A 144,179-nucleotide genomic window follows, 5' to 3' on the forward strand; every position below is an offset into this window, starting at 1 on the left:
ATAAATAAGCATTTTGTATTAGTTTTTGTATAACGCCTAAACAAAAACAAAGGGTAATATTTTGGTGTTATACATAGATTTTGAATATAAAAAATATATAATTTAACTAATTAAGACATGACAAAAAAACTGAGGTATGTCTCGTTTCTGTCGGGTCTGGGTTTTTTTTGTATGGGGCGTGACCGTTCTTCTTTAACAGAAGAACAATGAAATGGGAATGTACCCCGGCCTACTCCGAAGACGAGATTGTACGATGCACATTGGAAGATCATTGATAGCAGGTTAAAGTGTTTCAAATTCAATCAGCCAGCTCAAAAACATCACACGGATTTCTTAAAATAACTTGAAGTGATGTTGCATTTTGTTTTATTTGCCTACTCATGCACGTTTACGAATATCAAATTGTTAATAATCCACCACTATTACAGATTAATATTCGATCTAACACTGTTTGTGTTAAATTATATTGCTAACCATGTTGCTCTTTCAATTTCCCGCCATAACTTCATCCAATCAGTCCAATCGAAATTACACAGATAACAAAGAGCAACCCACACATATTTTATCTGTGGAGCAACCTATTTATGCCACCCACAGATATGGATTAGAGTAGATACAGCAAGTTGATCGTCAAAGCGTGCCATTCCGATATGTCCAAATGGACATACATGGTCGAGTGATGTTCATGTAATCCGATTACAACAATCGGTTACGATGATTTTACGAGGACAGTAGTACGAACACGGTAGAAAGAAGAAATTATTTACGGATTGAGAATTGTAATTAACAGCACAAGTAACATATAATTAATTAGAATAAAGTAGCAGTAGAAGAAGTGTAAAGTAGCATTGTTTTTAATACATATCCTGCGATGTACTCTTAACAGTTAAAACCATGGTCCCTGTATGTGGTGCACTCATACCGATCCCAAGGAACCGTACTTACTCATAACAATAAGACACACACTGATGCATGACCATGAAGCTATAGATAAAAATGGAGGCCACACTCCGAATACCTACTTGAAGCACAACCTATGTATCACTATCTCGCTCTCTGTGGGCAGACTCTCTCTTTCTAAGTAAACAAAAAATATAAATTTGCTCAAAGTCAATGAAACTCAATGTAAAATCTTTATGTCTTGACATAGGTATCATTAAATGATAAGTGTAAATACTGGTAAAACGTTTTAGGAAGAAATTACTGTGAAAATTGTGAAAAATGTTTACAATGATCCAATGTCGGAAATCACGAAATAAAAACTTACGCGTGGAATCTTAAGTCACTTCCGGGACACCACGTACTACCGCAACCACGCACTACAAAATTTTGCACCATTTCTTGTGAATTATGTCCTGTAAAAAATCTTAAACGAAATTAACTGCATAATAAACAAAATAGTAAACAACCGCCATGATGGGCCGGATTGGGCCGATGTTGCCACATGGTACCGATTACCCAGGAATTGGGATTGTAATTCCCTGATTCGCCAACACATAAGCCTAAACGGCCGACAATTTTGTGATTTTTAATTCAAATAGGTAATCGTAGTTCAAATATTTAATTATTTATTTGTTTAACTTCTGATTTGGTTAGTGAATTGGCTATTTCGAAGAATTTACTGGGAGATTTAAATAAGGAGATAGCAATACTACAGTCCACACTAAAAAGAGAGGTCGGCCCACAGAGAGCGAGATAGAGATAAGTAGGTATTTGACTCAAGTTTTTGTTCCAAGTCTGGCCTCCATTTTTATCTTTAGCTTCATGTGCATGACGTATTCATGCACTTGACTTTATGTCTTGAAACGCTGGTAGGGTAAAAAAAATAACGAGATTTGACGATTTGTAAGAATTAATTTATTTTAAAAAGGTAAATAAAGATGTTTTTGGTTTTGTATTTAACAAATTATCAGTTTTATCGGAATTAATTAATTTTCGAATCGAGTCACACGATATCATTCGATGACTTTGCAAATGCAGTACGATGATACGATTACTTTTACGTTGCGGCAATCACTAAAATTCGCTAAAATGACACTAATGACGTTTAAAAAGTGGCACGCTCGGCTTCATACAATTTTTGACACATGCTGCATCTATCCATATCTGTGATGCCACCAAATCCGCAAGAGGGAAGGGAGCCACCTCCAAACAAATAAATCTGTCAACTTTAAAGTTTGACGATTTTTTTTTAATTAATAAAATCGATTAGGAGCTGAGTGATATCTCGCTTAATCACATCTTCACATTAATTCAATCAATAGAATACACAAATATCTTAATTCCTGCCTGGATATTTTCCATGAAAATTAATTATTTTTTGTAACTTTGTCCAAAGATATTTATAAAAAACTAACTTAACTTAAAATTTATTTTAATTTTTTTTAAATTGGTTTCAATAGCAAGGCAAGGTATGCAAGGATGGACAGCTTCATGCAGCCAAATATTTATATGATTACCTATCTTCTAACAGCACTACTCTAACCAGACAGAGTTAAGTACAGTGGAAAGCATAGAGCAAAGTAATGTGGAAAGTATTAGCTATAACGACGATAACTGAAATAATTGATTGTTCAATTATTTATTCGTAGTATCACATCCCTACTTGCCATGGGCCGTGTCGATGACACTTTCATGTCTGTCTGTCTGTCACTCGTTTTCGAACAAGAGAGAAGCCGGTACCCCCGTGCTTCTCCTTGTTAAATTTTTGAAAAAGTATATTTTAGAGAATCTACCGTACTAACAATCAATAATTACAATTTAAGTCAAATAAAATATTTGGACTAGTTTACACTTCTTCAAACGCCGCTTCGAAGAACCTGCCCACCACGTGTACTTACATCGTGTTTTCTGTGAATCTACTATTTCATTTGTACCAAAGAGAAGTATCATATTCCACGTGTGCCACTTATCAAGATGTCGGTGAAAGCGGAAGGGGACCTCCGTGACGGACTGTCAGCTGCCGAGATATTTGCTAACAGTGAAGGACTGACATACAATGACTTTCTACTGCTACCTGGATACATCGACTTCACCGCCGAGGAGGTGGACCTAACCTCGCCTCTCACTAAGAAAATTAACCTGAAAGCTCCTTTGGTGTCGACGCCCATGGACACGGTCACCGAAGCTGACATGGCGATCGCCATGGCTCTCTGCGGCGGCATCGGCATCATACACCACAACTGCACCGCTGAATACCAAGCCAACGAAGTTCACAAAGTGAAGAAATACAAACACGGCTTCATCAGAGACCCCATCTGCATGGGCCCCAACAACACAGTGGCTGATGTGATTGAATCCAAGAAAAAGAATGGATTTACAGGTTATCCTATCACAGAGAACGGAAAATTGGGTGGGCGCCTCATAGGCATAGTCACCTCAAGAGATATAGATTTCAGGGAGGGAGATCCACATCTCAGCCTGAAGGAAGTGATGACGCCCATTGATGAAATGATCACTGCTCAATCCGGTGTAACTCTTCAAGATGCCAATTATATTTTAGAGAAAAGCAAGAAAGGTAAGCTCCCCATTATTAATGGAGCTGGTGAACTTGTCGCGCTCATAGCCAGAACCGATTTGAAGAAAGCCAGAAGCTACCCAAATGCTTCAAAGGACTCCAACAAACAACTGCTAGTGGGTGCTGCCATCGGCACCCGGGATGCCGACCGTGAACGTCTCAAGCTCCTTGTCAGTAATGGTGTGGATGTGATAGTTCTGGACTCTTCCCAAGGAAATTCCATATATCAGATAGAAATGATCAAATTCATTAAATCCACTTACCCAGACATACAAGTGATAGGAGGAAATGTTGTGACCAGAATGCAAGCCAAGAATCTGATTGACGCAGGAGTGGATGCGCTGAGAGTCGGTATGGGTAGTGGCTCCATCTGTATAACCCAGGAGGTGATGGCATGTGGCTGCCCACAAGCCACAGCTGTGTATCAAGTTTCCTCATATGCTCGCCAGTTCAACGTCCCCGTGATAGCTGATGGAGGCATTCAATCCGTTGGCCACATAGTGAAGTCCCTTGCTCTAGGAGCCTCCACAGTAATGATGGGATCCCTTCTGGCAGGAACCTCAGAGGCCCCAGGAGAATATTTCTTCTCTGATGGTGTGAGACTTAAGAAATACAGAGGCATGGGAAGCTTGGAGGCCATGGAAAACAAAGAGGGTAAAGGAGCAGCCATGAGCCGTTACTTCCACAAGGAAACTGATAAACACAGAGTAGCCCAAGGAGTGAGTGGCAGTATTGTTGACAAAGGATCGGTGCTACGGTTCCTCCCATACCTGCAAGCAGGTTTGCAACACAGCTGCCAAGACATTGGAGCCAAGTCTGTGGCCACAATACGTGAAATGAGCTATTCTGGAGATCTAAGATTCATGAAGCGAACATACTCTGCCCAACTGGAAGGAAATGTTCATGGATTGTTTTCTTATGAGAAAAGATTATTTTAGATAAATCAAACACTAAAACGTGATAATGAGTACTTTCAAAAGTGAAAATTCATTGTATATGTGATGAAAGTATCCATTTATTTTTCAATGGAAATGTTATTTTGTATTTGTATATTAAGAGTAATTGTTGCTTTAAGATTTAAGATGAAATTTATCCACTGGAGCATTTACTCCTCTCATGTTGTCACTTATTTTATTCTTTGGCATTTATTTATAATCTTTGTGACAAAGGACCAGAGATATCTATTCTTTATTAAAGTGTGTACTATAACTATTTTTTATTGAATTAAACAGCAACCCAACTAGGCCTAAGATGCGCGCCGTGATAACTTTTATCGACGTCAAAATGTATGGGCAAAATCGATAAAATGGCGTGATAACCGCTTATCGCGGCACGCATCTTAGTAGGCCTACTGATCCCAAAACCTTTTCAAAAACGATTTGTGCTTACAAAAGTGAACATGGCACAAGTTTTTATATTTATAATTTCTAAATATGAATAAGTATTTATATTTTATACCACAGCAGTACTTATACATAAATAACATTCAAAAGCTTATCAAATACCTACTTATTTATCACAACTATTGAAACTACTTTGTTTCATTGTTTTGACCTTCTGAATTGATTAGCATAACCTGCTAAGCAAAAAGTGTATTTTTTGTATTAGCTAATGAAACGCAAGTGTGGTTGTTCTCTTTTAAATAAAAATAGTCTTGTTTCCATGTAAACCCTAAGAGGTCAAATGTTTAACAGGATTTTGATGTCTTATTCTCAATCTTGTTACTGTTGTGAGGTTTCTGTACAGCATTATCATCATACATAACTGCACCACTATACAAGGCTGTTTTGTCAGCTATAACATGAGGCATACAAACTTATTCGTATAATCTATCAATTAAAATTTAAGAGTTAAAATAGCTGTAAGTAATATTTATTCACATTCGTGACTTAAGTAAATGCGGCCGTACGCTAGTTCTTATAAAAAGGAGGAATTAGGTAATAGTGAAATAAAAAAATATTATTCTAATAATCACATTTTAATGGAATTATAAATGCATAAGCTGCACAGGCATGATTATTTTCATTTGACAATAAATATTGTTTAAAAGTGCTAAATAATTTAAATAATAATAAAAATTAAAAGTGCTTCAATGCCCTGGACTGGTGCGTCCAAAATGTTACACTTAACATTTTAAAACTGCATCCTAGCTAACTTCACCTATCATAATTGCACATTTCCTCGGAACTATGTCGAATGTTAATACTCCTTTGGTTCTTACACTCCATGTTTAATGAAGATATATAAAATTATAATAAACTAAACCATATAAGAGAGCTTACCAACTTCATCAAACTGAATATGTCCCATTTTCTCTATAGCAATAATGAACTTCAAGCTCTGAAAAATATTGTAAGCTACGTGCCATACAAAAACAGATACGCATTCTGCTATAGATACTTGGCCATTAAAGTACAGACGCTAAAATAATACTATGTATTGGTCTATCATATTCAGTTTGATATAAAAACTTTCCAAAACGCTACGATTCGATCTTGCAAACTTTTATCAAGACAACCTAGCTATACTCCATTCATACCGCTAACCCTGATAATGAACAGCATATCGAAGCAGGGTTTGACCTGCTCACTTCACTATCGTCTCTAAACTGAATCTCGTTTTAGATATCATTCGACCGATAACGAATACAAAAATATAATGAAACGGTCCAAATATTAAAATGAGTAAACTGAGCAGGTCACGGTTTCCGATAAGATTCCTATCCTACAAGTTTCTCGCACAACCGGTGTCATTGTGTCAGTTCCATTACAAACCAAACGCACCAGTCGGAATGCACGTAGTCAAGCGACCAAAGCGTATAAATCTTACTGAGATTACACCTTAGATGTACCTAATACAGCACGTTTGAACGTGTGAAAATTAACTACTAACGTTAGAAAAGATTACGGAGATCTTAGTCGATATGCTGCGTATCGGAATGTGATCGTCTCGAATGCTCGATCATCGGCTACAAGTTTATTATTATTAGCTAAAGTCGGCTTGGTGTTATGCAAGTTACTAACTTCCCAAAAGTAATCAATAGTCCAAATTCGATCCTATAGATGTAGGTAATCATTTTCAAATCTGTGTCAATCTGATTAAAAATGTCGTCCAAAATGACGTATAAATTGGCGCCAAAAGAATGACAGTAGTCGAGAGATGGTCAAACCTTCATGCACGCTCGTAGTGTTTCAAACGGTCAATAGTGTTGTGTACGCTTGCATAACCCCGTCCGCACGCTCAAACGCGCCGTGTGCTGCCTACTGCGCGTCGCCCTCGGCGTCGTCCTCGTGGCGCGCGAACTCGGGCCCGTGCGTGACGTCATCCTCGAACACGATCTCCTCTGGGTCGGGCGCGCGCGGCAGGAACTCCTCGCCCGGGCAGATCTTCTTGAACACCTGCTCCGCCTGCGTGGAAATTGATGGGTTAGACAAAATTAAAAATACAATGTTGTGGATAAACTGTCTGGTAATATGGTCGGCCGTTTGGTGTAGTGGTTCAGAACGGACTACTATGCCGAGAGGTCCCGGGCTCGATTCCCGGCCGGGCAGAAATTGAAATGATGAATTTTAATTTCTGTGACGGGTCTGGGTGTGACTATGTATAATATTTATGTATTTAAAAAAAAAAGTATACAAGTAGTATATCCGTTAAGCTAGCACCCATAACACAAGCATTAAGTTGCTTACTTTGGGGCTAGCTGGCGCTGTGTGAAATTGTCCAAAGATTATTTATTTATTTATTTATTTATTTTAGATTATTTATATGGATCGGATAAATAGATGGGCTGTCATAGTTGTATTGCTGCGTTTACACTGCGCGGAAATTAGCCAAGTCAAGTCAAAAAACAGTGGAGTGGGGATGAAAAATGAATGAATTTCATCCCCACTCCTCTGTTTTTTTGACTTGACTCGGCTAATTTCCGCATAGTGTAAATCCGCCATATGGATATACCCACTTGTGACGTCTCTTGTAGATTTCACAAGTCTACAACATTACGGTGTCCCCATTGCAGAGAAGAGAGTGATACAAACAGAATACATTAATGTACAGTTATTATGTAAACAGACGCAAGTAGTAGTAGTACGAGAAACAAATATTTAAGTTTCAAAAATAGGCTGTCACTAAAGCTCTTAGTTGTAATAAAATCTCACAGAGATAAGATATACAAGCTAAGTCATTAAACTACCTTACAGTAAGGGTGACAAATATCTTGTTCGTGATAAGATAATATCAGCAAACTGCACATTTGAACAATACAAACAAAATGATTCAGACTGTTTATGTACTTTTAACTTTATTTCGTAAAGGTGTAAAGTAGAAAACATGGGAAGAATCCATTCCTTCGCTATTAATTTGTTTTTTATTGCATTTAGACTGCAACACTGAGTTACAATCAGAATGCAAAGGTTACCTGCTGAATCCAGCTTTGTGGCATACTCACGAGTAGTGAAGAATTGAGGACCTTTCTCTAGCTAAAATTTGAGTAATTTCTATACTACCTAAATCTCAAGCCGTTAATAGTTTTGTTTACATATTTACATACATCGTCAACCAACTAGTAAAACGTTAGAGTAGGTATTTCAATTACATAAAAAATCATAGGTTAGTTACATAGATAAGAAGACGATGAAATGTCTAACCCGCGAGTTCAAGTTATAACATCACAATCACTTAACGATTGTTGTGATGTAACTAACAAATTAAAATGTTATATTAACTGTTTGTTATCGTAGAACATCACGTGGCCTACCATGTTATTTGGAAATTGTTAGCTAACATTCGCATGTCGTTGTGAAATAATAGACAGACGCTGATAAGGGTAACTAACTATTAAACATGGAAAAATTGGTCATTGCAAATTAATTGGACGATGTGTAAAAACACAATTAATAATAATAGGCCTTCCATAAAACGATGCCCGTTTATCTGCTGTTCCCAAGTTTCTTAATTTTATTATGATAGCGATAAGCATTTTTAGATGGCTGGGTCTCTTTCACGGGTAGAATAAGGTGATATTGTCCGAAAACGAACGTTACTTTGTATTTAAAGGAACAAGGCACAGTCAGTAAATTATTTAAATGACAAGAGACCGTGAACTTTACCTGCCTAGCTCGCACTTATTACGTAAGATACGTTTTAATATAATAATAAAGCTTTTTTATTTATCCATATTTCAAGTTATTATACATAAGATATGATTTTTTTTTTTACAATTCCAAGTTATTTATACGGATCCCTTTTGGGTAAAAGCCTCCTCCATCTTTTGCCATTTTTCTCTATCCTGCGCGACTTTCATCCAGTTGGTGCCGGCAATTTCGACGATGTCATCTGACCATCGTTTTCGTGGTCTACCTGTTTTTGTTTTACCAGCTGGTCCCAGCCATTTTGTTGTTTCTTGTGTCCACCCTCTTTCACTGTATCTGGAAATATGTCCAGCCCACGTTTTAATATAAGTAGTATTTATTGCTCTTCGCCTCTTCTCAGCATTAGCTATATGTTGTCCCGAAATGGTGGTAGGGCAAGCTAATAGGGACGTGTATAAGCGCCCTGGAAAGGGCCTAAGTACAGAATAAAATAATGTAACTTAACTAACGTCTCTGTACCGACACGGCACAATTCCTGCAGCAAAACGACTCGGCCCGGCCGCTGTAGTGACACGGTGGTATAATGCTTCAATCACACCAACGCGTGCAGATCGCGCCATCAAAGGCCAATGACAGGTAGCGCGAACTGTCATGGGTCGCGCGACCTGTCATTGGCCTATGATCTCGCCAGCCATGGCGATCTGCACGCGTTGGTGTGGTTGAAGCTTGCGGTGTTCGCCACCGGCCCGGCCTTGTAGTAACACGGCGACTCGGCCCGGCCCCTGTAGTAACACGGCGACTCGGCCCGGCCCCTGTAGTAACACGGCGACTCGGCCCGGCCCCTGTAGTAACACGGCGACTCGGCCCGGCCCCTGTAGTAACACGGCGACTCGGCCCGGCCCCTGTGACACGGTGCAATAAGTCACAGTACCTGCTCCACGGCGCGGTCGAAGTCGAGCCCCACGTCGGGTCCGGCGCACACGTGCACCTCGGGCGCCGCGCTCGCCACCGGCACGCTCGTGTCCTTCACGTTAGTACAGCGAGTATACACAGCGGTTACTCGGCACAGTAGCTGCAGCAACAAGGCATAGTTACTATACCAACACGGCAAAGTTACTGCAGCGACACGACTCGGCCCGGCCCCTGTAGTAACACGACGACTCGGCCCGGCCCCTGTAGTAACACGGCGACTCGGCCCGGCCCCTATAGTAACACGGCGACTCGGCCCGGCCCCTGTAGTAACACGGCAACTCGGCCCGGCCATGTAGTGACACGGTGCTATAAGTCACAGTACCTGCTCCACGGCGCGGTCGAAGTCGAGCCCCACGTCGGGTCCGGCGCACACGTGCACCTCGGGCGCCGCGCTCGCAACCGGAACGCTCGTGTCCTTCACGTTGTAGCACAGCGAATATACACAGCGTTACTCGTAAGGGTAGCTGCAGCAACACGGCACACTACCCACAGGAACACGGCACACTACCCACAGGATCACGGCACACTACCCTCAGGAACACGGCACACTACCCTAAGTAACACGGCACACTACCCTCAGGAACACGGCACACTACCCTAAGTAACACGGCACACTACCCACAGGAACACGGCACACTACCCACAGGAACACGGCTAGTTCTGGCAGGATAAGTCACAGTACCTGCTCCACGGCGCGGTCGAAGTCGAGCCCCACGTCGGGTCCGGCGCACACGTGCACCTCGGGCGCCGCACTCGCCACCGGCACGCTCGTGTCTTTCACGTTGTAGTACAGCGAGTACAGACACTGCAACAAGTAACAAGGATTAAGGGTCAACATTGAGACGACAATAGGCGAATGAGGGCTATCGTTTTAGCGCTCACCAGTTAGCGCCACTGTAGAGTAAGGTCCTGTCACTTGCTAGTAGCGAAGACAGTGGCACCAACTGGTGAGCGCTAAAGTGGTAGGAGGACTATCGCATTTGCACTCATCAAGATGGCGCCACTGTAGAGTAAGGTCCTGTCAATCGCCAGGGGTGCCAACTGTTAAGTATAAAAACGATAGCCCTCATTACGCCCGTTTTTACCATCAAACCCTAATTTTTACCTTTTGTACCCTTTGCACCACCGGCCTGCACCACTGGTGGTGCAAAGGGTATTTTTTAATCCCTTTTGCACCACCAATAGTGCCGCCCTACCATTAACTGTAAAACGATTATCTATAATCATATAATATTTTAATATTATAAAGAGGAAAGATTTGATTGTTTGTTTGTTTGCTGTACTGAATAGGCTCCGAAACTACTGGACAGATTTGACAACATAACATAAAAATTAATAACAACCATTCATACCCAGGGCAACATAACCATAAAGGAGCTATATCAAATTCTTCTTGGTTGATCCGAGAAATAAACATGTATCATAAAATAGCTCCTTTATGGTTATGTTGCCCTGGTACTTTATTCGTTGTATGTAGGATGTAGGCCCGGGGTATCGTGGGTCTGAAGTGAAATGTTTATAGGCTCAAATCAACTTAACATAAAAATTAATAACAACCATTCATACCTACATACACCGAATAATATTCCTAAAGTACCAGGGCAACATAATCATAAAGGAGCTATATCAAAATATTCTTCTTGGTTGACCCGAGAAATAAACATGTATCATAAAATAGCTCCTTTATGGAGTTATGTTGCCCGGGGTATCGTGGGTCTGAAGTGAAATGTTTATAGGCACTTACACACACACAAATTAAAACTTTTAGGGGTTTTGATTTATTTATAACAATTAAATTATTAAGTATTTTACAGTCTACTACTAGTTTTACAGTCGATGGTAGCACAGCACTATTTGTTGGTGGTGCAAGAGGGATTTAAAAATACCCTTTGCACCACCAGTGGTGCAGGCCGGTGGTGCAAAGGGTACAAAAGGAATTTTTAAGTGACCCCTCTGAAAACAAAATTCCTGTTATGTGTTACTATGGGGATCACTTAAAAATTAGGGATTGATGGTGAAAACGGGCATTAGACGGCCGTTTGGTATGGTTGTTCACGTACCGGACTGCTTTGCCAGAGGGCGCGGATAATAATTTACAAAAAAAGTATTTAAGTTAGTTTTGTTTAAATCCGTCGCATTCCGTCGTCTAGTACCCATGGGCGAAAGGACAAGTTTGGGTAGATTCAGACTAGATGGCACTGTGGAAAACGTCAGAAACTCTTAAACTCAAAGGTTTATTAGGCATCGCTTGCGCAGCCCAACTCAGGGACGTCCTCCCATAAAGTGGAAAGATGACGGTGATTTCGCCTTTTGCAACAAAAAAGCTGAGCAACAAAGTTTTCAAATAAATAAATAAAATTAGTATATTTCTTCAGCTCTGATTACTCAGGTGACAGGTGTAACAAAGTGTACACACATGTAGCTTGGTGATTAAAAAAATTTAAGCAAGCCGACGACGTGCGTTTTAGCAACGTGTTTCGACGCCGCGTTTTTTCCTTCAAACGTCTATAGATTGGGTCCAACTTTCGTGTTACGGCGCGTTTAAAAATCACTGTTTGCATACGCCCTAAGATGTTCTTTTAACATTATCTGTCTTTAGATGTTCGTAATGCTTCAACCACACGGCGCGATCAAAGGCCAAAGACAGGTCGCGCGACCTATGACAGTTCACGTGACCTCTCATTGGCCTTTGATCGCGCCGGCGATGGCGATCTGCACGCGTTGGTATGGTTAAAGCCAGGATGTTCATCTCCGTGAGTTTGCATCGAAAACAAAACACGCGCGACTGCACCTCCTGAGATATCTAATCGACAGGACAATCACGAGCGAGCATTGACGCACGCACTTGTATTCTTCACCAAGCACACAAAATATAATTCATTATTCATTCCTGTTTGGCACCTCCCTATGGCTTCGGCGCTCGACGGCGACTCTTGAGACAAGCTAAATTACACCATAATATTGTTAATGACATTGAGCATAATTTTTTTTAAATACCTTCGCGAAGAAAACCTTCTGTACGTAGCACTTATTATTACTCTGTGTTAAAGCTTAATAGATTTATTATTTACCTTAGGCTTGTCAGACTCGGCGGTCTGGTCGCCGCCGCTCATGTCGAATATCTTGGTGGCGTATTGCTGCAGGTCGCTCTCGGCGTCTTTGACCATCTTCGTGATGAAGTACACCACGTCTGGAAACAAAAGCAATGGAATTTAATACCTATGGCACGTAATTTTAAGGTAGAAAAGGAATCAGTTACCTGTTTAGTCATCACCATACAGGAAAACAGCGCTTAGATTGTTTGGTTCTAAATATACAATGAGCATTGAATTTTATCAGCTTTGCATGCACTGATAGCACTGAACTTGCAGAAGTAGCGACGTTATACGATTATTTAATTATTTTATAAATATAATCTAATTTACGCAAACTTTTGTAATAGATCACCTTTTTCTGTTGGTGAAAACTAGAAGCAAAAAGGTATTTGAAAATACTTTGTTTTTTAAAAACTGAACAAAGAGTTTCGTTATGCCTTCTGAACCCTCTTCACAACAAAATTAATCCCGCGTACTACATTTATAGTTAAATAAAGTGGATATGCATAATAATACAGCAGACACATGATAATAAACGTCAAATAGAAATGGACATCCATCTTGATGTGGTTCAATACACTCGCTAATCACAAAACCTACAATTACTGGCAGTTTATTGGATCATAGTGCCGTGAGTCATATGTTGGAATCGCTCGAAAAAACCTAATAAAAAGCACGAGTTACTGAAGTGGCGCAACCAACAAAAAGCAATGGAAAAAGTTTTGAGCGTGACCCTGGCGGCAGGAGGCGTGCGCTTCCCGAGTGCTACTGCTTTAGAACGAAACTATTTTGTAACACCACTTAAATATTTTAATTGAAATAATTAAAAAAATAAATGCAATATCAATGCTAACCAATTCAATGCAAGGAAACATTCCTATTTTTACTAATTGATAGAGCATTGTTAATTACAACACCAAATTGCTTCCCTTTCCCGTGTTTGTTTACCAAAGTAAGATAATCGTGCACAATGAAAACATTAGAATAATTGAGTATGCTAATCGTAATTAACACTTTCTTACATAATATCACGGTACGCTTCGTATCACATAACGAGTCGGACGTTTAAGATTATTCGCGTTGCAGATGTTGATATAACAAGCGTTTTCGAAATGAGAGTGAAAAGGCAATATTTGAGGTTGCTGGCTTCATCATTACCATTATGAACCATCAAGCTTTAGAGATAACAGCTAACTACAAAAGACTTCGAACATTAAGAACGCATTATGCTGTTGTCAGTGGCTGAAGGCAAGTTCGGCTAGACTGGTAACCGTGAGAGAACTATTTACTTAACAGCCAAATAAAATAAAAAGTACATTCAAACAACGTAATGCAAAAGACATTGGACTGCTGGTAATTTAGCAGTAAAACGGTATCATCAACTAACAAAAGTTAGGAAGTCTCGAAAGCTAAACAATCATTACATACTCATTGACTGGTAGTGACCAGAAATCTTTCTTAGACTGCCGTAACGGAACTTCTCGTTCATAGCTATACAGCAAAGATCTACAGGTAAGCCATCAAGGTTTAGATAGCCCATGGGAAGCTGAAATGTTGCAAGGTTCTAGAGTGGAGACCGCGTACCGGAACACGCACCGTGAGACGTCCCACAAGGACACAAAGACCGACGACATCATAAAGGTAGCAGGAAGGCGCTGGACTCAGGCTGCTACCAATCGGTCAACATAGAAGTCATTGGGGGAGGCCTATGTTCAGCAGTGGATGTCCTATGGCTGAAATGATGTTGATGAAGCTGAAATGTATAAAGTATGCCAACTTACACAATCCCTTAGGGCAGGATCCAGTGGCCGGGCCAACCTCCAGGACCGTCACGGCGTGTCCCTCGTCGCTCAGAGGCGGGAAACGCAGCAACGTCAGCGGTTCTTTCTCGCTCGGCATTATGGTGTTGTTCGTGATGAACACGGCTTTGGATATATCGCTGGTCTCAGCCGGCTCTGAAGGCAGCATCTCCTTAGGACACTCGTCGATGCCGACCACCAGATTGTTGCAGTTCAAAGTCTTGGACTTGCTCTGGATTGCCACGACCCGTTTGCCTTCATCGAGGGTTTTAATCTCAACTTTGTCGATCGGCCGGTTCAGGCAGTAGACGCCGCCGAATACGGCGCACAGCCTAAAAGTGAAAAAAGTAAAATATTACAACCGTATTTTCGTATGTATCACTAAATGTAAGTAATATTTAAAACGAATTCGAAAATGTTCGCTATGGCAACGATATTTATTCTTGCAATTATGTATCTTAAGTGATTGCTTTGTGTAATGAAGAGACGAGAGCAGATCGAGAAAAACACTTGTGTGCTATATTTCGCAACAAAAATATATCCTAGTGTGATGAGCTGTCAACTGTATGATCTGTATAAAGATTAATAATACTTTTTTAAATGTTTCTTTTGCGAGAGTAAATTGTAGATTTACTTAATTTAATACCCACTTAGTTAATAGGTACTTCTGAAGTAATACGGAACTTAGCAAGCTGAAATTTTCGCAATATCAATTCCGATCAGAATTAACCTTAATAAGGTTAATTCTGATCGGAATTGATATTGAGGACTTGCAAATTGTGTTCGAATTGAATGAAGTGTCGATAAATCAAGTGATACAATAAAAAAATATTTTCTAAAAATAAATGCACTATTAATGCATTCATATGATTTACAGCTGTTAACTGTGACTAATCCGTAAAACTTTCCATCGACTACTATTATTGTCATTCAGCCTTTACGAGAATAGCCTATAATAAAGTACTAAATACTTAGATAGATTGTGGAATAATGATAATTACAAAACTTTAGAACGTGCGGCATGCAACATTAGAAAGTGGCTTCATTTTTGTTTGCGTTGGTCAAGTTGATGCACATTTGGGTCATTGAACTCGGGCGCGGCGCAAAACTTTCATGGTGCAATCTTTTGCATCATAAAGTACCAAAGACGACAAATAATGGTAGTACAAGCGACAATACATCAGGCTATTATTCTTTTGTTGGAAAAGCGCCCTTATCACAACTACATTTAAGATGCCACTGTGTTTGGCTTGACATGCCTTCGTCTGGACGTGTTTAGCAATCAAAGACGTACGCTGTAATAGCGTAACTGTATACACATGAGATGTGCGTAAAAAAGACCTGCCAACAGGCCTACAACTAATTTATAACGTTATAAAAGTATAAAACACTTTTAATGGGGACTAATATGTTTGAAGTTCATGGACCGTTTGATTTCTTTCCACAGTTTTTAAATTACCGCGACTTTCACGTCATTATGCGAAGTTATAAAATTGTCTTAAAAATTATGACGCATCATGTGAAAAATGTATCTGAAATAGTCCCCTTAACCCTTTACACACGAGAATAAAAAAGTGACAATATTTTAATAAAACTTTACTTAGGGGTTATTTTAGAGTTTAAATAAGATTAGAAAAATACTTTAAAAAATTTTGAATTTTCAGTTTTCCTGAAAGTATGCCCTCACGATAGTGAGGCGTCGGTATAATTTGTTAGTCTCACGATAGTGAGTGTTATACTATTTAGTTAATTTATTTAATGAAAACTACTAATTTATGAGCACATAAGTATTCATTTGGTAAGAGACCCCTATAAGTAAAGAGTAAGCTATAATTTAACAAGCAATTAAACCTCTTTTAGCAAATTGTCTTACAAAAATCGAATTAATTAAAAAATATCCACATTTTGACAAACTTGCAAAGTAAAATCCTTCATTAGTTTGGTTGGTACCAATATGAGGTCCGAGATGATTATTAAGAGATTGTAAAATAGAACAAAATTACTTTATAATTAATAATAAAGAAATAAATGACATTTTTATGGCTTAAGATGATATGACTGGAAACAGCTTTTTTGCGAGAAAGGCACAGGTAAACATCTCACTTAGCACATTTAATTTTTGACCAGCTAGAACATCCTTCCAACATGTAACACCTCGGTGCTTTTTAGCCAGGTAATCGTTCTCATCTGTGTTATCATTTGCCTTCTGACCTTAAAAGTCTATATTATATTGTTTATGGATGTCGAGTCGTTTAGTAAATTTTCGACACGATGCTCTTTATTAGGATATCTGTTTAAAGCCTCAGCTATGCTAAAACGAAAATCTAGTAATGCTAAAATGTCTTTTTTTGAATGACCATTAGCTGTGCAATCAATTTTCTAAAGCCGCCGCGAATTAACAACTGCCAGGTCCAAAATTTAAACTAGAACTTTCAAACCCTATTATCTTGTAATAAAGGTTTGGTGGCATTCCATTTGTTAGTCCAGAATATCTACATCAGTCATATCGTTCAACGATTGAATAATAAGATGGACCTCTTTGCAGGTATATTGATCCTTTATTTATCATGGGTTGCACCTTCCAAAGCGGTTGTCTTGTTCTGTTTCTGCTAGTTGGTCATGGTAAAATACATAAAGGGAATGTCGTGTGTGTACAAATCGGTTATGAACTATTTTGTTAGCAATAAGCCCCTATTTTTTATACTAGTGTGTCAGTACATATGCAAACATGGGTCCGGAAGGCATCTCATGAAAATATGTGCACCGAACACTATAGCAATTTCGGTTCTAATAGTTTTTAATTCTTTATCGATTTAACGCATGTAGTGCAAGTTTGTACACCTAGCCATCTCTTTGTAAAATGTGTCATCAAAATAATCAATTGAGATACTCAGTTGGAGTACGAATTCAATTTGTTTGAATTTTCTTCCAAATTGACCCTGTATTTTGTTGCGGACGTGGCTTTTGTTTCAGCTTTTGCTTGCCACATAGTATTTTTAAAATGTCTGACCAGCCTTGCTGATTCATGTTCAGGGTCTACTTCGTCTCCTGAGCTTTCATATTTGGTATTCTACTCTTCAAAGTCCGTAAAAACCCGAAATTGTGTTTCCTGGTCTTTTTAGTCATGAAAATCTTTAATTTCATAGTCGGTTGCGTTTCCAAATAATGCTACGATACATCCTTCATATTTAGGATGCACTAAAATAGAAAAACAACTAAACACTAAGCCATAATATCAAATAACAAATAAAATAGTTTTCAATCAACTACTGGAGGTTTGACCGACCAGCTACGATCGTGCGACTTAATTTTGTGGTAGTAATAATTATTAATTTATGCAATGAAATAACAATAAAAGTATTCCATTCGGATAATCACTGTTTTCGTAATAAAATAAAACTATAACACTTATCCGAAAACAACAATAACCACATAAAATCAATATTTACACTGGCCGCCTCTCGTTCCAAAAAATGCAGTCAACTTTAAGTCCGAGTAAACGAGCACTGACAGGTCCCAACACTAAATGAGCGGCACTGTGTGCGAGTAAATATCTCTCACGAGCGATCGCTGCCGATTGCGGCCGCAAAAACAAGTTTACATGGGCATGAGATTTTTTCAAAGTTACTCTCACGTACGTGTATCGTCGTGTGTAAAGGGTTATGATAAAGATTTAAACTGATAAATTAGCGCTCTCGTTATTTCTACAAAACAACAAGTTAACATAGCATTAAGAGAACATATTTTTTCAAATGTTTTGTGTTAAATTGTAAGTAGACACGAATGTACGACGGTTATTAGTAAAGTGAGAAGCAATCACGTGGGAGAAATAAAGAGACGAACATTGTTCCTTGAGAGAGACTTACTTTAAATTAGTCTGGAGCTGAATTGTTTGTCACATTGACTCAGTGGACCTTAACACTAAAAAGTAAATATAGATAAGCAAATTCAAGAATAAGAAAGATGGATCATATAAAGCAGTGGTTCTTAACCGTTGGTCCGCGAACCACTAGTGGTCCCTGGAGGCATTCCAAGTGGTCCACGAAGATATCGTAATAAACAAGTAACGTGACGTGATGAGTCGAGTCAACATAACGTAAACGGTGCACAGTGGGCGAGAAATCGAACACCCCTTTCATAGGATTTTGAAAAAAAAAAAAAGTGGTCCCTGAAAAGACAGAAATCTGGTAAAATGGTCCCTCGTGACTTAAAGGTTAAGAACCACTGATATAAAGCTTACCTGCAGAAGCATTGCGGCAACTCCCCACTGCCATACATAGGCCACAAGAAGGGCGTGTTCCCGTATCGTCCCAGACTCATAAGGAACTTCTTGCACTCCCTCACTCCCTCCAAGCAGGGCATTTTATCCGTACCGCCCGCGATGGCATACAGCACATAGTGGATCAGATTAGGAGTTAGACCCTTGTGCGTTAGGTACTCCTTGAATGTCTTGTCATTCCAGTCTGTTAAAAAAAATCACTTTAGTCATACTCCTTGATAGTCACGTATACCAACGATAAAAACGCACATAAATGGCGTCGCAAGTTTGAGCAAAAAAACAAAAGACAATTTTTTAAGTTACAAATATTATATTATCATTCCTTTGTCCATGAACAGAACACACACAAATGTATGTAAGGGAGAGTCCGCTAATTTGGACCAGTTTTTTTTAATCCCATTTTACACATAGTTTTCTTTTGTTTTTGCTAATGTCCATGGTATATAATAAAAGATACATTATTCAACTTACTATTTCATAAGTATTAATTAACATGATTGTTGTATATTTAGCACAAATCAACAAAATACGAGTTCAGAGCTTCGGTCCAATTTAGCCAACCGGTTCGATAATTTGTACCACAGGGTTACTAAATTGGATTTCAATAAATTTCAAGCCTATAAAAAAACTATGGCAAAATATTAAACGATACATTCTTAACAAATTAGGAAACGAAAAGGAACAGTAGTTAATAACATAGACAATCGATATTGTTTTTCACGTTATCACGATTTTGAGTACAAGTTTTGTAATTCCAATTATCGTAACGCACACTTCTAACTAATCTACTTTGCCAGTCTTTTGCTTTCATTTATTGTTAGTCAAACATAACTACGCTATTATAACTTCAAAATATGATTTACTAAAAAAAATTTCAAAATCCTTTGGTAAAGTTCCATAATACTTGATGTGGTACAATTTAGCCGACTAGGTGATAGTGCTTTTAAAAAATCGGTAAAAAATATAGCTTATAAATACCGAAAAATGTTTCAAATAATTGTAATCCACACTAATTTACGCTTCTAAATAATATATTAGAAACACCCTGTGATTAAATTTAACAAAATTACAAACTAAACATGTATTGTCAAAAGTTACTTGAAAACAATGAAAAAATACTTTTCAAAATAAAACACACGTGTTTGTTGTCACGGCAAAAACCACATGGCCGATATTAATTGATTTTAGTTGTGTATCGCTGAGTGTTGTAATTATAGACATTCAATAAATATTTTACGAAATATGAGGGTGGTACAATTTACCCGGCGGTACAATATACCGAACTCTCCCCTATATTTGATGGACTGACTCATCAGAAAACAATTCAATCTGTTTTTAAATTACTTTCAAAACAAATGACTGACCCTATAACGGGACTATTCCCACCTCCCCACCTCTTGATTCTAAGATCTAAAGCTTGACCGCCATTAAAAACCTAACCAATGAAGGCCGAGTTTCTCCCAGGACAAATTCAAACTGTCATTGCATACACAAGAATATTAATCAGCAGACTGACCCTTGAATTCATTGTTCATCTCCTCCTCGTTGTAGCCAACGATAGAAGTGAGCATCTTCATCAGCATTCGTTTCTCAACAATGCTGACGGCTTCAGTCGCGAAGACGTCAGCGCGGGAACACGGCACCGGCACCAGGCGATCGTTCAGCCACGTCAGAACGCGCGTCACGCAACGGAACTCGGCGTAGCGAGCGATGTTTGAAGATATGAGCAGCTCGACGAGTGGACCGCGGGAGAAGAGCAACTGTTGGGAATACGTCACGATTGCTGCTATGAAGATGATTGACAAAGGCTTTTTTATTCATGCCTGGAGTTCATTGTTGAAAAAGTTTATAGCGCAATTTTACAGAAAAGCTAACATGTCGTCGTTGGTCCTACGCTACGCTTTCCGGTACGTAGCCTCCACTCCAGAACCTTGCTGCCCCATCGGCCGTCAAGTAAGGTAAGGTAGCTGGAGGGCGCTGGATGCAGGCCGCCACCAACTGGCCATTGTGGAAATCATTGGGGGAGGCCTATTTTCAGCAGTGGACGTCCTATGGCTGAAATGATGATGTTAACATGTGTGACTCCTGATAAAGGGACCAAGATATCTCATAATATCAAACATAAATCCACACTAATTCTTGACAAAAACTTCAAGCAAAAATTATATTGGCACTTCAATGCCTCTGTTGCTTTGCATTTATTTGCATAGGTGTGTGCTCGTAGCATTTCTGCATTGTAGCACAATGAAGATCTATAAATAATTTTGATACTGCTTTAGCTTGTTTGTTACATGTGTGTAAATTGCACTTGGCTCCAAAAAAGAACAAAACTCTTTAAATAAATACAACCTTGATATTAGAAATGTTCTAAACTATCTTGTCTGAAAATCTTTCATTACATTAATTACATTTAACACTTACCTTGGGAGTCATGTCTATGTTAAATTTCCTATATTCAGCAGTAAAGTTGGCCTGGGTCCACACTTTCTTGGGGGTTTCTGCTTTGCTGTCATCAGTCTTGTTCTCATCTCCTTCATCCTTTTGCTCGGGTGCTGAGGATTCTCTGTAAAGAAGTTACATATTTAATCCATATTCAATTGTTTTAGGGGTATGCCCTTCATTATACTAATTCAATCAATCAGACTGGAATCAATGATATCGAAACTGGGAAAACAAAGCCATTCAATAACTTGATGCATTGGAGTATTGACAGATAATTAGGGCACTTACTTTTCTATGTACCACTTCTCAGATAAATTATAAACCGGCCACTGCCTCTTAGGATCAGCATCAACTTCTTTAATGAATTTCTGGAGACCGTCGAAATTGTAAGAAGCCCATAGCCCACCGTAGTGGTCGCTGGAGTCCAGATGAAGGACATTCTTGCCTATCCTGCTGCATGCTGCAGCCACAATAGACTCCACCATCCCTGAGCAACATAAAAGTAACTTATTTTCTGCAATTAGGCTTTTAAAAAGCTTTTATTCAAACTCTAACCATACCACTGCTTTGGGTCAATAAGGGGGCCAGTTCCGAAAAAAAGCAGCACAAGAAACTCAGTGCTTATTTTTAACTTATAATTGGGTATGTGGAAGAATTAAATTTTGATACAGCACTCAAATAATATGTCCACGCACAAGGTGGACCAACAACCTTATAAAGGTAACAGGAAGGCAGAGGATGCAGGCTACTAAGTGGTCACATATGGAAATCATTGGGGAAGGCTTATGTACAGCAGAGGATGTGCCATGGCTGAAGTCATGATGGATGATGACTTAAATAATAATTACTATTGGACTAGTTCCCAACAAATATGTGATTCCCTGAGCTAATCCAAATCTGTATTCCCTGCTCTTATTTGAATGGCCATAAGAGTTTTTGATTAACCAACTTGATCTCAGTCGACTATTTATTTGCAACTAAAATTGTAATGTAACAAAGAATAAAACAAAAATAATCTAAAACTAATGAGGTTTTTAAGTTCAAGACTAGAGAAATTAAGTTTTGGAATAATTGCTTATGGCACTAACTAACTAGCTACTATTTTATGTTTGAAGCTTAATTATTGTGCTGATTCTTTTACTATTAGTAATGTAAGGTAATTTATATATGTTTCAGTACAACTATTTACTGTGTGGACTGCTGACAGCCAATTACTGTAATAATTAGTAGTTTTAACTTTAAATCATTCTGTTAAAATAATTACCAATCCAATTTATTACATTACCCTTTGATAATTCATAGAGGATATGGTTACTTGGTTAGGATGGAATAAGTTATTCCTCTTCTATTATTGTTAATATATAACATTATCAACTATGTCTAATTAATGATAATATACCCATTAATCAAGGTAGCTACTAGCAAAGTTTAGACACTCGACACTGTTAACATAAAAATCTATAATTTCTTAAGTCGCACTTCAGTAATCAAATCATTGATTAAAAAATAAAAAAATATAATCATCTGCTAAATATCATTGACATACATAAAAAGAGAGCAGGAATTAAACTTATTCATCTTAAACTACATGAGAAACCGCATGTCTTCAATCTAAAAGAATGACCTAGAATGTGATGCCCACAATCCAGGTCTGAATTAGGCACGAAGACAATGACTGCAGCCGAGACCGCAAATATTAGTTAATGAATGAGTAAGCTCCGTAGGGTGCGCCGAAACCTGAGCAAAGCATATTGTCACTTAGAAATCAGCAAAAGTACATTCCTATGAGTCATTTTGACCATATTCATAATAATGAAATGCTTCCAAGCCGAAATATACGTGCAGAGCACTGCTGACAAGGCAGTGAAAAAAAAAGATCGATAAAGTAGGCTGCCGTATCGCCATCACACCCGGTAAACTTTTCAGGGAGATGTATCACTTACCCGTCCCAACAACGATGACCTCAAAATCGGTCGGTAAATCGTCGTCCATTTTGCCGCTTTATAGATCTTTATTAAAAAATATTAAGACTTGATTAAAAATTAAAATGAGGTGAAAAAATTCCTCCCGCAACAACGTTTTGTCAAGCACTAATTTGACAGATGACAGGCGACAGCACGAATGGCACGAACGAACACTCCATTTTGAATTGGCTGCGTTCTCGCTTTAAATAACAGTAACTAAAAATAACCCGTTAGCGTTATTTTCTTATTCAAGTTAATTAATTTACCATTAATTGTTTTTATATAATATCATTGCATGTCACCTTGCATGTCAGTCTATTGTTGTCAAAGTGTAAACAAACTTTATTTTAAATGTGCGCAATTGATTTTGTGAATTAAATTGCTAAAATCTTTTTATAGTCGTGAAAGAAAAGTGGTTCACAATGTGTTAAAATATTTGTCGAAGAGAAATACTAAGGGTTCGGACAATATTTTCATTGAATAATGTTTCCGACAAAGGTTGTCAAATTGACTGAAATGTTTATCGTATAGTACAGTCAACTATGAAAATTAGCTGTGGTTTGTTTCAACTACCTATTTTAAAGTTTTTTGTCACTTTGTAAGTGTTGAACTTTATGGAATTGGGAAAGAAGTACCGAGTTTGAGCTTTCATGAGCAGACATTGTAGTTGAATATTCAAGTTCAGAATTTGATTATTGATGAATAATAATAAAATCCTACTTGCTCGATTGATGGTTTCATTTAATTTATTGAAACCATTTTAAGCCACAAATATTCCTTAACTCTTTACTAATTAATCCAATAACATATTGTTTAAATGAGTTCCGAATAAATTAAATACCTATTAAATAAGTAAAATTCGAAAGCAACTGTATGATTTTGTATTTCTCGCCCTAACTAGCTAAACTAATATCATGAGATTTACACTCATAATATCAACAATAATTGTAGAAAGGGCTACTTTTTTCTCGGGAAATTGCATAGTTACTTTGGAATGTGCGATAGCAATTTTGTGACCCGAGCGGGCAATCGCTAGTTCAAATTTTACACGAAGCCTCATATAATGTTTTGTAGCGATTTTTTTATTGGGTTTCAAATTGACTAAAATGCGACGTTGCCAAACGAGCGCTACGGATGCGGGTAATAAGCAATACTCAATCCTAATTGCTTTACATAGAGCTTGGTTTGCTAGGGCAAACATCTACAGTGGTGCGCCGACGCTGCTTAGACCCGAAACATGAATGAACGGGGGCGGAGCAATATCGAGCGTGTGTGTGCAAACAATTTAGGCCCTTAAGGTGTCAAGGCGTTCGAGTCCCCGATAGTACCTACTGAAGTATAGATGACCCACGCTGAACTGTCCCACCAAACTCAATGACAGGGGGGCGCTACCATCGTTCAACTATATGGTTTCCAACATGGTAAAAATCGGAACCAGCGATCCGGTATTGACTGTGGCGCCCCACTGTCAATGTCATCGACAGGACAGTCCAGTATTTTGGAACTATAACACTACCCCCAAGCCAAATTGGGATTCTTTAAATAAAGTAGTAGAGTAGGCAGGTATTATAATGGTAACAATCAGACATCAGTTTCGGACAGTCGAAGGCGGCACTGCTGCACCGGGAATCGAACCCGGCAAACAATCGAATCCCTTGATGATTATTATGAAAAGAATAGTAGATAAATAAAAGAACCTAGATCGAGCAAAATGCGTAGACTCGATCGGAACTATTCAGTTCCGTTTTCTCGTTCATTTTACTGACCATTGTAAACAAATATTACCTAACACAAAGCTATATTCAATTAAATTTAGGCGTGCCAAACCCACTGATGCATGCATGATTGATTAACAAAAATAAACAAACTTTCAGACTTCTACATAATTAGATGTTACATTTGTTACGTAACATAACAAAGAGAGGAAATGACGCATCCACCAGTTCCACCACACGTCGTATTGGTAGGAAAATTGGTATGAAACATATTAATTATTTTAAACCTTTAGGTAGGTAATTAAGTGACTAGTGTACCTAAAGTTTCATAACTTTTACAGTATTTTATTTGAGACATCAATTAGGATTAAAAATAAAAACAAACATCGCACATGATTTTCATTTTGTATTTACATTTTTTTTACATACATTTAAACATTTTACAGACTACATGAGCTCTTTTTAATTCGAGCAACGAACATTACATAAACTAACACGTAAATCTAAATCGTAATAAAATCGACTGCGTGAGTCAATCTACTGGGCCCGCGTATGGCTGTGGCGGAGTCGGTCACGAGAATCAATAAAATTCTGGTGTCCATAAAACAAGAACAGTGGCAGTTTCCTTAGAAAATGATATTGGTACGAGCAACACTTAAGTCTTTAGGCCGCATCCAACTTTTATCATTTATTGTTCAAAGGACGTATTGGTCTTAATGCCCTTCTTAAGTTAAGGGTAGTTAAAAACACTAATACATTTATACATCATCAAATTGACTTTGCACTGACGACTATCTACCCTAACAAATTAGTAGTTCTATCTACATTTTACAAACACCATGTTGAGTTAGTTGGCAAGAGTCTGTCAGCCGCACTTTCAGTGGGGTTGCCTGTTAGTCCGGTAGGTACAGATTTCTAAAAAACCGGTCAAAAGCGAGTCGAAGTCTCGCGCAATGAGGGTTCCGTACCCTCACTTGTAATCCCTACAATTACATCTCTGTTCTCCCACTTTTCATCTTCTACATCACTTTCTCATTGCCTTAACTTTTTAAGACCATATTTTAACATCGAATATTACTAACAACTGTCAGATCTAAAAAAAACTTATTTTGCAGTTGAAAGATAAGTACCTTTAACTGTAGATATCCCATATTATTAACTGTAAATGCAAGTTTGTAATGGCACAAAAATTATACTACAACTACAAAATTAAATTAAATATTTGGGATTTTCCTATACTTGTGCTTATTTCAGTGATTCCAGGATAGCAGAAAGTACAGCTAGGTTTTGATATAGGAAGTTTCTAAAATATACTGCATAGACGGCCTTATTTTTCGATGGTGGAGTTAGAGAAGCTTGGTTTTTACAGCTCCAAGGGACAGTACATCTAAGTATTTAAATTTCATATCGATACCACTACGCGTTCCTGAGATGTTGACAGACGAACATGGAAGTGATACTTTAAGGATTCCTTCTGAGGTACGGAACCCCGAAAAGCAGAATGACTGATATCAGAAGATAAAAATTCGTCGAAAACTATCAACTTGCATATTATCAGTAATTTAAGTACAATACTATAGCGTTAAATGTGCCTATAAAAGACTAATTCGGCAGATCTTAACTTTATCTAAATCTTTTACAAAGAACACTAACCGGTGAATGATGCCAGTTGATTTTAGTGACTCGAATAAATGCTTTGGTACATGTTTCTGTCAGCGAAATTAATATTTGAAGAAGCTACGAGGATTAAGATGTTACATTCAATTAAACCTTCATAACTTTACCATGGTCTGAAAACATCAACATTGCGAAACATCAATTAATAACAAAAACAAACTATTTACACACTATTCATATAAATAATACATATTAAAATATCGACTATTTAATTTGAAGTAGGTATTAAATAATATTTAAAAACATTGATATCATTAGTTTTTAAACTAATTTATATTAGGTATTCGCAAAATGAGCATAGAATAAATGCAGATGTGGACATTAAATGTGTATGTAGTGGAAACGGTTAAAATTGAGATATTGAATTAAATGATATGTCAATTTGTAAAGTTCATGTGATATGTTGGATGCTGACGATAAGTGAATGTATAAAAAGTCGATATTTTAATGTGTGAGTAACATTAACAGCCGACGGGATCCGTCGGCGACTAGAACAACGTTTCTCGCGAATGAGAAGCACGATCTAACCGTAGCGGCAGCGGCGTGGGCGTCGGCCGGCTCGTCAGCTCCGTGCAGTCGCCGACCGTCGTCACGTCGCCGCCGCCGCTGTCGGTCGAGAACTGCTCCACCTCGTCATCGGTGGAGTCCACCTCGTCTTCGGCGAACACTGAGTCCGCGCCCACTGACGCTAGCTCACATTCTACTGCGTACGACGGACCAACACTGCCCACAGACGCTAGAGGGGCGAGTCTCTCACTGGGACATGGCGACAATCGGCGCTCGGGTAACGCACAGACCACTGAAGAGCCACGCCGCTCTAGATAGGAACTTCCGGAACTCGAGCACGTGGCGGAACTGAGACGACGGTCCCTCGTTCCGCCGGAAGCCCGCCTCTCTGCAAACCGTAGCGCGGAGCCTGGTAACGAATCACCGCGGAGAGTCGACAGGCGGCGCGGCGGTGCTAACAGGCTGCCGTAGCCTCCGCCGTAGGACGCGAAGCGGGCGGTCCGCGGCCAGGGCGGCTCCTCGGTGATGGACGGCCGCGATCGCATGCGCTCCGACAGGGCCTCTTCTAAAGCCGCCGTCAACTGCCGTTCTTCTTCGACGGCCTGTTCTTCAGCAACGACGGCCTCGGCCAGTTCTACTAACTTGGGATCGTTCAGGGCCTTGACGGATTTACTCCGGCTCTTGTAGACGATCAGAAATACCATTAAGGCGAAGAAGCCGCCGAGCGTGGCGGCTATACGAACGCCCGTCATGACGTCGTAAGTGGCATAGAATTCGATGCGCACTCGATCACGGTCCGCAGCCTGAGCATTTTCGGTAGCATTCTCGGGCGCACCCAACTCTCCGGGACCCCATCCATCACGGTGCTCCATAGTGCGGTCAAGTATTCATCGCCTGCGAACAATATATTGTTCATTGTAATCTATTTATGTGTTTATACCTGTCAGATATGAATTATTGAGAAATATTTTGATACAACTTTTGTAACATGTATTGTCTAAAACTAGAAAAAGATAAAATTAGTAGTCTTCATAAATGAAAAAGCGCAAAGATGTAAAGGAATAAATAGCTTCTATAGTTAAACTATGTATGTATAACCATTTACCAGCAAGGGAGGCAGTGGGACACCGAATAACAATGTTGTCGCAAAGCGATTTCCGTTCGCCAGTTGCAAACGCGCTCTCGACTCCCGGTCCCGACATATCTGGGACACGAGCATATCGTGTGATGCTGTTTCATTTTCAGACTTTATACCTTTTCATTTGGATTAAAGATACGATTAGCCAGGGCATGCAGCGAATTTCGATTTTATACAATATGTAACGGAAACACCGTCCGATCCATTAAGGTGTTAATAGGTATCGAGTTAAGATTCCATTTGTGTAATAATTTTCATAAAATATTATTAAAAAAATACCCCATGAAAAATAAATACAAAATTTACAAAAATAAAAAAGCTTACATGGCAACCCGAACGGCAGTGTATAGGGTACGCGGGAGGGGTAGAGATGCGCCGGCACGCGTAGCGACACAGTAGCGACGTCATAAGGTCATGACCCCCAGCGTCTTAAAGAAAGCCGCGCGGCGACAGAGTGTTAACGCTTTTTGAAAATTTCCCCGTTGTAGGGTAAATCATTGCTAAACTTATTGACTTTAAAAATCGATAAACAAGTTGTTTTTATTAATTACGTAATTTTGATACTAGTTTTGGTAATGTTGTTAAAGCTACTTTATGACCCTTTCGGATCAGACGGTGTTTTTGTTACATATTGTATTATTTCTCATGCGACAGAATTTTGAATAATGAGGCTTGTGCTATATAGTAATGTAAGCATGGCATGCAAAATACAAATAAGCATAGGCAACAAAGACGTAGGTGAAAAGTAATCAATTGTTGTAGTAATGCCATAAATTAGTGACTCTTATAGGATATTTTTTCAGCAGTTGAGTGACCCTACAGAAGATATTAATTATGGCTTCATAACATTTTTACATAATTGTAGAAATTAATGAATCTGAACTATCCAAAATGACAAAGTATAAATAAATAAATCAATAGAATACCCTTAAAAAACTGTTGTCTTGTTTTTGATTTTCTTTAAACTGTTGTATGTGATCGTGTGCGACTAACAAACTAATTCTGTAATGTAGTTAAAGGCGCATACGTACGTAAATATATTCGTTAAAGACCTAGATGATTGAAAATGTTTTTGAAGCGCTTTAAATATTATTGACGAATCACGAAAGATTTCTATCCATGCCACTGCCGCATATTCAGCATTCCTCATAAACGCTTCGAGAAAAAGCGATTAATAACGTATGAATCAAGCGGCTATTCTCAGTACGAAAATGAAATTATTGTCTTATTTTTGCTGGGTTACGAAAGGAAATATTACTTTTGCGCATAACTGGATAAGAGTAATAAATGAGTTTTTTTATACAGATTGGTAGGCAGTATTTAGTTCTGTGCTGATAAGAACATATACCTGCTGTTCATATTCATACTTCTCGACTTCCTAATTTTGTTTACAAGAAGAAATATTTCTCGCTTATCCTGTTAAACGAATTATGTAGGCAGCTATACCTTCAGCTTAAAGACTGACGAATTAGAGAAGTCTAGCTCGAAAGACTAGGCTAGCAACAGAAAGGACGACATTATTAAAACAACTAAGTAGCAAGGATTACGTATTATTATTTCAGCCAAAACTAGAAACAACTTTTAATTTAACTTCTTAATGAGTTTTACTAATTAAAAGAAACTGAAGAAAAGGATTACTTCTCATTGAGTCATTGACACAGGACATTGTGTTTTTACAAACATTACAAAAGGAAAGTGCGTGCAATGGTGCAATAAATACAGATACTAAGTTTTCGGGATCTGGAACGGACGAACGCTAGTTCGCGGCCGATTTTAATTTGGTCTGATTTATGTTCGCTGTATGAAAAACCGTGTTTTCTGAATCTACTTGATTACCGATCCAATTCTAATAGGAACCTTGACTGTTCCTATTGACTAATTGAATATACCAAAAGACCTAGCTACTATTGCTGTCTAGGTTTGGGTACTAAGAAAGCTAATAAAACTTCAGATTGACAAACTTTACATAGAGTACATAAGCTACTGAACTATCAAATCAAAAGCACATCCAAAACCGTTTAAATATTTACCTACTTTAGTTATAGTGTTAAACAGAAGCCTCAAGGGCTGCTCCAGATAATAGCTATTTCCAGAGTCAGATCGAGAACTCTACAGTATCCATATTTTGCATGAATAATGTATCAGATGAATATCAAAAAGTATGTGTATATTATTTTTTTTTTTTTTTTTTTATCCACAACGAGGAAGCTCTTGGCCTGTATCTCACCTGATGGTAAGTGACGATCAGGCCGAAGGTGGAAGCGAGCTTCACCCGGAATCCTCCACCACGGAGGAACTGGCTATCTTACCTCTAACTGCCGGAACACAACAATGCTGTTAACATTCTTGTTATGGCGACAGACTTAGGTAAGATGGTGGTAGCTAGCCAGGCGGACTTAGAACAAGCCCTACCACCAACCAAACCGAACAGAAAAATCTGCCCCCACTGGGAATCGAACCCGGGACCTCTGCGTCTGAAGCAGGTGGTCTTACCACTAGACCACAGAGGCGGTTAAATTATGTATATTATCTGAGTGCTCAGTGGCAGAGGCGGGGCAAGACCTAAATTTGATGTGGGCAAGACAGATTTCGCGAGGCCTTGTTCTGTGGCGTGGCGACCTGAAGACGGATTTTATGAAATAACTAGCTGATAAAAAGTATCCTATGTCCTTCTCCTGGCTCTAAACTACCTCCCAGACAATTTTCAGCTAAATCGGTTCAGCCGTTCTTGAGTTATAAGTGGAGTAACTAACACGACTTTCTTTTATATATATAGAAGATAAAAAAAAGGGTCAAAGGTCTATACATTGACAGTTTCTGATTTCTTGATTCAGTGATTATTTTTAAAGGAATATTGCGCCAAAGAATAATGTTCGTCACTTAAAACCGTGTTGTTGCTTAATTTTGTGTCTGATTATGGCTGAATTTGTTTGAAAAAAAAAAAAATATTTTTATTTTTAACTACATTGTTTAGCTATCAAGAATTTATGTTTAATAGTCAATGTTCGTATTGTGATATTGTCATCTCCACCTTGTATACATTTTTTCAAAATTTTTGATGCGCGAGGCCCCTTGTACCGCGAGGCCGTAGGCGGTGGCCCACGTCGCCTACGCCTTACGCCGCCTCTGCTCAGTGGCCATATCCTCGTTCGCAGCTTGAAATTTTGCAGTTGATCGAATTGCACCCAACAAACAATGAGACTAAATATAGCTACGCACAGGTATGAGCTCTGTTCGTGACGGTCGCTGCTCTCGCAAAGGGAAAACAATATTTTAAAACCATTATACGCTTATTATCAGCTTACCGTAGGATAGTTATTTATCGAAGAGTAGCTGTATTAATGAAGTTTTCGACAACAAAGAAACTTTGGACTATTAAACCACACTCATACCCCAGACAAAGCAGATTTTATCTTGTATTCAACGCCACACCGACTGTGTATAAAATATTTTCATTTTATGATGATAATAATAAAGTGAGCAAGTCAGCAGTTACTTTGAGATTGCATAAAATCCAGTGGGTTTTCATAGGGAGATCGATACTCGGTATAGATACCACTAATTCGTTATAACAAACAGAGTGCATTTACTCTACATTTGGTAGAAAGAAATCGACTTAGTTTTAGCGGCAGTTATACGCTGTAAGCCTGTGTTTTAGAAAAACATATTACCTACTTATCAATAAAAGATTTCAAAACTTTTAGAACAAATCCGTCAACAAATGTTAAATGCGTTCGCATGGAAAATATTGACGTCGAGGAATGCGAATAGAACAAATGTAACGCAATTTATCATTTCCTGTAAACTGGGCGTACCTATATTACACACCACTACTTTTGCTAGTACTAAAAGGCGACGACATATTCACCCCAAGAAAAGAACGCCCATAAATTATACTTCTCCAGACCTTATATTCCGTGAGGAGAATGCATGTGAGCTCAGTCAGTTGTTATCAAAATAAATAAAAACTCAGCACAAATGCATGCACAAATATTTTTTTGAAATACACTCAACATCAAATAAATCGCACCTTCCGCGACGCGAACTTTAAAGATTTTCTTCTGACACAATCATGGTGCCCCAACAATATTAGTGTTATTTAAATAAAGTTAAGGAAAAACACATTTAATTTTTTTATAAACAATTAACAGGTACCATAAAATATGAGACTTGAAAAAAGGCCTCACTTGGGGCTCACCTCTGGGACCAAGTAGACCAATTTTTGTGGTTATAAAACCAAACAATAATCTTACTTGTCCTTTTTAACAGATGGATAGCAATTTATCCCAATTTAAGTTTTATAGCCATAAAAGTTGGAAAAATCGTAATTACCTATTTTTTGAAGAAGTGACTCTGGATACTTCTAAAGACACATTTTTTGGGTAAAAACCTTTCCTTTAATGAAATGAAGCTTAGAACTAGGCTTTCAAATGGTGCCAATGTTGGTGGGAAGTGGGGATGCGTACGTTCGATGTGCTTGTCGCGGGTGGTGCGATTTATTTGATGTCGAGTGTAGTTAAATAAATAAAAACCCAATAGTAGAATAAAATAGTAGATAGATATAGGATAAATAAAACAATATTTACCCAATCCATGCCATAGAAAGAAAGTCTCCTTAAATAAGAATATCAGGGTATAAAGAAGAAAAATAAACATAGTTAAAGCTTTCACTCTACTGTGCTGAAATTACAAAATTTGTAATTATGTAATTACAAAAATAATTGAAAAGTAAAAAAAACCTGAGAATAGTAGGCATTCATATTAACTATAGAAAAAACTTTTGAGGCAAAGTAACTTTAAGTACTGACATGAATTTTCAGTAGGTAAGTACATATGTAATTTGATTAAAAAATATTGTTTGTTATGTTGTTCATAGGTTTAGCCAATCAGTGGATGCTGCAGATTTTAGTTAGGTATCTCTAAGTTGCAAAAATATAGGCTAATTATTGGGCCAAGATTCATAAATGTAAATATAATTAATATGTATTATGATTATATGCTAACAAGACCTGTTAAACTAACTATATGAATGTAGGTAAAGAATCATTTTCATTGAGTTTAGGGAAATGTGGTTCATAATTTTAATTAAAAAAATCAGTCCTTTCTACTCTTGTCACCCTAATATTTATAAGGTCTTCTTTGTTAGAAAATAATATTGTTTTGTTGGTAGTAGTGTGTAGTTCTTTAATGTTGGTAACTAAGTTTCAATTAGTAAACTGTTCCACAGATGTTGACCGCTAAATGTGAGACACAAAAATTGACATCCCATTATCCTGATTTGCAATGTCTAAATTTTATCAACTGACATTATTAAGAAGTGTACATTTCATCCAATGTGTTAGTTATCTTAGATAACATCAACAATTTTGAAAACAAATTCAGTTGATTCCATTTCCCAGCACTAACACTAATATTGTATGCCTCACTTTAAGCAAAGCCAGGTTCTGATTAAGCTGAGGTTTATTGTAAGCACTGCTCGTTTAAAATTATTGTGTCTTTAAGTGGGTGTGTTTTATTAAATAAATAAAATAAAGACAACAATCACATATAGAGACAAACAGGTGCAGACACTACAGTAACTAATATGTATAATATTTTTATTGTGAATTTCAGATTCTGTGCAGGGTTTGAAATTTGAGTAAATAATAGGCTACTTTGATTAAGGTCTAATTATTAGATGTCAAATAAGCAATTTAGTAGAATTAGATGTTTTTAGAAGCATGCAAATAAAAAATTATCACTAAATAAACAATAAATAGACAAAAATAGTAATCGTTACCAATAGAAGAGCATGATTCGTAGCCCGCAGAAATCGACGAATGGCTTGAGTGGCGACGATTTATTATGTACATGTCCTTGGTAAAATACAGTGAAAATGCAGACACCCTTTCATGAAAAACATCCAGGCTCTACATCGTGCACCAATTTTAGAAGATTCCTAGTTTCCAATTAAACGCACCAATGAACAACTATTACTCATTAGAAAACACGTTGCTATTATTTTTAAATTATTTGTAAGCTAGTATAGCCATATCGAAGCTCACTAACACTCATCATAGTTAATTTTGTGCATAAAAATTTAATTACAAATAAAAAAGCTCATTTCTCCCCACCTAAAATCTATTCCACCAAAATGACACTAATGACAGAAAAAAATCCAAAATCTGAAAAATTCATGTTTTCCAGATTGGTCGCGTTCATCTGCACAAATAACGAGTCAAATATTTACAGTTTAATCAAAAGTCGAAATAAAAGTCCTAGCTATAATTTTGCTACAATTTTATGTGCACTTAATTAATTAGTAAGCTTAATACTTACGTTTGAAGCCTTAATTATTATTGTGGCCTTAATGATAAAATTTCCCTATTGTTCGAATACTACTCGATTATCATTTTAATTTCGCTAGTGCAATTGAACAATGAACATCTCTATACCAAGAGATCAAACGTCAAGTCAATGTCAAAATCACATGTCAAACAAAATCACCTGGCAGAAGGCGGCACCAATCTTTCCGGTTGAAAAATAGTGTTTAATTAGATCAAAAGTGCTTTTTAGAATTAAAAAAATATGCCTAACGATGAATGGGAGACTTTTGTCAAAGATCCACGCACTAAATGTAAATATGGTGAGAATTGCTATCAAAAGAACCCAGAACACCATAAATCTTATAAACACCCACCAAAAACTCAAAAAGCTGCGAAAAATACACGTGAAAAAAATAGATTTAGCCCTTTCACAAGGAAGCCTAAGGCTGCAGAAAATGAAAATGATCAGACTAATGAAAATGACCAGTTGGAAACAGACAAAAAAGGTGAAGAAACATCAGAGGTTATACACGACAACAAACAGAAACAAGTCCCTTCAAGTTCCGTTGTGTTGAATAATCCACCTGATGTCGAGGATTTGCCTGTTAAACTACCAGACAGCATAAAGTTTTATGATACAAGTGCAGATCCTAAACTATTGAAAGACTTATTTCTGGTAGACATGCCCCAAGACTTTTTTAAATTTTTTGAATGTCTAAATAAAGACAATTCAATTGAAAAGATGTTAGCAAGTGTTGGTTTGCAGCTAATTGGGCCATTTGATTTGTTATTGGGGAAGTTGCCCATGGTGGACGATAATAATTTATATCTAGTACATTGGCGATTTTTCTTTGATCCACCGGAATTCCAAGTGAGTACTTTATTTGTCAATCAAATCCTTTTTATTTGCATCAATATGCAACTACAATAGTTGTTATGTTGTTTACTTACCTAATTGATTGATTTTATTGATTGCTTACCTATACTTTTTCTTCTCAGGCAATTTTAAAGAGGAAAGGAGCCAGCCAGTTCCATATTGGCTACTACAGAGATAGCCCAGAGGAAAAGCCTGTGTTTCTTGCAAGCAATGATAGTGAGAAAGATTGTCGTATTTTACCTGTAGCTGAAAACATCTTTGGTGCTGTCTAGCAAGTATCTCTTTCAGTTAGTCCAATTTATTAAGATATTGATATTTAATTTCCAATATTGTTTAAATTTAAGGTATTTGATTTTCAGCTTATATTTGCAAAATGAAAAAAAGAAGTCGCCTTTTACAGCTATGGCCTGTCAAAAGCTGATAGATCTACTGAAAAAAACAGCTGATGAAGAAAAGTTTTCATTAGAAGCCTATACAATGAAGAAAAGGCAGGGCAAGCTCATAGCGAGAACCTTGCATGGGGCTGGTATAATTGTACCATACAATAAGAAAACGCAATTGGGATATAGAAATTTAGCTGAGACAGATGGTAACACTTTTGACAATAACTTATAATTTTTTTGCCTATTTTGATAATACAACATCAATATGTTATTTGTTTTAGAAAACTTGAAGAAAATCTTCACAAGTATCAAGGAAGCTACCAGTCATGATGAGAAACAGAAAGCACTGTCAGACTTACAGCCAATGATAACTTATGCTGATATAGCTGTAGATGAGTGTGATTTTGGCACTGGTTTAGAAGCTGGGATAGACTTATTCTGCTCAGGGCTGAAGGAACTACAATCAAGAGCTTTGAGTTCTCTGACTTCAGTGTACAATCTGTTAAACAGGGAAGCATTTAGCAAAATAATACAGGTGTGTTTTCATATTATTGAAGTATTAATGAACAGGCATTGTCAGTCCACATTAGAGGAGAACTGAATTTTCTACTGTGTTGTACTGTAGTAGCAATATCTCCAATATGAACAGGCATTGTCAGTACACATTATAAAAGAACTGAATTTTCTGTCTTGTACTGTAGTAGCAATATCCCCAATATGAACATGCATTGTCAGTACACATTATAAAAGAACTGAATTTTCTGTCTTGAACTGTAGTAGCAATATCCCCATTATTGGGACATAATTGTGCAAGTCTTTAGCATATTTTTGTATTTGCCAGTTTCCATTTGTTTATGCAATGAGGAGTATCTATTGAGAACCAAAACCAACAATATTTTTTTGTTTCAGGCACATCTAAAATATAGGCGCAAGGGGTCCAATTTATCAATACTAGATTTTAAGTAAGTAGTTTTTAATAGTTTTTATCAGTATTGTATTGAACTTATTTTTTTATCCAATAAATTATTTGGTTTGCTAACCCTTGTTTGAAATGAAAACCCTCGATTTCTTTACACGTTCTGTTTATTAAAATCATGAATGTGATACAATTGTGATGCGTTATTTGGGTTTATCAGCGCTGCTTAGATGCAGGAACAGTGAAATTGGGCAGTGGTCGCTGCCGTACACGCCGTCCCTAATTACACTGTCGCACAGCGACGGCAATAGTCTCTCTGATACAATGAAGTAGTCCAAACGCCTGGAACAAAAAACAATCTGGTTTCATTCAAAGTTCAAAAGGCATAAGTATTTTTAAGTGACAGTCAGACTACTGAAATGAGGTAGGCCTACATAACTTACTGTAATTGTTTGTAAATTGAGGTCTATCCCACTTTGATCACCCATGGATAAGAAGTCCTCCTATCCATGATCAAAGGACACCACAGTGTCGCCTGGAGTCCACTTTGAACACCTGGGTGATCAAAGTGGAATAGATCATTTAGAATTATTATGGAACAATATTAGAAACCCTTTACAAGTCCAAATGGACTTCAGCAACATTATTCCATCACACAATAGCTGAACATTAAAACGGGAATCAAACCCGCGAGTAGAACATCCATAGACTTCGTATGGCAGTAGATTGTCTTAAAATACTCACCATCCAACATTTTTGGATCGGCTGTTCATCATGTAAGTCCAAAACGTGTACGCGCCGGTTTTGTCCGGATTCAGGTGGCGGTAAGTGTCCACGAATCCATCCCCGAGGAGCTCGCTCATCCCGGAGCGCTCTTCATCGGTAAACCCGGCATTCTTCCTGTTCGTCTTGGGGTTAGCTAAATCTGTAAATTAAGAAGACAAATAACATATTTGCTGTCGCCAATTTGACGAAATTAATGGTCTTAAGAGGAAGATTGTTGCTAAGAAAAGCTAATAGTCAAAGCACACTTTCAACCCGGTGTGTGTGATCAACGCCTTTCGCCGCGAGCCGCGAGGCGAAGCGTTTACAATTTTACATTACGGCGTGGATAAGTATGCGTTGCAGTACGAGTTTCATAGAAAGCATATTGACCGCCTCGAGTTGATACGGTCTTCGGTTACGATCCGTTTCCGGGTTGATAAGTGTGCTTTCATCCTACCGGGACTGGAACAGGCGAAAGCTCTAGCGCTCAAGGCGATTCAACATGCCTCTGCGTCATTGATAGAGATTTCGACATACCAACCACAAGGTAGCATGATTTTAACAAAAATGCAATCGGTTTAACTAAGTTTTAGTCAAGGCCACAGAATGATGCAATATAATAAACGTAATTCACGCCCTTCATCATAAGTCTGCAGGCGGGTACATAAAGGACAAAAAACGAGTTAGTGAATTATTGTAAACAGTAATTTACGCACTCATGTTATCAAAACGATAAAAATATTGCACAAATAACAGTATGAGTCATCAAAACTATTCTCGATGGCCTTTGATCTCTGTAGTATGTTGTAAGTAGGATAACAAGTGAGAGTTATGCTAATTTCATGCATTGCCAATAGTTTTGAAAGTATACATTACCTATCTCATTATGCGCCACATTCATGTCGCCACATATTATCACAGGCTTTTTCTTATCCAATTCCTTAACATACTTTCGGAACTCTTCATTCCATTGCAGTCTTTTGGGTAGAGTGACTAGTTTTCTTCCAGCATTGGGGACATATGTAGTGATCAGGTAAAAGTGTTCATACTCTGCAGTTATAACACGTCCCTCGCTGTCGAGCTCCTCATTCTGAAGGCCGTATTGGACATTCATGGCCAACTTGGCGGTGTATATGCCTACACCTGCGTACCCATCTTTGTCGCTGCACAGCCAATACGCGTGATAGCCCGGCACACTCGCAACTTCTTCCGGAAGTTTGTCCTGAGCGCACTTAACTTCTTGCAAGCAGAGAATATCAGGTTTCTCGTATTTTATGTAATCCAAACCACCTTTATTCATCCACGCTCTGATGCCGTCCACGTTCCAGCTAGATATTTTGAAGTTCCACTCTTTTCCTTGTGTGTTTTGTGAAGAATTGGAAAAGTCTAATTCTTCATAATCTGTTGCAGCTTTGTTTTTTAATGGAGCCTTCTTTTTGTCTGCAGCAGGTGCTGAAAGGTAAAACAGTCTGAATCGTTAACAGTAATGTGTCGATTCTATTGTTATGTATCTGACTGTAATCATAGGCCTCAGATAAGTAGAGAAGAGTAAAAAAACTGGTTTCTTCATGACGCGCTAGGTAGGTGCGTCATAGGCCATAAATCGGTTGTGACTTTGTAGAGATAAAAAAACCCACTGAGAAACAGGACAAAATGGAAGTACTTTTATTGAAATACCTCAAATACCCCAAATGTATGAAAATACTCAAGACTATGCTGCTACTTAGTGGAAATACAGCTGAATTGACAAATTGCCGTACTTATTGCATACTGCATCTTTAGATGGCACAAAATTAAATTATCTCGTAAGGACTATCTTTGTGAAGAACAAGGTGAGTACATCATCGTTGTTATTGCAGAATTTCCAACTCCCAACTATTTAAGGGTTAACTTACAGTAGGTATAAAGTTCCAGCTCCACCCCTCCTTAGCTCAGTACAAAACAGGTGAGTGACTATGATATTATGTTAATTGTGTAGTGAATTTCTGTATGTCTAATATCAAGAGATAAGAGCAAAAATAAATTTGAAATTTACAAGATCTAAAGACATGCATAGTCCATCTAAAGTCCTAAGCCCTATTATAGTAATTCTTGTCTATACTACCAATGAACTATGAGCTCTATTCATGCATTATATTGATTAGTCATCTACAACTTATGCAGGGTAAATTTAAGGAGTCCTACTTTATTTATTTAGCAAGCAAATATTTGTATCTCAAGAAATGTATAAAAATTTGGATGAAGGAGTAACAACAACCTAACAACCAAGCTGCAAACCACCAAAAAAAAAATTTTTTAAGTAAAGATGAGGAGAAATAAATAAAAGCTTTATAAATAAATAAGAAAAAAACCATTTATTAATTAAATTATTAATACGAGACAAGTAATCTTAGGAATACGAAACAATATTGTCAATCTAACCATAATTCAAGTAATAACAATTATTTACCCTTTTCTTCGGCTTGCTTGCGGCGCCTTTTGGTCGGCTGCTCCCCGGTGTCCTGGGGTTCCTCGTCAGCCTCCGCGGAAGGCTCGGCCACTTTCTTCTGACCTCTTTTACCTTTGGCAGGTTTTTCTTCGACATCATCGGTGGCTTCCTCTTCTTTTACATCACCTATCAGAAAAAACAATACTGTTTATTATCTACAAATGTACATTAAAACAATTAAGTATTCAAAAGAATATACAATAAGATGTTACAATGACTTTATGCTTTATCTATCTCAAGCTTTATTGTTGATTCTTAAAATACATTTTTTAGTTTAGTAAATTCTAAATGCAAGTGGATGATTAAAACAATACACACCCTTAGCTTTTTCATCTTTCTTGGCTCCTTTCCTTTTCTTAGCCGGTGGCTCTTCCTTATCTTCATCTTTCTCAACAGATTCTTCTTTGGCTTGTGCTTTCTTTCCCTGATTTTTCCGACCTTTGCTCTCTTTCTTTTTAGGTTCTTCAGGTTGTTCATCTTCTACTTCCATGTTTTCAGCTTCAACTTCCTCTTTTTCACTCTCTGGAGTTTTCTCCTTAACAGCCTTTGGTTGTGCCTTCTTTCTGCCTTTGGCTGGGGCGGGCTCAGGTTTAGGCTCTTCTTCATTATCTTCAGACTTTTCTTGAGATTCAGGTTCGCTCTTGGCTGGAGCCTTACGCCCTCTACCTTTGCCTGCTGATTTTGGCTTTTCATCTACAACTTCCTGATCAGCTTCAGTTTCAGCTGGTTTAGCATTTTTTCTACCTCTTCCTGTTTGCTTAGGTTTGACTTCAGCTGCAGACTCTTTTTTGGCAGGCTTCTTTCGCCCTTTCGCATTACCGTTCTGGACTTCCATCGCATCACCATTCGCTTCTGAACTGTCACCGTTTTCTAAATTTTGTTCACTGGGGGTAGACTCTTCATCAGCTGAATTATCATCATTAGGTTTGTCGTCGTTTGTTTCCTCTGCCACCTTCTTTCTACCCTTTTTGGCTGGTGGGGCTGAATCCTCACTTTTGTCATTGTCTTGTCCATTTGCAACCTTCTTTCCACGCTTTGATTTTTTGTCTGTTGCTGCGGCCACCTCCTCACTCACTTCAGAGTCTAGCACTTCAGGCTCAGGGTCTTCAATTACTTTAGCTTTCCCGCGCCCTTTTTTTGGTGCTTCACTGTCTGCTACTTTGACATCCACAGCTTTCTGTAAAGATGTTACACATTCAGTAAATACGAAATACGCATTTAATTTGATGAAATATAAGAAACGGCAAGGTTATTGACTTATAAAACAACTCGTTATCTGCTCGTTTTTAGTCATCTAAAGAGAAGTGGAGATCTTTTAGTAATTCAAAGAAATACACTCAAATTTCACGGGCTATCTAACTAGGTAATGGATAATATTATTGTTAATAATATAACACGTAACTAAGTACATACTAAAACACAAAACATACACAACTGAAGACGCTTTTTAAAGATTTTGGAGGGAATCGACCATGTGTTTACAACCTGCGTATGTAGACGAAAAGGCCAAATCGTAAAAAAGGAAAGATTAATCCTTTATGATTCATGAATATTTCATATTTCCTTTAGAAATAATGGCGTACTAAAATAGCATTCAAGAGATACTTGCGATAACAAAGCAAACCAGTTTGGTGTTCAAATTTAAAGGGTTGTTACAGTTTAGAAAATTAAATTACGGTACCTTTGCCTTAGCAGTTCTTGGCGCCATTGTAACTTTTGTTTATTATGAAGAAATTACAGATTTTTCTTTAATTTTAACAAGAAAATGTGATCAATTTATAATATCGCGTCTTGAGGAAGGTGGCGAGCGAAAAGTTTCCGGCGAAATGACAGAAAACGCCACTGCCGCCAATTTTTTGTGTCAAAAACTAACTTTTTTAATATACTTTAGGCAAAAGAATATGCCGGAAACAGATTAATGTTAATCCTACATGGAATTGATCGTGTATACAAGAGTTTACAATTTGTTGGCATGTTGGCGGCATTGTATTCTGAAAATGTCAACGTCAAGTGAAAATGTCAAAAATTGTAAATGTCATTAATGTCAGTGTGGGAGCAAGAGTGCAACGTGTTCTGAATTCCCGCAAAGTTTACGAATTTACAATAAAACTATAGTTGGGTGGAGAAGCTAAATTAAATAATGGTATTAATAATTAAATTCCTAGCTTAGTAACTGCAAAATCCATAAATTGTTAAGTTTTTAAGCCTTAAGTACATGTTTATATATTTACTTCTTAAATTTCTTTTTGATAAGAAATTTTACGTTTATTATTTGATGTAACAGTCAACTGCATTTGTTGAAGACTTATTTAAATCCCAGTTGCGATACAACACAGATTTACGACGCAAACCCTAAGTTTAAAGCCGCACGATTTAACCTCTACACTACAGGAAGTACCAAGTCGCTCAGAGCGTCTGATGAAATCATGACAAATCTCATGCTGGTCAATTAGAAAATGGATAAAAATGTTAAAAATTATTTTATGCATTTTTTTAATAACTTCCTCAGCATATTTATCTATAACTGTATTGCTACCTTTTTTGATGGGCATGAATATAATATTTAGATATTTTTATCCTATCCTTGTTATAAATAAATCATAAATTGTAAAAATTCATTATTTATTCATGTACTCATGTACTGTTAAAGATTTCTGTCTCAACATCCATACCACATTCCTACCATCCATATGTTACTGAATTTCTGTTGGTCCAACATTACATATTGTTTCAATGTCAAATGTTAAGCCACTATCGAAAATTGCATTACCCTTATCTGTGTCCATGATTCTATAAGTAGCAATAAAATAATGATAATGATAATAGTCAAGTTGGATTGGAAATTGGTCTTTTGAAGTTGTTTATTTAATATCTAATTGTTTTTAATAGTCAATTGCGATATGAGTCAATTAACATTCTTGCGACATTTTCTATGATACACACATTATTCTATGATAATCTAATGAAGATGTCACTTGTACACAACATATTTATTAAAGTATAATGTAATACACTTATTTTCAGACTACTTTAGATAGGAAGGGGACCTATAAGGTCGAATACCTTCAAGACATTGAAAAAAAAGTGCAAGAGCGATGGGAGAAAGAGAAAATCTTTGAAATGGAGGCGCCAAGTGATGGCAAACCACATGAAAAATTCATGTGCACTTTTCCATACCCTTACATGAATGGGCGCTTACATTTAGGACACACATTTTCACTTTCCAAATGTGAAGTAAGTTACATTTCTTTATAAAAATGTATACTATTATTCTACTTATTTTAATCTTGTTAAATAAATGATGTATGCTTTCAGTTTGCATCAAGGTATTACAGATTAAAAGGCAAGATGGTGTTATTCCCATTTGGGTTCCATTGCACAGGAATGCCCATCAAAGCTTGTGCTGACAAGCTCAAAAGGGAAATGGAAATGTTTGGCTACCCTCCAGTATTCCCTGAAGAAGAAGAAGTTTCCCTGAAAGAAGAAACTGACATAGTGCCAAAAGATAAAAGCAAAGGAAAGAAAAGTAAAGCAGTTGCTAAAACAGGTTCTGCTAAATATCAGTGGCAAATCATGAGGAGTCTGGGGATACCAGAGGAGGAGATCAAGGAGTTTGCCAATGAAAGTTATTGGCTTGAATATTTCCCGCCAAGAGCTGTTGTTGATTTGAAGAGGATGGGTATTCATGTTAGTTTTATTTTTATCTTTTCTTCTTTATTTAAACTGTATTTATAGAGTCCCAACTTTAAACAGGAAATTATTTAATATACCTATTTATGTTTTCCTCATAGGTCGATTGGCGCCGCAAGTTCATTACAACTGATGCCAATCCGTTTTATGATTCCTTCATTAGATGGCAATTCCATCACCTCAAGGATCGTAAGAAAATTATGTATGGCAAAAGGTACACCATATTCTCACCTCTGGATAAACAACCTTGCATGGACCACGACAGAAGCACTGGAGAAGGTGCAGGACCTCAAGAGTATACCCTCATTAAGATGGAAGTCCAAGAACCACTCCCTGCTCTATTCAAGTTAGTTACTTTCTCAATAACATGAAATAGTGATGAAGATTTTTTAATTTATTTATTTTACTTGATTGTTTTATATTCTCAGATCTTTCAAAGGAAAAAAGGTCAACCTTGTAGCAGCAACATTAAGGCCAGAGACCATGTATGGTCAAACTAACTGCTGGATTCACCCTGACATCAAATACATTGCTTTTGAAACTGTAAAGGATGGAATCTTCATTTGCACCAGAAGGGCTGCCAGGAATATGGCTTATCAAGGCTTCACTGAAAAAGATGGGGAGTTCAAAGTACTTCAAGAAATCGTTGGCCAAGATCTGTTTGGAGTTGCAGTGAAATCCCCATTTACTTGCTACCCCAAAATATACTGCCTCCCCATGTTGACTATCAAAGAAGACAAAGGCACTGGCATTGTCACCAGTGTTCCGTCTGACTCACCTGACGACTATGCGGCGTTGGTAGATCTTCAAAAGAAACCTGCCTTTAGAGAAAAGTATGGAATCAAGGATGAAATGATTCTACCCTTTACTCCTGTACCGATTCTTGAAATTCCCGAATTTGGCAACCTATCTGCTGTCCATGTGTATGAACAACTGAAAATACAGAGCCAAAATGATAAGGATAAGTTGACTCAAGCCAAAGAAATGGTCTACTTAAAAGGATTCTATGATGGTGTCCTTCTGGTGGGTGAATTCAAAGGGAGCAAAATTCAAGACGTAAAAAAGAACTTGCAATCGAAACTGATTGAGGAAAAGAGTGCAGTAATTTATTACGAGCCCGAGAAAACTATCATGTCGAGATCTGGCGACGAATGCGTTGTCGCTTTGTGCAATCAATGGTATCTTGATTATGGCAATGAAGAATGGAAAAGTCAAGCTGAGAAGGCTCTTGCTGCAATGAACACTTACCATGATGAGGTCAGGAAAAATTTCCAAGCCACACTCAAGTGGTTACACGAATATGCATGCTCTAGAACTTATGGTCTTGGTATGTACTTCTCCTTTCCTTCTTCAGCCAATAACTGAAGGTTCTTTATTCTAACTTTATCCCATTTCAGGTACCAAACTGCCCTGGGATACTCAGTGGGTGATAGAATCTCTGTCAGATTCGACTATTTACAATGCATACTACACTATTTCGCATTTCCTTCAAGGCGACACGTTTAGAGGCAACAAGGAGAATGCTCTGAAGATAAAACCCGAAGAAATGACGTCTGAAGTTTGGGATTATATTTTCTTTAAAGATGCGCCTTTTCCAAAAAGCACGAAGATAGCCAAAAAGTCTTTAGATCTCATGAGGACATCTTTCCAGTTCTGGTAAGACATTTTTGTTAATCACAAAACAACATCCCCCCTAAAATTCGGAAGCTAATTAGAAAAAGACATAATGTAATAAACAAAATGTTTCCTACAGGTATCCAGTTGACCTTCGAGTGTCCGGAAAGGACTTGATCCAGAACCACCTGACGTTTTACATTTACAATCATTGCGCCATCTGGCCGAAAGAAGAAGGGAAGTGGCCACAAGGCATCCGCGCGAATGGGCACCTTATGTTGAACTCTGCTAAGATGTCGAAGTCGGATGGCAACTTCTTGACGCTTTCGGAGTCTATTGATAAGTTTAGCGCGGACGGTATGCGGCTCACGCTTGCCGACGCGGGTGATTCTGTGGAAGACGCCAATTTTGTTGAAAGCACGGCAGACGCGGCTATACTCAGGCTGTTCACTTTTATCGAGTGGGTGAAGGAAATGGTTGCCGCCAAAGCGACTCTGAGGACAGGTAATATTTTTTTCATACAAAGTTTTTTCTTTTAAAAAGTTTTATATTCGTCGCAAGCGCAAAGGCTATTATTACTCGTACGTAACAAGTTCGTAACTTTTTTGTTATTGTTTCGATATTTGTGGTTGTTGATTTTGACTATAATAAATAGCGACAAAAAGCAGGTGTAGGGTAGGGTGAAGTGACAATGTAACTTGAGAGAGATACGACGCTCCGCATCGTCAGCGCCCGTATGACATCTCTCTTACTTATTTCCATGTTTGGTCGAATGAAGTTTTATTGTTTATAGACGATTATTTTCCATTCATTTCTCCAGGCGAGTTCAACTTCCACGACAAGGTGTTCATCAGCGAAATGAACACGAAGATCTCTCAAACGGACGACAACTACGGCAAGCTGTTATTCAAGGAGGCTCTCAAGACTGGTTTCTTCGAGCTGCAGGCGGCCCGGGACAAGTACCGCGAGTTGTGCGCCGACGTAGGGCTCCACGCGAATCTTCTGACGCGCTATATCGAGACGCAGGCGAAGTTAATGGCGCCGATTTGCCCGCACGTGGCCGAGCATGTGTGGGAATTGTTGGGAAATGTAAGTAGTTTGATTCAATTGAATTTTCGTTCCAGCTTTCAGAAGACAATTATCAAGATTGTTGTAGGGTAAAGGGGACTCCATAAGCATCGTTTGGGGTTAGTATGTGTCGCTTCTAATGGATAAATCAAAGTAGGGCCGACTAGAAAATACATCAATAGATTTATCAGAGCTAACGTGAAAAGTAATCAAATTCTCGTTAAACTTTCCTTTCATAATCATAACATAATTTTGATAACACACTTCATGAAACGTACAGCGTGATTAATCAATTTGCGTATGACGAAAATTAATTTCATGAATATGATATTAAAAACCTCGACATTTGTTTGCGTTTCACAAGACAAAGTTTCAAGTAAATCACCTATCCATTAGTCATCTTAGTAGGTACACAATATTAAGACAAGTAATGTACGATTACAGAAAAGAAGTATCCTCCACGAGCGATGGCCAGTTTCGGGCGACATCGACGAGGTGGCAGTCAAAGCTAGCAACTACTTGATGGACGCCGCCCACTCCTTCCGAATCTATCTCAAGAACCACTGCGCGGTCAAGAAACCCAAAAAGGGAGAGGCTCCCAAACCTGAGAAGAAACCGAACAAAGCTATTATATGGGTGGCGAAAGAATACCCGAGGTGGCAACACATCATTTTGACCACTTTGAAGGAACTAAATGGGGTGAGTTTGAAACTTGAATTACTCACGGTTGAAAGCCGGTTTTAAATGAAATGATGTTATGATTGAGGCAGGTTTCTTCTTACGCCAATCATAAAAGCTAAGCTGAAGCACGCTTTTTGCGTGAATGAATAGTTCTCGGTTGTTTTACTATCGATCGTAATACAGTGTGAGTCAGGTTAAAGTGTACATACATATATGAAAATAGATGAAACTAGACCTATTTTTATCGACAAAAAAGAGGTCAAAATTTTTTTTAGCTAGGCACGATTGTATTCTTCGTACAGTTTAAAAAAACTAGTCTGTTATTTTTCTATCGCATCAAACTAAGCATAGGGAACTCGTTATTGTCTGTACTTAACATTAATCTTACCGGCTTAGTTATTTGTAGAAAAGTGTGTAAAGCCTGGTCCATGAGCACGTAGAATCCCGTCCAATGACCCCAAGCTACCCATCCTTATCGCTCGCGCGTAATTATATTGCTGTCGCGACTGTGCGACGCGCGCCCGCAGTGAGTGTGCGAGCGCGACAGCAACATAATTACGTGCGAGCGACAAGGATGGGCAGCTTGGGGTCATTGGACGGGATTCTACGTGCTCACGGACCAGGCTTTAGATAGCCCAACTATATCTTAATAACTTAAATACTAACTAAAATACCATTAATTTCATCAGCCATCAGGCCTGCCCGACAACAAGGTGATATCGAGCAAGCTGGGCGGCATCGAAGACTTGAAGAAGTACATGAAGCGAGCCATGCCTTTCGTGCAAGCCACGCGCGAAGCGCTCGAGAGAGTAGGAGACTCCGCCCTGTCGGTCGCGCTGCCTTTCGACGAGGCTGCCGTGCTTGAAGATAATAAGCAATACTTGCTGAGTACTTTGGATGTGAGTATCATTTAGTGTCTGCTGCAGGAACACTAATTCCAATTTACCAGAGGAGTTTGGACTACACTCCCTGGCCAGGCAAGTTGGGAAGGCCCTGATGTTCGCATAGGAAAAGCGGAGATGGTAAGGTGATTTCAATCATGGAGAGAAGACTACAGGAATATGAAGTGAGCCATGCCTTTCGTGCAAGCCACGCGCGAAGCGCTCGAGAGAGTAGGAGACTCCGCCCTGTCGGTCGCGCTGCCATTCGACGAGGCTGCCGTGCTGGAGGATAATAAGCAGTACTTGCTGAGTACTTTGGATGTGAGTATAGAATTAAATGGATTCGGCCTACACTCCTACATACACTACATATACTACACTGCCATGATTGCAGAAAGTTATACAACATTTAATGATAACAAAAGAAAGAAAAAGCGTTGTAAGAGCTCAGGGGAGTGTGAGTTTACATCAAACGCATTCGATATAGACTGCGTTAAAAATATATGAAGATTTAAGTTCTTGAAAGTTTCCACTAAGGGCGCTGTACAATCCGTCATACTAAGGCTGAGTTGCTGCACCACCTAACTTTGACTGTAACTATAACGATAACCGGCATATTTTGTATGGAGTTTGACAGATTTTTGACGTTTTTCAAAGTCAAAGTAAGATAGTGCAACCCAGCCTTAGTCCTCAGATCGCACGCACGCGCTATGGTTTAGTAAATTTGAATTGAAACTGTCAAATGACTGTTCTAGGTAATTTACCCACCCACCTAGGCACCTAAAATAATCCAACCTTTTTTCCATTCAGCTGGATTCCATCGAAGTCCGCTATACGGACAGCGGCGAGGCATCCGAGAAGACTCGCGAGGACTGCGCCCCGGGAGCGCCGCACATCAACTTCTTCGCGGAGCCGGGTGTTGACGTCACCGTCGTCAATCCTACGCCGCGTAGTGGGCTGTTCACGGTGACCGTCAGCCTGAGCGATGGCGATACCGTTGAGAAGGTGAAAGCCAAGATCAGCAAGGAAGTCAAAGCTATTAAAGGTAAGAAGTTACTGTAAGGTTAAAAAAAAGTAACTATTACAACTACATAAGATTCCATAGTGGTTGGCTCGATATGCCGTTGTCTGTGCACTAGGTTTTGGCTTGTTGTTAAAAATTTTAGTCCTAAGAGTGGCTCATTTGTAACCAATATTGTAATAGCTATAAATAGGCACTAATTTGGTCTTTAATCATATTCATCTTTACTATAGTACTATTGATTGTACATGACTGTATGTTGCCTTAAATAAATTAAAAAAAAAAAAAAAAAGGTTTTGGTTAAGTAATTTTTTATAAAACAATTTTCTGATTTACACTATTTCAATGTTTTCACTATTTTGCGATCACAATCGTTTTCCACTTACAATCACAGTTAATTAAAATTTGGTTTAAAAAAATTAAAAATAGTAGTGGTAGTATTTTTTTATACATCGTTTCCAGCCTGAAATCATGCCCATTGGCCCAATAAATTACATATTGCAAGTAGTAATATGTTAGTAATTTTACGTTAATTTTATAACATTTTTTTACTCCCCTATAATGTGTATGTAAATAAATGTTGTCCATTTTCATTTGGTAAACGTTTTGTGTATAAAAAATGTATTTTATTTACTTTTTACAGACGTGAGTAGCCTGAAAGTGTGGCGGTACAACGACCCAATCCTCGGTCCTCGCAAGATCCCCGTGCCCGGCGACCACGAAACGAAATGTATTGTCCTCGAAGACGCAGCAGTATTAAAAGTAGACGTAGCTACATCCACCGTGCAGCTAGTCAGCAACGGAAAGAATATAGACCTAGGCAAACAAATGGTGTACACGTACGAAAAGTAAAACTTTTCGTTTCTCTCTGTTACATTTAAATGTTGAATTTGGTGTAAGTTTCAATTCAGGACTGCTTTTTAATATGGTAATAAATTATTTATTTATTGAACCATAGTGCTGTGTTTATTTTATCATTATATTACCCCACCATCATAAAATTAATCACACTCAAAAAGAATAATAAGATATCCGATCCTACTTATCATGAACTTATATAGCTGCGGGATCACTTAGCTAAATGAGTCGGGGTAGTATGTATCCCCCACTGCTCTTTGATATAATCTATACTAATATTAAAAATGCGAAAGTAGGTAACTCAGTCTGTCTGTTTGTCTTGCTTTCACGCCTAAACCACTGAACCGATTTTGATGAATTTTGGCATAGAGATAGTTGTTTGAATCCCGGGAAAGGACATAGGATAGTTTTTATCCCGGTTTTTGAAACAGAGACGCGCGCGATGTTTTTCTGTAACAGACAAAATTCCACGCGGGCGCCGTGGTCAGAAAGCTAAAGCCCGGTCTGTGAGCATGTAGAATTTTGTCCAATGACCCCAAGCTACCCATCCTTATCGCTCGCGCCTAATTATTGCTGTCGCGAATGTGCGACGGGCGCCCGCAGTGAGTGTGCGAGCGCGACAGCAACATAATTAGTATAGAATAAACGTCGCGTATTGTGGTGGCGTATGTCCAGCCGTAAGCTGCTTATAGGTTGACGAAGATTGTACTAATCGAAGAAAACGCAGCAAATGTTAATAATATAATTTAATAGTAACATATAAATGGTTCACAGTCGAGTATGGCGGGGCTAAGTGGGCGCGTGCGCAAACAGCGTGTCAAGCTGCGCACCTTCGGCCGTGTCGAGCGGGCCGCGCGGCTTCTCCTTGGACGACTGCATGGTCGGCAGGTCTAGGATGTACACTTCCTTCTTGAATAGCTGCCCCACGTTGCGCCCGATCAACTGGAAAAAATATTTTATTTTATTTATTAGGACAACCAACAAGACAAACACGGATACATGGAATTACTATAACTAAAAGTGCTTAGGCTTGCAATACTTTATTAGATAGGATGTTCTGAGACGCGGGATACTTAATTAATTAACAGTTAAACACGGCACTCCTGAAAATAGAATCCTAGTTCTCATATGTGCGATGTGGAAGTCATTGGAGGCAGCATATGTTCAGCAGTGGACACACCGGTTGAAATGATGATGAGTTAGTTCGTAATAAGCTCCCAGGGATTTTATCAGGAACCAGTGGTCCCAAACAACACTACCGAAATCTTGACGTTGGCCCCTGGTGGAAACTGGGAAGAAGCGAGTTCCGTTGTCCTCTACATTGTGTCTTGTTTTCATAATTGGACTTTCTCAATACACCACTATTGAACTCTTAAAAAATAAAAGACTAATAAAAAAAACTTTAAATTTTTGCTCTTACACTACGGACGACGATTGCGGAGTCCAAGAAGCAACTACTGTGTGAATGCCACGCGTTAGCGTAACTAGGATGGGTCTCCTGGGGTCGGATATCCGGCACCAGAAGACTATAGGTCCCTCCATTTAATTCGCCTTATGAATAGGATTTTTGCGGATGAGGAGAGGGAATAATAGGTAAAGTGAAGCACAAAAGACCCCAATGGGTCGACGTGTACTGCGCTCATGCGCTGCCCTGAATAAGTTAAGAGAATACTACTTGAGTACTGTTAATTATGAAAAATCTAAAACGTTAAAATAGCGGTATAGTTCCAAAATACTAAACTGTCCTACGCATGACATTGACAGTGGGGCGCCACCGTCAATACCGGATCGCTGGTTCCGATTTTTGCCATGTTGGAAAACATATAGTTGAACAATGGTAGCGCCCCCCTGTCATTGAGTTTGGTGGGACAGTTCAGCGTGGGTCATCTATATCGTTATAGCATTGACGTAATGTCAATGTCACACGAGAATCAAACGTCAGAATAGAGGGACGCGCGGTGACGACTCTCCGCGCTTTTGTGCTAAGTGATGAATTGTAATTAAAATAAGGCAATATTATAGTGTGAAAGTTGAGTATCCAGTGTTTTATTTATGAGAATAGATCTATAGTCTGGTCTGTGAGCACGTAGAATTTTGTCCAATGACCCGAAGCTACCCATCCTTATCGCTCGTGCGTAATTATGTTGCTATCGCGCTCGCACACTCACTGCGGGTGCCAGTCGCACAGTCGCGACAGCAATATAATTACGCGCGAGCGATAAGGATGGGTAGCTAGGGGTCATTGGACAAAATTCTACGTGCTCACGGACCGGGCTTTACCAGCCTCTAATAGTACTGACCCTGGCGGTGATCTTCTTGAAGAGGTCGCGCTTGCTCTTGTCTGTCTTGGAGGGCTTGGCGGGCGGCGCGGCCAGCTTCTCGTCCAGCCGCCGCAGGTCGTGCGCGTCCACGTCGGGAATCTCACGCAGCACGCTCACGATCGACGGGAACCGCGGCCGGAGAGCCTCGTAAGTCTACAGAAATATGACACTTATTACAATGACACAAGGTGCGAAATTACGTCCACGATGTTAGGGAAAAGAGGGCGTAGAGCTTCGTACGTCGAAACGACACTTATTACAAATGCATAAGGTGCTTTATTAAGATCACGATGCTGGGGAAGCGCAGCGTGAAACGACACTTGTTACAAATACACGCTGTTTAGGAAATTTCGAGTCTGTCTGTCACAGTTGCTCATGCTGCCATCTCGCATTGCGTGAGAGGGATGGCAACATTCGAAACTTACGGGGCAGATATGTAACATCCTAGACTGCATCCCACTTAACATCAGGTGCGACTGTGGTCAAGTAACTGCCTTGTTATGCATAAAAAAAACTTCGGATAACGTTTTTCGGGCTAACCCCGCTGGATATAGACAGGTACGTGACCCATACATGATACGGAACAATGTAGATATGTTGCAAGTAGTTACTTCTTTCCTGTGAGAGATCTTTACCTGAACAGCAAGCGTAAGCAGTGCCGCCTGGTTGGCGTCGTGTTAGCCAAGAGTCCGCAGCGCCTGTAAGACAGCCGCTAGGGCTCCGCTGGCCTCCGCAGCGGACATGCGGCCGCCCGGTATGACATAATATTGCTACGCGCATCATAGTTTCTGTGTTGTAACTTACAAACCTATGCGTGGTCCGCGCATGAAACGTAGCAATGTTGCCCGCGAAAGGGACGTAGAAACTACTTTTTCTATGGATAGTTCGTACCTGAACAGCAAGTGCGAGCAGCGCCGCCTGGTTGGCGTCGTGTTGCCCATGAGTCCGCAGCGCTTGTAAGACAGCCGCTAGGGCTCCGCTGGCCTCCGCAGCGGAGACGCGGCCGCCTGCTAACGCCGCCCGAAGCGCCGGCAGTGCAAGCGTACACGAACGGAATGACATTCACATTGCAACGTGTATCATAACAATCGTCAAAGACTGTACGTGTTCTAACTGGATACAAACCTATGCGTAATCCGCGCATGAAACGTAGCAATGTTGCCAGCGAAAGGGACGTAGAAACTACTTTTTCTGCTGGACGTTTATTACCTGAACAGCAAGTGCGAGCAACGCCGCCTGGTTAGCGTCGTGTTGGCCATGAGTCCGCAGCGCTTGTAAGACAGCCGCTAGGGCTCCGCTGGCCTCCACAGACATATGCACATTGCTATGTGCATCATAGATAGTGATAGTGGTTACAGGCCGAAGAATGGCCCGTGCGTGACACGTAGCAATATGAATATGTTGCAAGCGAAAGGAACATCTTTAGACAGCAACTTTTTTCCTGTACACGTTTATTACCTGCACAGCGAGCGCGAGCAGCGCCGCCTGGTTGGCGTCGTGTTGGCCATGAGTCCGCAGCGCTTGTAAGACAGCCGCTAGGGCTCCGCTGGCCTCCGCAGCCGATACGCGGCCGTCCGTTAACGCCAATAGCGCCAACGTGCACTCGCGGAATGACATATTCACATTGCTACGCGCACCCTAGATTTAACGTGTCCGTAACTGACGCAAACCGCGTCGTGAGTTCTGCATTTGTTTTTACATAAGTATCTGCATTCTACAGAAGCTGTGGGCCCGAAACCGCCGCGGGCGCGGGTGTAAATCGCGCCGTGAGTTCTTAGCCTATAGGTGCTGGAATTCTAAACTACTTTTTCTGTGAATGGTTATTACCTGAACAGCAAGCGCAAGCAGCGCCGCCTGGTTGGCGTCGTGTTGCCCATGAGTCCGCAGCGCTTGTAAGACAGCCGCTAGGGCTCCGCTGGCCTCCGCAGCGGAGACCCAGCCGCCCGCTAACACCGATAGTGCACTCGCGGAATGACATTATTTCACAGCTATGTGCATCATAGATAGTGATAGTGGTTACAGGCCGAAGAATGGCCCGTGTGCGACACGTAGCAATATGAATATGTTGCAAGCGGAAGGGACGTCTATAGGCAACAACTTTTTTTTCTTGTACACGTTTATTACCTGCACAGCAAGCGCAAGCAGCGCCGCCTGGTTGGCGTCATGTTGACCATGAGTCCGCAACGCCTGTAAGACAGCCGCTAGGGCTCCGCTGGCCTCCGCCGCGGAGACCCGGCCGCCCGCTAACGCCGCCCGAAGCGCCGGCAGCGCAAGCGTACACGCCCGGAATGAGGATTGCGAATCGTTCCACATTAGCGCGTATAACACCTGCGATTGAGATGAAAATAAGTAAAAAGCACTGTCTAATGACGACTGATTTTAGTGGAAATATAATTCCCACCATTATTTTGAACCTTATTCCCTTGTCGTAAGGTCCAAAAACAATGAAAAATTTGGCCTTGGCCCATTATAGGTTTAACGGTGATTAAGCTAAAGCCTCTGCTAAATCTCCTGTGGGGGTCCCACACGCGTGTCTTCGTCTGTATCGAAAACTTGTATGAGCAGCGCAATGTGGTGTGGACGCGTGGGACGGGTTTTCTCAAGCGCAGGGGAAGCATTCACACGCTACGGAGGTGCATTTACGTGCATTGAATATGGCACATGCGTAAGTTTTAGTGTAGATTTTAGGCTGAGGCCAAACGAGCGTAATTCACGCGTTTTTTGAGTCTACATAATTAGCTGAGTTGCACCATCTTACTGTAACTATAACAAACGTCAAGTTTGTCAAACTCTATAAAAAAAACCGGTTATCGATAAAGTTACGGTTAAAGTTAGATTGTGAAACTCAGCCTAAGGGCCCTCGCCCACGGCGATTTTTGTCGCGCGTTAACGAAATCTAACGCGCGTTAGTCGCATTTGCAACGCACTACAGAAGTGAAGCCAACGCGCCACTAACTCGCTACAGCAGCGCGACTGCATCGCTACAAAAAGTCGCCGTGACCGAGGGTCCCAAGCGTTCTCTATTATTCTCACAGAATAATAATAAGTACTACGTACAGGTTTACTTCGCGAAGGTATTTAAAAAAAATGTAGCTCAATGTCATTAACAATATGGTGTAATTTAGCTTGTCTCAAGAGTCAAGCACCATTTTGTTGATAAACGTCAGTGATCCGTACTGCGCCGAAGCCATAGGGCTGACTTCGGTAAAATGATGTGTGACGTGAGGTGCCAAACTGCAGAAAATGGCGGAGGAAATACATGATTAAGCATCATGAATAATATTAACCACTTAATTACCTCTCAGTGTCTTCAGGCAACTTAAAAAAGTACATTCTGTGTTATTATTATTATTTAGGCAGTTAAATACTGCACAGTATTTATAGTCTATCCAATATAGCTTGATTAGAATGACAGCTGTCATCAAAAGTAACGACATAACTTTGTAGTAGCGATCAATGAGAGCAAAATATTGGCGGACAAGAAATAATTCACGTCTGACCTACAAACAATATTTTCGACGACAGTGCTTCCAATAAAAATGATAATTTCGTGTAAATGCAGCGTTAAATTACACCAATAATTAGTAATTCGAAATTATAAAAATCAAGCTAGAGTATTAACGACGTCTCTACAAGGTTATCTCGAGTTACAAAAATGTTAGTGTTGGGACATATCGACAAATGTCATATTAAATTAAAACTATTTTTTTAACATATTTAACAATTTTTTTTTCTAACTCATTTTTTAACATATTTAAGTCAAGTTATGCGTTTTTCTAAATGTTCTCTATTAAAAACCAAAAAACATTTCATTCTTAAATAATCAAACATCGGAAATCAATCACCGGTAATTTTTTGGGTATTCATAGCACCGTTGCTCTAGAAGAGATGCCCACCGCCCTCTAGCGAGAGGAAAAAACCACTGAAGAACACTGATGATAATGACTACGACTTAGGTTGTACACTCTTGACATGAATTTTAAATTTTACTGTCTTTAAATTTAAATCATAATTGTNTTAAGTCTACCCTCTTTATTCTATACATTACAGTGGTATTTGGAATACTAATGGAATTTGACAACGATTTTAGTAACATAGGTATTTTTGTAACACAAATTAGGTAGATGTTATTTAAATTTTAATTAATATAATAAATTGACTTGTGTAAAACATTTAGAAATTAGGTAGATGTTATTTAAATTTTGATCCCAACTAATATTATTAATGCGAAAGTAACTCTGTCTGTCTGTCTGTCTGTCTGTTACGCTTTCCCGCTTAAACCTCGCAACCGATTTTGATGAAATTTGGCATAGAGATAGTTTGAGTCCCGGGAAAGAACATAGGATAGTTTTTATCCCGGTTTTTGAAACAGGGACGCGCGCGATAAAGTTTTTCTGTGACAGACAAAATTCCACGCGGGCGAAGCCGCGGGCGGAAAGCTAGTTAATAATAAATTGACTTGTGTAAAACATTTGCATGCTGGTTCATATCTGGCATGTGTTCTGCTCCATTTCATTTCACATGAACGCGTAGAGATATTAAAGTTGAAATTCATATCAATCTTCTTAAAACTAATTGCCTCACTGCGAAAAATTCTAAATCAACGCAAAACTTCAAAACGCTGAGGTAGGTCTAGGTACCTATCTATAATTATAACGCATATTTTGAAATTCGCCACTACTCGCAACGGAACCAAAACTTAAAGACTACCACGATATCTAGTATGTAATTTGATTTAATACGTCATAAATTGTAAACCGCTACGTTTGTAGTTTTGTACGGCGGAACCCTCGGTGTGCGAGTCCGACTCGCACTTGGCCGGTGTTTTCCTTTTGAGGTACGGAACCCTAAAAAATACATAAAATACATAAAAAACCGGCCAAGTGCGAGTCGTACTCGCACACCGAGGGTTCCGCCGTACAAACGTAGCGGTTTACAATTTATGACGTATTAAATCAAATTACATACTAGATATCGTGGTAGTCTTTAAGTTTTGATTCCGTTGCGAGTAGTGGCGAATTTCAAAATATTATTATGCGTTATAATTATAGGTAGGTACCTAGACCTACCTCAGCTGCAGCGTTTTGAATTTTTGCGTTGATTTAGATTTTTTCACAGTTTAGAGGCAATTAGATTTAAGAAGATTGATATGAATTTCAACTTTAATATCTCTACGCGTTCATGTGAAAAAGGGTAGGTAGTAAGTTTATAATTATTAAAAAAATATTTTATGTCATGTAAGCAAAAATAATATTTTAATATTTTATGTAACTTCAAATTTATCATTTTGGCAATTTTTCCTTTATCTGTACTATACAGGGTGGAATTTTGTAATGCCACCTGGAGGGAAACTACTCTTAATATTGTAGATAGATTTTTTTTTTTCTGAAAGAATACTTTCCTTTATTTTTGAAAAGAAAGAGAACTACATTCAAAGATTTTCGAATTTTTTTAAAAATTCTCTAACATACCATACAATTTCCTGTACATAATAAAAATAATTTAAGATTTCATGGTTTTTGTTATGTATGTGTACCTATAACTAGCTATAGTTACGCGGCTGCGCCCGCGTCTAATCGATCGATGAATACATCCAGTGCGTTGACAGCCGTCGTGTTTCACTCACGCTCCTTGTTCCCATACATATCAGTGGCGACTAATACCCGCGTTGCGTAAATAAAAAATGTCTTTTGCAAGTTTTGGAAATTTATCGGTTTTTGATCATAATTTAAACACTTGGAAAACTTACAAAAACAGATTAACGCAGTGGTTTATTGCCAACGACGTTAATAACGGGAATGATCCAATTGGAGTGAAAAGGCGCGCAATCCTACTCAGCGCACTCAGCGAAGGCACCTATAAGCTTGCGTCGGACCTCGCCCTACCCAAGGAACTCCAAGAGGTGCCTTATGAAGACATCGTCTCGCTCCTGGATTCTCACTTCACCCCTAAGCAGATTGGGTTCAGTGAACGCCATAAATTTTACGCTGCTACCCAACAAGAAATGGAGTCACCCGCACAGTGGGTCGCCAGACTTCGAGGATTGACTGCTCAATGTAATTTTAGTAATTTAGAGGAAACATTGAGGGATCGTTTTATTATGGGGATGCTTCCGGGAGCTGAAAAAGAAAAAATGTACGTCCAAGATCTCGCGGGGTTTACGCTGGCTAAAGCCGTAAACCTGGCCGAAAGTCTGCGAGGCGCGCGCGCCGCTGCCATCAGCGCCGCAGGGGCGCCGCCGGCGCCGCCCGCCGCGCTCGACCACGAGCAGCTGTTCAAGATTGCGCAACCCTCTGGCACCGAAGATCGACGTGGTGGAAAAGTGAAGTGTTCTGTGTGCGGTTACACTAATCATAAAGCAGAGTCGTGTCGGTTTGCTAATTATACATGTCGGAAGTGTAATATAAAGGGTCACTTACGCCGTATGTGTAAAAAAGTGAATTACGTTTCCACGGTGGCATGTGAGGTAAACGAGGACGACGACGATGACGGTAAGTTGTTTAATATACGTACGATCAAGGGGGAACCTTTAGTTGAAACTGTGCTCATCAACGGCCAAAAATTACGTTTTGAAATTGATAGTGGGTCGGCGGTTACCGTCATGTCCGAGGGAACTTACAAATCGCATTTCAAAGATATGGCCCTTAAACGCAACTACAAAAAAATTAATAAGTTACACTGGTGAAGTGCTGCGTTGTATTGGATGTTTGTCGTTATCAGTACAGTGGGAAGGACACACGCGCGTACTTAATGTATTTATAGTTCGCGGCGACGGCCCTTCTTTACTCGGTCGCGATTTTATTTCGCAATTCAAATTGCAACTTTGCCCTGTCCGGTATTGCGAAGAAGATAACATTATTAAAACACTACAATCGCAGTATCCTCAATTGTTCTCTAGAAAATTAGGTAAATTTAATAAATACGAAGTAAAGTTAAACTTGAAAGAGGGCTCGAAACCGATATTTCGTAAAGCGCGACCGGTTTCATTTGCGCTAAAGGAGAAGGTAGAAAGAGAAATTGATAAGTTAATTGATTTAGGGGTACTTCGTCCAGTAGATCACTCTGATTTCGCATCACCTATTGTTCCGGTTTTGAAACGTAACGGGTCTTTACGAATTTGTGCAGATTACTCGGTCAGTATTAACAAACAGTTGGTTATCGACCAGTACCCGTTACCCACTGTAAATGAACTATTTTCTAAATTATATGGGGGAAATAAATTCACTAAATTAGACCTTTCAATGGCCTATAATCAATTTTGTCTAGATAATGACTCACAAAAGCTAACCTGCATCAATACGCATCGCGGATTGTTTGCGTACACGCGACTAGTGTTCGGCCTCGCAAGCGCACCGGCTATTTTCCAACGCGCTATGGAAAATTTGCTTGCCGGTATAAGTGGCGTACTGGTACTATTAGATGACGTACTCGTAACTGGATCTGACAGGAATCAGCATTTAGACAGACTAAATCAGGTGCTGAAAAGGCTTCAGGACGCCGGTTTAACCTTACAAAAAGAAAAATGTGTATTTTTTTGCGATGAAATAAGTTATTTAGGTTACATTATAAATAAGGAAGGATTAAAAAAATCACCGGAGAAAGTAAAAGCAATTTTAAATGCACCAACCCCCAAAAATGTTAATCAGTTGCAATCCTTTTTAGGATTAGTCAATTACTACAGGGGATTCGTGCCAGGTGCTTCCAGTATTTTAAATCCACTGTACGAGCGTTTAAAAAAAGGTAATAAATGGATTTGGACTGATAAAGAAGACAAAGCTTTTACGGCCGAATACTGAAACGCCATTTAAATATTTGACGGCTTCTCAAATAGTTAATTAAGCAGCTCCTAAACTTACATTTCGCATACTCAAAACAATATCTGAGCAGTTCTCAATTTTTAAGCACCTCTCAAATTAAGTTGCACTCAAACGCCACTTAAATGAATTTTCGCATACTGAAACGCCATTCAACGCTAAGCATTACTCAAACAACTGTCAAATCGTCTTAAGCAGCTGTTAAATTTGAGAGTGCTTGCGCGGTATCTTAAATCCTATTGTTATACCTAAAACGACCTAAATAGTGGTAAATAATGTGTGTCATCGTTATCATTTCTTTCGAGCCTCGAGGAAATACCTAGATCTAATCGCAGGAACGCTATAAGGCTGAACGCTATTGAGCGGCCTGCGTCCAGCGCTTCCCTGCTACCTTTACGATGTCGTCGGTCCACCTTGTAGGTGGACGTCCCACGCTGCGTTTTCCGGTACGCGGCCTCCATTCCAGAACCTTTCTGCCCCATCGGCCGTCAGTTCTGCGTACTATGTGCCCTGCCCATTGCCACTTCAGCTTGCTAATACGTCGGGCTATGTCAGCGACTTTGGTTCGTTTACGGATCTCCTCATTTCTGATTCGATCTCGCAAAGAAACACCAAGCATCCATCGAATCCAACTCGGCTGGGCAGCGTTCGGGAAACTACGCAACATCTTTTCGTCCAAATTACCTCAATGCCTGAAGACTAGAGTGTATAACCAATGTGTGTTACCAGTGATAACTTATGGCTCGGAAACGTGGCCTCTCACTATAGGCCTTATACAGAATAAAGATATATGAAGAAAAATTGGGTGCATTTTTTCATATCATTTTTTCGAAAACTTATCGATACATCTATGTGAACCGTACGAAACATACCCATCACTAGTCACATTCGTTTGACAGCCGTCATTCTAATCAAGCTATATTGGATAGACTATAGTACACAATTTTCTTTATTTTTTTCCATCATACACAAGAATACGGGTGCATGAGTCAATACTCGCTCGTATGTGAGGCCTTGTCGAATAGTAATCCTGTAGGGTGCCATCGTGCTTGTTTTGTTTTCGATGTAAACTCGCGGAGATGAACAGGCCTGGTTCTACTTCTAATTCAACTCACCGTGTGTAACGCCGCGGGCCCCGCGCGCGCGTCCTGCAGCACGAGCGCGCCGAGTTCGGACACGTGATCCGGCGCTCGCTGCGGAGCGCACGCCGGTGCCGCGTCGTCTTCCATATCACCCGATGACACTTCTACGCTTAAACCGCCGTCTACTAGTGAGATCTGCAAACGTAAAAGTACTTTAATATAAAGTCCAGTCGCCGAATAGAATTTCGTACAATGACCCTAAGCCTACCCATCCTTATCGCCCGCGCGTAATAGGCTAGTTTCCTAAAAAATTTTTTTTAGTCCGTCATGTTTAATATCAAAAAATATTGGACACATATATTTTTATTTGTCAATCTAACAAATAATAGTTATGGTCAACGCACCATCGACGACGTCACAACGTGCGGCACTTTTATGCACGCATTGACCACACGGGCCTCTTCTTATGAACTTTGGCGCGCTTTATCTCTTTAAATTTTCATTAGTTTGAAAAAGTGAAAAATACGTGTAGAGTATTTTTTGATAAGTTAACTGACGGACTAATTAAAACTCTTGCTTTTTGACCCAGGAAACATCCCTATTATATGGCTGTCGCGCTCGCACACTCACTGTGCGATGGGCGGCCGCAGTGAGTGTGCAGTGAGCTGACCGGACGTTAGGAACCGAACTATCGGTTAACGCGAGAATAAGGAATTTCGTTTAGTGTAGGGACAATCCCAACGAACTTTGGGACGCGTAACGCGGCGAGATGTCGCTTGCTATGCGAAATATATTTAAAGTTAATATTACTGATTAAAAACCTCAAAATACGCTTGAAATTGAATCAGATAAGGTGCTTTATCATGAATTTACCAGAAAACGTAATGCAATAACCACACATTGGATCAAAATTTATCAAGTTTAGCTCTCATTGGCTCCAACACTACCGGTAGTACTATGTGCTACCTTTGCCTCTATCATCTATAGCGTAACTTTCTTTCATTCCCCTCACCTCAGACTTAACTCTCACTACGTCACATTTCACCAAAAATAACTTACTTTGAGTACTTCTAAATGTTCTCTTGTGAGATGTCTGACTAGCATGTCCTCGAGGACCTCTTGTGATTCGCTGCCGCCCTCCTCCTCCAACTTCCCAGATTCGTAGAGAGATGTGATGTAGTCCCACCGTTCCGATAAATGTTTTAGCACTGAAAAAGAAGATATTATTTTTATTTTCTGTTTAACATAAAGGACTAGTTTGCAGTTTCCAGTTTTATGAATGTGTTTTTCAACCATAGCCATAGGCTGACAGTACCTACTTCTAATTTCTCTCACCTTCTATGGTACTTACTTACTGATAGCAATTTGCTTGGTCTAAAGATATAGACGGAGCTAGCTAACCCTGGTGTCCTACAGAATGATCGAAGTAGCCGTCAGTTTACTATTGCTCTCTTAAATGGATGGCTAAACCCGTTTTTTCCCCAATTCAAGGTCAGACACAACGTTGCAGTCGAGAAAGAGAAGTGGGACCGTTTCCGTAAACTCGATTAGCGTTGCGCATGCGGTTGGGACTGGCGCGGGACAGGCAGCGGGCTCAGGAAACACCTCGGGATAAGTGGCGGGCTCGGGATATAGCGCGGGACAGGCGGCGGGCTCAGGACACAGCACAGGACAGGCAGCGGGCTCGGAACACATTGCGGGACAGACGACAGGCTCGGGATACGGCGCGGGATACTCACTGAAGGGCGCGTAGTGCTGCAGCAGCGGCTTGAGCGCGTTGCGCACGATGGGCCGCGGCCGGGGCGGGACAGCGCGGGACAGCTGCGGGCGCGGGACACTCACTGTAGGGCGCGTAGTGCTGCAGCAGCGGCTTGAGCGCGTTGCGCACGATGGGCCGCGGCCGGGGCGGGACAGCGCGGGACAGCTGCGGGACAAGCTGCGGGACACTCACTGAAGGGCGCGTAGTGCTGCAGCAGCGGCTTGAGCGCGTTGCGCACGATGGGCCGCGGCCGGGGCGGGACAGCGCGGGACAGCTGCGGGACAAGCTGCGGGACACTCACTGAAGGGCGCGTAGTGCTGCAGCAGCGGCTTGAGCGCGTTGCGCACGATGGGCCGCGGCCGGGGCGGGACAGCGCGGGACAGCTGCGGGACAAGCTGCGGGACACTCACTGAAGGGCGCGTAGTGCTGCAGCAGCGGCTTGAGCGCGTTGCGCACGATGGGCCGCGGCCGGGGCGGGACAGCGCGGGACAGCTGCGGGACAAGCTGCGGGACACTCACTGAAGGGCGCGTAGTGCTGCAGCAGCGGCTTGAGCGCTTTGCGCACGACGGGCCGCGGCCGGGGCGGGACAGCGCGGGACAGCTGCGGGACACTCACTGAAGGGCGCGTAGTGCTGCAGCAGCGGCTTGAGCGCGTTGCGCACGATGGGCCGCGGCCGGGGCGGGACAGCGCGGGACAGCTGCGGGACACTCACTGAAGGGCGCGTAGTGCTGCAGCAGCGGCAGCGCGACGTGCTGGAAGTGCGCGGGCGGACAGTGGTGCAGCAGCGGCTTGAGCGCGTTGCGCACGATGGGCCGCAGCCAGTGGTCGGGCAGGTATTCGAGACCGTGGAGAAGCGAGTCCGACAGGAACTTGGCGAGCCCGGGCACGGCGTACAGCTCCCGCCCGAGAGTCGTCGCAGCCGCGCCCACGAGGTGGCACACCTGTGTGCAACAATAAACACGTTAAAAATTATGACGTCACATTACAACTATCGTTTAGCAGTGATACTCAGTTTATATTTATTTATTCATTCCAAACTGTAACAGTCATTACAGGTTGACATCGACACAGATGTCACTGTCGACCTAATGGCCGCACACGAGTGGCACAAAACGTCAAATGATGTGACACATTTGGACGGCATTTCAGTGAGGCATTAATTTCATAATAAATACAGCGGAATGCAGCGCGACAGCAATATAATAACGCGCGAGCGATAAGGATGGACAGCTTGGGGTCATTGGACGAAATTCTGTGCTCGGTGACCATATTTTAAACAAATCTCCAACTCACGTTATCGTGTAGCGTGTGTAAATAGTTCTGCATACGCTCCTGAGGGTGCAAGTGGTGGTGGTCGGGGTCTCGCACGGGCGCCGGTGCAGGCAATCCCAACAGGTTGCGGCGCTCCGCAGGCGGCGCGTGCAATGCGCGCGCGTGCCCCGGGTGCCTTAGCGCGCGCGCGCCCGGCGCGTGCAACTCGTGCAACGCCCGCGCTAGTGCCAGCGCGTGCGGGAATAACGGGAGCACGTGCGAGCCGCACGGGTTCCGCCATATTGGGTTGCCGGACGCGGTCACGCCCGCGCTGAAGCCGCCGCGTGACGCTCTGGGGATAGAAGGTAATTTTTTAGACATGATACAGGTCTCGAGACCACGTTTGGTTGAAATGAAATGAAATGAAATGAAATATATTTATTTGCTTCAATCTTGAGTAATACAGTAAGGTGTTCTTAAAATGGTTTGTTCTTCAAAATCTACTTATATAAAAGCATGCAAACATTTTACATAATAATTTAATAATATATAATATTCAATTTAATACATTAATATAATTTACATTTTACATTTAGGTAGGTATATAATATTCAATAATTCAATAAATTAATATAATTTACATTTTACGTATGCAATATTTAATTTAATTCATTAATATAATTCTAGTCATTACTTAGTTTTGTCAAGAAAATCTCTGACTGAATAAAAACAATTTTCTACTAAGTATTCATGTAGACGTCTTTTGAACAGTGGTCCATTTAACTGTCTAAGATTATCAGGCAGGGAATTAAATATTTTGACAGCCATTGAGCATACATTATTATTTGCTAAGCTTAATCTATAATTAGGTATTACTAGTTTATTTGCTGGTCTACTACGAAAATTTTTCAAGTCAGATGTTTATTTAGTGAGGCATAGGCGAGTGACGGAGGCCTGGTCATACTGTGACGTACCGCGCGACTGTTGACATTTATTTCAAAAATATGGCCGAGTTGGAATACTGTATAGATAGTATTACCGTGAAGGAGTCGTCGAAACGCTTAGTGCGAGCTGGTGGAATGTCGACAATGTAGGGATGGTACGCTAGCCTGCGTCTGGTTCCCCGGTGATGGAAAGGGGCTGGTGGAATTAAGTTATATAATTCCTTCTACATTATAGTAGATTAACTAGGAAATAGAAGTATGTATAGTTAGTGAAATAGAAGTATAGAAATATAGCTTAGTTGATATAAAATTTATTTATTCTTACAAGTGTTTACCGTGCCATATTATTATGTTAAAAATCTTTCAGCTCTATTGTAGTCCCTGCCTCAAATATCAAATCAACTTAACTCACTTGTATGTATCATACAATACTTTATTTTTATTTTCTTCAGTTCTTTCTTTAAGTATTTGCTTATACTTCTGTTTTCCATTCTTTATTAAAATGTAAAAGTTCCAACGAATAATACGTATTTTTATTCTTGAATTCATATCGATGCCAAATCGATACCTCTCTAGGCACAAGTTAAATTGGCATTAGTCCAAGTTAGAGATAAACTATACGTTGCTTTTAGCGCACGGGAACGTCAGCCATTTGTATCTATCAGGTCAGGTGCCCAGGAGTTAGTGGCAGGCGCCATTATGTTCAGCTTAGATAGCTAATTTGATTAATTGTTATGTGCGAGAATTGCTACATCAGATAAGACAGAAATTGTTAATAATTTTACAATAATATGAGAGTAACCTTTTGTTTAATATCTGACTTAGAATAGAATTTCAGGACATCAAAGGACAACATGTTTTTCAGAACAGAACAAAACTTGCAAAGGTATTATTGATCTAGACAGCACTTAGTACTATATAAATCCCAAACAATAAAACGGTCAAAGCAACAAAAACATTTTGGATTCCATAGAAATGTAATCATGCGACAAAACCTTCTAAGTCGCTAGCAAATTAACCATAAACCAAAACTAAAAGTAATGAAATTTAGATTTCGAATTTTACATAATTTACTTTAAGGTTCAAAGTTCAAATGAAATGAAATGAAATGAAATATATTTATTTGCTTCAATCTTGAGTAATACAGTAAGGTGTTCTTAAAATGGTTTGTTCGTCAAAATCTACTTATATAAAAGCATGCAAACATTTTACATAATAATTTAATAATATATAATATTCAATTTAATACATTAATATAATTTACATTTTACATTTAGGTAGGTATATAATATTCAATTCAATAAATTAATATAATTTTCATTTTACATATACAATATTTAATTTAATTCATTAATATAATTCATTAATATAATTCTAGTCATTACTTAGTTTTGTCAAGAAAATCTCTGACTGAATAAAAACAATTTTCTACTAAGTATTCATGTAGACGTCTTTTGAATAGTGGTCCATTTAACTGTCTAAGATTATCAGGCAGGGAATTAAATATTTTGACAGCCATTGAGCATACATTATTATTTGCTAAGCTTAATCTATAATTAGGTATTACTAGTTTATTTGCTGGTCTACTACGAAAATTTTTCAAGTCAGATGTTTTAGTGACAAATTGGTCCATATTGTCTTTGACAAAACTGCAGATTTGTTTTATGTAGAGTCCTGTCAGTGTAAGGAGCTTATATTTTTTAAACAAGGGCTCACACGACTCTAAACGGTATGCACCAAATAGGGATCGAATGCATTTCTTTTGGCTTCTAAATAAGGTCAGTATGTCAGTGCAGTTTCCCCATATCATGATGCCGTATTGTAGCACTGAAGCTACGTGAGCATGATATGCTAATAGGGCAGTCTCTACAGTAGACACTTCTCTAAGGCGTCTTAATGCAAATGAAAATCTGCTTAATGATTCACTAACTATGGTTATGTGATTTTTCCAATTACAGTTTTTGTCAATATTTAATCCTAAAAATTTTGTCGATTCTACCATGTCAATTTTTTTATCATTGTGTTTAATGTCAAGTTGCAGTTGGGTTGTCTTGTATGTGCCAAATTGCATATATTTAGTTTTATCAATATTGACTTTTAGATTGTTTATAGTCATCCATTGAATAATTTTTTTTAGAGTTAGGTTTATTTCATTTTCATACTCTTTTACGTTAAGGTCTCTTTGTTTTACAGGGCCTCGGACGAGAACTGTAGTGTCGTCTGCAAATAGTATTGATTCATGTTTGGTTGCACGTGGTAGGTCATTTATATAGAGTATGAATAATAGAGGTCCTAAAAGCGTACCCTGAGGCACTCCACATCTATTGATTTTGTACTCTGATTGGAAGACTGATTTACAATAGGTATTTTTGTTTTTCTTACATGTTTTAGTTAGTTGTACACATTGGTATCTATCATGTAGATAACTAGTTATCCAATCAAGCGCCGTGCCTCTGATTCCATAATTGTAGAGCTTTGCACATAGTCTTTTATGGTCCACAAAGTCAAAAGCTTTACTCATGTCAAGGTAGAGAGCAACAATGGGTATTCCAATGTTCAAGCATTCCATTACTGTTTTAACCAATTTGAAGTTCGCAGATGTAGTGTTTCTTTTTTTCCTAAAACCATATTGTTGTTCCGTTATTACTTTATATTTCTCACAGAAATGGTTAAGCCGAGTATATACAGCTTTTTCTACAACTTTGGTTTGGTTGAAAAAGGACAACTGGGAGCATCGATTTGACTCGAACAGGAATACTAATTTTACGTGCTACTAAAGTAGAGTTGGAGGAGCTATCTCAGGGAGGTGACCTCAGGCACCTGGTCGAAGCCAATCAGTCGCCAAAGACTCCGACTCCAATGGCTCTTGGGGTTTATCAACCTTATTCACAAGGCTATAAGACTCACTTGTCCGGATCAGCAGGCACTTGTGTCCTCTTCACCACGCCTAATAGCAGCGTCAGTGCATGCAGTAACGTTCTCCGAGCGTGACCTCGCTCTTCATCTACGTCGGCGGCCTCGGGCGCCTGGTCGAGACCGATCAGTCGCGCTAGAGATTCTGCTGAAGACTCTTGAGACGTGACAACCTTATTCCCATAGCAATAAGACTCACTTGTCCGGATCAGCAGGCACTTGCGTCCTCTTCACGACGCCTAATAGCAGCGTCAACGCATGCAGTAACGTTCTCCGAGCGCGACCTCGCTCGTCGTCCACGTCGGCGGCCTTCGAGACCCGATCAGTAGCGCCAGAGACTCCGCTAATGACTCTTGGGCGTGACAACCTTATTTCCATAGCAATAAGACTCACTTGTCAGGATCAGCAGGCACTTGCGTCCTCTTGACCACGCCTAATAGCAGCGTCAGCGCATGCAGTAACGTTCTTCTGGCGCGGCCTTGCTAGTCATCTTCATTGGCAGCCTCAGGCGCCTGGTCGAGGCCGATCAGTCGCGCCAGAGATTCTGCTTATGACTCTTAGGCGTGACAACCTTATTCCCATAGCAATAAGACTCACTTGTCCGGATCAGCAGGCACTTGCGTCCTCTTCACGACGCCTAATAGCAGCGTCAACGCATGCAGTAACGTTCTTCTAGCGCGGCCTCGCTCATCATCTACGTCGGCGGCCTCGGGCGCCTGGTCAAGACCAATCAGTCGCGCTAGAGATTCTGCTGACGATACATGGGGGCCTAGTGACGCCCACCGCTCGCTGCAGTCACCTAGGACCTGTAAGAATATTACATGATTTATTCTTCAATTTATATCGAATGCAATAACATAAAAGCTTTTAACAAATGATTCTTTTTGACTGTATGAAGAGTAGAATAATTTGGTAACCAACCAGAGATCAGTCACAGACCGGCGCGGCGGCGTCATAATTTTGTAGTTTATCGTTAGTTATTTGAGCGAACTACCCAATATGGTTTATCTTACCACGCGGTTGTTATGCAGCCCTACGTGTTGGGCGGATAGAAAAAAGACAAATTAATCTAAAAAGTGACATCTAGCGAGCAAAAATTTTTCAATAAATATTTCCCCCATTTCGTGAAAGCATTACGTAATTCAATCAATTTAATCAACAGTAGACCTATGATCCACGCCACGATAAACTTTTATCAATTTTACTCGATAAGCTCATACATTTGTCGTCGATAATCACCGATAAGATTTTATCACGGGCCGTAAAAACGGATTTTTTTTTCTAAAAATATTTCCCCCCATATGGTAACTTTTTACGACACCCGCAGGAAAAGTAGGGGTTGGTGACAAAAATGTATTCTAATCTGCCGTCACCACACGGCTTGGGACTACACATCAAACAGAGAACGGGCAGCAGCGCTCTCTGAAAAACATCAATCTTTTAAACTGCGATCTCCTACCCGCCTGCCAAGCGTGGGGATCATGGCAAAAACCTCTACTGTAGTGGCGGAGGCTGATAGTCCAGCAGTGGACTGTAAAGGGCTGTTGATGATGATGAAGATGATGGTAACTTTTTAGTGTAAACGTTACGTTATTTAGCATTTATTCTTCACTAACCTGCGCGACCAGTGCGCTCTGCCGCTCGTAGCAGCAGAAGTGGTTGGAGACGAGTAACAACGCCTCCTGTAGTGTAACGCTTTCCACCGCGCTGAGGTCCGCGCGTGCTAACGCCGAGCGACACATCTCGTGGAGCCGCGGGAATACTGGCAGCAGCAGCAGCGGGTACTGGTGGACAATGAGTTAAGTTGACACGGGTAATCACGGGTTACAGTAGGCTTACCATGAGTTTACATGTTAAGGTGGGCTCGCTAGAGACTGCGTAAAAATCACATGAAATATATGACATATTGTACAGCGTATTGGTTACTTTCAACCTTTCCAGCACTAAAATCTTCATAGATTTTTTGACGCACACGCTAGCGATTAAATTTAATTAAAAGTCATGGTAAAGGCCAGAGAAGGGTGTCAGGTTTCTTTGGGCCAGGCATTCACGCACTTGTATTGTCAGGCTCCTCTCATGCTCCAAGCTGATGGGTGCAGATGATTAGATAGTCAGGTTTGTGGGAGTTCAAACTATCCTTATAGCGTAATAGAACTGATATCTCGTCGCTTGCCTCTCTAACTGACGTAACTGACATTTAGCAAAATTTTCAGGCGATTAGACAGATCGATTCGTCTTGCAAAATTGATTAAGATGGTGTAGATAACTCAGTTTCGAAAAAAATGACAGATTACATCAGTTAGAGAGGCAAGCGACGATCTGCCCCCCTAGACAAAACGCACTTTTTGATCGAATCGAAAATCGAATCCGTTAAAACTCCATACAAAAAAGGGGCTTTTCGACCACTTTTCGACTGGTTTGCGATTATAATTTGCACTTTGTCTAGACCCACTGTTCTTCCAAAGATTTTTATAAACAAGTGATAACGTCACTTTTTTTTTAAACGAATTATAGGAGGCCACCGACCTATGACCAACTAAAATGATGAATGCTGCATACCTTCGACCCCAGCTTGACCAGCAACCCGGCGGCGTGTCGGCGCACGTTCTTGACGGCGCGGTCGCGGCGGACGGCGGGCGGCGCGCCCTCTTACACCAGCGCCGCAAAGATCTTTACACATAAACCTATGGCTGAAGTGATGAACGCGGCATACCTTAGACCCCAGCTTGACCAGCAACCCGGCGGCGTGTCGGCGCACGTTCTTGACGGCGCGGCCTCGTGCACTAGCGCCGCGAAGATCTTGTACACGTAACCTATGACTAAAATGATGACTATAAACCTATGGCTGAAATGATGACTGCGGCATACCTTAGAGCCCAGCTTGACCAGCAACCCGGCGGCGCGCCCTCGTACACCAGCGCCGCGAAGAACTTGTCCAAATAACCTATGACTAAAATTATGATTGTGACATACCTTAGACCCCAGCTTTATAAGCAACCCGGCGTGTCTCCGCACGTTCTTGACGGCGCGGCCTTATACACTAGTGCCGCGAAATGGCTGAAATGATGACTGCGGCATACCTTAAACCCCAGCTTGACAAGGAGGTCAGCGGCGTGTCTCCGCACGCTCTTGACGGCGCGCCCTCATACACCAGCGCCGCAAAGATCTTTACACATAAACCTATGGCTGAAATGATGACTGCGGCATACCTTAGAGCCCAGCTTGACCAGCAACCCGGCGGCGTGTCGGCGCACGTTCTTGACGGCGCGGTCTCGTACACCAGCGCCACGAAGATCTTGTACACGTAACCTATGACTAAAATAATGACTATAAACCTATGGCTGAAATGATGATTGCGGCATACCTTAGAGCCCAGCTTGACCAGCAACCCGGCGGCGTGTCGGCGCACGTTCTTGACGGCGCGGCCTCGTGCACTAGAGCCGCAAAGATCTTTACACATAAACCTATGGCTGAAATGATGACTGCGGCATACCTTCGACCCCAGCTTGACCAGCAACCCGGCGGCGTGTCGGCGCACGTTCTTGAAGGCGCGACCTCGCACACTAGAGCCGCGGTAGATCTTGTACGCGCAACCTATGGCCAATGATAAATACGACATACCTTAGAGCCCAGCTTGACCAGCAACCCGGCGGCGTGTCGGCGCACGTTCTTGACGGCGCGATCTCTTACACTAGAGCCGCGAAGATCTTGTACGCGTAACCTATGGCCAATGATAAATACGACATACCTTNCTCATGTCAAGGTAGAGAGCAACAATGGGTATTCCATTGTTCAAGCATTCCATTATTGTTTTAACCAATTTGAAGTTCGCAGATGTAGTGTTTCTTTTTTTCCTAAAACCATATTGTTGTTCCGTTATTACTTTATATTTCTCACAGAAATGGTTAAGCCGAGTATATACAGCTTTTTCTACAACTTTGGCTAGTATGGGAATGAGTGTGATGGGCCTATAATTATTGAGGTCGGTTTTATCACCTTTTTTAGGGTTCCGTAGCCAAAATGGCAAAAACGGAACCCTTATAGTTTCGTCATGTCCGTCTGTCCGTCTGTCCGTCTGTCCGTCTGTCCGTCTGTCCGTCTGTCANCTAGTATGGGAATGAGTGTGATGGGCCTATAATTATTGAGGTCGGTTTTATCACCTTTTTTATAAATTGGTTTAACTATGGAATATTTTAGTTTGTCAGGAAAAATGCCCTGACTGAGAGACAGATTAATGACATGACTGATTGCGGGCGCAATATATTCAGCTACAGATTTAAGTATCTTTGTGGGTATTTCGTCATACCCTACGGAATTTGTGTTTTTAAGAGTCAGTATTATTTTGCATATTTCCTCTGGTGTAGTGGGATAGAAAAAGAATGAAGTATTACTCATGTCAATAGGTGTGTCTGGTATTAAAATTGAATTTTTATTAGAGTCATTATTAGTTATGTCAATAAAATAATTATTAAATAGATTCGAGATGTCATTAGGATTATCAGTTAAATCAGAGTCAAACCTAATTTTATCAATTTCATGTCTTTGGATGTTCTGCAGTCGGGAATTTATTATGTTCCAAGTGGCTCTACATTTATTTTTAGAATTAAGTATTTTCTTAATATTTCCTCTTCTTTGTGTGTCTAAAATGCAATTTTTAAGAATTTTAGAGTATTTTTTATATTTTATTTTGGATTTCTCTTTGCTTTCCTTTGATTTGCTATATTGATATTTAAGATAGAGTTTTCTTTTTTCTCTACATGATTTCTTAATACCTTTTGTAATCCAGTGTACGCTGTTTCTTTTAATATTTACTTTAATTACTATTTTTGGAAAGCAGAGATCAAACATCATTTTCAAGTTATCGTGTAATAGTGAAAAGGCTATATTTGTGTCATTGCTTAAAAAAATGTCAGAAAAGGTTAGCCTCGATATAGAACATTTAAATTTTTTAATATTATCGAAGCTTATTTCTCTTCTTTCTTCAAACCATTGGCTTATTACTTTGTTTAGCTTAAGCTTTATTTGTAGAGTTTGTCCTGTGTGGTCAGAAATTGCTAAGTTATGTACCTTACCAATTGCTGATGGTATATTACTAACAAAGTGGTCAATACAGGATGTTTGTCGTGTCGGTGATGTAATGTGGAATTTTAGATTAAAATAGTTGATCAAATTTGATAATCTAATACTATAGTGAGATTTTTTTATTAGGTCAATGTTAATGTCACCACACAAGACGATTCTTTTAGCACGTTTATTGCATAGTTTTATTAATAGAGATTCTAATTTTATGAAAAAAGTATCTATGTCAGAGTTCGGTGTACGGTAAAGACATATTATTATGAGGTTATTGTTTTCTATTTCGATACCCGCACATTCAAAGCTTTTGTAGCTGACATAGTCATTTAGATTGATGTTTATAGTTGGTATCCCCTCTCTGACCAATATGCATACACCTCCTCTTCTCTCACGTGGCCTACAATAAGATGATATTACTTTAAAGTTATTTATTTTTATATTGCCTATATCTTCCAGTTTTAAGAAAGACTCAGTAATACACACAACACTGATGGGAATACTCCTTTCACAAAATTCCTGCAAAACAACATGCAGAGTATCTTGTTTGTTTAATAGTCCTGCACAGTTTTGATGGAATATCGTGAAGTCTATGTTTTGTATTTTTTTACAGTTATCCACGAAAAAAACTGTTACTTTTAGTTTTATCAGGGGAAGCAGAGGAATTAACTTTATCGGTATTTGCTTTAATTACGATTGGAAAATAATATGGAATAGTTCCCTTATTAATCTGCAATCCCTTTGTTTTTATACAGTTGCTAGAGTTATTCGTACCATTCGCTCTTTTTAAATGATTTTTAATGCTTTCATATGACAGGAACTGGGCTTTGTAGGCTGCATAATCTATGAAGGCATTTATTTTCCTACATGCCAAAAATGTAAATTGCCTTTGTTCGATTAAACTAGCTGTATTCATAAATGTACAATTGCTATGGACGTTTGAGAGTAACTTTAGTTGTTTGTTTAGGAGTTTCTCATTTAAATTACAATTTTTGTTTATAGGTAACAGTAAAACATTTGTGTTCTTAATGGAGTTTAAAGCTATACATAAATTACTAAAGAGTGCTTGAGCGTTAGAGTCATTGTTTCCAGTACAAATAATAATATAGTCATTCCCATTAATACCCCCAATGGTTTCACAATAACTCAAAACTTCAGATGAAGGAGCATTTGGCTTAATTAAGGCGAATGTCTCATATTTGTCATTCCATTTATTACACCTAGTTTTAATTATATGTTTTGATAAGCCAAGTGCTTGTTCATCGCCGACAACGATAATCTTATGTGTTTTGTTAGTAGTTAACTCATTACATCTATTGTCGTTAGTGTCTGATAGTACAGTTTTCTGCAATGTAGTATTTATCTGTCCACTGTCTTGTTTCGCGTCGTTTAGACTAGACAAACTCGATTATCATTTTGGGGCGAAGGGTTGAGGTCTTAACCATAAAGCACAGATGCTAAACAAGCCTTTATACTGCTATAAAGTAAACAAAATACGATAAAAACTTTATCAGAGGCCATATTTTATTCCTCGCAGGGATGAAATCATGAAACTCAACGCTTAAAAAACACGCATAAATATGAAAAATGGCCGCATTAACTCTTCAGAGCAGGGTTTCCCAAACTATGAGTCGCGACCCAGTGGGTCGCAAGCGACCATTGAGTGGGCCCTGCCTGTAGAACGACACACCACCCTACCCATCCAACCGCTGGGCAGCGGGCGAAATTTCCTATAGGTGGGTTCCGAGTTTGGGAACTTGTATTAGGTGAGTCGTAGCCCAGACAACTTTGGGAACCACTGCTTCAGAGAATAGTATAGCAAATAATAAGTCGATTTAGTACATTGTTTCAGCGAGTTTAATAGCCCTTTGTTTCGGGGGGTGTTAAGTTAACAAATCGCAGCTTCTCACGTTACATCCTTCGAACTTTGGTGGTAAAAACTTGGGAGGTGCGAAGTTAAAGGTTCTTGTTAAGCTCAGGGCTAAGGCAGAATCGTTTTGGTAGTTATTACTGGAAACATATTAAATCGCACACGGATTTACTCAATTCGCTTATGAAATTCTAAAAAGGTAAAGGTACGTTACACTACGTTACGTTATGTTAAAAAATATTTTGAGAAATGAGGAATGGATGAGAAAAGATTTCAATTTAATCGTCTCAGATTTTTCATATTTTTTTCACGAAAATACCGAAATGCAATTTCAGTATAGCTACTCCTTGTTTCCGCTGAAAAATGACATTGCGCCAAGGTACTTCATTTTCTTTAACGTCTTAAAAACTCTTATGAGGAACAATCTTCTTATGACATCAGTTTATGCAGTCACTAGAGCTTGCGCAGTAACAAATGAACGTCACATCTATCAGGATACAATTACGACGTAGTTTGCTCTAGCGCTATAGCACCATCTATCTTGCAGCTTAACTGGGGTGTAAAGTGTGCGAGCTAGCACTAACTTTATTTACATACATTTTGTACGATCATACCAAGTTGCGAAGTGGCAATTTAAGTAAAAGGCATTATTATTGCTTAGTTAAGAATTACTAGAAAATCGTAGTAAATATACAGACCAAGCCGTGAATAAAAAGCGCTTACAAATATGATGTTTAAGGATTGCACGATTTTTACAATAGATTCGATCATATTTGTTCAGTAACTCCTTACAGTATACAAATATCTGATCTTGCCACTGTAAAAAGACTAGAGCATTGGTTCCCAAAGTGGGGGCGTGGGCCATCTGTGTACTTAAGTATAAAAAACCTGCGACCGCAGAGAGAATGCATTCCAGACTGCTCGACACGACCAATAAATAATCTTGACTGGAGGAGGAGGGGGGGCGCGGAGTTTTTGTATGGTCGAAAGGGGGCGCGTCTCAAATTAGTTTGGGAACCAATGGACTAGAAAATCCAGAAAACAACTTTTAGTTGGGAAGAAAACTCCGGGAGACGGTATTGATATTTGTGTAATTGCTCACCCGAAATAGGTGGCGCTAAATAGTATTTTTAATTGGTTTACAACAGTGGGCCTCTCACTATAGGCCTTATACAGAAGCTCAAAGTTGCACAGCGTGCTATGGAGAGGGCTATGCTTGGTGTTTCTTTGCGAGATCGAATCAGAAATGAGGAGATCCATAAACGAACCAAAGTCGCTGACATAGCCCGACGGATTAGCAAGCTGAAGTGGCAATGGGCAGGGCACATAGTACGCAGAACTGACGGCCGATGGGGCAGAAAGGTTCTGGAATGGAGGCCGCGTACCGGAAAACGCAGCGTGGGGCGTCCACCTACAAGGTGGACCGACGACATCGTAAAGGTAGCAGGGAAGCGCTGGACGCAGGCCGCTACCAATCGATCAACATGGAAAGCATTGGGGGAGGCCTATGTTCAGCAGTGGACGTCCTGTGGCTGAAATGATGATGATGATGATGATGANGCGTTAGAGTCATTGTTTCCAGTACAAATAATAATATAGTCATTCCCATTAATACCCCCAATGGTTTCACAATAACTCAAAACTTCAGATGAAGGAGCATTTGGCTTAATTAAGGCGAATGTCTCATATTTGTCATTCCATTTATTACACCTAGTTTTAATTATATGTTTTGATAAGCCAAGTGCTTGTTCATCGCCGACAACGATAATCTTATGTGTTTTGTTAGTAGTTAACTCATTACATCTATTGTCGTTAGTGTCTGATAGTACAGTTTTCTGCAATGTAGTATTTATCTGTCCACTGTCTTGTTTCGCGTCGTTTAGACTAGATGGCGCTGGCTGCAGTCTTCTTATTACTTGTTTAGGTGTGATTCGTCTTTGTCGCTTGGTAATGCTATTTGTGGAGATATTATTGAGTCCCAATGATGATCTCTCCTTACACAATGATACGTTGTTTCCTGTCGATTTGCACATCTGTTCAAGAGTCTGTATTTGAGTCTTGCATTTATCTAATTGGTTTTTAAGCATACAATTTTCAGATAAAAGTCGTTCAATTTCATTTTCCGTTATCTGCAATTTGGTTTCTAGGCTATTGTTTTTATTCTTTAGCATTTCAACGTCTTCCATACAATGTTTCAGATTTGGACAGCTTCTATTGAGGTATTGGCTGTTGTCAGTGTGTGAACTCGTGTTGTCAATGGTATCTAACGACTCAAATGAGTTATTTGTTGAAACATTGCAGATGATTGTATCGTTGATATCAGAGGTCTCAAACGTTGGTGTGGCTTTATTTAGCGGTGTAGCATGTGGTGTGCTACTGGATGGTTTTGTGGATGGGCAATGCACACATTTATTACATTTCCATTTGGTTCTTTTATCAGGTGTCATTAGGTAGAATATTTTTTCCGCTACATTGGAACACTTGATATGGTATGTTTCTTTGCAAACTGAGCATGTTAAGTTTCTTCTGTGAGTTATTATTTTTCTACAGACTTTACAGTATATTGCCATTTTGAATTGCAATATTTTTATTATCTTTATTGTTATTTATGCTTGTACTGACATCTGTTGGTGATGAGCAGAATTAATGATCTACCGTATAGTTCATATAGTGGTTTGTATAGCGCCCTCTGTTGGCGAGGAGATGCACTTCCTAGGTGATGGTCAATATCAGTGTATAGACGTATTACGCAGAATGGCTATGTATACAGCGCCATCTATGGGCGAGTAGCAAACATATTATTGATCGTTAGCTACCTGTTGATTTGACAGTCAGCTGATCTATGTTTACCTTCACTTACTATTCAAGTTTTTGATTATCTTAATAAGTGAGAACAAAAGCAGTTTATGGTTTATAAACACAGTCACCAGGTGCAAAAACACAGTTTATTAATCAAATAGTTCTTGTCAATCACAGTTCACTTTGTTTGTTTTGTATCACATCAGTTTTTTATCGTCAAATTCCGGTGAGTATGCACAATTCACAGTAGTCAATAACTTTTAAACTGTCCAGTTTTTTCACGAGATAACACTTCCCGTACGAATTCTTGGTGAGATTGATATAAATCACTGTTTGTTATTGTTAATATGCAGTTTAATCTATATTTAAACACTTGTTTATTACGGTGAAGATGCGCACTAAGACAGCTAGCGCCATCTTTTTTTTGAGTCACGAGTGTATGTGAGTGCCGTAGGTAGAGCGCTGCTGCTATTGTCCTGTCGCGCGGGCGGTCAGCAGCCCCCGCGGGAGGAGGGCGCGCACGTGAGGGCGGGTGTCCCCGACGCACATTCTCGGAGGGGGTGCGTTATTGACAAATACCGCAGCCGACGACGCACCCCTTCGTGACTATCGCGCTACGCACGCGTTTCGAAAACGATGTATTTTGCTTTCGAGCTGCGTCATCGGGTTAAAATAATAGTATTATCCTTAAATATTTGACAAAAAATAAAGTATCAGCAAAGACGAATAGCAAACAGAGCAAGCCCAACATTTTGATAAATAAGTATTTAATCCAACTTTAGATAATGCTTGTCTTCAGATATTTAAGATTGTAATGTAGTGAATGATACACAAAAACGCGATAAACACGGAGTTCATTTATCAAAGTTGTAAAAACAGCATCGAGATGTTTTAAAATGATCTCAACACGGAAGAATGTAAAAAATCAAGTCGGTTATTTGGTAGTAATGGCAAGAATGGTGTTATGTGATATAATGAAGCGCGGGAGCCAGCCGCCCGTGAACGCGCCGGGTTAACGTGCTTCTAAAATACAGTTTTTGCCCCAAACACGTTTGACTGACGAGAGAATCGCGATTAATTAGACCTCATTGAAGGTATAATATCTAAGCAGTAATATAAAGCGGTGGTCGCGAACTGGCGAGAGATTCTTAACGGGAGCAGATAGTCGCATAATATGAGTAGCACAAAGTTGGTAGGTACATTGTCCGAGTAGATTGTTGTCAATTTAAGGGCATCGCGCGTCGTTAGTAAAATAATGAATGATTACGCGAGTCCTCGTGCAGATGGACGGACGGGTGCGGAGAGCCCCGCGGGCGAGCGGCGGCCAATACGCGGCGACCGTGCGCGCGCCGCCCCGCCCGGCTCAATTACCGCGCTCCGCCCGCTATCAACGCCGCTGGCACCGTGATATTGCCCTGACACGAGACGATGTCCGATTCATTTGGAGACGTTGTACTTTCATGTTTCAGAGCAATGTAATGTGTGACAGTGTGACAGACCGATGCTGCGGTGAAGCCGCTGAAAAAACTCATGTTTTTTTACTTAAATCCATTCTTACTCTCTTGTGTCTGTTTTCTATTTCTACTAATAGATAATGCTATCGTATGATATAAAATATTTGCTGTCAAGGTGCCCATGCTGTCGCTTGTTTTTAAAGGAAGGTGAGAGGTCCACAGATCACGCCCTTAAAGTTTGATCACGATTTGCCCGGACACACTGTGCCTATAGTATTGGCTTTGTGTAGTATTATGCTTGAAATAGGTTTAAAAACAACCACGTCACCAGAGTCTCAAGCACGGTTCACTTTTTGTGGCCTGCAAGTGCTTACTAATTATATCATTTCTAGGGAACTTATACACGTCCCAAATATAGCTTGCCCTACCACCACTTCGGGACAACATATGGGCTGGTGCTGAGAAGATGTAGAAGAAGTATTTATTTAATAGTTTATTTATTATCTACTTTTTTTTTAGCGGCCGCCCGCGACTTCGTGCGCGTGGATCCCGTTTTACCCCCTTACTTACAGGTTGAATTTTGCAAAATCCCGTCTTAATGAGCACCTATACGTTTTAAAAGGAACCCCCATGTAAAATTTGAGATTTCTAGCACTTGTAGTTTCTGAGATTTCGTGATGAGTCAGTGAGTCAGTCTGTCAGTGACCTTTCGCTTTTATGCATATAATGTAGATTTACATTAGGTTAAATTTGTTATGAAGAAAAATGTACTAAAAATAGTGATGCGGAATTGAAAATATATCAAGTTTACGTCACAGGGCAGTCCAAACATTAGTGCCGAGGCCGCATTGCACTGTAATACTAGTAATATGTACCTACCTACATCAAATTATACTAAACATTATAGCAAAATTCTTGCTCTATTTTGGAAAGAATTAAAACTACAATTCGCTGTACCGTCAACAAAACATTTCTGTCATTTAACCAAACTATTAAAATATTCAGCGCTAGATTGCTTACACAGTATAGTTTTCTCGTGGCCAAAATAAATGTAGTCCAGTCATTTAGTACAAATTAACCAGGAAAGTTTTCCGGGAGTTTTGAAAATGGGTATTTATACAGATCTTGATGTGCTCTTTCCGAATTTCAACTTTGCGACCTCGTACGGTTACCACTCGCGCCGCCATAAAAACTTCAAGACAGAGAACTGTGTGAAATTTTAGTCAAAAAATGTTATTACTCCTTAAATGAATATTTACGAGATATAGTTAGTTATTGATGTTATATTATTTAATTAGTCTACTAGCCTACCTTAAGTTACAAGTAGGTACAAATGTAAGATTGTTACTTGTTCTAAAGTTTGTTATGTGTTTATTGTTTGTTATGTAGTTATAATATGTTACAACTACGTAACTGTATTCATACGAATAAAATATTGCACGCCTAATCGGCAGGTTATAGCGGACTTATGTAAACTTTTAAGGTATGTGTTATTGTAATAACTGACACAATAAATGTTTTATTGATTGATTGATTGAAAAAAATGCCGCCTTTAAGAAGGGTTTTGACAATTACTCCTTTTCTATTCAAAGGATGTGATGGAATGATCTATCTATAACGTTGTGATAGGGATAGAGACATGAGATTTTTGGTTTTACCACGGTAATACAATGGAGAGTAACGCAAAGAAATAAAAACCTACCTGTAACATGTAATATGGGCATTATTTGGAGAAATTTATCAAAAAACACTTTTTTAATTACTTTTTGCCAGTTTTTGGGTATTTAATGTATTTTATTACTTAGTACCGCCTGTTATTTAGCATTATTACTTTTTTTATTTTGGCAGGATGTACCTATTAGTTTAAAAGTTATAAAGTTTTCTTTACAATAAGTAGGAAGAAAAAAAACTATAAAAAATATCTCTTTTGTATATTTTTCCTTCGATCAAAATAGACTCACACTGCATTGCTTACGAAACTCACAAATAAAATAAAACAACATACGAGTAATCAAATTGTCCGTACCGTAAGCTTACAACAAAAATAAAATAACGAACTGATTCTTGGGTTATTATGACCTAGTAATCACTATCAAATCACTACATACTCGTAGTATACATATAAAACAAAGTAGCTTTCCGCTGTCTGTCCCTATTAATTCCTTAAATCTTTAGAATTAGGTACGCAACGGATTTTGATGCGGTTTTTTTTAAATAAATAGAGTGGCTCAAGTGGAAGGTTTATAGGTATAAAAGATGCATATTATAGAAAGAAAAGCCGGGAAATTCCAATGCAACCGTTCGAAGCCGGGGCGGGTCGCTAGTTATACAACAATGAAAATAGTGGTCATTGGTCGCTGGATCACGACGCGCCGCCGACGGCCGATGGTATCGCGCGTGGACAGGCATCATTTGTAACAATCAGCCGCCGCGCAGCACACTCGCCTATATGTGAGGCAAGCGAGCCTACTCTACTACTACAGTGGTAGAAAAGACTGCTATCTATTGTCGCACCGGAAACGTCGAAAAATAAAACCGTTTCGACAAAAAGCTTTTGTGGTTCTTTCCGTTTCATTATTTTAACAGGATAATCTATTCTAACCACGCGATCTGACGTGATTAATGCCCGTTCACTGAAACATTGGTTGTAAACGGTTTACAAAGGGTTTAAGTTCAAAATAATAGGTATTTTATTTTAAGATTTTATTATCTAACTAGATTTTGCCCACGGCTTCACCCGCGTGAAATTTAGTTTGTCACATATCGTCATAAATTATAGCCTATATGTTATTCTGGGTTAAAAACAATAATACTGTAAATTTTCATGAAAATCCGTTCAGTAGTTTTGGCGCGAAAGAGTAACAAACATCCAGACTTCCAGACAACCACACAAACTTTTGCATTTATAATATTAGTAGGATTAGTAGGAAGAACGGTTCACGACTACTATGCCAGAGGTCGCGGATTCAATACCCGCACAATACAAACATTTGTGTGCATGAATTTCTGTTTTTTTTTGGTCTGGGTGTTTTCTATGAGTTTATTATTATAAACACGTGAATAAACAAAAAAATAATGTGTGCTTTTTTTGAAAATACTAACAAAGGCTTTTTATCCGCACAGGTCTGGAAGCGCAGGTGCAAGACACGTCCAAAGACCTCTACTGGTTCTGAGCCGAGCGAAACGGGGTCCGACGAGCGCAACACACCGGTCGTGAAACCAGCAAAGCTGGCACCGACGTTGGCCTCCAAATGGACGGCAGAAGCGCAGGGCCCCCGGCCGGCGGCGCGGGCGCGGTGCCTGTGAGCGCCGCCCGGCCCGCCGGCCCGCCCGCCGGCCCGCCCGCGCCGCCGGCCACGTAGGCTCCTGCGCTCCGCCCGCTCGGCTCAGAGGTAACGACGGCTGTAAAGAAAGACATTGTAAATCTTAGGGTCATAGTTACGTAGGTACCTTTTAGATGAATCTAGTTTTGCGTGTACATTAGTTACATTACAGTAGGTGACCGCGACCAGGGCACTCTCGCGCGGCATCGAGAGCTGGGGCTTTTGATAATTATCATAAAGCAAATGAAAATTATTTGTTGGTAGCTAGGTAACTAAAATTACACATCAGTTGTATTATCTTAAAATACTGTATGTAAGTTGTATAAATGTATAAAACAAAAAAAATAACATTGACATCATTTCAATGTTGTTTGCTTGCCCAAAATGTGATTTGAAGTCAAAAATAATGCTTAATAATACGACAATAATATTTACGATACCTACAATATGTAATACAATACACCAATTGCTGATGAACAGTATTTTTCAAACGGACGAGCTGTTTTTATCTAAAGATTTAATTCTAGTAAAAAAATGAAATAAGCATACAGTTGAAAAGTGCACGCATGAATATAGGTGAAACTAGACCTATTTTTATCAAAGGAAAAAATGAAAGAGATATTTTTTTATAGATTTTTTTCTTTCAATTTTTTATTGTTATGAAAACGTTAAAACTTTTAACTAAGAGGTATAATCTGATAGAATAAAAACAATAATAATGCTAAATAACAGGCGATACTAATAAAATACATAAAATAACCAGGAAATGGCAAGAAATAATAAAAAAAAAACTTTTTGAGAAAAATCTGTAGTTTAATTAGTATTTTTTCGGTTATTTCATAAATTTCTCCAAATAGTGTCCATATTACATGTGGTGTTTATTTCTTTGTATTAATCTCGATTGTATTACCTTGGTAAAACAAAAAATCTCATATCTCTATCCCTGTCACATCGTTTGCAATGAGCGTTTGAATTAAGCCGCTCCGAGCGCGCCATTCAGCGCTTCGTTAACAACGAAGCTGAAAGTGGCTCTAGATTTGTAATTTTGATAAGAATAAGTTAGATTTCAAATGAAAACAAAAGATTTCGAAGTAATAAAAGCATTTTAATTAAAATTAAAAATTTCTCTACCTGAGGCGGACAATAATGTGGTGGTAAGCCTTTGTTCAAACAATCATAGCAAATGTTGTGACAGGGATAGAGACATGTTTTTTTTTGTTTTATTAAGGTAATACGATAGAGAATAACACAAAGTAATAAAAACTACCTATAACGGGGCATTATTTGAAGAAATTTATCAAATAATAAAAAAAAACAAACTAATATAATGATTTTTCTCAAAAATATCATTTTATTAGTATCACCTGTTATTTAGCATTATTGCTGGTTTTTTTTCATCAGCATATACCTCTTAGTTCAAAAACTATAACGTTTTCTCTAGAAAACAAAATTCATAAAAAAACAGTATTTTTATTGTCATTTTTAACCGACTTCAATAAAAGGTGGAGGTTCTCAATTCGGTTGGTATTTTTTTCCTTCGATAAAAATGGTTCTAGTTTCACCCATTTTCGTGCACTTTATCAAGACTCACACTGTATAAGTCCTTGAAATGAAGTTTAAAATAATACTACTGGACATAGCTATTGTATTAATATTGAAATCTCGGCAATTTTATACTTTTGTCATTCTATATTACCTAGGTTGGTAGAGTGATGTATAGTAAGTTTAATTAAAATCATGTTATTGTAAATATTTATGATTTAGAAAAATATATTGGCATATAAAGAGAATTTTGTAGTTAGATAAACAAATAAATCGTACACACCACGCGTAGCCTGATGTAATTACATGCATGTTATTATTTTTTCTTTTTTAATTGTATTGTTTTGTAAATTAAAATAAAAAACAATGTAAGCATTGTACCTATTTGTGCAAGTAATGGGCTTTCGGTCATCAATAAGAAATTAGTAGTCTTACTCTTTAAAATGTCTGCTGCCCAATATTATTAAGTACTTTAATGGGCCCTATCTTTGTATGCGCCTCATAATGACATCGCGAGCGTGGTCAGAAGCGCGGAGCAGGTGAGCGTCGCGTCACCGCGTCATGCTCTCGCCACGCGCGACAAATGTGTCACGGTTTTTGCGCTGTCGCATGCATAATGTAGCGTGTCTTGCCGATCTATATCAGCTTCAGTTGAACATTTGTTTAAACGTGGGTTTTGCTATAAGGCACTCAATATTTCTATTGACATTGAAAAGAGATGGTAAAAAAAACAGTATTGCCAGATACTTCATTTATCATTATAGTCATAATAATGTACATCATCAAAAATATATAATAATTTAGTAAAAAAACGATGTTGAGTTGAACGCGCTTATCTCAGGAAGTACCTACTATCTTTTTGGGTCGGATAGTCCATTTATCGAGGAAAGCATAGCTAACATCACGCCATGACCAATAGGAGCAGAGCATCGATAAAAAATGTTGCAAAAACCTGTACTATATCAGAGATCAAAAGGCGAACTGAATGCCATTTGGCATTTTCTTCCTGTCAAACTTTGAGCCAAACAGAAGGGCTTAGGTCGAAGTCTATATCTTCGCTCGAACGCGACACGAAGGCAGATGAAAGCGCGTTTCCCTTTAATAGCTTCTTGCCAATCAGCAATATCTACTAATGCATTTGCAACTCAGCACTTAGTCTTGTTCGCGTAAATTGTGACACATAGCCGGCGCGCCACGAGGCACCGCGACACCACAGACGAGGTTATCAATAGAGAATTATTGTTAACTGCACATAATTATTAAACGAAGTTAAGCTACATAGATCAATCTGACGGAACGATATCGTAGATGGTGTCACTGTGGTATTTACACCTAGATAGTCGAAGAACATTGTTATCAGTTGTAACTTGCTTGCTTATGCGTGAAAAAGCTCATTAATTAAGCCTGAGGTACCTACATAGCTTTAGATAATGTTTACAGTAATAATGTATGTAAATAGATACGCTCGCTCAGTATAAATAAAGTATTTCTAGTATGTACCGAGTAATGTAGAGTAACATTCATTGTACATAATAGATAGGTATTTAGGGCCGTAGTGGTAGGTTTAGGCTGCATGCGCCAGGTGGCGCGGACGCGCGGCCGCGCCGGCGCAGATGCATCGCTCACGCTCGCTGGCATTCATATTTCGAGTGGCCTTGGTAGCTCACTCAACTTGGTTCGTCTTCAAATATGTATTCTATTTTAAATGAGGAGCTCTGTGCTGGCGGGCCTCGCTATTAAGAAATTGTAAACACATAGGATGTATTATTATGTATGTATGAACACAACGAAAATTATGTCGGGTATTTCGTGCACATGTTAGCACGCACGTCTCGACTCGTTTAGCTAACATCAAAACGAGTTATTAACGTACTAGTGATAAAATATGCGCAATGTGAATGATGTGCTCGGAGGTAGATGCAAAAACTTGCATTGTTACAGTCAGATATTATGAAATGCTTAAATTCCGGTGTCAGATGTGCACCTACACTGCTCGCACAACAGTCGCACTGCGCACTCGGAGCCGGAGCAGGCTCCTCGCTGCAGAGCGCCGCAGCCGGGCCGCGGGTCGCGGGTCGCGGGTCGCGGGTCGCGGCCAGCACTGCACTCATCAGTCCGCAGCGGACGACTATGTCGCTGTCAGTTTCAGTATTTTATCGTACATTTTTGTGTAATCAAAATTACACTACTGAAATGCGATTTGGAAGAGATCCAAGACAAGGAAATTAATTTTATCTACTGTACTGATACATTAAGCAGGAATTCGAACAATTGTAATTCTGCGTAATTCTAATTGTAATGTATCATCAATTAGGTGAGATGTAGCAAAGTAACAAGTAATAAAGCAAATAATGGTACTAAAATAATTGAGATTTTGGATCTGAGTGTTAATATTGTTACATTACATTTTAAAAAAAAATCTGCAGATGCATCTTATGTGGTTGCAATAATAAAAAAGAAAATAAAACAAAATATATGTTTATTGTTTGTACTGTCGTAATGATTTAATACATTTATGTACAATATGGACTCTCAGTCAAACTTTGGAGCTGATGTGTTGCCTGCACTCACAGCCGGGCCAAGGCGTCGCTCTGCAGCTCCTGCAATATTTGTTTAAGATCTGTTACTGTAAGATAATATATTATACGCGAATTTGTTATTTGTGCTAAGGAGCGAGCCGTAGCTCAACATAGCAAATTAAAATTGCAAACGATGTAATAACTCCGTTAATTAATGTCGGCTCCTAGATAATGAGAACTTAAATATAAATTCCATACTTACCAACTTGTTTCACTTCACACTGTGGTTTTATTGTTATTGTGTTGTTTTTATTGCAGACTTGCGTTATTTTCGGGCGTCGATCATTCCAAAGTTAATTAATTAGCGGTGAGCACGTCATTTCCAGAACAATATTTAATTTATTGTAGTTAACTTTTTGTTGGTATTAACACCACTTACTTATTATTATTATATTTATATTATATTACATAGGGAACTATTTTAGTTGTAAGCCTTGACAACATTCATGTTGTTAGACGACATCTGATACTTTTAATGAAAAGTTTGCCATATTTGACTACAAATATATTATTATTCTGTGCTAAGTATCTTTGTTCAAGACTTTTTATCATTGGGACACGTTTTAAGGGTTCCGTAGTCCTGACAAGGAACCCTTATAGTTTCGATATGTCTGTCTATCTGTCTGTCCGAGGTTTTGCCATTGAGTTATAATGTACTACGTAGTAATATTACTTCAATGGGTTTTGCTTGGAAACTATTGGCACTAGAGAGCTGTAATTTTGTGGAAGTATGTATATTAACCACGCCGAAATAACGGTAGAATAAAATTTTGAAAAAACAATTTTTTTAGGGTAGCTCCCACAGGTAAAGCGGGGATGATTTTTTTTTCATCTACTACCCCATCGTGTGAGGTATCGTTGGATAGGTCTTTTAAAATGGCTTAGGGGTATCTAAGATTATTTTTCCATTTAGGGATCTGTTTGCAAATTATTAAAGTTTTAAGTGCCAATTTTTGTTCGAGTAGGGCGTCCCTCCCTCTAAAAACTAAACTGTTGGCTTGAAAAATCTGGTAAAAATCCTAATGATACTGCTTTTCATGAACTTTCAAGGAAAACTATAGCATCAATTAGTTTGAGAGTTATAGTAATTTAACTCATGTATATAAACTCTCGCCTTGAATAGGCCCGGATTATAGTGATCGGGAAAGACAGCAGCAGCAGGCAGCGAATTTCAGTCCCTTGCCGTTCGCATTATAAGAGTTATCGAAACGCTTAGTGCGAGCTGGTGGAATGTCATGCAGGGCTACGTCACGTGACAACTACATTTAGTACGAATTTACAATGCACGTGTCTTGTAGAAAAGAATGAATATGAATAGTAAACTAATAAAAAGTTTAACAGCCGAAACGTCAAGCTGTGAGACGTAATGGAACTCATTTAAAAATGTCCCGTGTTAATTTATTGCTCGTTCTAGAAGTAGGTAAGTATTCCACCGAATATCATTGTATACTCGTATAAAGGCAAAATCGTTACCGACTGATCTGTCAATCGACACACAGCTTAAAGCACCGAATAAATTGCGTTAGTTATTATGACGTGAAATGTATAGAGGTACTTAATTAGGTATAGATGAAAATTAAATGGGGTCCGAAATTTGTAAAGTTACCCTGAAGTACACGCGAGTCACTTGTTCTATATTTATAAACGATAAAAATGTTGTAATATCGTCAGTAAGCACGTGAGAAGTAGGTACGTGCTTACTGACAATATTATATTCTCGCAAAACAAAATACTTTCGAGAGTATCTACGCGCCTGTCAGTCCATTAACAAAGCCGTAAAGTTGCCTATTTTCGTACACGAGGAAACAATAGCAATAATATAACAGTAATAAAACTATTCGACACAAGAGGACGCGGCCGAATTAACGCGCGCCCATTATCCGGCAGTAAAATGCTCTCGGCCTGAATCATTGTGTCGCCGGAGTATTTTTACCACACCACAGATCGTATAGCGGCAATTAATCAAGCTTCGGATTTGAGTGCGGCGGTGGATTTAAATAAACAATAGCGTTTGTGGAGAGCGAGCAAGCTATACATAGCGCCATTAGCGGCGCTGTTTGTAAACACGCGAGTGTCGCCGCGCTGCACCGCGTAATGCGCAGGACATCACACGGCGACGCTTTTGGACACATTCCACAGTTTTACACCGATAGAGCTTAACAAAATAAACTGAAACGAGACCATGAAATTTGTCGCGACAGCCATTTATGCTAATGGAGCGTTAATGGCGTCATAAATATTATAATTAGTATCGGTTACATATGTCACGCTCGGAGCAAACGTGACGCGGAGACAGAATCTGTTAGCGATCGAGCGGGAGCCAGGACGGTGAGAACGTTCGTGCTGGGTTCCTAACTGATTGGGGCGCGGGCCGGGCGCAGTAAACAAGCTGCAGGATGCTGGTCCCTGGGGAGCGGTTGTGCCATCTCTCGAGAATACTAAGCAGTTAATTGACTCCTGCGCGCTGCGGTTCCAGACTACGACTATTCTCGTCGCGTTGAAAATTGACACCTATTTCCGAATGTTAAGGTGTTTTACACATAAAAGTACAGTAGAACGCCGATTATCCGAACGCCGATTAACCGAATCGCCAATTATCCGAATCGGTCCTAAGCGTAATATAAAAAATTAAAACCAAGTAATTATTGATTTTTTTTGTTGGAATTCGGATATATTTCAACTGAGCGTTATTGTAGCAGTTCTACAATAACGCCAAGTAGCAATATATCTGTTTGTTAAACTAATTAAAGTTTGTTCTATGTATAACAGTTCGTTTTTCTCTATTACCAGTCTATGTCCGATTATCCGAATTTTCGATTATCCGAATCGACCCCGGTCCCAATTAATTCGGATAATCGGCGTTCTACTGTACCTACTATTAGAGGCCGGTAGATCTATTCTCATAAATAAAACACTGGTTACTAACTTTCACATTAAATTGCCTCATTTTAAATACAAATTTATCACTTAGCACCAAAAGCTTCGACTCCGCGCGCGTCCCTCTATTCTAACGTTTTCTAGTGTGAAACTATGACAGCAGCTCATTGGCTATAACGATACCGTTATTTTAACGTTTTAGATTAGTGATGCAACGTATACGAATACGAATATACGTAATACGTATTCGCCGAATAGTAGAAATTTACCGAATACCTATTCGTATTCAGTGAAATAATAACTACGAATACCCACTAAACTAAAACATTAACCACAATAAAAAGAGTTTTTAGGAGTATTTCATGATAATGTAGAGACATTCGTATTCGTATTCGCCGAATAGTAGATTTAATATTCGCATTATTAGTATTCGTTGCGTCACAATTTTAGATTTTTCACAATTATTAACACTACACATACGTTTGTAGGTGCAGTACGTACTTTGCGCTGGCTGTCGAAGTTAAGTATAAACAAACTCTCTACCAAACCAAGTAATTAAGGAAGGAGGTAAGGTTATAAATTATTATTACAATAAAATTATCACTATTATTCTGAACTTTGTTACGTCTTGTTTGAATAGTGTAATTGGTACTACCGTTCTATTCATGAATAAATAAATAAATCACCAAGGGATCAATTACAGTACTTTTAGCATTTTCAATAAATGAATCTTCCAGTGACTTGGCTCACTTTTACGAGTAGCCTGGTCCACGGGCCAAGACGCTGGATTGAATTTTTAAATATTCACAGGATAGGTTCAGAAATTAATATTGCGATTTACCTATATTGATAAGACAACTTTTTCAGCTAGTGTACAACTTAAAATCTTTGCATTTTAAGGTGAAATGAATATGGACAAGTTCAGCACATGCAAAGATAGCTCGGTCCGAAAGAAAGCAAAAAATGTGGAATGCGCGCGACGGCGGCGTCCTGCGCGTGCGCTTCCTTTGCTGCCGCTGCTAATGGAACCGCCAGAGCTGCTTGCAGCATCACTTTTGCACATCCTTTCATCAACATTTTATATTTGTAACCAGAATTTAAAACATTACATCATCATAATAATGTGCTTTGGGAACCAAGTTTTGTTTGTAACCTTACTTTATTTTCACGCGCGTGTCCCTCTTTAAAATACTAGGATTATACATATATGTAAATAATTATGCTATGTAATATCTAAACCATAAAGATATTATAGAGAGATGCCAACTACTGCGCTGAGTTCGAAACTCAGTTCGTTCGTTCGTCCGTTACAACCCAATGACATCCACTGCTGGACAAAGGCCTCTCCCAAGGTTTTCCACAATTCGAAATTCAGTGTCGCATTACAAAGTAATCAAAATAAAAACAATACGTCGCGAAGAGTGTGTGTTATGCACACATCGCATTCAGAGCTACTATTCGTTCGCATGCCAGGAGGGGTGTTCTGCTCTATCTTATGTTAGTAACATCTAATGTACCACATTCTGCAAATAAATAATTTTCATTTTCAGGTTGCAAGTAATGTACGTACAGCACCACCACATACGCAGTGACGTGCGATTGAATGCATTCAGTTAGTTTGAATGTTGCTCATTATCCACTGCAGTATCAGTATTGAACGTTCGAATATCTTTAGTACTAACTAAAATACGTTGACTACGACGTACGACTGATATGATACATAGTCGCAAGCAATGTAAATATGACGTCGCGTCGCTGGTGTCATCATTGCTGTCACGAGCAATGTGTTCTGTTTTTGGGCATATTGCTGCGACTCGGCCCCGCCCTCTTTTCACTTTAGTTTCTGTGATCTGTGGTCTAAACCAACATTTCATCAAAATCAGTTCAGTATTCTTTTAGTGAATGAGTAACAAACATCCATCCATCCTCACAAACTTTCACATTTAATAATTTAATTAGCAGGATTACAAAAAATATAGATTTTTTAAATAACTTTTAAACCGTCTTACTTTAACTATAATATACGTCAAACTCCATACAAAAAACACCGGTTATCGTTATAGTTACGATTACAATTAAGTGATGCAACTCCGCCTAAGTCTATAATTGCGTAGCTTTATAGCTCGATTGACAATTAAAAAGTTACTCAGTATGCGCATATTAATAAGTACCGACACCTCCTCAACCTATCACTGGAACAAGACGGATAGAGCGGATAATTAAAAGCTCTGTGCGGATGTCTCGATGATTTAGTGACATACGCGGTTGAGTACTGAAGGTGATCTCATTAGCAGGCAGCGAGATAGCGAGGCGTGATGCGCCGCGGGCTGGCGCGCACGTGGGCCGTGCGGACGGTTTGTTGGCGCGACACGTTGCGCCCTTTTTGTGGGGCTCCGGGCTCTCCTTACAGAGAAGCCGACGCTAATTAGATGAGATGTTCGCTTAGTGAATTTTATTGGGCGGCTCTTATTAGCTATTACTTAGTTCAGTTTTGATTTTACCATTAAAGACGCAGAAATAATAGCGCTAAAACACGTATCAGCGCTATTAATTTAAAAATACATAACATATTATCTACATTTAAAGCAATAAATAAATAATATACAATACAAACATAACACGTGAACATTAGGGTGGTCCTTATTTTTCGACTTTTGAATTATCCCCGGGGCACTTTCTCATTCGATTATATACCTCTAAATATGAAATTAGCTTTTTTTGTTTTTTTTTTGGTAAAGATTTAGAGGTCGCTACCAGCTGTCAAAATATTTACAAAAAGCTTTCAAGATCATAAATCATGGTTTCATAAATGTTTTATTTAAGTGTTTATATCACATTTTAGGTGCAAATGAACATCGCATAGATAGAATAGACAATCGCTTCTTGTCCCCTTCTCCCCTAAACCCCTTTTCTGTACCGACCATGGTACCGACGCGTCGAGATACTAACAAGTAAACTCTTATATCTTAAAAATAATTGATTAAAATATGTACATTGTACATAATATCTTAGTTCATAGCAACAACAATAATTTTGTAATATTTTTATTTGGCTTTGGCTTTAAAAATAAATGAATCTAACAAATACAGATTTTGTTTTTACTTAAAATTCAAACCTTGGTAGCGACCCCTAAATGTCTCTTAAAAATTAAAAAAAAAATAATGAAAGACTTTCATATGGTATATATTCAAATTACGTGGTGCCCCGCAAAATATAAGAAAAAAATTTTTTTTCGTAGGAATAAGGACCACCCTAGTGAACATCCTATAGTCCAGATTTTATGTAATTTCTAGCTGAGTAGTAGTTAGGTAGCTGACGCTCTTGGATGAGAGGGAAAGTTGTGTAGAGTAAGATTAAATCAGTTTTGCTGACTAAAGGAAAAACACGCTTACAAACACGTAAATGTTTCTGGCTCGAGTTCCGGCACACGTGCGGCGCAGGCGCAGCCGGGGCGGGCGAGGCCTCATTAGCGGCCCGCGCTGACTCTGCCGCTGCCTCATTACCATCTCCAGCTCTGCTGCCCTTTCCTGATCATTAGCTTCATGAGTCTTGTTTGAAATCGCCGCATCCCGCTCCACCCACCGCCCGTTAAACACCATGAACCGTTAGCAACAAACCATAACTCGCCGTGTTTTGATGTTCACGGATCGTTGTATAAGGTTATATGACATATGGTGAGGTGACGGACGAAAGTTTATGATTTCAATCAACAAAAAATTACACAAAAACGAATACTTAAACAGAATTTTATGCTGAAGATTATTTGTGCTACAAAAACATCGGATAGACAAAATTAATAATTACACATACACTGAGGCTCTTGGAAAAGTTTCAGGGTTGGTTAGTCACTTAGTATGTAATTATTGGAAAAAAGAAAGTAGAGTTTGACTTATAGATACATCCAAGTGTTGATACGCTTGTATAGACGTGGTCGCTTACTATGAGCCTCATAAGAGTTTCCCTGCGTGATCTAATCAGAAATGAGGAGATTTGCAGGAAAATCAAAATGACTGACATAGTCCGCAGATTCGCTAAAATCAAGTGGCAGAGGGCGGGGCACATAGCTCATAGAGCTGATGGCGGCCATCAGCTCTACGAGGGCAGAAAAGTTCTCGAGTGGCGACCACGAGCCGGAAGACGTAGTATGGGAACAGAACTAGCGGCCGCCCGCGACTTCGTACGCGTGGATCCCGTTTTACCCCTTTAGGGGCCCGTTCCCGTGGGAATTTCGGGAATTCCTTTCTTAGTGCACCTCTACGGTACCTAAGCTACGTCCCTTCCAAATTTCAAGTGCCTACGTTTAGCCGTTTAGGCTGTGCGTTGATCTGTCAGTCAGTCAGTCAGTTTCTCCTTTTATATATTTAGATTTCGCCGAGTGACCATATTGTGGTAATATAATATTGATTACAAAGATACAATGAAAGCATCACTGCTGGCTAGATGTCGCCGCAATTAAAATTCGCACGGATCTGCTGATGTAAGATGCGCGGACGCGTCGCTTTGCCGCCGAATAATTGTCGTCGATAGCGCATCGCGCGGTAACGAGCGATGGCGTCTCGATAGCGCGGATTAACACGTCTCGCATCGCGCGCGCAACACGAGCAAAACGACGCGCTTTTGTGTCGCTATCTCGCACCATCGCTGTCGCGCACCATTGTACTTACTTATTTGTGTTCCGCGGGTCTTCTTACCGAAGTTTACTGCTGCCAGCTCTAACACCATCCACTCGAAAATACGTCACGTTATCGTACAACTTTGGCACTACCTAAGATATTTTATTGAAATACTTGATAGTTGAAAGCAGAATGATGTAATTCAATGTTAAACATGCAAGTGCTAGTTCTGTTTTCAGTTGTCAGGACTGCTGATAAGACAGTAATTATTATTATTGACGGGATTGCTACCATGTTTACCTTAAATTTGAGTTTCAATAATGTGACCATGAAAGTTTAAAACAATATACTGATAAAATGTTGCAAAAACGGGAAAAATATTCAAACAGTAAATTTTCACACGTACCTATACACCGTGATCCAAAATTCAACATGACATAGTCATGACTACTTTAGGAAAAATAAGAAAAAAATCGATCTCTATTTTTTTCTTTCTTTCCCTAGACCATGTCCACCCTAGGGCGCACGCTTAGGTACCTATCGTTCAATTTTGGGACAGTTGTATACGAAGTCGCGGGCGCAAACTACTGTACTAAACATGGAAGATGGAAAAAAATAATTTTCGGAATAATAAGTTCATTTTATTCTGTATATTATACTGTTAGATAGAGCTTATGAAGCAATTTCAGGATCAGTAACCAGTTTTTGATATCTTGTTTAGTTTAGAAATAACAGAGTGCTATCTCTTATCGTTTACACCCTGTTATTAACGATAACGTCAAAATAACGACAAGATGGTGTGCTTTTTGAACTAAGTATCCGGATAAATAAATTACTTTTTTTCAAGTTTTTTACTTAATCACTTAATCGATGACTGCGCTAAATAAACCTGACAATAACGTCTCTTTCGAGCTCTAACTCCATCGGATACGAACTTAACACAATAAACGTATCTTTAGCTCAGCAAAATGTTATAGTTGGGTATATATAGGCTCAAAAATTTTACATGATGAGATTGGTTGATACAAAGAAAGGCTGTTGGTAATTATTTTGTGATAACACTTACTCTTAGTTAAAATATTTGCTTAGATTGTACAATACTAACCTAGCAGTTTTATACTCGATTGCCCTAGGTGAATATTTTCATTTTAGTTATCATATTAGATGATAGTTTGTTGATTAATTTGGAATATACAGCAGTAAACTGCTATTTTATTTAATATTTTAATAGAATATTTACTCGTAAAGTGCTGTTTTCAGGAAATCTATCAAGTTGCAGAATTACTAAAATCAACTGGTATTGGGAGGGGCACACAGCTCGTAGAGACGAGTGGCGACCACTGGCCTGGCCGGAAGACATAGCGTGGGTAGGCCTCCCAATAATAGGTGGACCGACAATCGGGAAGAACCTGGATGCGGACAGCGCAGGACCGGTCGTTATGGAAATCCTTGGTGGAGGCCTTCAGCAGTGGACGTCATTTGGCTGCAACGAACGAACGATTTATAATCTTTTTACTCAATGTGTTCGGCATAACCACTTACCACACGCACGCGTGGCCCACTTTGAGCTTTAGCTTTACATCTCAGTAATAATAATTTTATGCACGTACTTAATGAGTTTACCTGCACTTTCTGAGACCAACTTTATTTAATTGTGATGTACTTCATCGTTAACACTTAGCGTCAATCTTATCATCTAGCTAGATTCTAGAAGTATGCAAAGGGTATTAGAATAAGTACGAGTACATTGTCGTCTGGTACCTATTACAGGATAAAATTATTTCTTGTACATCTACTAGGTATAACGTTTCGATATTAGTCTCCATCCAACCCATATCGCAATCAAAGCACTGTGCGTCGTAGACAAATATGGTTTCATATTAGGTAGATATTTCTCAGCTTTTCTTCAATACCACAACGTGGTCTTTCTGTGAATGCCATAACGCGTCGTGAGTGTATTTGAGCCATAACACTATTTTCGCGATGTGGATGTGACCACAACGCGTTGTGACCTTGTGAATTGTGTTTATTTTTTTGCTCAATGAGCGTCAACGGTCTTTAATATGGTAAGTCCATAAAATGATGTCTGATATGAACCTAACCAAAGCTGACATAAAATTTTCACTTTTGAAAAAAAAGCCTATTTGAGTAGTTTTGCCTGCAACCAATGGAACTGCAGTACCTACTGGGGTTAAGCTAATTGTAGCCTACACATTTCAACTTGAAAAACGCTTCTTAAGGATATTTTTTAGAAAAAAAAAACAAACAAATGGCAACCCGTTTTTCGATGACCGTAGGGATGGCACAGCGTTTTTAGGGATGCAAACTTAGGTGTAAACTGGTTTCAAGGAACCGTATAAATAACATAATATAAAATCGTAGAGAATGCGCGTTTGCGATGTTTGGTGTTGACTGGCCTACATGAGGGCCGCCGAGTGCAGCAAGGGCGCGCGGCCGGTGGGCGGGGCTCGCACGCCCTGCCTTATGTACTTGCACTTGGACTGCTCTTGTTGCCATCTTCTCGCCAATATTTACTACCTTTGGCTTTTTCTTTTTTTTCTCGTTACTTTTATTTATTTGATTTTTTAAGCACGCTTTGTCCTTTTCAGGACCGGTTTGTTTGACGCATCAGAAAGGAATCTTCACCTAACGAAAAACTGTGTCATTGTATACACGTGTATAGATAAAATCTTCTATTTGACACCAGTGACACTGTTTCATTTTCAGTAGGCCTACTAACGAATAATGCAATAATAATCAAAACACTCGTTGATGCACGCTTTCAACAAATTAAGAGTTCTTATATCCAATCCGATCTACAAATCGATTCTTGTGACAGTAGCTTCTAAATTATAAATACGTCCGGGAAAGGTATTCCAATAACCGGCGGGGGAATGCGGAGACAAGTCGTTCGAAGGACGAAGGCCGCGGCGACTTCACAGGGCCTGTCCAGAGTGGACAGCGGTATTATTGTATGGCCATCTATTACAGAAGATAAAGACCAAGAGAAATTATAGGTAAAAAATTAAGAAAGATCATTTATTTTCTGTGTCAAAAGACATGATTGTAGGTCATCGTCGAACATCAGTCAAATAAAAAAAAAATAGGTATATTTGACTGAAAAACATTTTTTTTCTTCATTATATTAATACCTACTTAATGCTTTTATCAAAGTTTAACGGGAAAGACGAAAGAAAGCCGATGACTATACAATAAGCCACGAAGAAAAAATCTCCTGCTTTAGAAATTGACACAAGTAATTTGGGAGTGAACGCTCCACTGAATCGGGCTTTGTAATTTTCATGGTTAATGAAACCTTCAGAGCCCCGGCAGGGGGCCGCCCTCCCGCCCCACTCGCCTCGTTCACTTCATTTCGCGAATAAATTCATCACGCGGGCACCGCACACCGCTATGGTTTCTCCATTATTGTTTTAGTAGCGAGTGCGTGCCTCGTAAATGATTTTGTCTATTGTCGAAACCGTGCTTAAATTATACTCGTAGCACTTCACTACCACGTTTCCGTCTGAAACTGATATCCCTCACAACGGATGACCGGAAGAACGGATTCAATGACCTCTTTAATACTTTTTGAAAAGTACGTGTTATCGGTGGTGATCTAAATTAACAAAAAGACGGATTTAGCCGAACATACGTTTACAGAACGGGAAGTCTTTTTCAACTGAAAAAGCAGATTAACCCCTGACATATGACGGGGATTAACAGCAGAATCTATTTTTGATTTCTCGAGATTTCAAAGCCGATTCCGCACCCTTGTTTATTTACCCAATGGCCGCGGCGTGTCTGCTTGTCGTCGAGTGTCCGTTGACACCGCGCCTGTAACTAATGTCTTGTAACGGTTGCGTAATCCCGCCGCGAGCGGGGAGGGCACGCGTGTCGCGGGCCGCTTCCCGGGATTAACCCGGCCTAGAGGCATCGGCAGCTCCTCGCAGATTGTTTATCGATGAGTCGGATTAGCGCGCGCCGTGCTAAGCCGCGGCTCAAACGCACTTAACTGCTGTGAGCACCCCCTTTGAACTCGTTTGAGTGAATGTTTCACGTTATCTGATCTCTTGGAATCCAATTTCTCTATTGTGATTTGTTCGCTATGTTGATACGCTTATATACAGGTCATTGTAGTCGTATTTGAATTCAAAAGATGCGCTAGACTACTAACAGATTTATAGTCTCGTCAGATCTGTCTATAACGGGCGTTTGCAGTGATTAACAGCGACCATTTTTCAGGTCCTCCCAGAACGTACTAGAACAGATACAATTATTGTCGGCTTCACGAGCAGCGCGATAGATTTATCGGCAGCGAGCCGCTGTGATGGATCTTCGAGCTCGATAGTGCGATTTATGAGCCATCGAGCGATGGCCGCGGTTGCCGTACTAGGGCACTATTTAAGTTGTGAGCCTCGACAACATAACGTGTTGTTAGACGACATCTGATACTTTTAATGAAAAGTTTGACATTTTTGACTACAACCTTATTGAAAACTTTTTATCGTTTGAGCACGTTTTGTATTATTAACATTGAATTGAAAATTATCTTGACTACAAAAACATGGAATTGACTTGCGGAAATTTTCGCGCGAAGATTTATTATGACTTTCGATGTGGTTAATCAATACAAAACTAAAGCGGTCAGCTAAATTTTACTCTTGGTGATAAAGATATGTCCTTTACCATTGTAAAACGCTAGTTTAAGAAGTATAATATTGTATGTCATTAGCTCACCAGTGAACTTTGCGAAAGTCGTCCAAAATGACTAATAGTGGCGGAAAACATTGATGTTGTCAGAAAAATGGAAGAGAAACCTCGTCATGTGATATATCGTAGGATTGAGATAATCCTAGGCATTAATTCCACTAGCAGTAATAAAATATTGTATGACCATATTATGGTTAATACGTTTTTTTCTCGCTGGATGTCACAAAATTTTTCAAACGCTCAATAGGACGCTTGTGTCGTTTAGTCCTTGGATATGTTTGATAAATACGTTTAAGAAGCTTTAAAAGCCGTTTTTAAAATTGTGACAGTTGACGAATTAAGGATGTATGCATAATGATCCTGAAAATAAACAGCTATCGACTATGGAGGTGTTTTAAGACGAACCAATTCCAACAAAAGTCCCATGCGCTCGGAGCACTTTGAAACTTACGGTCGCCTATTTTTCCGAAATATCCGATTATATGACAGAAACGTCACTAGAGAAATTTAGAATGGTTAATTCTTAATAGTAAACAGCCACTTTTTTTCCAAAAGTCTTCAGTTTAATAAGGGAAACTGACCAGCATAGTCGAATCGCCATTCGTGACGAAAATGTGAGCTTTTACGCGTCTTGTCAAACAACTGACTATTTGAACACTCAAAATATGAAATAAATAGGTCCAACGCTGCAAAATTCTTGCTTGGAATCTAAACACTTCTTTTGGTACCCATATATTAAAATTAAATGCGTGAACAGCGATTTATGTAGCCAGAAGCAACTGTCGGTGCGGTCAAAAACCATGCTTTGGAGGTGCCTCAAGCCGAGTGGAAAAAATGCTATGAAAAGTGTTTCGGACACATTAAAAAGTACATAAATCATGAAAGACAATACCAATAAACGCAACCAATACCATTTTAATAATAAACTACTTTGTTTTCATAGATAGGCTCACAACTTAAATAGTGTCCCACGTATTATATATTAATAGTTATGTAGATACCGTTATCGCATATCTATTGTTAGGATCTAAGATGGATGAGCTTATATTTTTTTATATTGTTGAATACTTCTATCTCAAGTTTCAAAAAGTAGGAAAATCTAAAATCGATTGTTTTTCTAACGTGCAGTGCGATTGCGATTCACTCGACGGAATTAGAGATGATTTTTCTTTGATTCTGAATTGATTGACAGTGTCTTGAATAGGAAGATGGTGACTTGCTATGGCTGTGCAAGTCTTAGGTAGACCAGCACAAATGGACATGGACACTTAAGCGGCGTGATTTAGAGCGCGCGAGTTGCGGCGCATTACGCGGCTATAAATACACAGCGACATTTACCTTTGTTCCTTGCGCTGGCCCACAAATAACGCGCGCGCATCGCGGGAAGAATGCGGTGATGTGGGATTGTGCTCCAAAACTAAAGTCTCTTGAGAATAACACTAAACATTTTGGTTATTCCGTTAGTTTTCAAATCTAATCAACGTCCCATGTGTTGTTACTAATTTGGAAAATTGTCGGCATTATACTCTGATTTTTAATTCGACGGAATTTCGACATTTCAGAAGTGTTGCCAACATTGAAACATTCCCATTAAGGATGGAGAGCATTTTCACAAATTAAAAAATAATACTTTGTTGAATTTAAGGTTTCACTTGAAAAACTAAGGCTTAAAAATGTACTGATCATTTCAAAATGGTTATTTGAATTTTTATAATCATATTTTTGAAGTTACAAAAAAAATTGGGTAATTATTTTTCTGTCACTGGACTCCCTGGCCAATAATCCATGGGTTACAAACCTTTTTTATGAAAATAATGTTGTTAATAAAATCTTAGCTTCATAAAATAATCAATTGACAAGATGCCAATTTTATAATCCAATTTGATTATGATGACGATAATGATGATTGATGATCAATACATATTTTCGTTTATGATAATATGTTGTTTTACTGTGTTAAAAACACGTTTTTTTCTATTTAATCTCTAAAATGTACATAACAATTAGTGTACATTGAATTCACAAAACAAACAATAGTTCATTCTTGTAAGTTTTACTTGATGAAATTTCATTTCATATTATTTATTAATAATTCAAAGCAAAAAAGGCTTATTACATCTGAATTGTCAAAAAATGACAGCTGTCAGAATTCCGTCGAATTAAAAATCGGACTATAGTTATGCTATGCTATATAACGTCACGGTTGATTTGGCAAACATTTGAGTTTGAATGTTTACATAAATATTAGTACCTACAATATGTATAAAAATACTAGGGATTGTATAGAACAGCTGCCGCCCACCAGCAATGTGTAAAATAGGTAAATACGAGTACGTTATGGATATAGATAGATACTTATCCAGTTATGGATTATATTAGGATTTTACAGGATGAGCCAAAACTGTTTTACAAACAGCAACGCTTGATTTCTCGAAAACGGTTCAAGGTAGGGACGCGTGGGTGATGGGAAACTGTGCATAATTTCATGAATTTTTTGTCACTGTGCTAAGTGGAGCGTTTCACGGGTAGGCCAAAAATTGTCAACGGTTCATTATTTGTATTATTTGCTTAAAATAATTTATCCAAAACGAGGAAGCGCTTGGCCTGCATCTCAATTCTCACTGATGATAAGTGATGATTACTTAGAGTTAGACCAAAGGGAAGCAAGCTTTACCCCGAATCATCAACCAACCAGAGAGAAACTGCTTATTACAGACAAGCACTTTAGAGTAGCTGCCAAAGCCACGATGACCCATCATACTTCATGATGGTCCAACGTTCTGACTTTTGTTGAGAGCATGCGCTGATTTCAACTTTAAGCTCTATTAGTCCTGAAGTAAATTTTTTTATTTCGTTCCGTGCGTGTGTATGGAAATTAACTGGGCCTTTTTGGATAACAAGTAATTTGGTGGAAAGTGGTGTTAAGGTGTATCGGTTATTGGTGAATAAAAAGTGATTGTTGAACATGGGCTCTGATGGACAGATGGCGCGGCGCGGGCGCAGGCGGGCCCGCGGCCGATGTATCTCCCGGTGACATGTTTACGAGCTCCCCGCCCGCCGCCCCGCTCGATGCCTCTTATTGCATTGCGCGGGTGCCGCGCGCTCACAAATAAATTAATCTAAATGGAGGAAACGTCCGCGCGACACAAAGTAACCGCTCGCTCTGTGCGCCCGCGCCGACATCTATTTGTTTATCGTACCTACGAATATTATCGGCCAATACTTCGCAAAAAGCTTCTACAGCTTTCGTTCGTTTCAGCCGAAAGACGTCCACTGCTGGTCAAAGGCCTCCCCCAAGGATTTCCACAAAGACCGGTCCTGCGCCGCTTTCATCCAGGTACTTCCCGCGACCTTCACCAGATCGTCGGTCCACCTAGTGGGAGGCCTGCCCACGCTACGTCTTCCAGCTCGTGGTCGCCACTCAAGAACTTTCCTGCCCCAGCGGCCGTCAGCTCTTCGAGCTATGTGCCCCGCCCACTGCCACTTGATTTTAGCGATTCTGCGGGCTATGTCAGTCACTCTGGTTCTCCTACGGATCTCCTCATTTCTGATTCGATCACGCAGGGAAACTCCGAGCATAGCACGCTCCATCGCTCTTTGGGTGACCTTGAGCCTTCTTATGAGGCCCATAGTAAGCGACCACGTCTCAGAGCCATACACCATCACTGGCAACACACACTGGTCAAACACTTTTGACTTGAGACACTGCGGTATTTCGGACGTGAGAATTTCGCGAAGCTTCCCGAACGCTGCCCAGCCGAGTTGGATTCGACGATTAACCTCTTTCTCGAAGTTGGACCTACCTAACTGGACTGTTTGTCCCAGGTATACATAATTGTCAACAACTTCGAGTGTAGTGTCTCCAACCTTCAGAGGAGTGGGTACAACTACAGCTTTATAACGTTGAAAACGTAGTTAGGTGAGAGTTTTTATATAACATTATTATGTAACTACCTATTTCGTCGCATGAATTTTAGCGGGTGATGTAGGTTTCCATACCTGGATCAGTCAGTCGTACGCGGCCGACTTGTGTTTGGATTAGGCGCGGATCGTGGAGAGCCGCTCGTTAGGCGGAGGGCGCGCGATAAATCTCAGCGTCGCGGCGCGCCGCGCGCGCGCGCATAAATCGTCCCGCGCCCTCGCGGTAAATATAACCCATGCTTTGTATTGTTACCGCTACACGTCTTCATAAACGCGTTATGAATGAGATGACTCTTTGTTCGTTTCAGCGCATTACTGAAAGCATGAAACTCTGGCTGTACTCATATGAAATGTTTACTGTGATGATTGTGATCAATTGAATTATCATGGACTAACAAAATGTAATGCTAATCATTATTATAAGCCATTGCTTGCTGAAAAATATTCATGATTATCAGTGTCTGTGTAAATTGATTTCTCAAAAGTGTGATATCAGTCAGTTGACTGATGTTATCCTAAAGTAATTAAAGCCACCGGTATAAAAAATACGATGTGCATTAATCCTGGCTTAATTACTTTCCTTACTTTGCTTTTCAACCGTGACCTACGTCCATTGCTGGACAAAAGCTGCCCCAAATTTTCAAAACGATCAATTCTGTGTTGCCTGCATACAGATTATGTACTTTATATTACCTACATACGCAATCTCTACAAAGTTGTTAGAAAATATGGTTTTTCAATAATTATCATCGTATACCTACCTACTTACCTACTTAACTCTATCAAATGATTTTTGGTGGTAGTCACGTTACAGAAATCATTTAATGATGCTGTTTAATTTGTGGAGCTCTCTGCACGTGAGTACCTATGACTGATATTAGAGTGATTCTCGACTTTTGCGCTAAACATAAAATAATTCGAGTAGTTAGACGTGAGTGTTGCATTGTCGTGTTTATCGCCTCATGCAGCAGTGGGCACGCGCACGCGCCCGGCAGAACTGATAAATATGATCCAGCGAACTCTTTGAGCCCCCGCGCATCGCTCACGCCACTCGTTGGTTGCCGACGCTCGCTCGCGATCCCTCATCCGCAGACAACAAACAAGCTTCAAACGGCACAGGCGAGCTATGAATTACACATTAAAAGCGAGACTCAACAATTTGTAGAGTTTTGATTTGATAGCAAAATGTTACTAATTTGCCGAGTTTATACAACATAATTAACCGACTTCAAAAAAGAAGGAGGTTTTATGTTTGTATTTTTTTGCTATGTAGGTATGTTTACCGATTACTCCGTCAGTAAAATTTTGGATCACACACTTGACTAGGTGATCCCATTGTCATTTGTCACCAAGCCAGGATCTGATGATTGGATCTTAAGGAAATGGAAGGCAAGCCTCACATTTTATAGGCGCGTTATGTATTTCATATTTAATTTTATTCTATTTAATCATTTTCATCCGGTAATTATAAATCGAATAGTGATAAGCTGATGATAGAAGTTAAGCAGCTCCTTAACGCTTAGAAGTAGGTAGGTATGAATAGAACGACATTTATATTCTTTCAGGTTATTAAGATACAAGGACGGTAAAACTTCGTACCTAAGTGCCAATACATACCTGTATTTTGTTGGGAAATACATACCTGTATTTTGTTGGGAAGATTATTTACACTTACTTACCATGGAAAAATGTAGGAATTACTTTGGGATAGTGCCAGTTACCTAAATCTTAATAATTACCTATGTTTCTTGGGCTTGTCACTTGGCAGGCTGGCACGGGTTACCGACTCCGAGAATAGCAATCATGGTAATGTAATGTTTGTCATGTCATGTCATTTTTTTAAATTAAAAGAATGTGAAATAAAATGAAGTAGGTAATATAAAGTTAAATTTTCGGAAGATTGATTTAGATCAAACACTCGATAGATAGGTATGATAAATGACACTAAGGGTGAGTTGCACCACCTAACTTTGACCGTAACTTTGACGATAACCGGTGTATTTTGTATGGAGTTTGACAGATTTTTGACGTTTGTCAAAGTTAAAGTAAGATGGTGCAACCCAGCCTTAATTTGTAAAAAAAACGGTTGACACTTTGTTCGTTCCTGCATAAAATCTAGGCCCAAGATATTCTCATTCTAGAACAGGAGAATGTCTTGGGCCTAGATTTTATAGGTACCTACAGGTTATAGGTACATTTATGCCGGACACACCTCGCGTCAACCTCAATGAAGCTAGCCATTCTGTGAGTCTGGCTTCGACGTTGCGGCGGCTGAGGACAGTTCATCCCCACTAGAATCTGCCTAGCTGCCACTAAACCTTCCCAAGCCACTGCGCACAAAAGGCATTAGGGCTCCTTGGCAGGACACACAATGCTCACGAGACCCTCATCGCCCCGGTGGAGTTTTCAAGAGCCGTGAGACGCAGGTCTTCGGGCTTTATCGGTCGCTTAGTAGTCACCATAGCCAAAATATATTTAAAACCTCACGGTTCATTAGTTGAAGAAAATAGTTTTATTGAAAATATGTATGAAAGGATCTGCCTTTTCAGACTTATAGGACTCAATATACTACATACCAAGTTTAGTAGAGTACAGATTTGCTGCCATATAAAGAAATGCTAAGGCGGACGAATTCTATGAGAATAAAACACTTGTTTTTGGCCAGCACTTTAACATTTTGTGTAGCCACGATAGCCGAACGGTGAAGGGGTCGGACTGGCCGACTCGAGGAACGGGGGTTCGAAGCGGCGGGGGGTGTATTTCAAACGACCAACGTTGTGTTTCAAGCTTGATTTTAAGTAAGCCCTAACTATTCGTTTACTTTGTTCATATTTAACCATTAAACAAAGTTAGACAATAGGGAATATGCAAGGTTTTTTATTTCTCACATTTCAGTAGCCTTGGAATCATCAAATCAATCAGTTTTTTTCTAACAAAAATTTCAAAGGTACCTAAGATATAGCCGATAGAGATGACGTCATTGGTCATGTTTGAACTACACGCAGTCTTCACGCAGAGTCCCATACAAGTTACTATGGGCGGGTGACATTTGACGTCACGCTCATTGTAACTTTTTGTTTCGAGTCCGATTTCAATACTAGTTTTTAAAAAATTCTATGATTTAACTAAAGTGTTTATTTATACATAATTTATTAACTTTAAAAATCGATGCATATTCCCTATTGTTGAGATGACTGTCATATGGATCAAAGAACTGAGCATAATGAGGTTTTAAAATTAATAGTTATAATGACATCGCCAGTGATGTCATCATTGCCATGTACATGGATCGGAGACGTGGTCGCTTTACTATGGGCCTCATAAGTAAGCTCAAGGTCACCCAAAGGTGCGATGGAGTTGCCTGGCAAATGCGTGATCGAATCAGAAATGAGGAGATTCGCAGGAGAACTAAAGTGACCGACATAGCTCGCAGAGCTGATGTCCATTGGGGCAGAAAAGTTCTCAAGTGGCGACCACGGGCCGGAAGACGTAGTATGGGCACGCCCCACACAAGGTGGACCGACGATCTGGTGAAGGTAGCTGAAGGTGCCTGGTTCGGGCGGCGTATACGCCGGTTTTGCAAGGCCTCTCATTGTGAAAGTCCTTGGGCCCTTTGTCCAGCCGTGGAAATCATTTGGCTGAAACGAAAGAAGGAACGAATGACATAACTAAACGTTAAATTGTTCGCTTATAAGAAATACAAAAGGTATATGCATGATATTATATCCAGTTAGCCTAAAACAAAGCAACAATCACATTCCAGTCATGATTAAGAGCAGAGCGAATGAGCATCATAGCCCCTAATATAAAATGGAGCGGAGACGATGCATCATCGCGGTCGTAACAGTTATAGCCTTCTATAATAAGCAGTGTTCTAGGCGGTCGCGAGTAACAATTCTTTCGGCGGACGTTTTTAATCGCGTCTTCGAGATAATTAATATGGCAGGGGAGGGACGCGAGATTTATGGGTCGGCGGCCGTCGCGTGCGACACGTAATTGTAACTGCACCCTAACTGATACTAGAATTACTAGACGACCAAGCTAGTCGCTTTTAGAGAGCCGTCTCGTGCTACTACGAGCGGGGGCTGCCTGTTCCTACACAGGTTAGGCGTCGTTTCTTTACTTGCCACGCCTCAAGAGCTTTGGGGCTATTTTAAGTGCGACGTTGTCTCCTGCGTACTTCTGCGTCAATTCTTCACTTCCGCAGAACCGCGGCTCGAAATTCAGACTAGTAGTCGCGGGTTCGATTCCAGCAGAATACAAATCTGTTTGTATTGGTCTGGGTGTTTTCGATATACAATATGGACAATGTACATTAATACATCGAAAAAAAAAAAGGTTTTAAGTATGTTTATATCCTTTGTCTGGTACTGGTACCCATAGTACATGCTTTGCTACTAGTTTTTGGGACTAGATAACGCAGTGTAAATGTCCAAGGATATTTATTTATTTTATTATTCAACATTCGTATTGTTGCGGCTAGCATGGGAGCCTCTACAATTTTACGCTCTACTTATTAACATACGACGTGAATAAATTTAAGAACCAAATAATATAGTGGGCAGGTACTATAATAATGACCCCAGTGTCTATATGACATGCCAGAAACAGATTATAATATAACGGATTTTTTAACAATGTTATTAATCTTTAGTTGACTGTACGACGTTCGTCGGACAGCTAGTAAAACTTTGAGTACAAAATGGTAGGAATGGGTGGCTGAGATAGCTGTCTGCCATATATTTTTTGTACATTTTTTTGGGTTGATTATTGGTGCTGTTAATAGGAAGCCTCGCAGATGCTTGTACCTCGCGAGTCGCGAGAATCGAGCGGCGCGATTGAAGTGCGCGCGGTTCCTGGGATCGCGAATGTGTTCCGCACCGTATTTGAATTTTAAACATCTATTGTTCATAATTGAGGGGGTAAAAACTGCCAGGTATTCGTTTGTCAGTAGGTAAGTAGTTTCCAGCACGCTGAATAATTAGTCTGAAAAAGTATACAGCATTAGCATCACTCTTAGGCCATTAAAGCTTTCGTTTCTTCGATTTAAACAGTAAGCACACAATAAGTGTTACATACATAATAGATAATACGTTTCTACTCTGCAAACGTGATAAATTTAAATTGCTTAAGCACATTTTTTTCTTTAATTTCAATGTCAAAGATTGCGAAAATCTTTAATTCTGTGGTTGGTGGTACTATTGTAACAAAATTGACCCTCCCACTAGATTTTTTTTTTATGCTAGCCAAGGCAGGTATTTGACCGCAGATTTAAACATTACAGAGATAAAAAATGTGAAAAGTTAATTCAAAAGAGATTGCATTTTTGTTTTGACTCGCACCCCCTTGAGTAGACTAGGCTTCCCAAGATTTTCAAAAGATTAACTTTAATCAAGTAAGAAATATATTTGTGTCGTTTAATTGATTCAAAGCTCGTGTTCGGAAACGTAACAATCCGCAGACACAATTAGCTCTACAAGCCTAACTAACCGACGAGGCGTAGGCGCCGATGAAGGGGAAAAAAAAGTTTGTGTTGTCACGAAGTGGTGGTAGAGTAGCTGAATTTGGGATGTAAGAAGTACTCTTCGCACCGTTCATCTTCGTCGCACACACGTGAAAACATAGTATCTTTCCGTCTGCATGAATCTAAATATGTTTTGTATTAAGCAATAGGTACCTTAGTAATGTCCCGTATGAATGAGCGCGAACTAGTAATAAGTATGTGTCGCAATATCAGTGCATTTGCATCCCGCACGCCGCCCAAGCGCGCGCCGCGCCCGCATCGCGCCTGCTTGTCAATTGTCATCGTGCCGCTAATGTACAAGTGTTGTCTTATCAAAATTCTGTTAGGCACCCGTTTAAATATGGTTTTTAAAATGCGACAAATATTTGCAATAAAACCTATTAAATAATGATGTTTTATAAATAACTAAAATAAATATCTTTGGACATTTTACACTGCGCTTCTAGTCCCAAACTAAGCAAAGCTTGTACAGTCGCGGAATGAAAAGGTTCGTCACCTTAGTGTCGGTTTTCGCTTGCACTAGTTACTGTAAGAGTCAAACCTGCCAACATAACAGTGCAAGAAACAGTGCTGCTGACATTTAAATAAATATGACGTTTGCTAACGAATAAGGTTTTTGTTTATTTTTCTATCCCATCAGTGCAATGCAATGATGACATTGACCAATTGACAATCGTTTTTTTTATTTTATAAGAAATAATAATGGCAGGTTGATGAACCAACAAGAAGGTTTTAGTTTATCAATCATCTGGGGGCACGGCAGTGCCCCCACCAAGTCGAGCAAAAAAGCGGCACGGCCGTACCATCCTTTTCTCGAAGCAATTCAGGCCATTTTCGACCGCCTGTAACTTCGTTGTGGATAAAACTAGAAGGCTGAATTTTCATTAGCTATGCAGGCATTGTAAAGACACGGTATATTTAAAATTTCATTCAATTTGAACCAGTAGTTTAAGAATTATAACGGGTCAAAGTTACTTAATTTTGTCACTCACTGACTGACTCACTGACTCACTGACTCACTGACTGACTCACCGATCATCAAAATTCTAAGGCACTTCTAGCAGACCTAGAAGCTTCAAATTTGGAATATAAGTAGTGTTTGGTGTATGAATCAAGGAAAAACTAAAATATTTGGGGGCACGGTAGTGCAACCGCCAAGTCGAGTAAAATTTTTCAATTTCGGTCCAGTTTTCTAGATACATAACTGCTGTCTACAAAATACAAAAAGAAATGAGATCCCATCAAAAACAATACTTGTCCAAAAAACCACGTCTCGCAACTCAGTTGTTCTACGGTAAAAAGTTGTGAGATCCATGTAATACCAAGTCCAGGCCAGGAAATCTTTAACGTTTTACATAAATATATTGACTTGGCCATCGCATGAAAACACGTGTAAATTAAATTATTTAGTGCGATGGCCAAGTCAATAATTTATGTAAAACGTTAAAGATTTCCTGGCCTGGACTTGGTATTACATGGATCTCACAACTTTTTACCGTAGAACAACTGAGTTGCGAGACGTGGATTTTTGACAAGTATTGTTTTTGATGGGATAATAATCTTCTTGACAAGATAAATCGTCAAACAACTTTGATCTGAATAATTTTGAACTTTACTGACGAACAGTTAAAGATTATTTTCTCTTACTCGAGATTATTCTGTAACATAGTTTCAAAAGGTAAGTGCTCGCGATTCGTTGAAGGAATCAATTTGAAAACTGACGAACCCTTTCATTCCGTGACTGTACTATGGGTAGGTACTAGACAATGGATATAAACATACTTAAATACTTTTTTTTTGTAAATACATACTTATTATACTTACATAGAAAACACCCAGTCCAATACAAACAAATATGTTCATGCACACAAATGTTTGTACTGTGCGGGAATGGAACCCGCTACCTCCGGAATAGTAGTCCGTTTCGAACCACTACACCAAACGGCCGACAAAACTAACTAACCAATTGTCAAAAACTCATGAATCTCATTTACTTTTTCAAGTAGGCTTTTAAAAAGCACTTTTACACGACACAGTATTAACCCTACCATTGTTACAAACTGTCTTAACTAAATATTTCTGTTTCGATCGACACCAGAATATTAAAATCTATTGCCCCTTTACTTCCATGAATCAAAGCATCTCGCGTTTTAAGTAGTTAAGTACTAATGGTAGGTGGTATAATATTAGATAGCGTCAGCCTTAGAAAGGAAAATGCTCAACACAGGCTGAGCATTGTTCTTTTTTCATTCAGATGAAAAAAAACCTAGAGTGAAAAGACACAAGATGTAAGTAGTTCTCCGTTCAAAAACATAATTATGATCTATTAATTTCATCTATACTTCCATTACGTGATTATCTGTAAATAGCTATGTAGATATAAATTAAGTTTTCATTATTTGTATTGGTTGCTGTTTGTATTCCGAACAAAATAAATAGATATACAGGGTGGAAACTATAAGTGATCTCACTCGACTATCTATTTCTGAAGATATCTAAAAAAATGTTGCTGATCCTGAAAGCGCTTCAAACGGTATCAATAACAGCTTACTGAATTAACTGGATCTTTCCAAAAATTCAATGTTCCAGGTAATGTTATTAATAAGTACAGTATTGATAGAGCTCGTGAAGCACTTTTAGGATCAGTATTCAATTTTACGATAACTCTTGCCTATAGTTTTTAATCCCATCAAAAACAAACATGTAAAATGAGAACCAAGTTCGGTACTATTATTATGTTCGATGGCTAGATTGGCTAGTTTCTACCAGCAAGCAAAATTTTCGGAATAATAATATAAGAACCAACACGTATAACAGGTTTAAAACTTGCGAAGGCTATAATATTGTTTGTATATAAACTAACCAAGTCAGACCTAAGGCTACAATATTATTATCCTAAGTTATAAGAAGAAATGATATTTTATGTTATTATAAATACATTTCAGGACTGGCCATTGTACTTGACCCATTTAGATTTCACTTCTTTTGTCGTTGAAGTCAATAACTAAGGCATATATCATAATTTTAACTTGGCTCTCATTTCACATTTATGTTTTTATTTATTAAAGTATTTATTGAGGCGTACCAACAACGTTAAGTACATACAAAGTAATTACATGAAAATCTTACTTGTAGAAGTTTAGTATGTATGTTTTTGATGGGATATCATTACTTTTTTTATACATAAATTATTAGTAGGTACTTATTTATAATAAAATCAATAGCAATATCAATTAAGTGAAAAATTATAATAAAATGATAAAAAATACCTTTCTATGTTAAAAAAATTTGATCTTTCTAGGTTATCTGGAACTGGGTTAGAGTTTTGATCTATAGGTCACTACGTGATAAAAATACCGATTTTTGGATGTTAATACCTAAATAACCGCTTGAAATTTAGAGCACATATTATTATGTATCTCGTAATTTTGACACTTTTATATGAAATAAAATATGTTTTGAGTTATAAGGGGCTCAAAAGTGGCTCCATTAGGCTAGATGACAAAATTTCAATTATTTGTCCGTCAGACAGGTAATTAGAAAGTATTACACTCTTATTTTTTATTTTCGTTCATAATTAAATAATAACAGTGCTACATCGAGTTGGAATGGCGCGTTACGTCACGCTTGAGTAGAATTTTTACTCAAAAGTGACGTCACGCGATGACGCGACATTTCAACTCAATATAATACTGTAATAATTCGATTATGAAAAAACTTAAAAAATATGTCTCCATAATTTTTTTATTGTCTGTCTGAAGGACTAAATAGAATTTCGATTTCATTACTCAGTCATCATCCCTATTACACACGGTACTGCTCACCAGTTTTGTTACTTGAACTTGGCTTGACACGCTACCGAACGTATGGAAGCTGGTAAGATTGAATTTTTGGATAGATGCAATTTATTTTGTAACCTTTTATTAATACTGATTGATAGAGCTCGTGAAGCACTTTCAGAATCATTAGATATCTTTTCGAGTAACATGTACTATATTATACATATAGTTTAGAAATAATCGAGTGAGATCACTTATCGTTTCCACCCAGTATAAAACCTTGAATTCTTAGTTCTTTGAAGTAATAAATAAAACTTGAGCGAGGGTAATATAGATACCGTCTATTGTCTTAAGTAAGCAGCGTCCAGTGGCGAAGGATGCCGGTACAAGTAGCTGAGATTAAGCCGTCTTTGTTTTATTTCGCTCGTTATTAAAGTGCAAGTAAGCGATGGCGCGATAGCCTTCGCGGGGTCCCTCAGCTCCTGCACAATAGTGGCTTATCGGCAATCGCACAGCGATTTGCATGCGGCTCTGGTTCGCTATACGAACACTCACAAACTCGGCTGCTCGATGCATGCGTCGGTGTGAGTGCAAGAGCGGTGGGCGGGGCATCCTCGGCCACGCCCACTACCACGGTCCAGCGCCACCGATGCCTGACATTCAGGCCGAGGTTGGGCGAAGGTCTCTCACTAGGCAGCTGAAGTGGTGTCGAGACTAAATTGATTAGACGCTATATTGAAGCAACCTTATTTATGAACAAGAACAAGATAATAAATGGTTGAGTAGATGTCCAAGAATGAAAGTATCCCGAAGGTTCCTTGAAAATATAAGGGAGAGTCCGGTAATTTGGACCAGTTTTTTTCAATCTCATTTTACACATAGTTATGTGTTTGTTTTTGCTAATGTCCATGGCATATAATAAAACAGAAATTATTCAACTTACTATTTCATAGGTATTTATAAACATGATTGTTGTATATTTAGCACAAATCAACAAAATACGAGTTCAGCAGAGCTTCGGTCCAATTTAGCCAACCGGTTCGATAATTTGTACCACAGGGTTACTCAATTGGATTTCAATAAATTTCAAGCCTATAAAAAACTATGGCAAAATGTTATACGATACATTCTTAAAAAATTAGGTAACGAAAAGGAACACTAGTTAATAACATAGATAGACCATCGATATTGTTTTACACGTTATCACGATTTTTAGTACAAGTTTTTTCATTCCAATTATCGTAACGCACACTTGTAAATAATCTACTTTCCCAGTCTTTTGCTTTCATTTATTGTTAAGTCAAACATAACTATGCTAATAAAATTTCAAACTATGATTTACTAAAAGATTTTCAAAATCCTTTAGTAAAATTCCATACAACTTGATGTGGTACAATTTAACCGACTAGCTAGGTGATAGTGCTTTTAAAAAATCGGTAAAAAAATATAGCTTATAAATACCGAAAAATGTTTCAAATAATTGTAATCCGCACTAATTTACGCTTCTAATTAATAAATTAGAAACACTGTGTGATTACATTGAACAAAATTACAAACTAAACAAGCATTGTCAAAAGTTACTTACTTGAAAACAATGAAAAAAAACTTTTCAAAATAAATCACACGTGTTAATTGTCACGGAAAAAACCATATGGCCAATATTCAATGAATAGAAATAGTTGTGTATCGCTGAGTGTTGCAATTACAGACATTCATTAAATACTTTACGAAATATGAGCACGGTAATACTATCTATACAGTATTCCAACTCGGCCATATTTTTGAAATAAATGTCAATAGCCCCGCGGTACGTCACGGTATGACAACTTGCGATAGGGCTGCTCATACCTATTCAAATTACATCTGTCTACTTAGAATTTCTATCTAGTTTTATTTAGACAAACAAAATACTTTGTGAATGGAATAGGATAATGCGTGTTGTTTTGTGATTAGTAGATTTAATTTAAAAAAATATACTAAAATAATTTTGAATCTACTAATCATAATGAGTACTGAATGACCTAATTTCAGGCTGGCGAAGTCGTGGGCCTAAGCTGGTTTTATACAATATAATTTTCATTTCAAATCAAACTGACTGAAAATGACCATATATGCGGGTTACACGCACTTCTCTGAAGCCTGGAGACTCTACACTCAAAGTTGTTCTCTATAAGCAAACAGTCCAGTTAGGTAGGTTTCTGAGAGTTAATGACTAGTTTTTGATAAATTTGATCGTTTAAGACGGTCAGTCAAGTCGACGTCCGTTCGGCACATTCGCGACACCCCTAACTTTTGGATCTCGACCACGTCCCTTGATTTGAAATTCGAAGGAAAACTCGCGTTTCGTCGGTTTATATGAAGTTACAATACTGTATGATATTATTACCGTGATATGAGGGTGGTACAATTTACCCGGCAATACAATATACCGAACTCTCCTCTAAGAGGAGTAGATACGCGTCATTATCATAAGACTGAACGATTCAGATCTCATAATGAATATTCTTTAATTTGTAAACCGCACATAGAATAATCCCTAAACAGGAAGTTTTTCATACAGTTAGTGGATAATCTTACGTTATGAGTCCGTCCTAAATGTCTCAGCTCGATTAGGCCGCTGATTTGGCCGCACCAATTATGAGTAAAGTAACTTCAAGCGGTGATTTACTCCGATTTTGTGGTGTAATTATAAGTGTAGATTAGCGCGACTTTTGGCTAAGGCAGGCGGCGCACGGCGAGCTCCGCGAGCCACTGGGCGCGCCCGGCAGGTGCGGACTCAGGCGGGGGCCCCACGACAAAAAATAATGTCAACCGTGATAATAAAATATCCTGCTGGGTAGGTGCATTATCCTATAACTTCCATAGTATAAATAATAGCGTCAAAATTAACATTTTAACATAAAATAATGCTTTGTTTACATGAAAACATCTAACCATTTCTTCTTTCTTTCTTTCTTAAACCAAAACTTAGCAACACTCGGCTTAGTACGGATACCAGCCCACGTATACATTACATATAAACATATTTATGCAATTTTTGCATGTCTTGTAGACGAAACATGTTGAACCTGATTATTTTTATCTGACATCTGTACTGTAGTAATGCATAGAAAATACCCATACTAATAAAAACAGATTAATTGTTCCTGCACATTGCACACAAATCTTGAGTTGTCAACCGTAATGGTCCGGCCACATGGAGCATCCAATATAACTTAAAAATCATATAAATATACTTACTGATAAGTAGAGGTACTTTGTGTTACTATTTTGAAATTGAAGGAATACTCAGTCCACGCCTAGATTGTCGATCAGCACGTGAGTAGGTGCGCCGCGGCGGGCCGCAGTCGCACCCATTCCAGGAAGCGCGCGCTTCACCATTCACGACACAGACTAATGTAAAGTTACGAATTACATTGTATTGGCGACGCATATTTATGCTCTACTAGCTTTCCGCCCGCGGCTTCGCTCGCGTGGAATTTTGTCTGTCACAGAAAAACTTAAACACGCGTGTCCCTGTTTCAAAAACCGGGAGAAAAACTATCCTATGTCCTTTCCCGGGACTCAAACTATCTCTATACCAAATTTAACCAAAATCGGTTTAGTGGTTTTGGCGTGAAAGCAAGACAGACAGAGTTACTTTCGCATTTGTAATATTATATAAAATATAGTAATATAGTATAGAAGTATAGATTAGATTTAAAAAAAAAACCGGAGGCCTTGATGATAACGATTTTGCACTTTGTTTAGCTAGCTAGACCATCCTCTAACTTGGTATTTTTAGGTAGATTCATATGTTGTTTTGGTAATACATACCTATACTGTAAAAAATAATACATACTTAAGTACATAATTCTACAGAGCAATATTCGACACCGTTACTGAAGCCTGCCAAGCTAGGAAAGGTAGCGGACGCCCACTAGCTGGCCACCTGGTGGCCCACGATGGCCTAGGACTTACACCGTGCCCAAACAAATATTTCGACAACCCAGGACAGACTGTCCTGGCGTCTCAGAACGAGGAGAGCCGACCCCAAATAATGGGAAATGTGTGTGATTGTTGCAAGTAGAGATGGGTTATACTAGGTAAATTTGATACNGAATCCGCTGGGTGAATTAGATGGGCGAGGTTGAAGATCTCTACTTACTTACACTTGGCCTGCCGATGAATATGGAGAAAACAAAGCTTATGTCCAATGTCCATGTTGCGCCCTACCCAGTTTCGGTTGGGAGCTCAATTCTCGAAATTGTTGACAAGTATGTCAACCTCGGACAAACGATTTAGCTGGGTAGGTCCAATTTCGAGAAAGAGTTCAATCGTCGAATCCAACTCGGCTGGGCAGCGTTTGGGAAACGACGCAACATCTTTTAGTCCAAAATACCTCAGTGCCTGAAGACTAAGGTCTACAACCAATGTGTGTTACCAGTGATGACTTATGGTTCGGAAACGTGGCCTCTCACTATAGGCCTTAATATACAGAAGCTCAAATTGCACAGCGTGCTATGGAGAGGGCTATGCTCGGTGTTTCTTTACGAGATCGAATCAGAAATGAGGAGATCCGTAAACGAACTAAAGTCGCTGACATACTAGCCCGACGGATACAAGCTTAAGTGGCAATGGGCAGGGCACATAGTACGCAGAACTGACATGCAATAAATAATTTGAATTTGGAGTGGAGGCCGCCCGCGTACCGGAAAACGCAGCGTGGGACGTCCACCCACAAGGTGGACCGATAACATCATAAAGGTAGCAGGAAGGCGCTGGACGCAGGTCGCTACCAACCAGGCAACATGAAAAGCATTGGGGGACCTATGATGATGATGATGATGACTTACACTTGCAAGGGATATTTGCCGATTTAGCTGCTCTTTAAAACTCAGCGATATGGTGTTTCAGAATCAGCGTCTCGTATAAAACTCACTGGCCGACTAGCGAATTCACTTACGCATGCGGCATAACGCGTTATTGTGCGACGAAGTGCGGGTGCGTTCAATCAAAACTTCGCTTGTTTTGCATCCATGTTGCATTCAATAGATATTTTGGTTTATGATAAAATTTTTGGGGTAAAATATTCGAAAAAACCGGATTTCAAAGTCAAAATCCGGATTTTTTTTTAGCCTCAAAATCCGGATTTTTCAGATATTTTCGAATTTCGAATAATCCGGATTGCAATCTCTAAATGCTACTAATTTTGTACATAAGATCCGATGTATCTGAGTGCAGCCGGGCGATCCGAGCTGCGTATTCGTCGGAGCACATGTTGTGTGGTGTGCGCGTGGTGTGTGTGTGTGTGTGTGTGTGTGTGTGTGTGTGTGCGTGTGTGTGTGTGTGGTATGAGACATGACACAGCACAGACTCACCGTGGCCTCTCGCGCCGCGCCGTCGCCCGCGCGGCACCTACCACCGCAACAGATCAGCGCAGCCCGCCGCGACACAACGCACGCCGCGCCGCGCCCACAACGCTAAGACATACATCGCAGGGGGCGCGACGTCGATGACTTATAAATCATCGACGAAAGGTTGCCGCGAATTTACAACTCGATATTCGTTATTAAAACTGTCATTTACCATTAAAGGCATTGCAAAAGATTTCTCATAAAAAAATAGATTCTGCAGACACTGAACGCGTTAGAATCCACTCTGCTGATGTGTGCTTTAGCGAGTAATGGGCTTTATGCACTTTTGCCAAATAGATCTTGCTACCTACCGTTTCAATACATAAAGGAATTTACGATCACAATATTTTTTCTATCTAAAATATCGATAAAAATATTTTTATTTAACATTAATTTGAGTTTAATATTAGTTTCAGAAGATTCAAAATTCATTAACAGAAAAGTTACTGACCTCCTTTACCCTCCTATTTGAAAAAAAAGATATAGGTACTATTAGCAAAATTATGCAATAGAAATTTGTTGCCAAAGAGTTGTTGAATGCATGTTTACAAATTCAGACAACCCAAAGGCCTTCCATAAAAATTTCAGGCAAGCCCTGCTCATCATCGATCAAATCTGCACCCCGAGTGAGACCGTCATCCGGAGCGAGCCTGCATAATCAAAGTATTACACAACAACAAGTTTTAAACTGATCATTCAGAATCTACCCGCAAGATCTTGACTGGCGCGCTGGCGGCGTGCGCCGTGGACGTGTCCGTGTGCCCGGCCGGCTGCGCATTAACGGGACGGAGGGGACGGGGTGAGGGGAGCCGGACGCGGCGTTACCTTCATGCTCTCGCGGAACTTGCCGATCTCGCGGTGGATGACGTCGCGCTTCTCCTCCGAGATGTCCGCCTCCTCCAGCACGCGCGCCGTCTTCGAGATCGCCTCCTCTGCGGGGGGACGAGAGATTAGATACCGCCTCCACCGCTGAAGCCCGGTCTCCGAGCACGTAGAATTTTGTCCAATGACCCCAAGCTACCCGTCCTTATCGCTCGCGCGTAATTATGTTGCTGTCGCGACTGTGCGACGGGCGCCCGCAGTGAGTATGCGAGCGCGACGGCAACATAATGAGGGCTATCGTTTTAGCGCTCACCAGTTGGCGCCACTGTAGAGTAAGGTCCTGTCACTTGCTAGTAGCGAAGACAGTGGCGCCGACTGGTGAGCGCGAAAGTGGTAGGAAGACTATCGCATTTGCGCTCATCAAGATGGCGCCACTTTTTTTTTTTGTTCCATTCGTTCCTTCTGGAACAGGCTAAGGTCAAAGACCATGCTGCCTAGTCATCAGTAATCTTCTTGATTTTTTTCCATTTCCAGGGTAGCTTCATTTTTATAGTATGCTACGTATGCTTCTTCCTCCTTCTTCAGGTAGAATCCCCCAATCATATTATTTACCACAAAAGCTACAATTCCTTCATGGTAGCAGAGCGTAGTTGTGGTAAATCTGGAAGAAATCAGAAAATCTTCAATCAGTCGGTGAAATTCCAATTGAAGTCCGAATTGAGGTTATGTACAACAACGTGTTTGCAGAAAAACGCTTGCTTGCTTGCTTATCTGGTAAAAACGCGTCAGGATGAGTGCAAATATGTTCAGTCTCGAAAAGCTGATCGGGCGAGAGAACTTTGCCACCTGGAAATTCAGCATGAAAACATATTTAGAGCACGAGGATTTGTGGTGCTGTGTGGAACCGCCTGATAACAAACCTGTTGATGCTGCCAAGGATGTCAAGGCGAAGGCCAAGCTAATTTTGCTACTGGATCCCCAGAATTATGTCCATGTTCAGGAATGCTCAACGGCAAAACAGGTGTGGGATAGCTTACAGAGAGCTTTTGATGACAATGGCCTTACAAGAAGAGTTGGTTTGCTTAAAGACTTGATAAACACCACTTTAGAATCGAGTAACAGTGTTGAAACCTATGTCAGTAAGATAATGACCACAGCGCACAAACTGCGGAACATAGGATTTGATGTAAACGATGAGTGGCTCGGAACCCTAATGTTGGCTGGACTGCCTGATGAATATAAGCCCATGATCATGGGGCTGGAGAGTTCTGGTATAGTAATCAGTGCTGACACGGTGAAATCCAAACTTATTCAGGAAATAAAAACATCAACATCTACTGCATTCTATACAAACTCCAAGAAAACGAAGAGCAAAGAGCAGCCACCTAAATCAAAAGGACCGAGATGTTTCAATTGCAACAAACAAGGACATTTTGCAAAGTTTTGTAAGCAGCCAAAGAAACCATCAACTACAAGTAGTAAAGGAGAAACTTCTAGTTTTGTTGCAGCTTTTTCAGCTACCATTGGTGACAACAGTGATAAATGGTTGATTGACTCCGGTGCATCCATGCACATGACAAGTAGAGAAGACTGGATGTACAATGTCACCGAGCCGTCAGTGAAACACATTACAGTTGCCAACAGGGAACCATTGGCTGTCAAGGGAGTTGGTTGTGTAGATATTCAAGTAAATAAGGAACATAAAATTCAGGTAAAAAATGTTTTATTTGTTCCTGGACTAGCTGCTAATCTTCTCTCAGTTAGCACTATAGTGAAAGGTGGATTTAATGTTACATTTGATAACAGAGGATGTTTTATTAGAAACATCAAAGGAGACATCATATGTACTGCAACATTAAATAATAACTTGTATATCATGGACACTAGCGGAGAAATGGCTCACTTATCATCTAGTGACACAAACTGTAATAATGTTTACTTATGGCATTTACGTATGGGCCATCTGAATGTTACAGATGTGAAGAAGCTGCCTGGTTGTGCTGAGGGTGTGACTCTGACTCAGAATGTAAGTAATGTCACCTGTACCCACTGTCTGGAAGGGAAACAAGCCAGACTGCCGTTCAAAAATGTTGGTTCCAGAGCAACAAGACCACTGGAACTAATACATTCTGATTTGTGCGGCCCGATGGAGAACATATCATATGGAGGTATGAAATACTTTATCACTTTCATCGATGACTTTACCCGAAAGGTCCATTTGTACTTTCTCAAAGATAAAATGAATGTTCTGGACACCTTTAAGGATTTCAAGTCAAAGGTAGAGAATGAATTGGACCACAAAATCNGAACAAAGCCGCAATGGCCGTTACTTGTAGAAGTTTGAAATAAAACTTTTAACATTGAACATGCCACGATTATTCTGGTAAACAAATTTCCGGGAATAACAATTCAATATCCATAGTGCTTTTGGTAAATCGGCCAGTTTCAAAGATAAAATTCTGAAAAAAAATCACAAGGTGTATAGGGACCCCCAGATTACGAAAATCGCTTAATCGGAAAACTGCTGCTATGGCTATTGCGGCTTTATTCCAGGCACCCATCGAATTATTTGAGCAGAGTTTTCTAAGAGATATTTTTGTTTTAGATGCTACTTTCTTGCGTGAAAGTAGCATCTAAAATGAATGAGTTCTATTACGTTAAAGTTTGTGTGTTAATTAAATTACACATTTCGTAAAAAAAAGGATTCGTATACGACTGTACAGACAGTTTGTTTCAGACCAACGATTACAGTCATCATCATCATCATTATTTCAGCCATCGGACGTCCACTGCTGAACATAAATGCCTTCTCCAATGCTTTCCATGTTGATCGAGTGGTAGCGGTCTGCGTTCAGCGCTTCCCTACTACCTTTATGATGTTGTCGGTCCACCTCGTGGGTAGACGTCACACGCTGCGTTTTCCAGTACGTGGCCTACATTCCAGAACCTTGTTGCCCCATCGGCCGTCAACTGACGCCAGAACTCTGCGTACTATGTGGCCTGCCCATTGCCACGTCTTCAGCTTGCTAATCCGTCGGGTTATGTCAGCGGCTTTAGTTCGTTTACGGATCTCCTCATTTCTGATTCGATCTCGAATGATTACATTATCAAAGTTTAATTAAGAACACTTAAATTACGGACTATGTATTAAAGTACGTTTCAAAGCCCCGTAAATTCTGGGTACTAAGTTGGTTTATGATACCACAGCAACTGGGAACTTAGTTCTTCGCGTGACAAGTGAAATTGGGCAAATTATACGCGTGCCACTCCGGAGCGCTGCCTCGAGTTAATCCCGAACTAAGTCTCGCACTTGCGGTTACATGGGATTACTTTGACTTGCTTAGTACTGGTAACAGTTCCGGATAATTTTGGAGAGTAATTTCATAACGTTCACTTCAAGCTTACAGTGGTATTAATAATATTGTATTATGTAAGGTGCTGCCAAACATAAGTATACTATAGTCTGGTCTGTGAGCACGTAGAATTTTGACTTCAAGCTACCCATCCTTATCGCTCACGAGTAATTATGTTGCTGTCGCGCTCGCACATCACTGCGGGCGCCCGTCGCACAGTCGCGACAGCAATATAATTACGCGCGAGCGATAAGGATGGGTAGCTTGGGGTCATTGGACAAAATTCTACGTGCTCACAGACCGGGCTTTAGAGACTTGGTACGGTTGTAAAGGTTACCAGGGTACAGTGTTTGTATCCTCACCTACCCAGCAACAGTCGAGTTGTTACAACCGTACCTAGTCTCCCCTAGTACGAGTATATGCAATATTCATTTTTATAATCAGAGGCGTAATAAATTGATTGAAAATTAGCCGATCTAAGTTCTATTCCAAATCAGTAGGTATGTTGGGTGTTGCGCGAATCAATCAATCATTTCAGGCTTACGAGTATTGCCAAACTTTAGTGATCCAGATTACGGTTTGTAATTCAATCAGTAAGTTTTATGTTACTACTGTTTCTGTAAATAGAAAGTGAAAATGGTTTATTTGGCTCTAGCTTTTACAACTTTATAATTATGTTATCTTAATGTTAATAGATTTTTTTTAATCTTGCATGTAAGTAAGCTATACCTATGCATCAGAAGCGACACAGTTTAAAATAAGTAGCTTTGAAGAAAGAGGGTCTTTGCTTTTAGCTTTTAACTTTTACTCTTAAGGTTAAACTGCAAAGTAGCTTATATTGTTCTCTAAGCGCTCCTGTCAATCTCACCTCCTCAAAATGTATGTCAAACTGCATACTTCTAGTTTGCAAGCTAATGTAACTTGGCTCGCGAACTTCCGTGTAAGTTTCTGAGTGATTTCACCTCCCGGGTAAGCCATTAACTTCAAAAGTAAACTTCTGGAGCGCTTTTGCCGCTTCACTCAATTTACCTGGGGCGTGTTTATTAATATTAATTAATTTAACTTCAGTTAGGAAGTGGTTATTTGAGAATAACGTTAGTATTGGTAAAAGTTTGCTAACTTGTGATAACTTTTCCGTAATGAAAACGATCGATCAAGCGGGATACGAACACGTTTTGTGAGACACTTGTGTTAATCTACACTAATATTATAAAGAGGAAAACTTTGTTTTTGTTTGGTTGTAATGAATAGGCTCAAAAACTGCTGGATCGTTTTTAAAAATTATTTCACCATTCGAAAGCTACATTATCCACGAGTAACATAGGCTAAATTTTATTTTGGAAAAAATAGGGTTCCGTAAAATATGTAGATAATGTAGGTAGTCCACGCGCGCAAAGCCGCGGGCGGAAAGCTAGTTGATAAATAATCTTCTTGTTTTGTTTTTGTTTGAAGAAAGTCTTTATGTCAGTCCGGTTCTAACTTATAAGATGTTTCAAATATTGCTCGACCAAAAATTGACAGCTATTTTCTTCTTCTTCTTTTTTGATGATGTTGGCAATACACTTCGAGGTCCACTTGATTTGTGCCATTTTCAAGTATTTATGTGATACGAGTTACAAAATGAGATCAAGTAATGATATAATGAAGGATGCGTGCTTTACTGAGACCTCCTATGGACAACTTGAGAGAACCAGAAGTATCACGATGCACTGTTCTGCTTCACTTGCCCACACTCATGCACGTTCACGAACACTTAATGGTTAATAATCCACTATTATTACACATTAATTTGAGCCCAAACACGAATTTGAGGAAATAAAACAAAACCGAACTTTTTAAAAACACCTCCTTTTAAATAGGTAAGATACACAATAGCAATAGGCATACTTAGATTCTAATCCGTCTTGAGGCTCTTATGACACACTTACTTATTGCAGTAAAGGTTCGGCCAAACCAACGCGTGCAGCATGCGTGCACGATGGCGATTGCGATCAGATGTCGTGTATGAATTTGTATCGATGAGTTCACATCAACGCGTCCCGTCATTGGTCGGGGCCATCTAATGTCGGCCGTTTGGTGTAGTGGTTCAGAACGGACTACTATGCCGAGAGGTCCCGGGTTCGATTCCCGGCCGGGCAGAAATTGAAATGATGAATTTTAATTTCTGTGACGGGTCTGGGTGTGACTATGTATAATATTTATGTATTAAAAAAAAAGTATATAATTAGTATATCCGTTAAGCTAGCACCCATAACACAAGCATTAAGTTGCTTACTTTGGGGCTAGCTGGCGCTGTGTGAAATTGTCCAAAGATTTTATTTATTATTTATTGCGCAGTGATCGCCATCGCCACGACGCGAGCTGCACGCGTTGGTTTGGCCAAAGCTTAAGTAGCTTATTTTTTTATTGTTTTGTGGTTTTATCATGCGATCAGTCATTAAAAACTATAAGCACATGAGGAGGATTCTTTTCGTCCTTTAGAGCACTGCTCCCAGCGGAGACAGGCCTTTCTTTTTCGTAATTTCGGGTTTTTTTCAGACTAATAATTGTCGAAGATACCCGGCCGCTTCTTAAGCCGTGTATGGTTTCTGGGATAGTAAGCTGCTCTGCTAACTGGTTCGGGTATTTTAAAGATCTGAATATCATAAGAGAGAAAAAAGCGGTGAAATGAAATGAAAGCTAGAGCTAAACCCAAAATTTCACCTAATAATATCCGAAATGTCTCGTAAATATGATATTTCTCGGGTAAACAAGAGGATTCCCCTCATTTTCGGGGGACCTATGCAAATATCAGGACGGACCAAATGAATTTGGGGAAATATTTATGTAAGTGAGATATCCTGGGACAAAATATTCAATGAATTTACAAGGGCTGAGTCACAATAGATTTTGTTATCAATATAAGCACAGCATCAAAGGTATGAAGGACGCTTCCTTTTTTAAATAGAGTTAGTCATTATCCCAACTTCCCAACTATATAATATTATAAATGCGAAAGTAACTCTGTCTGTCTGTCTGTCTGTCTGTCTGTTACGCTTTCCCGCTTAAACCTCGCAACCGATTTTGATGAAATTTGGCATAGAGATAGTTTGAGTCCCGGGAAAGAACATAGGATAGTTTTTATCCCGGTTTTTGAAACGGGGACGCGCGCGATAAAGTTTTTCTGTGACAGACAAAAATCCACGCGGGCGAAGCCGCGGGCGGAAAGCTAGTTATTTATAATTTTTGAGACTAAAGCTCTTTGAAAGGTTTTATTTTTTGTGTGATTTGAAAGACGAGGGTAGTACAGTATGACAAAAATGTAAGCAATAGTAGTTTATTTTATGGTTACAATCTATACTATAAATACTTCTAAACTAATATTATAAACGCGTAAGGAACTCTGTCTGTCTGTCTGGACGCTCTTCACGCCTAAACCACTGAACCGATTTTAGTGACAGACAAAATTCAACGCGGGCGAAGCCGCGGGCGGAAAGCTTGTTTTAAATAAGATAAGCATCATATTTTTAGCAAATTCAAAAACACTTCGTGTATACGTTTTTCCAATTTATTTACATAAATAAAGTAGTAAAACAATGAAGCCGTGTCTTGTGTTAAACTACCGTAGCAATTCCCGAGAAATGAACTGAAAATTTAACATAAATCGCTGCAGTATCGGAGCGGAGAACTTGACACATTTTACGAGACGCCCGTGCCGTGCGACAATTGAATAACACGAAACTGGAGATAGAAATAAGAAAGAAAGTAAAAATGGAAGACACGTGTACAAGGTGCGAATTTTTTAGATGACGCAACGCACTTTGTTGTTACACCTTGTAGATGGATAAAACCTTTTAGGAGTATCTATTTTCTATCTTATTTAATAGAGTAAGGCTGGGTTGCACCTTCTTATTTAACTTTAACAAACGTCAAAAATCTGTCAAACTCCATACAAAAAGCACCGGTTTTTCGGCTCCGTACAAAAAATATCGTTAAAGTTACCGTTAAAGTTAGGTGGTGCAACTCAGCCTAATAATTCGAGAAATTAAAATACAGTGTGAGTCACGTTAAAGTGTACATATGAAAATAGATGAAACTAAACCTATCTTTATCGACAAAAAAGAGGTCAAAAAATTTTTGCGTTTTTTTTTATTTTTTTATAGAATTTTTTTTCTTCCAATTACTTATTGTAAAGAAAACGTAATAACTTTTAAACTAAGCGGTATATCCTGATAAAATAAAAACAGTAATAATGATAAATAACAGGCGATACTAAAAAAATACATAAAATACACAAAAAAGGCCAAAAAATAATAAAAAATGATACTTTTTGAAAAAAATCTGCTTTTAAATTCGTGTTTTTTTGGTTATTTAATAAATTTCTCTAAAAAACGCCCCTATAACAGGTGGTTTTTATTACTTTGCATTATTCTTTATTGTATTATCTTTGTAAAACCAAAAATCGCATGTCTCTATCCCTATCACAACATTTGCTATGATCGCTTGAACTAAGGCCTGCCACAACATTATTCTCCGCTACAGGTAGAGACAATTTTAATTTTAACTAAAATGCTTATTTTGCTTCGAAATCTTTTGTTTTTATTTGAAATTTAACTTGTCTTTATAAAAATTACATATCTAGAGCCATTTTCAGTTTCGTTGTTAACGAAGTGTTGAATGGCGCGCCCGGAGAGGCTTAGTTCAAACGATCATTGCAAACGTTGTGATAGGGATAGAGACATGCAATTTTTGGTTTTACGAAGGTAATACGATAGAGAATAATACAAAGTAATAAAAACTACTGGTTATAGGGGCATTTTATAGAGAAATTTATCAAATAACCAAAAAACACTAATTTAAAAGCAGATTTTTTTCAAAAAGTATCATTTTTTATTATTTGTTGGGCTTTTTTGTGTATTTTATGTATTTTTTTTAGTATCGCCTGTTATTTAGCATTATTACTGTTTTTATTTTATCAGGATATACCGCTTAGTTTAAAAGTTATTACGTTTTCTTTACAATAAGTAATTGGAAGAAAAAAAATTCTATAAAAAATTAAAAAAAAATCGCAAAAATTTTTTGACCTCTTTTTTGTCGATAAAAATAGGTCTAGTTTCATCTATTTTCATATGTACACTTTAACGTGACTCACACTGTATAAACATACTATTCAAATACGTAATAAATACTGTGTCTGTAACCTACTTTATTTTCAAAGCAAACCAAATGTTTATATGAATAACCAAAAAGCCCATAATGTGAAAATAATTGAAACACGAAATGCTAAAAATACAAAGCAATTAACGTCCGGTAGAGTATAATATTTTAATTTAACCTTTTATGATTGGTATTTGAGAACTCAAGCATAATTTAATATTTACGTCAAAATGGAGATGGGTTACACTGCGTTGTGTTTGTCTGTGTTGAGTCACTCACTGGTCCAGGAGAATCCGAAAAGATGGAATAACCAGAAGAATCAGGGAAGGTGTGTTTATAAGTAAATTCAGTTAAATTTTCTTATACTCGTAGTACAATTTTATTTTGAGTTGACTAACGCCCGTATTCAGAAACCTTACTGTGAAGTCTCACAGTGTGCGGGGACGCACAGAGTGACACATGAACCAATCACAGTTCGTTCGATTTGCTGCTTCACGTAAAAAAACATCGTTTGTGAATACGGGTGTTAACAGAGTAAATACTAATTTACTCTGGTGTTAATCAGCGATACAAGAATTTGCGCCAGAATTGCAAGTTGCAAGGGTAAATGTTACCCATCTCTATGTCAAACCACACGTTTTGTGTATCCGTTAAACGTTTTCATCCAAATTCCAGGAAATTAGGGAACAGGTAATTCCTGGATCGACATATTGCATTATTGTGGTAGAAGGAATTCTAATTTAATATTGAGGGTAGAGTTTTAAACGTAGGTGTACGGATCAGTGAACTGATTAGGAATTGGAAATTTTAGGCAATTTAGATAAGGTAAATCAGAGCTTAGACTTTTTTAATTTAATATCACACGGCATCGACTGAACAATTCTTTTGAGCGATTCTTTTTAAATATTGTATGTTGTTTCTATTAAAAAAAAAAACGTTTCAAGGGAGAGAATTTTGGCCTATACTCCTTACTTTGGCCAGACGGGTTTGCGCATCATTACAATTTATTACAATATCATTATGATAAACAACGCACATTTAATAAACATTTTTGTGGAGAGCTAAATGAAATGAAATATTTATTAAAATATCACAAGCCTGAAAAACTCTAATGTAAAATGAAATTACAAGCAAACAATCGCAACATACTCGTATTGGGAAAAATATTAAAAGTATTTGAATTAGAAGGTAAAGTATGAGTATTAAGAGTGTAAGAGTCAGCTGCGCTTATCTTTACTTATCTGATCCCAACAAAGATGCCTTCATCGAACGACAAATTGGAAATTTTCAGGGTAAATACCTCCATATTTGGAGAACGCCGCCGTCTGAAGTGCCTGAAAACATGCTTATTACGCGAGGAAAAAGGTTTCATTATGTTTCAGCTTAAAGGTTCGTTCGACGAATTGATTAGGATTCTTTGACAGAGGATATTAGGTAATAAGATTTTCTATGTTCATTTTACTTACTGATGTAAGCAGGATAAAGCTTAGGTACTAATGAATAAGACGTTGTTTCGAATTACTTTTGTAAAATTAGTATGTATGTATTCGTTTGTAAGACTCGGCTTTTATGCTAAAGCTTTTAGAGAAGTTTGAGAGTGATGGGCCCTTAATTAACAGTAGGTACTGGTGAGAAAGTAAAATCTTATAATACCTTTTAGTTAAAAATTAATAACTTCTTTCATCATTAATGTTGAGATTATCTACGGTAATACTTTTAAATGCCTTGAAATCTATAGTGTTATTAAAGTGGCAGAAAGATACATTTATTACAAAGAAAGAAAATAAATTTTCTCCTGCTGAGTCGATGAAGAATTTACAGAACTATTCCCACCTCGGGAAGAGTTGGGAACGGGTCCCAACTCCTGGATCTACAGTTTCACATGCCATAAAACTCGACCGATGAAGGCTAAGTTTGTCCCGGGGGTAGAATTAAATGTTAGTGACGCTTAGACATTACGTGACATACGCCCGTATTCACAAACGATGCTTGCTTAAGTGGAGCAGCAAATCGAATGCACAGCATTGAATAGAGGTTTGTGATTGGTTCATGTGTCACCCAGTGCGTCCACGCGCACTGTGAGACCTCATAGTAATGTTTGTAAATACGGGCGATGAAGTCACACGCTGGGAATCAAACATGATACAATTAGTTTATTGAACCTTTTTAAATTAGATTGTAGATTTCCCCCTCATTCTTATTCCTCACGAATTTGGGACTAATTGTCCCACATCGAAAGAACTTTATTTGATTAGGAAAATAATTACATTCCGGTAACGTTTTGCTTAACCTTTTTGTTTTGGGTCCATTTCAGGGCAACAGTAATGAGATTGGTGACATTACACGTGATAAGTAATCAGTGTAATTGAATTTTAATATAAATCTTTACGAAAGTGGGTTTCATAAAAACACGTCTCAGTAATTAATTATTATAATTAACATTTAAAAAAAATAAAACCGACTTCAAATGCGTGAACACAAAAAAATACTAAAAATTAAAAATATTGCGTATAAAAAAGTTCATCCCCAATTTTCCACCCTTGGGGGTGAAATATTTTCTTCAAATTCGCATGAAACCACCCTTTTGATAATACCTATTCAACAAAAAAATAATCGTTCAAATTGATTTATAATCGGCGGAGATATTGCGTATAAAAAAGTTCATCCCCAATTTTCCACCCTTGGGGGTTATTTTTTCTATTATTAAATTTAAATGGGACCACCCTTGAGGTATTACCTATACGCCGAAAAAAGATTTGTTCAAATCGGTTCATAATTGGCGGAGTTATGGCGTAACAAACATAGAAAAAAAAACATACGGGTCGAATTGAGAACCTCCTCCTTTTTGAAGTCGGTTGAAAATGGCGTAAATCTGATTCTGGAAATAAATATTTGTTATTCATAACGTGGGCTGGTAGAAAAATATAACTGTAAAAATGTCAGGAGCTCCATTATCAATCAGGGTGGATTAAACCCTTTAAAGATTTTTTATCCACAACGAGGAGCTCTTAGCCTGTATCTCACCTGATGGTAAGTGATGATCAGGCCGAAGGTGGAAGCGAGCTTCACCCGGAATCCCCAACACGGAGGAACTGGCTATCTTACCAATAACTGCCGGAACACAACAATGCTGTTAACATTATTGTTATGGCGACAGACTTAGGTAAGATGGTGGTAGCTAGCCAGGCGGACTTAAAACAAGCCCTACCACCAACCAAATCGAACAGAAAAATCTGCCCCCACTGGGAATCGAACCCGGGACCTCTGTGTATGTGGTCTAGTGGTAAGACCACTAGACCACAGAGGCGGTTAAAATAGAGATGAAAGTTTACACTCTTCCACTTACTAATTAGCATAATTATAAATACTCTTGTATTATACCAAGTAACTGAAAGGATAATTTCGAAGTTCAAAATATAAATTCAAAAAGAGCTTGTAATGGCTGAATGAATTGATGAATGGAATGGCCATAAAGGTCATAAATTTAAGTCTGATCCAGCATTTAACAGTTTGAGAAACTCAGACTCTGACCTAGAACAAAGCGACTCGTGTTTATTTGCCTTAGTTTATCTTCAGCCGTAAGTTAAGGCGTATCAGAGGAGACGTTGAGTGAAATATGCACTGGATTTAGACGCCTCACAGTGAACTCTATAAAGACGGCATGTTTTATTTAAGAAAGTATAAAGCGAGATAATATTTTTGCGAACGTACTACCGCTGTGAGGGAAGAGCATAAAAGAGTCATAAATGGGTTATTCTGGTGTTAAAATTTAGTTAAAGCGTACGGCTGCCCTAAGTTTCTGTAAATTAAAATATTGATGTAGGTACGAGTAGGTAGGTACCTAGTAGAACTTAAGGCTCGATAAAAACCTCTATGGTAAATTAAAAATTGAATATTAAGCCTTGTGGCAGACAGACGATCGTATGTAAGATCCCGTTGAGGACCTTTGAATACGGAACCACAACAATACTATTTTCCAGCGGTACTAGTATAATGCCCGTTTTCACCATCAATCCCTAATTTTTAATGACCCCTTTGAAAACAAAATTCCTGTTATGTGTTGCCATAGGGGTCACTTAATAATTAGGGATTGATGGTGAAAACGGGCATTAGACTACCGTTTGGAGAGATCATTCTGCTGGTACAATATCCTAAGTACCTATTTGCAGATCTAATTTTAATTCCGTGCCCTTTTGGTTTTAAGTGCTGGTTATTCAGGAAACGGAACTTTTGAAACAAACGTTTTATTGGAACAATACGAAATAATTAGTAGCCCCCATTTATCCATAGAGAACAGACCTTTAACCCCGCCCTTTGCTGCTAAGCGTTGACAGTAAAATATTAATCCAACCGCAATAATTACCCTATAAAACCACAAACCACGAAAATATAAATATTTTTATGACGACTATGAGAATGGTAGTACTAAGCGATAAAAATAGTCACAGTTCTTTATGATAATTTCGGTCGTTAATCTGAACTGTACAGTAACGGTACAGTTTTATTGTATTTGTTTTATTTTTTCTTGTTTGGTACAACTAAGTAGAGTATTGGGTAGTAGCGCAAACATAGGTAATTAATGTTCCAAAGCACGTTTATTTGAAGAAAACACTTAATTTCAGGTTTAAATTAATTATTAAAACTATGAAAAGTATTATTAGATAGGTTCGTTTGTTCGTTCGTTTCAGCCAAATGACGTCCACTGCTGGATAAAGGCCTCCCCCAAGGTTTTCCATAATGAACGGTCCTGCGCTGCCCGCATCCATGCTCTTCCCGCGATCTTTACCAGATCGTCGGTCCACCTAGTAGGAGGCCTGCCCACGCTACGTCTTCCAGCCCGTGGTCGCCACTCGAGAACTTTCCTGCCCCAACGGCCATCGTCTCTACGAGCTATGTGCCCTGCCCACTGTCACTTGATTTTAGAAATTCTGCGAGCAATGTCAGTTACTTTGGTTCTCCTTAGATAAGATTGGATAGGTACCTACTTTGTAATAAAAATAGTCAAGTGATTTGCCAAAATTGATTTTTTTTTACAAAATGGTTATTCTTGCTTGTTTTTGCCATAGATAAAGGTAACACATCAGTATCTGTAATTGGTATCACAGAATACACTGGTGTGTATTCTATTTTTTCTTACATCCCGTAAAGCTATCGCGACACTCATTTCATAGATGCCCGATCAAACGACGCTGTATTTTTTTTCCGACTCCAAGGCGAAGGACGCTATGATTGCCTGTCATCTCGACCATGACGCCAATTGATCATCTAGGATATTGTATTTTCAGGAAGTCAATGGAACCTTTGATCATGTACGATTGTAGTATTGAGCCACAATTGCACTGTCTTCATAATACGGATCACTGTTGAGTGAGTATTAGGTAAAAGTATATTTTTTTTACCGACGAGTCACTCCGGCTTTTAGATAAGAGTTTTTCCGACCTACAGCTAATTTTCATAGTCGTATATAATTGTCTTTTTATAGAGAAAACTATTAAAGATCTAAGTATCCGAACCAGAAACTATTGTAATTATTTAGAGAAGTTTTTGAAATGAGTCCAAACAAACAAACTATGCTCGGTGGGGTACCTACTTTATAAAACATGAATGAAGTGAGTAATTATTAGATTAGATTATTTGATACCACAAAACAATCAAGTCATGTGAGAGCTGATCTTTTTTAAACAAAAATCTTGTTTAGCAAATACTGGTAATCTTTTTCGACAACTTCACCGATTTCAAAGTAACGTAAAATTTCATTAAATACTAAAAACTAATTGATAAATGGTGTAAACCTTTTATTAGTAGCCTATATGAAGGGAAACTCGTAGGCATTGTGTAACCTCGGCATTATTATAAACACGAGCACGCCAATACTTTCGGCAGGTTTTCGTTCCAGGTTCTTTATGGTATACACGTTCGTGCAGGATATTACGTGTATTACTGGTAGCGAAAAAAGGCGAAATGTATTTTTCGGCAAAATTGTAAATGACCCGGGAAAAATCGACGTAGTCGCACTAAATCACTGATCTTTACTCTTATTTTTGCTGCCGACATAGCTGTGGGAAAATTGTGTTGCGTGTAGAAAAGTAGTTTGTTTGGCGCTATGCTCTGTTGTGTCAACGCAACTAAAATGTGGTAATTTACTTACATATTTCTGAATAATTATATTACTAGCTGGAAATTACGAGCATTAATTCCGTCTAATAAAGATTAATATAGTTGTCGAGTTACAAACATTGTGTAGGTAGAGACGTTAATTTTAACAGGTAATTACTGTAAAACACATTGTGATTAAGCAGGCCTCCCTCTAGGTGGACCGACGATCTAGTGAAGGTCGTGGGAGGTGCCTGGATGCGAGCGGCGCAGGACCGGTCTTTGTGGAAATCCTGGAGGAGGCCTTTGTCCAGCAGTGGACGTCTTTCGGCTGAAACGAACGAACGACATTGTGATTAAAAAACTTTACGAGGATCTTCGGTATCCTTTAGTATTTTAGAAATCAATGATTTTATATTTTTACACTGTATTATATCACTATTTTTTCTTTTTTTTGTTTTATAGCCTTACAAATAATGCCGTAGTAATAATGTTAAGCAATCTTTGTTTTAACAGATTTTTTTTACAGATAACATTGTTTTAATATTGATGGCCAATGTTCTATGTAATACAACCTCGGTTTCCGAGCTAACCGATAAAACGCAACGACTTGTCTCATCTTTTAACTGCTAGTTACACGGTTGATAGAGTTAATACGCAGTTACTGTTATATTTTATTATTTACTAGCTATAATACATGCCCTATTATGTCCCGTCTTCGCTCAGGTTAAATATTGATTTATGACTATGTGAAGTAAAATACATTTTCGATGGTGAAATTACTTCTTCAAAATGCCCATCCTTAGTAATTATTAAGTTACATGTAGATTACTGTACCATCTGTGGTTGTACCCAACTGGATGTGCATGGTACTTAAGTTTGTTAGAATAAATGGAACGCAACCATTTTATATTGTGTATGTTGGCAATACGGAAATCCGTTTAGTTTTTTCATGTTGACACTATTGTTACTGCCATTTTGAACTCTGTGATTTGTGTGCGCTCTAAACCGAATAGAAAGTTATTAATCTCAATATTTCTTTTATTTACCACAAAAGCTACAATTCCTTCATGGTAGCAGAGCGTAGTTGTGGTAAATCTGGAAGAAATCAGAAAATCTTCAATCAGTCGGTGAAATTCCAATTGAAGTCCGAATTGAGGTTATGTACAACAACGTGTTTGCAGAAAAACGCTTGCTTGCTTGCTTATCTGGTAAAAACGCGTCAGGATGAGTGCAAATATGTTCAGTCTCGAAAAGCTGATCGGGCGAGAGAACTTTGCCACCTGGAAATTCAGCATGAAAACATATTTAGAGCACGAGGATTTGTGGTGCTGTGTGGAACCGCCTGATAACAAACCTGTTGATGCTGCCAAGGATGTCAAGGCGAAGGCCAAGCTAATTTTGCTACTGGATCCCCAGAATTATGTCCATGTTCAGGAATGCTCAACGGCAAAACAGGTGTGGGATAGCTTACAGAGAGCTTTTGATGACAATGGCCTTACAAGAAGAGTTGGTTTGCTTAAAGACTTGATAAACACCACTTTAGAATCGAGTAACAGTGTTGAAACCTATGTCAGTAAGATAATGACCACAGCGCACAAACTGCGGAACATAGGATTTGATGTAAACGATGAGTGGCTCGNAAGAAACAACCTTTCTGATTATGGGTAAGTATTTAATAAGAAAATTCTTAAAGGCGCACATTTTTTTAAAATTTATAGATTGAGTTACTTCCTTAGATTAATAAAACCTAGATAGATAGTCAGTGCACGAAAGGTGAGGCAGATTTTAGTAAGCCAGAATGGCTTACTCGTAAACGTCACATGAACTGTCAAAGTGAAAAATTGGTAAACACGTCCGACGACTTTTAATTAATTAAGACGGTTTGTGCTGTGAAAGGGTGTCTAAATACATCAGAAAAACGAAAGAAAGTGACCAGTGTTACATATTTTCATAAGTAAGTACTACGATTCGACGCGTATTTTGCTTGAATTTGGCTTTCAAAAATTAAATACGGGAATGATACCAGTAACAAGAAAATTTATTTCCCAATTGTTCGCCGTACAAATACACTTCCTTTTTTATGAAATCGAGACTTTTAAGTCGATTTATCTTATTGTAATTAGGTAGGTACTTTGAATTCAATAAATAAATAAGTACATGATGCGTTTTGTTTTTGTTAGTTATAAAATAATTAAAAACGTATTAAAAATTTCCCTACTTTCGGGAAAATCGCCTTCACTGTCTACACTCCCCAACAAAATTGACACTAATGACATAAGATTTTTGCCTCACTCTTGACGAAGCGTTTGTATGAAGAATATCCATCTAGGTTTTATTAATCTAAGGTTACTTCTAAGTTTTATCCTTGCACTGTAAAACCACACCAGACGTGCGCGGTCGATATTCACGTAACCACCTTAACGTGCTGAAAATTGGTCGATGTTATTGGATTTTGACCCTAATCCATACTGGGATAAGAATTTGTATCGCTAAACTGTCTGGTGCATGTAAAAGCTATGGTATTTCAAAAATATCGTTAGAGCTTTGTGAGTAAAAGTAATTGCATGTGGAGATTTTTTTTCTTTTTCTATGGTACGTAGGTACGCGTACTGTTAGAATAAATGGAACGCAACCATTTTATTATGTATGTTGGCAATACGGAAATCCGTTTAGTTTTTTCATGTTGACACTATTGTTACTGCCATTTTGAACTCTGTGATTTGTGTGCGCTCTAAACCGAATAGAAAGTTATATTCCTCAATATTTCTTTGATTTACCACAAAAGCAACAATTCCTTCATGGTAGCAGAGCGTAGTTGTGGTAAATCTGGAAGAAATCAGAAAATCTTCAATCAGTCGGTGAAATTCCAATTGAAGTCCGAATTGAGGTTATGTACAACAACGTGTTTGTGAAAAACGCTTGCTTGCTTGCTTAATCTGGTGAAAACGCGTCAGGATGAGTGCAAATATGTTCAGTCTCGAAAAGCTGATCGGGCGAGAGAACTTTGCCACCTGGAAATTCAGCATGAAAACATATTTAGAGCACGAGGATTTGTGGTGCTGTGTGGAACCGCCTGATAACAAACCTGTTGATGCTGCCAAGGATGTCAAGGCGAAGGCCAAGCTAATTTTGCTACTGGATCCCCAGAATTATGTCCATGTTCAGGAATGCTCAACGGCAAAACAGGTGTGGGATAGCTTACAGAGAGCTTTTGATGACAATGGCCTTACAAGAAGAGTTGGTTTGCTTAAAGACTTGATAAACACCACTTTAGAATCGAGTAACAGTGTTGAAACCTATGTCAGTAAGATAATGACCACAGCGCACAAACTGCGGAACATAGGATTTGATGTAAACGATGAGTGGCTCGGAACCCTAATGTTGGCTGGACTGCCTGATGAATATAAGCCCATGATCATGGGGCTGGAGAGTTCTGGTATAGTAATCAGTGCTGACACGGTGAAATCCAAACTTATTCAGGAAATAAACTGTCAAGGGAGTTGGTTGTGTAGATATTCAAGTAAATAAGGAACATAAAATTCAGGTAAAAAATGTTTTATTTGTTCCTGGACTAGCTGCTAATCTTCTCTCAGTTAGCACTATAGTGAAAGGTGGATTTAATGTTACATTTGATAACAGAGGATGTTTTATTAGAAACATCAAAGGAGACATCATATGTACTGCAACATTAAATAATAACTTGTATATCATGGACACTAGCGGAGAAATGGCTCACTTATCATCTAGTGACACAAACTGTAATAATGTTTACTTATGGCATTTACGTATGGGCCATCTGAATGTTACAGATGTGAAGAAGCTGCCTGGTTGTGCTGAGGGTGTGACTCTGACTCAGAATGTAAGTAATGTCACCTGTACCCACTGTCTGGAAGGGAAACAAGCCAGACTGCCGTTCAAAAATGTTGGTTCCAGAGCAACAAGACCACTGGAACTAATACATTCTGATTTGTGCGGCCCGATGGAGAACATATCATATGGAGGTATGAAATACTTTATCACTTTCATCGATGACTTTACCCGAAAGGTCCATTTGTACTTTCTCAAAGATAAAATGAATGTTCTGGACACCTTTAAGGATTTCAAGTCAAAGGTAGAGAATGAATTGGACCTAAACTAGTTTCAAGTTTCTTATTGCACGTACAGTGAAATAAATGAATACTCATAGTTGAAATAGTGTCTGATAGTTGAAATAAATTATTCTGTACTAATAATTTTTTATGCTTAAAATCTAGAATCTTTACTTTACATAGGTAGTCTGTAGAGTGCACGAATTCATAACATTAACAGGGAAAAAAACACAAAACCATCATAAATTTCTTGTCGTTTGTGTAGCGTGTAGAACGTCCTTTCAGAACATTGTGAACGTGACCCGCACGTAAAAATATGTATTCTGTGATGTGAGGCTTTTTCTATTACTTTTTGACTGACACTGAAAGCTTTCCGTTATTCGTTGGGGTACGAAGTTTATGGCTGGGTTGAACCATCTTATTTAACTTTGACAAATGTAAAGTCTGTCGCCATAACAACAATGTTAAAAACATTGTTGTGTTCCGGCAGTTAGAGGTAAGATAGCCAGTTCCTCCGTGGTTGAGGATTCCGGGTGAAGCTCGCTTCCACCTTCGGCCTGATCGTCACTTACCATCAGGTGAGATACAGGCCAAGAGCTTCCTCGTTGTGGATAAAAAAAAAAAAAAAAAAAAAATCAAACCCCGTAAAAATAAACTCATAAAAACTGATAAAACTCATTTATTTCTGTAAGTAGGCTTTAAAAAAGCACTTTTACACGTCCCAGTATTAACCCTACCACTGCTTCAGGACAGTGCTGACAAGAAGCAGCGCAGGAAACTCAGACACTATTGTCAGCCTCTTTTTCAAAGGTTTACAGGTTTTCAAAATACATAGTTATAAATATTTATGCGAGCTAGGCAGTAACGCATCCCAAACATTTTTATCTTTTAAATAATCATCGACTTTATATTAGCCCTTTTTCATTAAGGTACTTTTAATATGTGCTTTGATTTATGAATGGGTAGTTCTACAACCGGTAAGCACCGGTTTACGATAGTTATCGTTAAAGTTAGGTGATGCAACTCATCCTAATAGTTTAAATCTAAATATGCACTTGTTACATGGCAAAAGAACCGTATTACCTATTCATCAGACTCGTGTTGCTTACTTAATCATAATAATAATTTCTAATTAAAGACATAATAACATTATTAAGTAAATATGAAGTATAGATACAGTATCTTTCAATGAGGTACTTGATTAGGTAAATGAAAATTATTATTTACTAGCGGCCGCCCGCGACTTCGTACGCGTGGATCCCGTTTTACCCCCTTCATCTATCTTACGCGATTTAGATTTTTTCATACAAATATTTTTTCCTACTAACTCCCGTTCCCGTGGGAATTTTGCAATATCCTGTTGTAACTAAGCTTTAAGTTTACTAAGGTACCTGCATGCCAAATTTCAAGCGTCTAACTTAAGCGGTTTAGATTTTTCATACAAAAGGATTTTCCCGCTAATTCCCGTTCCCGTGGGAATTTCTAAGTATACTATAACCTGCCCAGGAGTATGAAGAATAATTGTACCAAGTTTCGTTAAAATCCGTCGAGTAGTTTTTGTTTCTATAAGGAACATACAGACAGACAGACAGACAGACAAAAATTTTACTGATTGCATTTTTGGCATGAGTATCGATCCCTAATGACACCCTGATAGTTATTTTGAAAATATATTTCATGTACAGAATTGACCTCTCTACAGATTTATTATAAGTATAGATGAGATTAGAGTTCTTTCCAAATTCCAGGAAAGTTTTTTGTAGAGTTATTCATGTAAGGAATATCTTCTGATAATGTCTTATCATTTCTTTACTTACTTGTTTTAATTAATTGTGTTTCATGGTCGTAATATCAAAATCCATAGACTTTTTCCGAAGGTCTTAATCATAAAGTTGGGCAATTTATTACTCTCTTACATAATGTATGTATGAACTATTAATATTTAATGCAACTCTTGTATTGCATCGTTTTATGGGGTGATAAAGTATATTGTATTTTCCCCTAGAGCTTCTTAAACGGACACAAAGTTAATGTGGTCCAAAATTTTTTCAAGTCTTTTTTTTTCTTTTGGACGTGTACTTCAAATATTTGGAGTTCAAAACCGTCTTTTAAATAACTATTTAAAAAAAACAGTCATTAAAATGTTGTTTCTTTGTTAGTACTCACTTATTTTTACCCTGATTAGATTTAAAACACTACCCTTTTAAGAGCGTTTACNGGGTCGAAAAAGCGCAATCTATCGTCATTGGTTAAAATCTACAGCGCTGGACAAACTACTGTTTTTGACGTTCGTAAATATTCATGCGGGGGAAGCCGTGAAACGCCATCTATCAACATGATATCAAACAACAAATTTTACGAACTAAGGAGTAAAACGAGGTCCACGCGTACGAATCCCAATCCCAACGAATATTATAAATGCGAAAGTAACTCTGTCTGTCTGTCTGTCTGTCTGTCTGTCTGTCTGTCTGTTACGCTTTCCCGCTTAAACCTCGCAACCGATTTTAATGAAATTTGGCATAGAGATAGTTTGAGTCCCGGGAAAGAACATAGGATAGTTTTTATCCCGGTTTTTGAAACAGGGACGCGCGCGATAAAGTTTTTCTGTGACATACAAAATTCCACGCGGGCGAAGCCGCGGGCGGAAAGCTAGTTATTTATAAAATTAATAATATTTGTATTCATCTGGTCTTACTTGACTTTTACTTTACGTATGTCATGCACGATGACATTTGTGTTAATATTTGTGTACGTCCCCACTAGGCATAATTGGGATGTATTTTTCTAATTTGTCATAAGTTNGACGTAATGAAAAATAAAATTTAGTTATTTTTAGCGATGAAACGAAAACGAATGACGAATATTTGGAACAGCAAGTTATGTATGTATACCTACTAATATTATAAAGAGGAATAATACTAATAATTTATTTGCCATATATAGGTGGTTACAGAATAGTTAATAGGAATGCTCTGCTAGCAAGGACCCACCTAGTTGTAGGGGGAACATACACAACCTATTACAGTCGGAAAATCTTTGCGGTTTGACCGCCACTTGAATCGTCTCACCCCTAAGCTTTTGGCTACCGCCGCGGCGCCGGCGCACTAAGCCGGGTGATGCCTAATCTCGGAGGCCCGGCTGCACTGAGTCGCTGACTATACTTTTGCGTCGCGCGTTATATGGTCCCTCAGATCATAGAAAGAGAATAGATATGAAGTCGCGCGTAACTACAACGAGAACCTGTGTCCCCACATTTCCCCCACCACAGCTCCCACACACACATTCAACTGTGTAAAAACAAAGCGACTGAGAGTCTACGACAACATGTGCAACCGGCTTAAAAGTGCTGTGATAGCTGCCCCTGCAGCTGGTGGGTATGAAATGTTATGCATTTTCCGGAATAGTAAACAGGAAAAGTTTGTTTTGAATAGAACCGATTTGAAAAAATCTCTCACAATTAAAATTCAAAAATTTTTCTGCTGAACATAGGCTGTATAAAATATTCTCAAAATAGTAAAAAACCTTTGATAATTTACTATTTGATAAAGAATTTACGTATTTATTATTGATTAGGACTAATGTATACCATTATTTATAATTATGGAGTCGGTGTTGGAAGATTTGAAGATTTTATAGTTTCCTTGAGCTGTCACTTGACAGCCTGGCATACTTTTACGATGGTGGATCAAAGTATTTTGATTTGACTATAGAGCGTGAGAACACGCACACAGTCATAATTATTTTAGTGTGAATAAAACTAGCATCGAAATTACCTAAACTTGACATGCCACGCTAGACGTAAACGCTCTTAAAAACTATACATGAAAACGTTATCCGTGAAATGTCTTACCGATTAATATTTTAGTACATAATAGTGTGCACTATCGTGATTCCAGTCAGTTTGACACTGTGACCCAGTTATTTCATGTGTCATATCTACACCATACAAAGATGCATAAAGTTTATACACGCCATAAAATGGTTCGGTTTTGATGAACGTTATAATAAGCTTGAATGCTGCATTTATCTTACGATAAATATAAAAATATATTTCTGATTGATACTTATGAACGTGTAGGTACCATCTACTATTTACTGGATAGTACTTAATATATTGAAACAAATAATTTAATATCATGAACGCAAACACATTCAGTAAGAACACTGTGACATCTTAGTAGTTGCAAAATAGGAGAAAAACAAAAAAAAATGTTCTGATGAGCAGTCAATTGTAATTAATCAGTATAAAATCAATTTATTATTATTTTTCAAACTTTGAGTTTACAAAAAATATTGTAAAGAAATCTAACGAAAAGGAACTAATGAAGAGCAAGAAAAGAAAAAAGTTTTATTTTTCAGTACAAAGAAAAAAAATGTTTTTTTCTTAGAACAAAGAAAAATTTTTTTTTCAGACCGGCTCTAAATTTTCTTATAACCTAATTTTCCCACTTATTTATAACCTAACAAACCACTTGAGCGATTCCTTCCCAATTTAGATCCCGAATCCGTTCCCATCTGTCAAAAGTCAAGTGAAAAATTCAGCAAATCCGTTTTTCCCGGAGTTAGTAATGAGTTTTATGGCTCGTTTACTTACAGTGTGGGGCGACAACTTTTTTAATCTCCCTTGATAGAAGCTTCCATTTATCATTTAATTCTCACTCCATTTAATATCGGTGACGTTCAACCAAAAATCTTCTGACAATTAATTTTTATTTGACACACACCAAAAGTTTAATCAAGTCACTGCACTAACTTTATTTTAATCTACCAACTCCAGTCCTAACTTATTTAGGTATAATTATCTTAATTTTGATATATTTAATACTAAAGTAGTTTATAATTATTTAATAAATTATTGGAACTTCACAAAACTTCCGCGGTAATTCTGCCTGAAGCCGGCAGAGTGCGCGGCGACACAGGACCGCTCGCGACCGCGCTGTTTCAGAACTGAAGGCTTTTCATACTTCAGGGATGTCTTCGTGTTTGACTTGATGCCTGAATTAATCAGGAGGTGTAGGTGTGGATTGCAAAAAAACGAAAAGTACGAGTAGTGTGTGTAGACTGCAAGCTCATTAAAATGTCGACTAGTTTAGTTTAGCATCTATCCTTTATGAACTTGTAATTTATTTTTGGGTTAAAGATAGTTCAGACCAAATTAAGAGAAATTATATCTGATAGTTTGTGATAAGTATTTTCGTAGCTATTGAAAAGCGTTCAATACATTGCGTGGAAATCTTTTAATTTTGTGTTTTATAGAGATTCAAAAAATCAGATAAATTAGTAACAATCACAATTATGTGATCGTGATTCTTCTTACTCGAGGTTCTATCGGATTAGGTACTCCTGAAAACTTACGTTTGCTAAATAAATAATGACTTATTTAAATGAAACGACATTTTTTATGTATAAAATTGAGTAAATGTGAAAAAAAATCTCCTACTCACCAAAAATTATTCAAGTTACAGACTCACAGCCGAAAATGGCGTAGCCTAATAAAATGACGCCGTAATAAATGAGTCGTTTGTCGGACGGAGCAGATTTAAAATGTGTCATAATATTATGTCACCGCGCCATTAGAAGAAGCGTCACGAGCCGCGTATCTCTCGCCATTTTTCATTGTCGAACAGGTGGCCATTTTCTCATCCCTAAGATTTCACTTTATTTCCTCGTTTGTCACAAATGTGAATGTATATTTGTACATAATGTCAATTACGTGCATTTCTGCATTCAAAATTAGTCACACAAAAAAATCTGTCTAAACAGATAAGTTATTTTGTAATCTAAAAATATTATAACATCGATTTTAATATCAATTCAAACCTTATTTGCATTGGAATCATTTAATTTAGCATTCGTTTCGATAAGATAACATTAACTTTTTATGTATTTTTACTAGGCCTTATAAACCGAAGAGATATAGTAAAAAAACTTAAAGCTGAATATCTTACTCACTTTAAATGTGTACTGTTTTTTCTCACTACAATTTTCTCAATGTCCTTCATTGCCTAAAACATTGCTTGTTAATTAAATAAATTAGTTAAGCTATATTCTTAAGGTCTTTCTTACTTAACATTCTTGTAAATATATTGAACGATGAAAAGGTCCAATTTACAGAGCAATTTAGGATGAGAAAAGTTGTAAAAGGTAAGTAAAGTTTCAATCTCGCGCAACTTTAATGGACTCCTGATTTACCTGCCCTTAAATGATACGTGAAACGTAAAAGGTTTTGTTGCGGAAAAACTTTTTGGACGTCGAAAATTATTTCTGGCCAGAAATACGGTATTCAAATGTTTTTCTTTCAATTTATTTTAAAAAAATGACAGGATTTTTTTTATTTTTATTAAAATTGTGTTGTTCCACTTTTTAAATTTTGCAATTATCAGATTAGCATTAGGAATAACTTTCCGACCGACGACATCATAAAGGTAGCAGGATGGCACTGGACGCAGGCTGCTACCAACCGGGCAGCATGGAAAGCATTGGGGAAGGCCTATGTTCAGCAGTGGACGTCCTATGGCTGAGATGATGATGATTCAAGTTTCAAAACATGAAACGAAAATTTTATACTCTGATACTCTACCTGAAGCTCGCAGAATTGCTAAAATCAAGTGGCAGTGGGCGGGGCACATAGCTCGTAGAGACGATGGCCGTTGGGGCAGGAAAGTTCTCGAGTGGCGACCACGGGCTGGAAAACGTAGCGTGGGCAGGCCTCCTACTAGGTGGACCGACGATCTGGTAAAGGTCGCGGGAAGAGCATGGATGCGGGCAGCGCAGGACCGTTCATTGTGGAAAACCTTGGGGGAGGCCTTTGTCCAGCAGTGGACGTCATTTGGCTGAAACGAACGAACGAACTCTACCTGAAATTATTATCATAAAATGAAATCAAATCAAATCAAATCAGTTTATTTGCGTGAAAAGTGGTCTATTATTACAAGCTAGAAGTTCCATTAACTACTCTCTAGACACCTGTCCTGCATGTAAATATACCTTTACTCGTTGAATGCAGTAAAACTAGAGCTTACATTCAGCACTATTAAGTCATTCACAATGTGTTCATGGTGCTTTATTAAACGGTTTAGTGTTTGGCGCCCTACAGCAGCTATAAAGCTGCATTAACTTCTACTGCACTGTGAGGGGTGCGATTACGTAATGTGATTGAGACTGCATAAGAAAATTAGAAAATTTCTAAGACCACTTGATTTCTTTTCGTTTCTGCCAGACTTTTAGGACTCTTACTTCATAATCGAGAAAGCTCTGCCTTTAAAAATAGCACGATTTAAAAAAAATGTAGCTATGAACCATATTATTATTTTATCTTAAGCGATTGCTAAAATTAAATGAGTGACCAAGTATAATATTGATAAAATGGACTCTGTGCCGTTATTACCTACTCGCATTGA

General features: G+C 38.9%; 8 protein-coding genes across 10 annotated transcripts; 4 read left to right on the forward strand and 4 right to left on the reverse strand.

The window, feature by feature from the left end:
- Window positions 1-2,631: 2,631 nt before the first annotated feature.
- On the forward strand, window positions 2,632-4,726 carry ras (Inosine-5'-monophosphate dehydrogenase ras). The gene has a single exon (XM_028307396.1). It carries the CDS (start codon window positions 2,917-2,919, stop codon window positions 4,453-4,455), a length of 1,539 nt encoding a protein of 512 aa, XP_028163197.1. The 5' UTR covers window positions 2,632-2,916; the 3' UTR covers window positions 4,456-4,726.
- An 856-nt stretch (window positions 4,727-5,582) lies between these two features.
- Rep (Rab escort protein) lies at window positions 5,583-23,319 on the reverse strand. 2 transcript variants are annotated; one of them, XM_028307397.1, is made up of 9 exons: window positions 23,135-23,319; window positions 21,480-21,678; window positions 21,171-21,312; window positions 20,266-20,509; window positions 18,711-18,933; window positions 14,453-14,802; window positions 12,648-12,766; window positions 10,259-10,381; window positions 5,583-6,924 (listed from the first exon to the last, which is right to left on the reverse strand). In XM_028307397.1, exons 1-9 carry the CDS (start codon window positions 23,181-23,183, stop codon window positions 6,778-6,780), a joined length of 1,596 nt encoding a protein of 531 aa, XP_028163198.1. In that variant the 5' UTR covers window positions 23,184-23,319; the 3' UTR covers window positions 5,583-6,777. The 2 variants fall into 2 exon arrangements, with proteins under 2 accessions (XP_028163198.1, XP_028163199.1); XM_028307398.1 differs by lacking the exon at window positions 5,583-6,924 and adding an exon at window positions 9,872-10,004 and having other exon boundaries at window positions 10,365-10,381.
- A 1,944-nt stretch (window positions 23,320-25,263) lies between these two features.
- LOC114354822 (uncharacterized) lies at window positions 25,264-34,319 on the reverse strand. 2 transcript variants are annotated; one of them, XM_028307392.1, is made up of 2 exons: window positions 33,972-34,319; window positions 25,264-27,948 (listed from the first exon to the last, which is right to left on the reverse strand). In XM_028307392.1, exon 2 carries the CDS (start codon window positions 27,924-27,926, stop codon window positions 27,036-27,038), a length of 891 nt encoding a protein of 296 aa, XP_028163193.1. In that variant the 5' UTR covers window positions 27,927-27,948; window positions 33,972-34,319; the 3' UTR covers window positions 25,264-27,035. The 2 variants fall into 2 exon arrangements, with proteins under 2 accessions (XP_028163193.1, XP_028163194.1); XM_028307393.1 differs by lacking the exon at window positions 33,972-34,319 and adding an exon at window positions 28,160-28,531.
- A 328-nt stretch (window positions 34,320-34,647) lies between these two features.
- On the forward strand, window positions 34,648-36,796 carry Hpf1 (Histone PARylation factor 1). The gene is made up of 5 exons (XM_028307385.1): window positions 34,648-35,368; window positions 35,497-35,645; window positions 35,734-35,963; window positions 36,039-36,292; window positions 36,667-36,796. The coding sequence occupies exons 1-5, from the start codon at window positions 34,760-34,762 to the stop codon at window positions 36,721-36,723; spliced, it is 1,299 nt and encodes a 432-aa protein (XP_028163186.1). The 5' UTR covers window positions 34,648-34,759; the 3' UTR covers window positions 36,724-36,796.
- Window positions 36,797-36,822: 26 nt separating this feature from the next.
- LOC114354812 (Recombination repair protein 1) lies at window positions 36,823-41,776 on the reverse strand. The gene is made up of 6 exons (XM_028307380.1): window positions 41,608-41,776; window positions 40,245-41,103; window positions 39,888-40,052; window positions 38,315-38,890; window positions 37,418-37,598; window positions 36,823-37,015 (listed from the first exon to the last, which is right to left on the reverse strand). Exons 1-6 carry the CDS (start codon window positions 41,632-41,634, stop codon window positions 36,877-36,879), a joined length of 1,947 nt encoding a protein of 648 aa, XP_028163181.1. The 5' UTR covers window positions 41,635-41,776; the 3' UTR covers window positions 36,823-36,876.
- A 275-nt stretch (window positions 41,777-42,051) lies between these two features.
- Window positions 42,052-49,838, forward strand: LeuRS (Leucyl-tRNA synthetase). The gene is made up of 12 exons (XM_028307379.1): window positions 42,052-42,069; window positions 42,951-43,160; window positions 43,242-43,613; window positions 43,718-43,962; window positions 44,045-44,943; window positions 45,014-45,272; window positions 45,370-45,734; window positions 46,051-46,319; window positions 46,743-46,997; window positions 47,669-47,878; window positions 48,671-48,905; window positions 49,525-49,838. The coding sequence occupies exons 1-12, from the start codon at window positions 42,067-42,069 to the stop codon at window positions 49,731-49,733; spliced, it is 3,531 nt and encodes a 1,176-aa protein (XP_028163180.1). The 5' UTR covers window positions 42,052-42,066; the 3' UTR covers window positions 49,734-49,838.
- A 632-nt stretch (window positions 49,839-50,470) lies between these two features.
- On the reverse strand, window positions 50,471-118,608 carry Ranbp21 (exportin-5-like protein Ranbp21). Its single transcript, XM_028307374.1, has 16 exons — window positions 118,593-118,608; window positions 118,110-118,216; window positions 112,444-112,585; window positions 82,216-82,422; window positions 71,318-71,418; window positions 71,189-71,274; window positions 71,034-71,139; window positions 69,441-69,608; window positions 68,422-68,630; window positions 64,010-64,319; window positions 63,429-63,657; window positions 62,016-62,164; window positions 60,990-61,151; window positions 54,185-54,388; window positions 52,040-52,213; window positions 50,471-50,681 (listed from the first exon to the last, which is right to left on the reverse strand). Exons 1-16 carry the CDS (start codon window positions 118,606-118,608, stop codon window positions 50,529-50,531), a joined length of 2,523 nt encoding a protein of 840 aa, XP_028163175.1. The 3' UTR covers window positions 50,471-50,528.
- Window positions 57,617-58,851, forward strand: LOC114354821 (uncharacterized). Its single transcript, XM_028307391.1, has one exon. It carries the CDS (start codon window positions 57,744-57,746, stop codon window positions 58,743-58,745), a length of 1,002 nt encoding a protein of 333 aa, XP_028163192.1. The 5' UTR covers window positions 57,617-57,743; the 3' UTR covers window positions 58,746-58,851.
- Window positions 118,609-144,179: the final 25,571 nt, after the last annotated feature.

This window comes from Ostrinia furnacalis, unplaced genomic scaffold (genome assembly GCF_004193835.3).
Source record: "Ostrinia furnacalis isolate ACB-3 unplaced genomic scaffold, ASM419383v2 OfSCF2163, whole genome shotgun sequence".
In the NCBI taxonomy this organism is placed as follows: domain Eukaryota; kingdom Metazoa; phylum Arthropoda; class Insecta; order Lepidoptera; family Crambidae; genus Ostrinia; species Ostrinia furnacalis.

What these genes read in the sequence shown, in the direction of transcription:
- Hpf1 (XM_028307385.1), top strand. Translation starts at nt 34,760, where the DNA reads ATGCCTAACGATGAATGGGAGACTTTTGTCAAAGATCCACGCACTAAA. An exon ending in TTGATCCACCGGAATTCCAA is followed by an intron (nt 35,369 to 35,496) that starts GTGAGTACTTTA and finishes TTTTCTTCTCAG; the next exon opens with GCAATTTTAAAGAGGAAAGG. An exon ending in AACATCTTTGGTGCTGTCTA is followed by an intron (nt 35,646 to 35,733) that starts GCAAGTATCTCT and finishes TTTGATTTTCAG; the next exon opens with CTTATATTTGCAAAATGAAA.
- Ranbp21 (XM_028307374.1), bottom strand. An exon ending in TGGTCAAGCTGGGCTCTAAG is followed by an intron (nt 71,140 to 71,188) that starts GTATGCCGCAAT and finishes TCATTATTTTAG; the next exon opens with TCATAGGTTACGTGTACAAG. An exon ending in TCAAGAAGATCACCGCCAGG is followed by an intron (nt 50,682 to 52,039) that starts GTCAGTACTATT and finishes TATTTTTTCCAG; the next exon opens with TTGATCGGGCGCAACGTGGG.
- LOC114354822 (XM_028307392.1), bottom strand. Translation starts at nt 27,926, where the DNA reads ATGGAGCACCGTGATGGATGGGGTCCCGGAGAGTTGGGTGCGCCCGAG.
- LeuRS (XM_028307379.1), top strand. An exon ending in CTCTAGAACTTATGGTCTTG is followed by an intron (nt 44,944 to 45,013) that starts GTATGTACTTCT and finishes ATCCCATTTCAG; the next exon opens with GTACCAAACTGCCCTGGGAT. An exon ending in CTTTGAAGGAACTAAATGGG is followed by an intron (nt 46,998 to 47,668) that starts GTGAGTTTGAAA and finishes TAATTTCATCAG; the next exon opens with CCATCAGGCCTGCCCGACAA.
- Rep (XM_028307397.1), bottom strand. Translation starts at nt 23,183, where the DNA reads ATGGACGACGATTTACCGACCGATTTTGAGGTCATCGTTGTTGGGACG. An exon ending in GATGAACAATGAATTCAAGG is followed by an intron (nt 18,934 to 20,265) that starts GTCAGTCTGCTG and finishes TTTTTTTAACAG; the next exon opens with ACTGGAATGACAAGACATTC. An exon ending in TTGCCGCAATGCTTCTGCAG is followed by an intron (nt 14,803 to 18,710) that starts GTAAGCTTTATA and finishes TTTCACTTTTAG; the next exon opens with GCTGTGCGCCGTATTCGGCG.
- ras (XM_028307396.1), top strand. Translation starts at nt 2,917, where the DNA reads ATGTCGGTGAAAGCGGAAGGGGACCTCCGTGACGGACTGTCAGCTGCC.
- LOC114354812 (XM_028307380.1), bottom strand. Translation starts at nt 41,634, where the DNA reads ATGGCGCCAAGAACTGCTAAGGCAAAG. An exon ending in CAAGAACTGCTAAGGCAAAG is followed by an intron (nt 41,104 to 41,607) that starts GTACCGTAATTT and finishes ACATCTTTACAG; the next exon opens with AAAGCTGTGGATGTCAAAGT. An exon ending in CGATCCAAAAATGTTGGATG is followed by an intron (nt 37,016 to 37,417) that starts GTGAGTATTTTA and finishes TTTTTGTTCCAG; the next exon opens with GCGTTTGGACTACTTCATTG.
- LOC114354821 (XM_028307391.1), top strand. Translation starts at nt 57,744, where the DNA reads ATGTCTTTTGCAAGTTTTGGAAATTTATCGGTTTTTGATCATAATTTA.